Source organism: Vigna umbellata, chromosome 1 (assembly GCF_029865625.1).
Source record: "Vigna umbellata cultivar VRB3 chromosome 1, Vumbellata_1.0, whole genome shotgun sequence".
NCBI classification, from domain to species: Eukaryota; Viridiplantae; Streptophyta; class Magnoliopsida; order Fabales; family Fabaceae; genus Vigna; species Vigna umbellata.
The window spans coordinates 85,159,020-85,303,198 of NC_142165.1; the positions used below are offsets into that span (position 1 = coordinate 85,159,020).

At 31.9% G+C, this 144,179-nt stretch overlaps 11 protein-coding genes and 2 pseudogenes across 15 annotated transcripts; 8 read left to right on the plus strand and 5 right to left on the minus strand.

Moving 5' to 3' along the window:
• Positions 1–3,038: 3,038 nt before the first annotated feature.
• Positions 3,039–7,442, minus strand: LOC124839394 (phosphatidylinositol/phosphatidylcholine transfer protein SFH13-like). 2 transcript variants are annotated; one of them, XM_088104538.1, is made up of 14 exons: positions 7,192–7,442; positions 6,820–7,090; positions 6,637–6,736; positions 5,544–5,810; positions 5,290–5,367; positions 5,103–5,207; positions 4,968–5,017; positions 4,789–4,888; positions 4,611–4,706; positions 4,388–4,501; positions 4,147–4,303; positions 3,609–3,994; positions 3,455–3,529; positions 3,039–3,348 (listed from the first exon to the last, which is right to left on the minus strand). In XM_088104538.1, exons 1-14 carry the CDS (start codon positions 7,196–7,198, stop codon positions 3,325–3,327), a joined length of 1,830 nt encoding a protein of 609 aa, XP_087960664.1. In that variant the 5' UTR covers positions 7,199–7,442; the 3' UTR covers positions 3,039–3,324. The 2 variants fall into 2 exon arrangements, with proteins under 2 accessions (XP_087960664.1, XP_047171165.2); XM_047315209.2 differs by having other exon boundaries at positions 3,440–3,529; positions 7,192–7,439.
• An 18,813-nt stretch (positions 7,443–26,255) lies between these two features.
• Positions 26,256–28,718, minus strand: LOC124844379 (ubiquitin-conjugating enzyme E2 28-like). Its single transcript, XM_047321305.2, has 5 exons — positions 28,560–28,718; positions 28,246–28,325; positions 27,203–27,330; positions 26,655–26,759; positions 26,256–26,577 (listed from the first exon to the last, which is right to left on the minus strand). Exons 2-5 carry the CDS (start codon positions 28,313–28,315, stop codon positions 26,434–26,436), a joined length of 447 nt encoding a protein of 148 aa, XP_047177261.1. The 5' UTR covers positions 28,316–28,325; positions 28,560–28,718; the 3' UTR covers positions 26,256–26,433.
• A 9,681-nt stretch (positions 28,719–38,399) lies between these two features.
• LOC124844381 (uncharacterized) lies at positions 38,400–42,192 on the plus strand. The gene is made up of 2 exons (XM_088114190.1): positions 38,400–38,876; positions 40,819–42,192. The coding sequence occupies exons 1-2, from the start codon at positions 38,563–38,565 to the stop codon at positions 42,050–42,052; spliced, it is 1,548 nt and encodes a 515-aa protein (XP_087970316.1). The 5' UTR covers positions 38,400–38,562; the 3' UTR covers positions 42,053–42,192.
• Positions 42,193–47,846: 5,654 nt separating this feature from the next.
• On the plus strand, positions 47,847–62,327 carry LOC124844377 (DNA (cytosine-5)-methyltransferase CMT2). 2 transcript variants are annotated; one of them, XR_015783681.1, is made up of 24 exons: positions 47,847–48,215; positions 49,789–49,823; positions 49,922–50,474; positions 50,704–50,738; positions 50,847–50,949; positions 52,004–52,108; positions 52,180–52,299; positions 52,411–52,504; positions 53,319–53,461; positions 53,569–53,634; positions 53,711–53,944; positions 55,035–55,093; positions 55,177–55,243; positions 55,330–55,659; positions 59,437–59,505; positions 59,582–59,668; positions 59,876–59,963; positions 60,249–60,367; positions 60,445–60,546; positions 61,075–61,118; positions 61,197–61,266; positions 61,338–61,441; positions 61,778–62,057; positions 62,160–62,327. XR_015783681.1 is itself a non-coding variant. In XM_047321301.2 (23 exons), exons 1-23 carry the CDS (start codon positions 47,886–47,888, stop codon positions 61,968–61,970), a joined length of 3,150 nt encoding a protein of 1,049 aa, XP_047177257.2. In that variant the 5' UTR covers positions 47,847–47,885; the 3' UTR covers positions 61,971–62,327. The 2 variants fall into 2 exon arrangements, 1 of the variants encoding a protein (XP_047177257.2); XM_047321301.2 differs by having other exon boundaries at positions 61,778–62,327.
• A 6,591-nt stretch (positions 62,328–68,918) lies between these two features.
• On the plus strand, positions 68,919–73,842 carry LOC148206661 (uncharacterized). The gene is made up of 10 exons (XM_088104539.1): positions 68,919–69,295; positions 69,501–69,566; positions 69,950–70,130; positions 70,638–70,834; positions 70,970–71,020; positions 71,707–71,798; positions 72,017–72,081; positions 73,230–73,327; positions 73,404–73,508; positions 73,595–73,842. The coding sequence occupies exons 1-10, from the start codon at positions 69,017–69,019 to the stop codon at positions 73,730–73,732; spliced, it is 1,272 nt and encodes a 423-aa protein (XP_087960665.1). The 5' UTR covers positions 68,919–69,016; the 3' UTR covers positions 73,733–73,842.
• Positions 73,843–75,176: 1,334 nt separating this feature from the next.
• On the minus strand, positions 75,177–77,303 carry LOC148206662 (isoflavone reductase homolog). Its single transcript, XM_088104540.1, has 4 exons — positions 76,788–77,303; positions 75,916–76,156; positions 75,589–75,792; positions 75,177–75,511 (listed from the first exon to the last, which is right to left on the minus strand). The coding sequence occupies exons 1-4, from the start codon at positions 77,115–77,117 to the stop codon at positions 75,348–75,350; spliced, it is 939 nt and encodes a 312-aa protein (XP_087960666.1). The 5' UTR covers positions 77,118–77,303; the 3' UTR covers positions 75,177–75,347.
• Positions 77,304–81,757: 4,454 nt separating this feature from the next.
• LOC124846333 (uncharacterized) lies at positions 81,758–85,977 on the plus strand (annotated as a pseudogene). Its single transcript, XR_015783682.1, has 2 exons — positions 81,758–83,128; positions 85,289–85,977. The product of XR_015783682.1 is annotated as an uncharacterized LOC124846333 (transcript).
• An 834-nt stretch (positions 85,978–86,811) lies between these two features.
• Positions 86,812–87,539, plus strand: LOC124846332 (egg cell-secreted protein 1.1-like). Its single transcript, XM_047323568.2, has one exon. It carries the CDS (start codon positions 86,963–86,965, stop codon positions 87,371–87,373), a length of 411 nt encoding a protein of 136 aa, XP_047179524.1. The 5' UTR covers positions 86,812–86,962; the 3' UTR covers positions 87,374–87,539.
• Positions 87,540–92,719: 5,180 nt separating this feature from the next.
• LOC124846334 (diacylglycerol O-acyltransferase 2D-like) lies at positions 92,720–100,422 on the plus strand. The gene is made up of 9 exons (XM_088114199.1): positions 92,720–92,976; positions 93,053–93,127; positions 93,211–93,296; positions 94,908–95,014; positions 95,094–95,249; positions 99,526–99,612; positions 99,688–99,782; positions 99,863–99,950; positions 100,141–100,422. The coding sequence occupies exons 1-9, from the start codon at positions 92,822–92,824 to the stop codon at positions 100,240–100,242; spliced, it is 951 nt and encodes a 316-aa protein (XP_087970325.1). The 5' UTR covers positions 92,720–92,821; the 3' UTR covers positions 100,243–100,422.
• Positions 100,423–105,757: 5,335 nt separating this feature from the next.
• Positions 105,758–110,954, plus strand: LOC124829676 (diacylglycerol O-acyltransferase 2D-like). The gene is made up of 9 exons (XM_088104541.1): positions 105,758–106,121; positions 106,198–106,272; positions 106,434–106,519; positions 107,899–108,005; positions 108,088–108,243; positions 109,331–109,417; positions 109,620–109,717; positions 110,255–110,342; positions 110,622–110,954. The coding sequence occupies exons 1-9, from the start codon at positions 105,901–105,903 to the stop codon at positions 110,721–110,723; spliced, it is 1,020 nt and encodes a 339-aa protein (XP_087960667.1). The 5' UTR covers positions 105,758–105,900; the 3' UTR covers positions 110,724–110,954.
• Positions 110,955–116,202: 5,248 nt separating this feature from the next.
• Positions 116,203–118,806, plus strand: LOC124844665 (pentatricopeptide repeat-containing protein At2g20540 pseudogene; annotated as a pseudogene).
• Positions 118,807–120,529: 1,723 nt separating this feature from the next.
• LOC124844666 (protein PIN-LIKES 3-like) lies at positions 120,530–124,270 on the minus strand. Its single transcript, XM_047321644.2, has 10 exons — positions 124,088–124,270; positions 123,901–123,980; positions 123,699–123,823; positions 123,360–123,481; positions 122,974–123,192; positions 122,417–122,509; positions 122,138–122,238; positions 121,076–121,128; positions 120,784–120,969; positions 120,530–120,696 (listed from the first exon to the last, which is right to left on the minus strand). The coding sequence occupies exons 1-10, from the start codon at positions 124,220–124,222 to the stop codon at positions 120,572–120,574; spliced, it is 1,239 nt and encodes a 412-aa protein (XP_047177600.1). The 5' UTR covers positions 124,223–124,270; the 3' UTR covers positions 120,530–120,571.
• Positions 124,271–138,505: 14,235 nt separating this feature from the next.
• Positions 138,506–142,538, minus strand: LOC124844668 (protein PIN-LIKES 3-like). 2 transcript variants are annotated; one of them, XM_047321646.2, is made up of 11 exons: positions 142,421–142,536; positions 142,080–142,290; positions 141,911–141,990; positions 141,701–141,825; positions 140,969–141,090; positions 140,647–140,871; positions 140,071–140,163; positions 139,732–139,832; positions 139,323–139,375; positions 139,030–139,215; positions 138,506–138,755 (listed from the first exon to the last, which is right to left on the minus strand). In XM_047321646.2, the coding sequence occupies exons 2-11, from the start codon at positions 142,212–142,214 to the stop codon at positions 138,631–138,633; spliced, it is 1,245 nt and encodes a 414-aa protein (XP_047177602.2). In that variant the 5' UTR covers positions 142,215–142,290; positions 142,421–142,536; the 3' UTR covers positions 138,506–138,630. The 2 variants fall into 2 exon arrangements, with proteins under 2 accessions (XP_047177602.2, XP_087960668.1); XM_088104542.1 differs by lacking the exon at positions 140,071–140,163 and having other exon boundaries at positions 142,421–142,538.
• Positions 142,539–144,179: the final 1,641 nt, after the last annotated feature.

A 144,179-nucleotide genomic window follows, 5' to 3' on the forward strand; every position in this document is an offset into this window, starting at 1 on the left:
CTAATGTAAGTTTATGTATTGATTGAATATAAACTTCACTTGGATTCAAAAAACATAATCTTTCTTAATTCTATTTGAAGTTGGTTGAATGTGTGTTGATCTAAAAAAGATAAATATGAACATTTTTCAACTTGAATGAATGATGTTCTTCTGCCTCGACTTATGCTTGAACTAGTACAACTCGACTTGAGTTTGAATCCATTCGTTTCAATTTGGACCAAGGTCAACTCGCCTTGATCCTAGATTTTGGCTAACTGAGTTTAATTTGAGCTTGGAAAACCTATTCAAGCTAACTTGCATAAACTAGGTTCAAGTTGACTTGTTCCGGTCTGCCTTAACTCGACTTAGATATAATCTTATTATATTTCACTAGGGTACGGGTTGACTCATATATACCTAGGTCTGGGTTGCCTCATATAGATTTGGGTTTAGGCTAACTTGGCTCATCTTGGTGTTAAGCTTACTCGATTTTACTAGGCCTTAAGCAAACATAGCTAGACCAAGCTCAAGTCAACTCTCGAGTTGACCAAGGACAGAGTCAACTTGGCTCGACCAAGGGTCAAGGTAACAAGGCTTGATATAGGACCAAATCGACTCGGGTCGATATAAAGCCAAACCATCTTAGCTTGGTCGAGGTAGAGACTAATTTGCCTTAACTTAGATCTTGGACTCTAGGCTTATATTGGCTAGGTTAAAGTTGGATCTAGTTTAACCCAGTCTTGATTTGATGAGGCCTGGTCTGATGTTGAAGGGGCGAAACATAAGCTGGCTATAGCCTAACTCGATTAAACATAGGTTGACCTCAAATTGGATGAACTAGTACCTATCCTAACTCTACTTAATGTGGACTTGCCCCAACTTGATTCGACCTGAGTATAAACTAACTTGGCTTGATCTAAACCCAAGTTAACTCAACACAAGCTAGACTTGATTTAATTTAACTTGACCTAGGTCAGGACAAACTTGATTCAACTTGAATTTATGTCAAGTTAGGTGGACTTTGATTTAAAATCTAAAAATACATATTTAAATTTGAGATAATTTTTTTTAAATAAAATTAAAGTAATATGAATTACATTTGACAATTTGAATTTTTTTTCCTACATTTAATTCAAATTATTTTGATTAAAGCATTTAGTAGAAATAAGATTACACTAGTAAACAAAATAAGTCGTATCATTTTATTTATATACAAATTATTAATTAGTTATTATACCAAAACATTCACATTATCATATTATATAAACTATAACACTTCCACCATAATAAGTATAATCATATTCAAGGTTTCTAATGGTTAGAATGACAAAAATGTAATTTACATCTTATCGAAATTATTCCAAAAGGTGACATAAGAAAACACAAATTACGAAGAATAGAAAGAAGTCACAAAAGATAATATTTACGTCCCATTCTAGTTTATAATTGCAAATTTATTTGTATTGCATGTGGTAGAAGATCTTTCAACTTTATCAAATACAATTAAAATGATTAGCTAACTAAACATCAATAAGATATCGCTTACCGAGTACCGATTACCGGATACCTGGTACCATGCCCCTCATAATCATTAAAACTCACACCATAATCATCCAGTACTTCGTAACGGATGAGCTATCTACCAGATACCGATGATTATACCTTTGAAGAAGTGAGTTCAATGTTACGTAGCGGGTATTGATGGTCGATTACCGAGTACTATGTTGCCCAAACCGAAGGATATATGTCATCCTTTGATAAGTGGGTTTCTCACTAGAGTAGGGTTCCATCTGCCAATATTTATTTCTGCCTACCGAAGACATTCATATACATGTAACTTAGCCAAAATGATCGTAGGTTGTCACAAGTAACCTGACCATTAGACCTATGGGTCAATGACTCCATAATTGAGACTCATTCAAGTGAGGGTTCAAGATCAGCAAAACACCTTTATAAATACTATTTTAATCACATTTGACTTCACACTTTTGCATTAATCCAACTTTGATTAAAATATCTAATCTAAAGTAGTAACTTGAGTGTCGGATAATCTTCTGTCCACATCCCACAATTCGGTAGAAGACAAAATAAGTTTGAAAGACAAATACTAGATAGTAAAAGCTCCTGAAGTAAAAAAAAAAAAAAAACTTTGTAGAATAAATTCAACTATGAAAATACATTATTCACAAATAACTTAACCTAAAAAGTTAATGATAATGATGTTGTTATTTTAGCCTTATGATTAAAAAAAATTGTATAAAAATAATGAGATTGTTAAACTGTATTCATATGAATGAGTGGAGTGAAAATTTATGACTTAAACTATTCTTGGTAATACGATGAATGATATCTTTTGTATGAAAAGTCATTCAAGATTTTTTATTTCATGGTTATCATTTCACTTTCTTTGTGTGTTTCAATTTGTGTTTATATTTTATTATTGTTTTTTAACTTTATTTACCTTACATATATATTTTAATTATTAATGAAAAGCTCTTTTAGTTTTCATAAGAATTTATACAAAAAAATTTATAAAAAAAGATAAAGTTACTAAAATATTTTAAGTCAACAATTCATTATAGTTATTATCACTTATCTGTTTTATAAAAATCATTGTTAATAAAAACAACTTTTAATCAAATCAAATTTTAAGAACAACATTTAATATTTATTTATATTAAAATATTATTAATATTTTATATTTTCTAAGTTTAAACTTAATAATTTATATTCACATAAACTTCAAGTTATTAACATTAACAATGATTAATTATTATAATATCACATTTTCATTAACAATAATAGTTATTATTACTATTAATAGTAATTAATAATCAGTAATTGAAATTTTTTATTTCATTAATATTATCTATAAATGAATAATGAAAATATTTACTATTTTGTTGTTTCTCCCACATGAAGATGTTATGTCCAATATATCTTTAACATCCAATCAACCGAGGATTTAACACCCAATTAAATATTCAAAATTTACTAATAGTTTGGGGAATGGGGTTAGTTGGGTACAAAAATTGCAAATATAAAATTAGTAAATGATAAATGGTATCAAATAAATTTTAATGATTCTTTTATATATAAATAGAACAGATTTGAAAGGAAAATTTTGGCAGGAAATACCAAATCACCAACAAAATTATGTTCATGCTTACTCTCTATTAATGATGTAGATGTCTTGATAAAGACTAGAACAGAAAAGTCTTGAAACCACTACCCATTAATCTTAAATCTAATTACAAAGTTTATTGATGCTGATGCCTCAAAATTGCTTGATGATTTGAGATGAACAATTTTTTCCAGAAGCTTCGTAATATTCAGTTAACAGCATCATTGTGTTTTTCTTATATGGACCTATCATTAAAAACAACATAATCAAATCATTTGTCTGAAAAGTTGCTATAAAATATCGGAACATATAAAACGTTGGAATGTAAAATATTACCGAAAAGCAATTTACTTGACTGTTTGATGCTCTCAAATTCTCCACCAGCTCTGCAATCTCAAACTGCTTCATCACTGTAGCATGAAGCACCTGCATTAATGGCACAAATTATAAATACTATATAAATCAGAACAGTTAACAGAAAACTGATGAAAGCATGAAGAAATACCCTCTTAGTCTTTTCAAGGTCAAACTCAACACATTTAATTCTATCCAAGGAACTCATAAGCATTTGCTCCTTCTCCAAAGGTATGCCAGCAGGCTTGTGGCTAAGTTCCCCAAATGTTTTTTCCAATATCTCAAGACGTTGAGTACATTGAAGAATAAGATTCTGTTCAGAAAGTGTTTCACCAGCTGCTGTAAGGTTTTTGTTTTCATGCTCCGTGGCAACAGATGGGTAAATATTGTTCTGTGTTCTCCAAAATTCTAATCTTAAACTGCGGAAGAACATCACCAATCTTTCCAAAAAATACATAAGCACCCTCGACATATTTAAGATATTTGTTTGCTCCACTTTTTCCTTAACAAAGCTCAACCAACTTCTGACTGAAGTACCTGTAAAAAGTATGAACTTTGGGTAAACCAGTTAAGGAAAACACTGATATATACTTACTAGTGAAATAGACATGCACAAATGTTTCCAACTTGGTTTCCACATAATATATATAAAAACAAACAAATGCTCCAATAATATCACACTAAAATACCTGCATTTTCTGCATTTTCTATACAAGCAATATTCGCTGTATCATCATTCTGCAGTGATGGGTCCCGAGTAATGTGAAATTCATCACTTTCGAGCACTTTCTCGGAAGCAGAAGCTCTATCATCACAACAACTGTGGAAGTTATCTGCTACTCTAACCTACAGACGAGATAGTGTTCTGAATGAATAAAGGCTCAAGAACAAGAGTTAGAAAAATGAATTAGACTAGGTTAGGGAACTAACTTCTTCATGAACTGGGGCTAAACGAGGAAAAGTGAATCTGCTTTGACTGATGGAGGAAAAAGAATCATCAAGATCTGACCCGGAATCTGCTGTTGATGTATCGCTGCACTGTCCCTGGAAGTGAGAAAAGGAAGTCAAAAACATATAATTTTAGCTGTAAATAATACATACAGGAACTGTATGTGGAATCCTAACCATCCAAGTCAGGAAGATTGAGACTTGCCTTCTGGGAGCGTATCCAGAAAGAGTCTGAATTCTGATGTTCATTGGACATTTGGGTGTTTTCTCTCACAAACGTTCCCTCCACATTATGAACCACCTAAAATCAGAACACCTAAATTAGCGTCCCAATGCTAGTCCCATAAAATACAGAAAAACAAGAGATAGCAAAGCAGCATTACCTTCATGATATCAGGATCATTCCATGGCCCTTTACTAGATCTAAGACATCCACCTTCTCCAGGACATGTACACGACCCACCTAAAAATTCTGGCAACTGGCTGTGTACATATTTACAAACCATAGATTATTAGACAACAATTTGATTAAATATTATAAGGCAGTATGAGAAGTGCATACCTAGAGTCAATGATATCCAGTAATTTACATGTAGACTTAGGTTCAAGAACCTGCAAATTTAGGTTGGAACATATAATATCAGTATGATTTCATGAAGAATATGAAATTTCACCAGCTAAAAGCTATACCCTTCACCTGTATCTTTGCAATGGTTTTCGCATCAAGAAACTTCTGTGCAGCAGGCCAAAGCATCCTCTTAAAGCCCAGACCAGCGTTGATGATATACATTCGGTGTAATGTCTGCAATGAATGTTGATGATTTTAATGCACACACGAAGATGAGTGGAAAACAAATTGCTTTGGGAAAGGGAAGGATGAAAACCTCAGGATAGTAACTGTTATCTATTTTTGTTATGGCAGCTAATAGACTTGCAGCAGTAGGAGAGAAATTTTTTATTCCCTGTATTACAAACATCAAGTTAAAAATTGAAAAACGTACTGAAAACGAGGAAGATACTGAAATTGAGAAATTCCTGATTAAGTACAACAAACTATAAGGCATACAAACACCTTAACCATGTTTCATTGATGAGGCACATAATTTGAGAAAAACTTGAGTGACACAATACAACTTACCAAGCCCTGTACATCCAATATTGTTGTGGTTGATGAAATCCTTCTTTTGGCTGCAATGGAACATGCTGGAAATTTTTCTTGCAGAGCCTTCTCGAACTCTTGGACATGATATTTCAAATATCTATCTATTGTGGTGATACGCATCAACCTACTTGGATGAGCTTTCCCAAGCCTTTCAATGTAAACTGGTCTACCTTCCTTATCAACTCCATGATACCCCTGAGGGTAATGCTGCAACACTTCTTCCAACTCTTCAAATTCAAAATCCTTCAAATATCAGAACACCATTAGACTCAACCAACTAAGTCATGTTTCAATACTATATTATCCTGATACAGAACACATGCTTGTTCTGAAATATACAAACACCACACAATTGTACGAATCTGCTTTAAGAAAAATTAAAACAACTAATTTTATTTAAAGATACAACTTAGATCTCCTTGCATTATCCAAACCTGAGAAGTCAAACTCATTGGATAATGTGCCAGTCTGTAATGTGAACAGGCTATAATTTGAGTAATCAAAATTAATATCATAAATATCTACCAATATTTTTACCTGTGTCAAAATTTTTATTAAAGCTATTTCAGAAAATGCAGAGAAACCTAATTATTTCTTCAATTTTAGAGTGAAATAACTATTAATGGTTGATTCTGACAATAGAAGTGTGGACCTATACATAACTGGTAGCCAATAAATAGTTAACCGACACCTACAAGCGAAAAAAACAAAACCACCGAACAATCCGCCGCACAATTAATCTCCACATTAATCTTCTCAAAGTCGCTGATTCATGAATCCCACTTCGCTAATCATAGTCCTTACTAAGAAATCATAAGATAAAAAATAGAAAGAACGAACTGAGGTTGGTCCACCCAAATAGGTTTGTTTTAAATATTTTTTGTAAAACACAACTTTTTCTTCTAAATATAATATTTACACTAGCACAAAAGTCTAAACCATGAACTATGTTGAAGGTTGAAACAACTTCCTACCAACCCTGAACGTTGAACTATAAATCATTTATTGATTTTAAGTACTGTATTAAAATTCCTTATCTAGAATAATAGTCAAACCCTTAATAAATTACCTGGAGGATGGCGTCAGTTCCGAATTCTTTTCTCCAAATTAGCATTTCTTCCCACATCTGCATTGTCTTCTCAATGTTAAAGTCTCTTGCTTTAAGAAACCTACCACCGACCAAAATGCCCATTCAGAAGAAGTGAGAGAAAGTAATAAAAAAGAATCAAAAAGAAAAGAAAAGAAAAAAGACCTTAACAATGCATGATAATCATCATGGGTGGGAGGCATGAATCCCTTCTGCAGCAGTCTCTGACGCAATTCCTGCACCGCAGATTCCTCTTTAGCGTCTCTCACGTCCTCAATGGGAACCCTGAAGTCTATCTTCCTCTTCCCTCGTTTCTTAAGCGAGTGCGTGAATCTTGAAGACGCGTTTATGGCTTTCTTCTTCAAGCTTCCAATTCTGGACCTTCTTCTCTCCTCTTCCCAATTCTCAGCTTCAACACCACCCCCTTCTTCCACCCCTTTCAACAACAACAACCCACATAAAAAAATCGTAACTTACGAAATAAAAAATATAAAAAAAGATATAAAATTGAAGTTGGGTTGAGTTGCATTTGCATACCTGACATCTGGTAGTGTTGAAGATGGAAAAGGAAGGAAATAGAGTTATGAGAAAAGAGAAGAGAAAGTTAATAATGAGAGTGGTGTTTGTATAAATGTTGGCAGGTTCATGCATACATAGGAGCAATTAAAAGGACAACATTTAATGGCAAACGACAATGTGTGTGTTGAGGTTGTGGATCTCACCGGAAGAATATATGAGTTTATTTTTGTTGTTGGGAGAAAGAAAGAGAAAGAGAAAGAGAAAAAAAAATAATGTGATGGATGGATGTGTAGACCAGCACGCTGCTGTGCATAGCACAGTATAGGCACTGCACATCTATAAGTTGACACGTGTGGAAAACAAGCATGCAATAGTAAAAATCCAATCTTTCAAGTTTCACACTTTAAACTTCTTAAAACAATTCACAGTACCTCCTAAGAAAAATAAAAGAAATCAATTTTTACGAAATAAATTCCCATCTACATAAATAAAAAAATTAACATTTTTATGGGTATTACAAATAACAGTAAATGTCTTTAAATTATGATTTTTCCATCTAATTCAGAATTAAATTATGGATTTTTTATAACAAAAACAGTTTTAAATATTAATAACTTTTAATCATAAATTAATATTTAAATTAGTCACAATACTAATTAATTATTTTATATTTTAAAACTTAATTATTATTTAATAATTTTCTTATAATAACATATCAAAATTAAATTTATTTTCATAACGAACACCATTTTCATCTGTCATAAATAAATATCCAATATATATTTATACATATATTAAATTTACAATATATTTTCTATGTTGGAAGTTTTACATTAAATCCAGTATTATTTATTTGGTTTTACGAGTCACAATTAATAATGTCTTTTGGAATTAATTATTTTTGGATTAAAACGTTTAGGAAAGAGATCAATCATTTAACGTAAAAAACTATCACTAATAATCTGTGTTAAAAAAATAGAATTGAAGAAAAAAAAGAAAGAAAGAAACGAAAGAGGTAAAATTTGTTGGAAATAAATATTATTTACTCTATTTATTAATATTTTCAGACATAAATATTATTCTTAATTATTATTATAATAACTAATAAGAATACATGCACTACACGTGTTCCCATTTTTTAATGATTATAACAAATATTTTTATAATTTTATTATAAAATAATTTTTATTTATTTTGTAGGGATATTTCTAATTAAACATTGATTTTAAAAAACTATCAAATAAAAGAAAATTAAAATTTAAAAAAGGAATCACATAAAAGGTAAAATTGATAAAATAACTATTTTAATTTAAAACACTTTTATTTAATGGAAAAAATTATTGAAAAGAAAATAATGTGGTTAAAAAAAGGAGTCCTTTTTATATATACATATAAATATAAATATAGATAACAATAACACTAATAATAATACAAGAAAAATTAAAGTAACAAATATTCAAAATCTATTATATAAGTTCGTTTCTTCTTTCTTTCTTTAGTAACATAAGATTTCTTTTCACTATATTTATTTAAATCAAATAGTAAATCAAACAATATATGATAAATCATATAACTAGCGATGATAAATATTTTTATTTAAAGACGTGAAATAGTTAGTTATCATTAAAAAATATAATTTATTATTCGAAATATTGATCTAATTCATTATGACAATATCCATAATTAATTGTATGAGTTTCCTATTATAATTGAATATGTTTCTTTTAAATTTCTATTCACTTCTACTGATGTATTATAACGTGTAAGGACGAGTGAATGTGAATCATATTTCTTTTTGTTGATGATAGTTCGTTAACACGACGAATTTGTGGGAGAGATCAAATTTTTTATCATTGTTGGATTAAGAGGATTATAAAGAAAATATGTTACATTTATCCAATTAACATTTTCTTTTCCTTGATATTCCAAGTATATCTACTTCATTGTGCATTGCTAGCCTACAAAGAGTGGGGTATTTGAAGAGTGCTCTAGTGTGTTGTGAAGTTGTGTGAAGTTTGTCGTGTTCTTCATCTTGTAATATAACTGCATAGTATCTTCATGAGGTAAGTAGTCATTCTCAGGATGAAAAGAATCCATGGGATGGAGACATGTAGTTTCTATGAGAGGCTACCGGATGAAGAGAATTGATTCCGACATATGGGAACTAATTCTTTGTGAGGTTAACTAGCAAAAGAATCAATTATCGTAGGAGAAAACTGTGTGAGGAATCGATTTTGACCTTGATGGGAACTTATTATCATCCATCTGCCTCGTCACACTAGTTTTTTATGTGTGTGCTCATCGGTGATTTCACTTTTAAAACCTTCTGATTTATTTTGCAATCCATCAATGTTTTGGGCTCCACTATCATCTTAAAGGATTGTAACACCCTCTACAATATTGTTTAGGTTCACGACTAGAGTTTCACGAATGGAATAATTACTCACATGAGAGATTGTGTGATTGGTGGGTTGAAGAAGATGAAGCAACAACCGATGAAAGAAGAAGCAACAACAGATGAAAGAAGTAGAAACAACCCATAGTAATAGTAGCAATAGTAATAGTAATAGTAGTAGTAGTAGTAATAATAATAATAATAACAATAATAATAATAATAATAATAATAATAATAATAATAATAATAATAATAACAATAATAATAATATATTAATTTTAACTATAAGAGCAAAATTGTAATTTTTCATTTTAATCTTTTAAAACATTTTTTTCATCCATCAAATTATTCACAAAATTTACCTTCAAATCTCTTCACTTTCACCTTCAAATCCCTTAAAATAACCAACACAAACTTTGCCTTCAAATTCTCCCAAATTCATTCCCTCATTCTCCCTCAAATCCATCATTTAAAGTAAACAAATCCTAAATAATCAATTATGGGTTCATTTATAATGTCACAACCATATACTTTCAAAACGAATACAAGTTATACTTTAAAAATGAATACAAGTTTTGGTGGAAGAAAATACAACTATGTATAATGCTAGCAATATTTTTTTTTAACTATACAACAACAAATACAAAAGAACTATCACCATTTAAGTAAGCAAAAACCTTACTTTTTGTCACTAATTACTCTTTACTTTTAAGGGAATCTTCTTCTATTAAGACCCTCTAATTGAAGATATTTTCGTTAGTAACATATTTGAAGATCACTTTTATCGATAAATTATGTCAATTAATTATAATTTCAATTACCAACAAATATTTTCGCTGGTAAATCCATTGGTACATTGAGCACCAAATTCCCCCTATGTCTAATTAGATTTTTTATATATTAAAGGGAAGAAGAAGAGAAGAAGGATAAAAGAGGAAGAGGTTAAAGCCAATGGTGATAACAGAGGCACATTCAACATGGATTTAGCATCAGCCAAAAGCTAATACTAACAAGAAGAAACCTAGCTAAATAGTTACTAGTGTCAGACTTACATCACACACGCATGCAAATTTAAAATTATGGATGTTAATTCGTCAGTGTCAACTCTTAAAGGTCAATTATAAGTAGGATCGACTTAGTCGACGCTAATTTATCACTAATTTTTAAATTGCTTTTTTAATTAAAGTAGTTTAGCATCGGTCTGACTGACACTAATGTGTTTTTTATTTTAAAATTTATTTAATTTAGAGTCACCTTAGCCAACATTATATTAAATCTATTTTTAATATTAGTTTAATTTTGATCGGTTTGGCCAATGCTTATAATAGTAACCTAAAAAAACTCTCATGCAATACCTCCATATTCAATAAATATAAATGAAAAGGGAAATGTTATAATAGATGAAGTAGATGACTGTAAATGAATGTGTATGAATGATATGAATGTGAATGAATGATATGAATGTGAATGGAATGATATGAATGAATGGATGAGAGAGAACAATGTGGATGAAGAAGATTAATTGGCAGAAGGATTAAATCACAAAAGTATTTTTTGATTTATTCATTAGTGATCAAACTCCACCTTCACATTAAGTTTTAAAAAAGTAACAGTCATGTGACCAATTGGCAAGTGAACCAAGTTAATTGTGGTATAGTCAAAAGGGTTATCGTATCCATAGGAAAGCAGTAAATATATATTGATAGTTGATTTTGGGATTTTTTCAGGAAATTTGGATAATAATAGATAATATATAGATTCGGTGGATTGGAGACTAGATCTAGGTGAAAATTTGATAAAAATGAATACAACAACATTCAAATACTTCAAATTTAGGTATGAAAAATTAATTATTCCAAGATAAAGTTCTAAATAATTGTACACAAATTCCTCTTGCAACAAAATTACTTAGCAACCTTATGGAGGTTCAATCCTAGAGACTTGCTCCATGGTTATAGATCTTTGTTTAATTTAACTAGATATATCCCAACGTTTGAAGATAATGTTGGGGTTAGATATTACTTTCCTTGTTCTCTAATTCCTCTTGTTGTGTCTATTTAAGTCTTGAACAACTTACGTAATTCCTTGGCATAAGTTTTGTTCAATATCTGCATTAAGATTTAGAATTATGGGGCCAAATGCCTAGTTTTATCCTTGGCAACTAGTTTTCTTTGGTTTGATTTAGTTAGTTTGGTTATTGAAACCGCATTCCTGACAACTTTCAACAACTAGATTATACTCTAAGGTATACCCTAAGACAAGCATTACGAAATCAATGGAAAGTATAAACATTTAAGGGATTAATTGCACAAACGAAAAGAAAAAGGAAGTTATTGTCCCATTGTCACCATAGAGAAATCAACAACTCATAAAGCAGAATACAAATTTATACCATTATTCAGTTGCTTCATCACTCAATGCCTAAAATGAAAACATGGGATTTGTATTTATAGATTTTTTTCAATTGTGCTCAACTCCAGCTTTGGTATTCAACTACAAAGGTTTCCTTTTAACGACCTTTTGAGCACTCAACATCAGTTATGAAGCTTGAGCCGTTGTAGCTTTAATTGCCTTTCCTCAAGTGGGTGCTTTAGGTTTCCTCTTCACGAGGGTTCTTTTACCGCCTTTTTAGCACTTAGCACCGTTCTTGGGACTTAAGTTGCACATCCTTAAATTCTTGTAAAAATTGTTGTAAATCACCAAGAAATCATTAGTTTCAAGTTTTTCTAAATTTCATTGTCCCATTATGTAGTTCTAATCTAAAGAGAGTTAATTCACTTAATTTTCTATCAAATTCATGCAAAATAAGTGTAAAAATGACATGCAAAGAATACATAAATTGAACACTTATCAAAGATAAGGAGAAAAATATGGATGAAGAAGATGAGAAAAAATGTAAAATATGTGTATGGATGAAAAGGATGATTGTGAATAAAGGAGATTAAAATAGGTGAACATTATAAGAAAAACTGATATTACCGACGATCCACTGACAACAAATATTCGTTAGAAAAATCCTCGTCAATAAATTTTACTGACAAAACATAAAGTTATGTGTGTTGGGTAAAAGCAGAAAAGGGAAAAGTAAAGATAAAGAAAGTATTGATGTCAGGGATAATTTCTAATCAGATTTGGATGATAAATTTGTCTATTTTGTTACCAACGAATAAATCTATTGTTAATAACAATTTTAAATTACGAGAGGATTTTATCAATGGATTTGAAGACATGTAATTATCGTCATATTTTATCATGAAAAAATTTGTTGACATTAAAATCCTTCATAATTGAAATTTTAAAATTTGTCGATAAAATTCGTTAATAAATTTGAATTACACTCTAGTTTTACTAGTAAAATTTAATTAGTAATTCTAATAAACTTTATTGGTAATTCTAATAAGTTTTGGAATGAAAAGAGATAAATGTGAATGAAACATTGAGTGCAAGGAAATTTATAAATGTGGATAAAAATATGAGTTTAATGGAATTTACATAGTAAAACTATAAAATTGTGAATGTGAAGAGAATGTCGTCTTTAAATCCAAATCATTAAATTAAATATAATATATAATTTATATTCATTTTCATCAACACTTGATTATATATTATTAAAAGTCGGTTTAATATATATTAAGTAAAATAAATATAAATAAAAATGTTAATTTTATTTATTTTTAATATTTATGTTAGTTAGTATTCAATCATTTGAGGTCAGCTTTATTTATTTTTTGATATAAAGTTAACATATACTACATCAATACTAACTCATTTATTTTTAATGTTTATTTAAATTATGATAATTTATGAGTTTCCTAATTTATGTAATCTCTTAAAGTGTACCAAATTTTAGTTGACAAAAAATTCTTATTCATAGAAAAAGATATATTTTAAACATGGGATATTTTAAAAAATATAAAAATAAAAAATTATTCAAATACCCTTAACATTAAAACTTAGAATTCATAATATATAATGATATTTTGATCAACTAAAATTTGGTACACTTTAAGAGGTTACATAAGTTAGCAAACCACTTTATTTATTTATAACATTTATTTTAATTAACATTAAATAAATCAAGACTAACTTGTTTTTAATATTTATTTTAATTTATATTTATTAAGTCAATATTAACTTATTTATTTTAATTAATACTTACTTAATCAATAGTAATTTATTCATAAATTCATTTTTAATAATTATTTAAATTAACTTATAGTTATTTATTAGAAAACCTTAAAAAAAGCCATTAATCCACACTTTTCTCCTCAATTTTGCAATTCTAGAAGAACAAACGCGTCTTTATAATTCCATTTTCAAGCTCTATTTTCTAGAAGAATAAAAGAGCAGTTAAAAGAAAATACAGTGTAAAGTTGAGTTTACTTTAAATAGAATTTACGGAAATGCAAGGTTTACAAAATTGAAAAGCCGCAACTTTCTTAACAAAATAGAAAAGAAAATATGTGTAAATTAACATAATCAATTTTGTTTTCAATACAAGTGATAAAATTATATTATGAATTAATTATAAAAATATTGATATTATAAATAGTAATATCATATTAAAATAATAAATAAAATACATGTATTAATAATAAATAAATTTATCTCACTTTTTAGTCATTTATATCTTCATCTAATTCAAAACTATCTTATTTGTATTTGTTTTACTCTATTTTACTCTCTTCCTTTTCATTATTAAATTCAAATAGAACCTTGGTTGTTTCTTTCAGTGACATGACAAGAAAACATGAATTAAGAGAAGGTCACCCCACAAACAAAGTGAAATTAATCACCTATGATATGACCAAACCTCAACACATATGACTTCTTCCCAAAAAAACCTACAAGTTTGACCTTGGATTCAATTGTTTTATAAACAATCTATTTAATTAAGAAATAGTTATGTAGTAGATTTTACTAAGTTGTTGTTCATTAAATTAGTCAAAAAGCCATCTAGTCGGGAGGTTGGGGAAGAAGACTACTAAGTTACAGCAGAAGAAAAGTTAGATGGAAAATTCAATGGGTAATAGTTACTGAAATAATGGTTATGTGATGTTACAACTTTCAAGCCTCGTGTCATGTCTTCTCTTCCTTTGCCCTTATATGTCACCACTTTCCCACACCTCCAATGTCTTTTCCTATCTTTTCATTTTTCTTTTCTTTCACCTTTTTTTTTTTCTATTTAGAGTTCCTAAATTCTCATATTTTTCAAAATTTTCTCCTTCATTTTTTAATATCTACTTTTGGAAATATGATGGTTTTCCAATTTTTCACTTTTTAACACATTTTTATAAACACTAAAAACATTAATTGTGGAGCAAAATATTCTGGCTTCTATGTTCAACGGAAACAAGTATTAAACTAAATGTTGGTAGTAATAATATCTGATTTCCATACTCGAAAAATATTTATTGCAAGATGTGAATTTTTTAAATAAATTTCAATATTTTCAAAATTTAGTTCTTGAGTGTCAAAAATATTAATTGCTTGTAGGGAAAAGGATCTTCTGATAACATTCTCGTGAAGCAAAACAAGTTGAACACACAATGCCCTATGAAAGTTATGAAGCAAACAAGACCTGTAAGAAAATAAAGGTTTCTGCCATTTTGACTTTTCTTCGTCTGAGAAGGGATAAAAAATTGACAATCCTACGTCTTAGTTGGTTAAAAAAATTATAATTACCATTACTTTAACATTTTTCTACTACATTATCATTACATATCAATTAACTTTTATTGCTATTTTTATTTCTCTTTCCACCTAAATTCATTCGAGTAACGAAATAAGAATATGGTAATATACTTTTACATTTCTTTAACATTTTTTCAAATAAAAATAAAAATAAAAAATTGTATTTTTTTTAAAAAAATATTAAATAAATATAAAAAAATTGTGTCAAAATATCATTTATTTTTCAAATTCATCGTCATAAAATGAAGGTTTATCACTGATTCTCTTAGGAAAAACGCAATCTTTATTAAAAATATTTTGTAACACGATTTGAAAGGTTTGACTGTTCCCAAGCGAAGAGAAGACATAAGTAGATCACATGTTCTTGAAATTGAAGTGTTCTTCCATTATAGTAAACACTTGAATACTGCATGGTTTCTGAGGCATTGATGAGACATTTATGAAAACGGAATTTGACCTCTTCACTTGCATGCTGCGAAAAGCACCATTAATGCTAGTCAGGTAATACAAGGTATCGCTATCACTTTTCGCCACTCAACGTGACACCCTCTCTCCAAAGGGAACGACAATTTCTTCCACACAACCTTTTTTTTCAATTTAAGACGAGAATCCGAGTTAAAAACAATACCCAAAAGTTTTATATAAAGTATATTTTCTGGCTGTTTGGTTCTCGAAAAACCAGAACATATTCCATTGGACTAAACAACAAAGACAGGTGTGTTTTTTTGAGGTGGTTGAATTTTTTGTAGGAAGAGAAAAAAAAACGATGATTTGTCTTGGTGTGGCATTCCTGATATGAGACAGTATAAAAGGTGAATTGCAGAAAGTGAAAGTTGGGAGTCCCCACGCATGATAGCGCAGTGTCAATTACCATCTTTAATGCCGCAAGAATAATGTAGACATCAAACTGGCGCAAATTTACTGCATACATTCTAGATGCATAAAATGCCAACCAGAACATTGCAATTTTAAATCAAACCATTCTTTCCAACACAACTCTGTCTTTTCCTTTTCCATGGCTTTTGGTAATGTGAGATAAGATAGCTGCATGTGCATGCTGCATCAGGTTTCATCCGATAAATATGAGACTGACATGCATGATGTTTGGTTTTGAAGATGGAATCTGTCTGTTGGAACATTATTAAACTGAAAACTGTTTTATGGTTAATGATAGAGATTTAGTGATAAGCATGATGATGATAATGATGATGATGATGGATATGATAAGATGTTTGGTGGAAGTGAAATGGTGAAAGAGAGGGACAAGTCGAGTGGGTTGCATTGTGGATGGCAATGTCTGCCCCCGAAACCCGAGAAAGTGGCAGTTAGTAGTCACTCTCAATTTGGCTTAACTGACATCATTTATTGCACACAACAAATCACACTTACACTTTTTCTTTGGATTTACCTTTCCAACTTTTTTGTTCTTGTATCAAACAGCTGAATTTGATTTCAAAATTACGTAGCTGGTTTCTTTTTAAATAAATTATCGAAATAAGCGATTTTATCATAAGTGATTTTTAATTATCCAAATAAAATCGTAGAAACATGTCAAAATTTCTGTTCAAGGTAAAATTCTACTTAATTTTATTAGCATCAATCATACTGAAAATAACGATTTTGGTATTAACATTGAAATCAAATCAGTATCTCTTATGATAACTTTCATTAAAATTGATTTTGAATTAAAATCGTACTTGCAATCACTTCTTCCAAATTCATACTTTTATATTAATATATTTTTTATTTATTTCAAATTATAGAAGTCGATATCATATGACTTCATTCTTTCGTATTTTATAATTATGTTATCATGTTTATAACTTTTATGTTTTTCTAATTTTTATACAAACTTATTTTTAATACAATTTTCAAATTTCTTATGCTTTCTGAAATTTTTACATAATCACATATATTTTATAAATTCTTTATTTTGAAATATTTTTTAATAATTTAATTAAATAATAAAAATAACATTTTTTATTTCTTTTAGTTTTTAAAATTTGTTATGTTTTTCTTTTAATTTTATAAAAAAAACTCCTTTTTATTTTGAAATTTTAGACAATTTTATTTTAAAAAGTTATATTTAAAAAAATATATTTTTTAACAAATAAGTATAAGAATTTTTAATTTTAATTTATTAATCAAATCATTAAAAAATAATATTATATAACTATGATAGTATAAATTTTAATTTCAGAATTTTAATAGTTCGATGAATAATTTTATATAGTAGTAAAATTATATAATAATATTTTCTCAAAAATTTTGTTAATGAATTTGTAAGAACCTAGAAAATAGAGTATTACAGTTGATAGATGTTTTAAAATAATCAGACCAAGTGTTTTAAAGCTAAAATAATTCAATAATATAAATAGAATTTCTTAAACTTATCTCATTACTAAAAACACAAGTGGTTTTTCTCTAGTTGACAAAGAGTGTTTAAACGGATTAACCGTGTGTTGTAACTTTGAATGAGTTAGTTGTTCCACCACACAAGTGCATAACTAGTCATGACTCGACATTTATACTATATCCTAATGGCCAAGTCTAAGTCTATGATATGATTAGGATGTTTGTTATGCTATGTGTGCAGTGTGATATATGATGGAATTTTATTGTTCTATATTGAGTTGTTATATCATTAGCTTACTCTTCTTATGTGTTGTGTTGTTTGTTCGTTTATATAGTTTTTCTTTTTAGCAATGATCATTTGGTGATGTGAACAAAAGGTGATGATGTTTCTATAACGCAAGTTTTGGATGGAGGATCAACATATATTGAGTACTCCTTAGATTAGTTTATTAGTGAATAGTTTTGATTTTCAATTGGTTTGTATAGAAAGTAAAATTTGTAGTTATGTTTTTGTATAACTATAATGAAACTTTATCTTCTTGTGATCTTGTTAACTATTATATTTTATTAAAATTTGATAGTTCTTCTATATAGTATTTATACTGTGTAAATTTTGGGATGTTACAAAATTAAAATTAAAAATATTCATATTTGTTTATTCAGGAAATAAATTTTGTAAATATAATTTTAATAATAAAACTATCTAAATATTTCAAAATAAAAACTATTTTCATACAAATGTTTTAAAAAAGAGAACATAATTTTTTTAAAGACTAAAAGAAATAAAAACAAAATTTTAGTTCATTAATGAAATTATTAACAAATATCAAAAAAATAAAAAAGTATATAATAAGTATATGATGGTATAAAAGTTTATGAAAAGATAAACAAATTTAGAAAAACAATCGGCTATATTATTGAGAAACACTATAAAATTAAAATATATGTTTATATAAAAATTTAAAAACACATAAAAACACTTTAAAGTGTATAAGTAATAAAGAATAAAAAATATGATGTATTATAAATACGACTTTTATAGGTTAAAGTAAAAATAATATAAAACTATAAGAGGTGCGGGATCGAGGTCAACAGTTGAATGTCTTATAAGGTATAAAAGATTTGAATATTCGTCTTCAGGCTACCGTCTTTGCAGTTCGTCCGTTATTCTTGGATGTTATAAAAGTATCAATGTAGTAAAATAGCATAGAAAATGCAAAATTATCTATCTATTACCTATATTTATAGATTTCAGTACGGGTCCTTGATTACTAACAAATTAATTACGTCCAATTGGAAATAATCACATTTTACCTTAAGTTGTTTAACATTAGGGATAATTCCTCTAACACTAGACCGTTTGGTCTAACTTCATGACTACTCGGTAACATGTAGCTAAAATGTTTTTGTCTAATTAATGGTTGATCGTCTCGTCAATCTATGTCTGAACGGTTATATGTACATTAGTACCTCAAGCCTGAGTTTGGACCAACTGGCAAAGGGGTTTGAATAAGATTTGTGATCAACTGTCTGATCTTGTCAACGTGGTTTCGATCTCAAATGGCTCGTTTCTAGAATTCTGAATTGTTAGAAATTATTTAAAGTATATGATTGTATAAAAGTTTGAGAAAGATAAACAAATTTAGAAAAACCATTAGCTATATTAGTGAGAAACAATACAAAATTAAAATATATGTTTATATAAAATTTTTAAAACACATAAAAACTAAAAACTTTAAGTATATAAGTAATAAAGTATAAAAAAAGGGTATATTAGAAATACGACTTTTATAGGTTAAAATAAAAACAATATAAAACTGTAAATAGAAGACGTTAACATAAAATGCGACTTCGGTATATTTTTTTATGATAACGTATAGAAGTCGTATTTCTAATATACGGTTTCTCTCTTTTATTCTTTATTACTTATATATTGGAAAGTTTATTGTTTTTATTTTATTTTTTAAATTTTTATGTAAGCATATCTTTTAATATTATACAATTTTTCAATAAAATAGTTAATGTTTTTTTTAAATGTTTATCTTTTCTTAAATTCTTATACAATCATATAATTTTTATTTATTTTTTATTTTGGGATATTTGTTAATAATTTCATTACTGAATTAAATTTTTTATTTTTTTTTTCAATCTTAAAATTTGTCATTCTTTTTTTTAAAATATATATGAAAATAGTTTTTATTTTGAAATATTTAGATAATTTGATTATTAAAATTATATTTCATTTTAATTTATTGACCAAATTATCAATAAAATATTATTACATAATTTTAATAATAGGTAAAATTATTCATCGGACTATTAAAAGTCTGAAATTAAAATTTATATTATCATAGTTATATAATAATATTTTTAATTATTTGATTAATAAATTAAAATTAAAAATACATATACTTATTTTAAACTTAAAACTAAACGTTTTTATAAAATTAAAAAAAAATCATAAAAAATTTAAAACTAAAAGAAATAAAAAATTATATTTTTTAATTTATTAATTAAATTATTAATAAATATTTCAAAATAAAAAGTATTTTAAAATAAAAAATAAAATATATGATTTTATAAAATTTAAGAAAACATAAAAAATATGAAAAATATATTAAAAAATAAGTTTATATATAATAAAATATATATAAAAGTTAATAACCATAAAAAAGAAAAGAATGATAAAATATAAAAGAATAAAGTCGAATGATATCATTGCCACTTCTATAATTTAAAATAAAATATAAATATAAAATAATTAATATAAAAATAGAGAAAAGTCGTGAGAAAAAAAAACATTTCAGTGCATAACTAAATTTCATACTATTTGAGTTCAAAATCAATTTTAATTTAAGTTATCACAAAAGATGACAATTGTAACGATAATACTATAGTTGTCATAGAAGAGTCACAGAAAGAGAAAGATTTAATATCATTAAATGTAATTCATATTAATCAAATTAAATAGAATTTTACTTTAAAAGTAATTTACTTTTATAACTTCAATGGTCAAAAGTCATTCATAAACCTAACTATTTTTTTACAACAAAATTGTGTGAACGATTTGACTTTTTAGGTAAAAAAAAAACTCAAATTTGTAAGTTTCAAATCTAATTGACTCAGTTTAATAAAAAAAATAATAATATAATATCCTAAAAATATAGTATAAAACTTATTACACATTAACAAAATAAGAACGGTTAACAAGACAAAAATTATAAAATTATTTACAGTCATCTAACATAATCATAAAGTCAACTTTATATACATTACAACATAACAAAATTATATACATATCTAAAGTTTAAGAAGACTACAATTATGTTGATCCTCCTTCCAAGGCATACTCCACAGTCAACTCATCACTCTCTACTCACATCCATAAAATGATCATAGCCAAGAATAATGCACGAGAACATACAAGTAAATCACAAACAGAAAGGGTAAGCTAGAAAAACAATCATTTCATAATATATTTAAACATTCTAAACATTTCACTCATGATACACATATCACACCAAACCAACCAAACACTTTATGCATGACAATACTTTGACTTGACTATCCGGATTAGTATGAATATCAAGCTATGACACTTCGTGTACCTGTTGTGGTCAAATAGTTGGTCCACCCCAAGCTACCACACAAGGTTAGTCCACTATCACTCACCTTAGGCCAAGGTAAAACCCTAAACTAGGACCCTCCTACTGTTCTCACGACATGCCTCACCCATCTCTACTTAAGAATGGATAACCATTAGAATGTGAGGATAAACTCCAAGACTGAACTTTTTATATTCATATTTACAACACATGACAACCATCCATAAGAAGTTTATCCTTGGAACTCTTTTCCACCACTTTCATTCACACTTTGATAATCTCATAATACTTTACATCCAATATATGAAATTGATAATAAAATTGTTTAGGATCATAAAAGAACAATGAAAAACATAGATTATATATGTAGAAGTGAATTTGGTTTAGATTGGTCAAAATTTCACATATTGGTAGTAATAATAGATTATATTATAATCTAATCTATTAAGGCAAGCCAAAATTCACATAAAACAAAACAGGACAAAACTGCTTGTTTTAATCGATTATAATAGTGACATAATCGATTAGACTAAAGTGTTTGTTTTAATCAATTAAATTTCATAATCGATTAAGCTACAGTGTTAGTTTTAATCGATTAAATTATAGCCATAATCGATTAAAACAAAAACTATTGTTTAATTAATTAGTACGACTTTGGACACTTTCCCCACAACTTTTATTGATCTCTAGAGTCTCAAGAACCTGAGAAAATGCACCTTTAACTCAAATTGACCACTTCAAACCAACTTAATAGCTTAAACTATACCAAAATCAATCCTATCTCTTGTAACACTCAAATTCTACAACCAATAGCATTTTATACATTTCAACAAATTAAATTATGATTATACGAAAAGAAAAATTCTTATACCGCTAAGGCTTTTTAATAAAATTAATAAAATGATAGCATAAATATTTGGATTTAATTTCAATGATTATTGATACAAAACATTTGTATTGTAAGCTTAAAAGATAATATTTAAAATATATTTTTAACATTAATTATCATAAAATGAAAGAATAATAAAATGTTTCCTCCTTGTAAATACTTCTATTTAGAACATTTTTAAGTATTTAATATAAACATTTTGGTACAAAATATAAAATATAATTGATCAGATTGTGAATCAAAACTCAACAAAAGTCCACACAATTTATTAAACTAAAATATATTTTTAACTTATATGAAATAACAATAAATGCTTATATTTTTTGTTTTTAATTTGAAAATAATTAATTTTTATATACTACTTATGTGATAGCTGCTAATCATTCATTGATTATTTATGTATTAAACAAACAAATGTGATAATTACAGATGACAAAATGTTAACAAGTGATGTCTCCAGAGTTTGTTTAATTTTCAAATTTTTTATCTTATAATAAATATTAGAGAGTTATAATAATTATTCCAAATTAAAAAAAATGATAATTTTTTAAAGATAAAAACTCGTTTATTTCATGAAAACTAAAAATACATTCAACTTATTTTAATAATTCACTGTACTACATTAAATTAAGTGTAGGTATAAAAAGTAAATATATAGCTCTGAACAGACAGCCGCGTGTTACAGATATAATGCTAAGGTAAGTCTGACACTCAAGAAGAGAGATACAGGATCACGAGATTTATGAGGTTGTGTTTTTTATCTTTTAAACATTTTTATAATTATATTATGTATAAAAAAATTCAAAATTTTTTTTTGCGTTAAATATGTTTTTAATTTTTAAATTATTAAGTGAATTTGTTTTTAGTCTCTTTTTTAAAGTAAGGTACATTTTAGTCCTCTTCCTTAACGAAAGCTTAATTTTGGTCCTCCAAAACTAACGACGCTAAAAAAAAAAGTTGACGTGCTTAAAGTCTGGCCACGTGTTGACATATTTTCTTTCTATCGTTTACACGTTGGATTTTTCAATGTAAACGTCAGCTTCTCCTTGACGCTAGTTGCCTTTCTTTTTCCCTAGGCAAAACACCCTCTTCTTTCTCTGTGAGACCAGCAGCACTCACCGAACCAGCACCCATCGAACCAGCACCTCCCTCTGGTCAGCCAAAGGCGTCTTTGGCAATGCCGCTCGTCGACAGACTCATCGCCAGCGACCGCGAAAGCCCTTCTTTTATGTCTTCTTCTTGTGCGAGAAACACCCTCACTCAACGGGATGCATTCTCCAGGCCACCGACGAGGCCAGCCGCCGCTGGTGCCTCCGCAACGATCTTGGCCATAATCGACACCGCATAACACTTGGAAGTGAACATTGTGGTCGTCTTCTGCTTGGTCTCGAACAGGCCGGAGAGATCAAAGCCCGATGACATGGAGGAGATGAACCGAACAAGCCGGAGAGATCACAAGTTTTTCTTCGATTTACGTGTTTTATTGATTGGCGGTTTTCTTTGTGATTTCGAGTTTTCATGGCGTTTGGCAAACCTCTGTTCCTGGCGGCGATGTTGTGCGACCACTGAATTCAATAGCGCAGAGTGTGGCGGAAGAGTTTATCGTTTTGCCGATGTCTATGGCGATTCTTGGCGCGATGCCGATTTTCTGTCATGCGCTTGTCTCTAATGCTGGCTTGGTTGGAATGAGGTATGGGAATGTGACTTCGGGAGGTGGCGGTGCTGTTGCGACGTTGTGTGTGTGGCCTGCTATGCCAATTCATAATCACAATCCCTCTGTGAATCCTGTTGTTGGGTTTGTTCATGCTCCTAATTTTACCAATAGGGTTGGTGTTGTCGGTGGCAATGCTGTTAATGTTTCGAGTAGTTTTGTGGCTGCTACTCATGGGTTTCCTATGAATTTGGGGGGTAACTGGGTTGCATCGGTAATGGCCCGGATAATATTAATTGTGAGTTTTAATGATTTGGCCCGGATAACATCATGTGGTTATCAAATATCAACTCCCGGATGAGGATCTGGATGCATTGATTTCAGTTTCCTGCCCTATGTTGATGAAGCTTGGGAACCTTGGAATTTTCTAGACCTTCTAGCCCCCTTGATGAAGCTCCTTGTCTTAGCCCCTCTGTTGATGACAGCTACCAAAATACATCTAATAACCTGTTTGATGTTCGACCATTTAGGACCATTAGAAGGGGCGACTTGCGATCAAGTGGAGGTGTTCGAGGTGGCGTCGGAGGTGACTGTGGTAGAGTCGGAGAGAGAAGAAGGGAGAGGATTGGGGAAAGATTAACAGTTTCAGAAAAAAAATTACGTGTCACACCACCATTAGACACGTCAGCTTTTTTTTAACGCCGTTGATTTTGGAAGACCAAAATTAAGCTTTCCTTAAGGAGGAGAACTAAAATGTACCTTACTTTAAAAAAGAGACTAAAAACAAATTCGCTTGATAGTTTAGGAACTAAAAACATAGTTAACCATTTTTTTTATCTAAAAATATTTTTATTACCTTTGATAATGACTTTCTTTTATTACTATCATAATTTTTATTATTATCAGTGTAAAAAGTACGTTGAAATAGATATATTTTTTAAAAGTTACTGACAGAAGTAAACGATGCAAGCTATATATAGTAAAAATTTAGAAAATGACTTTAAGAATTAAAAACTATCATAAACTAATGGGTAATTTTTGAAAACTAAAATATTCTATAATTTAATTTCTTTTTAAAATAAGGTATAGAAAAAAAATCTTAGATAGTCATGTGAACAGATTGGTATTTGTTTTGTTTTGATCTATGAATTGATTTTGTATTTTGTTTTGGTAGGTTGTTCTGAAGTTTGTGTCTCAACCATGTCAACGTCGGTTAGGGGGTTTTGGAGACATGCCCGTGTAAATAAATTCAAATCACTCAGGGCCCATCTTTTTGGACCCTTTCTGAAAAACTTGTCTCCTTACCCTCCAAAAATTTACTGGTTTTTGCTATATACACTCCTCAACTTACATATATACCCTTTTCTTTCTCTACTTCAAATACTTTTCTCCCTATTCTCCTTCTTCCCTCTCTATCCTATTTTGTACCTCTTCTACTTGCACTACCTCGCAACTCTATCTTATTAAATAACAGATAACAATTATATTATAATAAATATTTTATTTATAGGTGGCATAGTAATAAATTGACCTGATTGTTATAATGTTAAAAATAATAATTAACATATTATTTATTGCTTTATTTTCATGGTCATGTATTGATAACAAAAATAATTTGTTAGCAACAATTTTATTTCTTGTCTTTTTTGTCGAAACATTTATCATTTCGGACGCCTTATTTTAATGTTGTATTCTGTATCTATCCAAACAATAAATGCAGGTATCTGTTGTTAGGTTGAATTAAAAAGCACATGAAAATTTTGAAATAGCATTTTATTCCACGATTCTGAAAGGTACTTTTCAAAATTGCTTCAAAATGACTAATGAATTATATCAATCTTAGTTATTCGTGTATGAAATGAATAATGTCATAAAAAGCATTTATAAATTAAAAATATAATTTAAACAAGTTCATAAAAAAAACCTCCATTTTCCCTACGAGGAAAAAAAATACACAAAACGCAAATTATTCTCCAGTATAACAAATTGTCATTATAAAGACAGGTAAAGGAAGAACTTAAATTCAATCCTATACATAAAATCTATAGTAAAATGGGAGAGACAAATACAAGGAACCTAACAGATGTTAGAAGGACAAGGACTTCATTTTAAATTTAATTATAACAAGTATGAATATTGTCATTTCTTATAATGTTGATTGCATTACCTTTTTCATTGTGTAGCTCGCATTCTTTTTCTTCTATATCGATTATTTCTAAGAAAATTAATTATGAATTTCTGTCTAAACCAAATAATACATACCTCATTTGGTCCTATTATTTCCCCCTTTCGTCTAACGTAAAATCAGTCCTATGTACTTCTTGATAATAATCCATACATTTCTACATTAATTCAAATCACATGATGAAAGAAAAAGAGAGACATGGGTTGGATTATCATATTACATTTTCTCCAACAATTGAAGAAAACTAACATGATTCACAAGGATATTGATTTGTTTTTTAAAATATTAAATTTAAATGAAAACTGTGCTGCATCTGGAACTTAATTTTTCAATTTTAAAGTTCAAAGGACTCGCATAGAACAGAGTACATACATATCATACTTGATTAAAATCAATTCAACACTATTTATTTACTAGTGTAGAAAGTGAGGTAAATAACTACCGAAGAGAACAAAGAAAATATGAAGTAGCAGATGAACCAATGACTTAGCCCATGGCATATTTTTGAGTCCATGACCGGGCAGTGGCCTCATACTTGGATCTATCAGTTTTGTACATATGAGCAATCTCGGGCACCAGAGGATCATCTGGGTTGGGATCTGTCAGCAGAGAGCATATGGACAAAAGGACCTACAAAATTTTAACATTTTTTAGTATATCACTGGCAACAAAATTAATAAATAAAAAGAAATTATCAGATAGATTACCTTGGATATTGTGAGGGCAGGGCTCCATTGCTCTTTGAGAATGTCTAGGCAGATACTACCATTACTGTTGATATTAGGATGGAAAACCTTCGTTCGGAATGAAACCTTAACCAACAGATAATGAATACGTATTAAAAAACTTGCATTTGCAAGTGATTATGTCTAAAATCCTTGAATTTCTCTACTCACCACTAGCCATTTCTTTAACTGATAATGATTTAAAAATATAAAAAAATTAAACAAGAGTCCACAACCAATGATCTGATGAATAAATCAGATACATTTTCTTTATCGGCAAATCAGATACATTATCACACTGAAAGTCCACAACAAATAGTTTCAATCCACTACAATTGAAAATGCATTACCCTAAACTTAAATTGAAATTCAGTAATTTACAACACTTCAATGAAAAAATCTAATGAGATTAAAACTCTTGATACAAAAAAAATTCATAGTTAGCACAAGAAAAAGCAGTCTCAGTGCATCCATAGATATAAACATATACATAACAGAATTGTGAATAGAGTAGTAGAAATTTGATTTACCTTGGGTGGTTTGAAAGGATAATCAGGAGGGAAGTGAATTGTCACAATAAATACACCTCCAGCAAATGGGCTATCTGCAGGGCCCATAATTGTAGCTTGCCAATGGAACATGTCATCAGCTACTGGACCTGAATATAAAAGTTCAATTATTCAGACATTGACGGACAAAGAACAGTCCAAAAGTTCTGACAGGTTTTAAGCAAACGAGAATAATTGGGGTCCTATCTTAGTTCCTTACTGCCATACCATGGCATTATTTTATTTCTTTACCCACAAAAACAATTGATGCATAACCAGGGATGAAGTCTTCAAAATTTTCTATTTTACTAGCAGAATTAGCAGAAGAGTCACACTGTCGGCTATATTCTATAGACTTTGATGAATGATTGTGTTAACTAGCAACACAAAAAAACAAAACCCCTAAAAGTGCATAGTCTCAGGCATGTACAAAATAGAGTAATCATAAAAAAAGCCGTCAAGCAATACTATAAAAATAAATAAAGAACGTAACAAAGTTCATCAAAGAGCAATATCGACCAACAATTGTTCAAGGTTTTAAATTGATGTCACAAGGATACTTTTTTCATGCTCTTGGATATTCACGGAAGTAGCAGACATATATGGCCAATTTGGTCACAATTGTGGGCTGACACCCAAAATATCTAACACGAATAATCAACCATCACATTGAAAATTAGTATAGACAAATTGTGGATTGTTATAGACATCACTGTCGGAAATGCAGCCACAATTACTGTGGCAGACACCAAAAACCTTAACTTTGCGACTGAAATTGCAGCCACGGACCTTTTTTAAAATGGTGCACCCATTCCATAGTAACAGTCTATACCATACTACCAAAAAGCAGTCCGCAAAAAATGTAATTTCTATCCCAATTTAAAAATTTTTGAAACCACCGAAAATTGCTAATCAAAACTGAAACAACAACTACAACCATAACTTCGAAACCTTAGTCTATACACTTGGCCAAAATCATATTTTTTCAACGAAACTAAGTAGCGGAAAAGAGCAGAGAAACATACCAGCACTGCAGGATGCAGGGGGATCTTTCTGCAGGTCCTTCAATTCCTTGTTGATTCGTTTGGTGGCCATCTGATCAACGCTGTCACATTAAAAATTGCATTTATTTATACATAAGCACACACATATACATTCACTTGGAATATCTTCACTATTATTTATCACAGTTAGACAATACATTAGGAGGAAAAAATCCGATGAGAATGAAATATTAAAATAGAAACTGATGATGGGATGAGAGTAATTTTGAATAAAAAGCAAAATATGGAAGGAAAGAAGTGAGAGATGGAAATGGAAAAGAGAAAATTTGACAGACCTTGAGTTGTGCTAGGGTTTGGGGTTTGAGTGTTGTGGAATTGGAAATAAAAGAAGAAAATAAAACAAGAGAGAATTTGAAAGGTAGAAATTTAGAGCTGAAAAACCGAGCTCTGTGGCCTTCTTTTCTTGCCACGCACTGGGTTACCTGGCACTCCCCCCATACCAATGCACAACTTCATTCCTTTTTTTTTCACTATAAAACAAAATATTATTTAATCTTTTTACCTTTAGTACTTAATATAACTTTAAAATAAACATCAAACTAAAATTATTTTATTCACTGATTTATGCGTAACTGATTATAATTAAAATGATTTTTATTTTGATAATTTTGTGAAATTAGTTTTAAGATAATTTATTTTATTGAATGCATAACCAAATATTTTAAGTTAGAGAAGAATAAAAAATGTGTTTTTAAAATTTTAAAAGTATTCTGTTTTAATTCAGAGAATTACAACAGACTTTTAGTTCAGAGAATTGAAACAGCCTTTTAATTCAGAGAATTAAAACAGACTTTTAATTCAGAGAATTAAAACAGACAATTTTCAAATGATGAAACGGTAAGGTTTTTCATGCTTTGATTTAGCATCACTCGATAGTGCACATTTAATCCATAACATTAATTGAAGCATGCTGAGGAAGTAGTAAAATGTGTTGGACCAGTGAAATCTATTTTGATTATTTCTCTTGAGTATGTCAATCTAGGGTGTTGCTCCTCCACCATCATACCTTTCTCTCTCCATTTTTTCAATATTTTTAATTCCAATTATATTTTCAGATTAAAATTTTTTATTTTTACTATTTTAATTTATTTTAAACCTAATTCTCCTACTTTACTCCCTACCCTAAAATAATTCGTTGAAGGATGTTGACATCCGTTCGTTGAAGGATGTTGACATCCGTTCGTTGAAGGATGTTGACATCCGTTCGTTGAAGGATGTTGACATCCGTTCGTTGAAGGATGTTGACATCCGTTCGTTGAAGGATGTTGACATCCGTTCGTTGAAGGATGTTGACATCCGTTCGTTGAAGGATGTTGACATCCGTTCGTTGAAGGATGTTGACATCCGTTCGTTGAAGGATGTTGACATCCGTTCGTTGAAGGATGTTGACATCCGTTCGTTGAAGGATGTTGACATCCGTTCGTTGAAGGATGTTGACATCCGTTCGTTGAAGGATGTTGACATCCGTTCGTTGAAGGATGTTGACATCCGTTCGTTGAAGGATGTTGACATCCGTTCGTTGAAGGATGTTGACATCCGTTCGTTGAAGGATGTTGACATCCGTTCGTTGAAGGATGTTGACATCCGTTCGTTGAAGGATGTTGACATCCGTTCGTTGAAGGATGTTGACATCCGTTCGTTGAAGGATGTTGACATCCGTTCGTTGAAGGATGTTGACATCCGTTCGTTGAAGGATGTGTGGAAGGATGTGTGGAAGGATGTGTGTTGACATCCGTTGAAGGATGTGTGTTGACATTTACATTTTTTATTTTAGGGTTTTATTTGAAGGTTTATTCGAATACGCACCTGGAGGAAACAACACACGCACTGCACCACGAGAGCGACACTGCTTGATAATTCTTTCCACCACCACCAACCTTTGCAACTTGTAGTATCTCACAGCGATAAAAGAAAGAGAGGAAGAAATATAATGTTAAAATGAAAGAAAAATATTTTACTTATGTACGGGGACTAGGTTACTAGTGAAATAGGTTGTGAATGGGTAAAATTAAAAAATAATAACCCTAAAAATAAAATTTTACTTAGGGGCAAAATAGTAAATGGGAGGTGGAGGGAGAAAGGTGTGGTGGTGAAGGGAGCAACAACCGTCAATTTAAATGTTAACTGATCCAGCCCATTTGGTCACTGCACCATGTTGAAGACTCCAAGCCCCCTTTTATTCATACTTCAGCTTCCAAAAGCAACCTTCCAAAACAGCTTCTGACGCACCACAATGCCTTAAAAAAAGAAACAGCACCCAAAACAGATTCTGGACTAGCTTCCAGCAGCATTTTTAATGAACCAAACACTTCAGAAAGGATGTTCCAGCTGCATCCCAGCAGACCTTGCACCAAATTCACGCTTAAACCCAAACTGATTCTCGCATCACATTACAGCCCCTTATCCCTTTTCATGCTATATAGCAATGCTCTTGTTAATAACCGGAACAAGCCAAATTCCATACTCAAAACAGCACTTTAAAACTCTGCACACACAAGCCTTAAACCACAAAATATTCTAACCAAACTTATCGCTGCACCATGTCTATTTCCAGACTTCATTCAAGCAAATATTCTAAAACTAATTCCATGTGTCAACTTCCACAATCTTCCCATAGACTACGAACCCAACGATGTCACTGCAGTATTAATTGATTTTATATTTTGGACCTATAATATAAAATCTCAAAATTAAAAAAAAAAGTTCCAAATTGAATTTTAGAAAATCATATTTAAAAGATTATAGAATGAACTATAAAAATATTTAGAGATTTTTATTTATAACATGTTTCTAGATAAGTTTAAAATTATAGAAATATTTTAGAAATCTCTAGAAAATGAATTATAGTTCTTAGATTAATGTTATGGTACCAAGATCTTAACCATTGATTGAAATGTGCCACTAATATAAACAGGGGATGATTGTATACTTTGTAAAAAGGAAAAAGAAATTAGAAACATTCAATATAACAAGCTTTTCCTTTTCTCAAAATCTTTCAACCTCTCCCAAATTTTAAACACTTCCTTCAAGCCTCTAAAATTTCCTTTCAACAAAGTGATATCAAGAGCCATAAGATCATCATAGAAATGGAAAATACCGGAGTTCCCTTTCAAGTCCTGATGCTCACCAAGAACAACTACAAAAATTGGAGCTTAAGGATGATAACTCTCTTTGGTGCACATGATGTATGGGAGGTAGTCGAGAAGAGCCACACCGAGCCAAAGAATGTAGACAATTTTTCTCAAGCTCAAAAAAAGAGTTTGAGAGACTCAAGGAAGAGAGATAAGAAAGCTCTTTGTCTAATCTATCAAGGATTAGACGAAGATACTTTTGAGAAGATTTTCAAAGTCAAATAAGCCAAAGAAGCATGTGAGAAGCTTAAGATCTCTTACAAGGGAGCAGATAAAGTAAAAAAGGTATGTCTTCAAACTTTGAGAGGAGAGTTTCAAGCTTTGCATATGAAGGGAGGTGAACTAGTCGTTGATTACTTTTTAAGAGTTTTAAGGCTTATTAATCAACTGAAAAGAAATTGTGAGAAGTTACATGATGTAAGAATTATGGAGAAAATTCTTAGATCATTAGATTCAAAGTTTGAACATATTGTCACCATTACTGAAGAAACCAAAGACTTGAAGGTCATGTCAATAGAGCAACTTCTTGGTTCATTGCAAGCTTATGAAGAAAAGAAAAAGAAGAAGGAAGAGATCTTGGAGCAAGTCCTTAAGGCTCATCTTGCTTCAAGAAAAGGAGAAAACATACACAACCAATCAAGACGAAGTTATAGTCAAGAACAAGGACGAGGGCGTGCATATGGACATGGACAAGGACGAAAGCCTAACAACAATAACCAAAGAGGAGAAAGCTTTAACAGAGGTCGTGGAGAAGAAATCTAAATTCAAGGTATGACAAATTTGGACATTATGCTTCTGAATGTAGAACCCTTAACAAAAATAAAGTCGAAGAGAAATTCAACTATGTTGAAGAAAGGTGTCAAGAATACCTTGCTACTAGCTTACAAAGGCCAAGATAAAGGCAAGGATAATCAGTGGTATCTTGATAGTGGAGCAAGTAACCATATGGGTGGAAAAAGAAGCATGTTTGTGGAGCTTGATGAATCAGTAAAGGGAAACATGACTTTTGGAGATGAATCAAAGGTGGCAGTGAAAGGGAAATGTAATGTCCTTATCCGACTAAAGAATGGAGAACATAAATTTGTTTCCCATGTGTATTATGTGCCAAGCATGAAAAGCAACATCTTGAGCTTATGACAACTCTTAGAGAAAGGTTATGATATTCAACTTAAGAATAATAACCTTTCTATAAGAGATAATAAAAGTAAATTCATTGCAAAGGTGCCAACGACAAGAAATAGGATGTTTGTTCTCAACATTCAAAGTGATGACCCATAATGTCTAAAGATGTGCTACAAAGACCAATCATGGCTTTGGCGTCTTCGATTTGCCCATCTTAATTTTAAAGGATTAGAATTGCTCCCCAAGAAGACAATGGTGAAAGGGTTGTCTTGTATTACTCACCCCAATTAAGTTTGTGAAGAATGTCTACTTGGAAAACAATTTCGATTGAGTTTTCCAAATGAGTCGGACTCAAGAGCTCAAAAGCCTTTAGAACTTATACATGCATATGTGTGCGGCCCAATCAAGCCAAGATCACTCAACAAAATAGTTATTTCCTTCTATTCATTGATGATTTTTCAAGAAAAACATGGGTATATTTCTTAAAAGAAAATTCATAAGTATTCGAGAACTTCAAGAAGTTTAAAGCCCATGTTGAGAAGGAAAGTGACCTTGTGATCAAAGCTTTGAGATTTGATTGTGGAGGATTTCACACCAAAAGAGCTTCAAAAGTATTGTGAAGATAATGAAATTAGACGACAATTGGTAGTGCCAAGTGTAAGATCCTTGAAAATATTTGTATGTTAAAATGTAAGATCCATGAAAAAAAAAAAAATATTTATAATAGTAAATTTTAACATTTTATTAGTAATAATAATTTTAATGGATAGAAAAATGTAAATTTTTGGATATAAAGTTATAGTAATTTTAGAGGGAGAGCTTCAAATTTTTGATAACTTATTTAGGATTTTTTTTTTTTTTTTTTAGAAATGTGAATAGTGAATAGTAAATAGTAAATAGTAAATAGTAAATAGTGAATAGTGAATAGTGAATAGTAAAAAAAAAAAAAATATTAAAATAAATTATGGAAGAGAACACTCCACGTAGAAGTAATCATTTAGAGATAAGAATGGTGAATAAAAAATAATTTTTGAATAGTAAAAATGAATAGTAAAAGTGAATAGTAAAAATGAATAGTAAAAATGAATAGTAAAATTTTTGGCTATAAATAGCCAAGGGGGGGAGGCTGAAGATTTACACCAAAATTCTAGAGAAATTGTGAGAGAAGAGAGTTAGAGGAAATTCTAGTTAAAGAGGGGAAATTCTGGAAGTTTCCGGAGAACGGTTTGAGAAGAGGAAACTAAGTCTGGAATAGAGGTAAGGGAAGCTAACTTTGAGTATTTCTTTTTGTATTATCTTGAGTCTTGAATATGCTATATTTTTCTTTTGTCTGATTTTAAATCTTAAATATGGAGTATTTTGTTTCTGTATGATTTTGAATTTTAAATGAGAATATGTTTTTTTGTGTGTTAATATCCAAGTGTGAAAATTTTAAAATGTGATATTGATTATGTTATGTCAATTGTATGTTATTAGTGGTTTATTTTTTTTATTTTGGAAGGATTAGAAATTGTCTAACCGGCTCTGCCAGATTCAATTTCTTGTTTCCCCAAACATTTTATTGTTTTCCTTATTTATTTTTATTGTATTTTGGAAGGATTAGAAATTGTCTAACCGGCTCTGCCAGATTCAATTTCTTGATTCCCCAAATTTTTTTTTATTTCCTTCCGTATTTATTTTATTACATTTTTGGAAGGATTAGAAGTTGTCTAACCGGCTCTGCCAGATTCAACTTCTTGTTTCCCCAAACTATTTATTTCTTTACTTATTTATTTTATTGCATTTTTGGAAGGATTAGAAGTTGTCTAACCGGCTCTGCCAGATTCAACTTCTTATTTCCCCAGACATGTATTGTTCTTGTTATTTAATTATATTGTATTGATGGATGGATTAGAAGTTGTCTAACCGGCTCTGCCAGATTCAACTTCTTGTTTCCCCATGAATTTTTATATTAAGATTATTGTTATGATTGTCAAATATTGTATTCTTCTATGACCATTTATAGTAATGTTTTATTATTGTTAATTGTTTATAATTATCTTGTATGAATTCTATTATGGATGTTTATTGTAATGATTTTATTGAATGAGTTTGTTGGTTGAAATTAATCTTGTTGGAAGGTTTGGAATAAGGGTTCTGTAATAGCTTGTATATTGGTATTAAATATATATACAGTGTTTGAGGTTGTTGTGAGAGGAAGTAAAATTAGGCATTTTAAGATTTAGAGCATAAGAAAACAAGGTAGATAAATTAAATAAATAAATTGTTAATTATTGAAGGCCTCCCTTTGTTGGTAGGATAGAGGAACCTTAAAAACCTGAGTTGGCACATCCCTGATCATAGAGCAGCCCTGGCCTGGTCCAGTCAGTTGTGACTAGTCATATGTGCTGGCGTCGAAGGTGAGTTTGATGCGTTCAGACATCTGGGTCCTCTCCGGTGACCAATTGGGGTAAAGAAAAATCTCTACTAGGATGAAAATAAAATAAAACAAGTTGATTGTAGATGCATAATATTATCATGGTAAAAATTTCATATATATTTTATTTATCATTACATTGAGCCCAGACTTTAATATGTAGTTCCTAAGATATGTTGATGTATTTTGGTTGATCCATGATCTTTGTTCGGTGAAAATATGTTGAGTTATACTCGATATGGGCAAAATGAGTTTATAATATGAAGCATGATATCTGGCAATGTGTTTAATTTATCGATACCAAAACGGGTTATTATGAATTCATGATTAAAGAATGAACATGATTGAGTTAGGTGGATAAGAGGGTATGAATTGTTGGTTTTTATGAAATGTTGGAGTGGATATGAGAAATCATTACTTATGAAATGATGTTTACTACCGGGAGTAGTATGTTCGAGTTATACCATGAGAGTTTGGTATGAGCAAAGTAACACCTGAGATTTTTGGAAGCAGGCAGAGAGGGGTCTGACCATAAGGCTTCAGAAAGTAAGACATAGTATGTAAGTGAGGCTTAAGGAAGCAGGCAGAGAGCGGTCTGACCATAAGGCTTCATGAGTAAGCATGGTACACTTGTAAGATTTATGGAAATGAGAAAGATGATTTTGATAATGATGAATTAATGACATCGGAATAATGATATTTTATCAATTGCAGAAATACCTGATTTTAATATTTTTGTTACAAGTTTAATGATTTTATGATATGGTTGGCTTACCCTTATTTGTTTGTACTATGATCATATAACTCATGTTATATGTGATTAGATAATGTTGCAGATGCGGTTGAAAAAGCTTAGAGATGAGAGAGATGCGGGGAAAAACTTTCAGGGATTTTTGTAAAAAGAATAAATTTGTATTGGGAAGATTATGTTGTGTAAAATTTATAAGTTGAAATTTCAATGGTGAAGACTATATTGTTTAAAGTTTGTAAGTTTGGTATTGTACTTTGAAGTAATTGAAATAAAGTTTGATTGTTTATATGAGATATCAAATTAATTTAGTCTCTACTATCAGTAATACCCTTTAAAATATTCGGGTGTTACATTATGGTATCAGAGCAATGGTTTTCGAAAGTATTTTGGGACTATGGGGAGTGAAATTATTATTCTTAGTAAAACTATTAATGGTTATGATGAAAATGACTATTTGGAGGAAATTGATATCATATGCTAAATTGTATTGTTATCTTTTTGAAGAAATCATTTAAACTCGACAAAGATGCAGCAACAACAAGTTGATCAAGTACCTCAAAATCATTCTAGCTTGAATGACTTCTTAAGGCATGATCCAACTAAATTTAATGGGGAGGCTACTCCTGATGAGGCTGACTCTTGGCTAAGGCAGAACGAGAAGATTTTTCGGGTAATAACTTGCTCAGAAGAACAAAAATTAACTTATGCATCATTTCTTTTGGTGGGTGAGGCTGAATATTGGTGGGAAAGTATGCAACAGTTGATGACGGTTCGTGGTGAGACTGTGAATTGGGAGAACTTTAAGATAAGGTTCTTGGAAAAATATTTTCCAAACAGTGCAAAATTTGCAAGGGAGGCGGAGTTTCTGACCTTACAACAAAGAAGGTTATCAGTACAAGAGTACGTAGTAAAATTTAATTATCTCTCGAGGTTTTATACTCAGAATATCACAGAAGAATGGAGATGTCGAAAATTCGAGGGAGGACTAAGGCATGAACTGAAGAAGGTACTTATGCCATTGGAAATACAAGAGTTTCCAGCATTGGTAGAGAAAGCCAGAATGATAGAATTGTTGGAGTTTGATCCAAGTAGAGTTTCCAGACTTGCAAAGGGAGAATCTTCAGTTGAATTATGCCAAACTTCAGCCAATGTCAGCTCGACTGAATTCAGTGGAATTTCAGTCGTGACTGACGTGGCCAAATATTTCAAAATTTTGAATAGGGTCGACTTGACCAAATTCAACCACATTTCGGTCTAGACCAAATTTTTTGAATTTGGCCAAATTTTGGTCATGGTCTACTTTATTGAATTTTATTTGAGGCCAACTTGGCGAATTTCAATCGTGCCCAACTCAGTCGAATGGGTCAAATTTTTGTCGGTATTGACTCAATCAAATTTGACCAAATTTTGGTTGGAGCCTTCTTGTATGAATTTGGTCCAGTTTTGGCTGGAACGATTCAATCAAATTTGTCCAAATTTTAGCCGAAGCTGACTCAATCAAATTCTGCCAAACTCTGACCATAATCGACTTGGCCAAATTTCGTTGAATTTTAGTTATGGCTAACTCGACGAAAAGGTCAAATTTCGGTCAAAATTGACTTGGTCGAATTTGACCAAATTTCATCAGGAGGCTACTCGACCGAATTCGACCAAATTTAAGCAAAACTCTACTCGGCCAAATTTAAATCAATATTGACTCAATCGAATTTGATCACATTTCGGTCGATCGAATCAGATCAAATTTTTTTAATGTTTGAATGAGTAGAGAGTACGCCAGTGTGTTGTGCCTATGTAACTATTATACGTTTTACAACGAAGTAGTTTTACTGATCGATTAATTGAACTGCAACATTAAATTTTCAGTTTTTTAAAGTTAAAAGTGGTTGAATTCGGTTTTTTATAAATAGTTTAGTTTTTTTATAATATGATACACTTATTTGATATTTTAGTTTATTTTGATTTATTTTTTCCAACCTACAAAAAGAATGATATAAGTGTCGTTAATACCAAGTTGATTCCTATTACCAGTAATAATATGTATGTCAATTAATTTAAAAAATTTCAAAAATAAATTTTTTTATCTACTAATTCACTCCACTATAACTAATATGATAGGACATGTCATCAATATTTCTGATTTAAATTCTAGTGGTTGAAGTAAATTTTATCGTTATATATTAGAATAAAGTATCCCCACTATTTACTATAATTACATTTTATTTATTTACCATTCTCAATCACGTTTACTTTTTTCGCACACAAGATATCATGATTTGATTAAGTTCCGGACATAATTTCACTCGTAGAAAGATTTTGTGAAGTTTAATTTTATGCATGCTGAATAAATTATTACAAGTTATAATTGGTAAAGGTTAAAAGGAAAAATAATAAATGTGCCTGAGTGAAATGAATGAAGTATATATAATAATAAGTTGAAAAAACCAATCATTCACTTGTAGAAGAATGTTTAAAGCCTAATAAGGAACAGTTGTTAGCAACTAAGCATATTTCATATTCCTCTTGTTATGTGGTTATATTTTTATATTTTGTTTCTTGTGAAGTGATGCAGCATGACCTAAATCTATGTGAGGAACAAGAAAATTTGAGAATGCAACTATTTGTTTAAACATTAATGTAACGGAAATTCCACGCAACTCATCTTCCAAATGATTGAACACCTACAGCAGTTCCCACAACAAACAAAATTTGATGAGAAAAACAGCTGCACTTTACAAGGTCCTTTTCTGCACCCTCGAAAGCTTCGTTAACCAGCTGTGTTTGCATCCAACACTTACAGTTCCTATGTTACTGTGAGCATTCTTAAAACAGCCTCTTCCATTCCCTCTTTCTACTCAACAATGAGGGAATCGGACACTGAAGGTGGAGGTGCCCTAGGGCAAGCATCGGTTCTTGCACCTCCAAATGGGAACAGCACAGAAACTAGGTCCAATTATAGTTATGCCAATGAAGAAGTTATAGGAGATGAGGCATCAAAGTTTGAGGTTTGGGGATGGTATCTGTATGAGTTCTGCTCTTACTTTGTTCAAACTGTTCTCATCCCTGTGGTTTTTCCTCTCCTTATTAGTCAGTTACAGCACCTTCCAATGGACCCTGTTCAGGCCTGGTTCAAGAACCACCAAGGTGTGGTCTGTTCACAAAAGGAAATTAACCTGTAAGTACACTCATTCTTTAATTTTGAAGTTTTCTTCCAAAATCATATTACGTCGCTGAAGCAATGCACGATGATGAATCTGACTTGTTTTTGATGAAGTTTTTGTTAAGAGTCCTCTTTATAAATCACTTTTTACATTTTGGCATGATAGGAAAGTAGAAAAATGATTGATGATGAGTTTGAAATTTTGTAAAAAGGGTTTTGTTTCTTTGAAAATGGACATGGTGATGAAGAAAGCACAGGTTCTCATCACAGTCCTCTTTGGTTGTTGGTGCATGTTGATGAATAATAATGGTGTCTGCTTTCACACTTCAACGTTTTTTCTACTCAATAACAGTTACGAGGATTCCACTCCACTTAGGTTACACTCTTCCTATATTATTATACGTGGATGCTCCTTAAATTTTCTACCAACGAAGAGGAAAAAAAAAAGTTAGCAAATGATATTTGAGACACATACAAATTTTATATTTATATGATACTATTTTTTTTAAATATAAAAATTTATTTCTTTATCATTATTTTATTCTCATACTATATATTATATATTAAATAAATATAAATGTGTCAGTATACTACTAATATAATATTATTAGTAAGGACAGTCTCACGAGAAATATTAGTAAACAAAATCCATTGTTAGTATTTATTTGAAATCGACGAATAATAATAATTTTAAAAATAAAAATCGAATGTAAAATATTTTTTTTAAATCAGTTAAAGTAGTGAGGTTAAGTTAATAAAATATTAAGTATACTAAAGAAAGTTCAGCATATTTAAAAAAAAGTTTAAGTAAATATATTTTCGATAATGTCATAATTTGAATATTTTAATGTATTTATTTAGTGTTTTACTCCTTAGATTGTTATATTTCGTTTATTTTATTTTAAAATAGGATAATTCAATTATAAAAATTATTACCCAATTAAGTCCGTGTGGTGCATTTTGTGTATAGTTTTTCAATTGAAGCATTTAAATGTGTTCTAAGTTCTTACATAGAAGAACTTTGAACTTATAATAACATAATTATTTTTCTTTATTTTAAATGGAATAAATTATAATTAAATGTATAACATGTATATTTATTATTATTATTAATATTATTGTTATTAAAAATTTGAGTTTTATATTTGAAATATTGAAATGGTAATATTTATGATGTTCTTTTTATCATAATTAATTATGTTGAAAGTTTTCAACAAATTAATACTTTGACGTGTTTAGTGTATCCATTCGCATTATTATTGGTGACTACATTATTTTGTTTAGTCCAAGACGCTCATGTCCAAAACTGAAAAACAAAAAAATGTTAAATAATACTAAAGTCATCATATATATATATATATATATATATATATATATATATATATATATATATATGTAAATAAAGAAAATATAACATTTCAAAATTTACGGAAATAAAACAACAAAAATAATGTGAGTATAATTTAGTTATTTTATAGAACTATTGTTAAAACTTAACAAAAAAATTCTCACAAAACATGAAGATGCTGAAAATAACTTGAGATTAAATTTTTTTCTATTTCCTTATTCATGTCAATTTTTAGGAGATTAACATATATAATAAAAAGGCAATGGTGATAACACACCTACATTCATGGTTTTATGATGAAAGAATAAAAAATACTATTTTAAAGGAGTGTAATTGTGTCAAAGTATATTTTTTTATAATAAAATACCGTAAAGACCATGTCTACATTTCCATTCCAATTTTACTTTACTTATACTGAACTTTAGGTATAAAAATTTAGCAACTTCCATATTTTGATCAAATCATATTACACTAATTAATACTTTATCTTGTTTTTTTTTTCTGAAAATGTCAAATATATAATTCGAGATGCATGCATCATGCATGTACATGTTTAACCTAGTCAGAAAGAATTTCATTAGAACTAAATGTTTGCATGAATGGCTGCAGATACAGCACACTAACAAAACGCACTATAACAGTGAATGGTTCAACCTTCTCCTCTTTGGAGTGGACAGCAATTGCATGGGGTGGAGGTCTTGCTCTAGCCGCTCCAATTCTGGCCTTAATTTTCCTCTACATCAATGGTTCCTTCCAAACATTCATCACAGCTGCAGCCACAGGCATTGGAGTCCTCTTTTGCCTCCCTGTGGGTCTTTTCAAAACCACTAAGATCTTCGTTCTCTACATTGCAATGATTGTTGTTGCAATCACAGTCTCAACTGCAACACACACTCACCACTTAGCCCTCATGGCTCCTAAGGTTTCAAGACCATCACCATTAAAGAGACTAACCATATTTTTCACAAAACAAGGACTCTCTAGTTGGATCTCTCTCTTTGCCACTGTTGTTGGCTGTTTAGGTGCATGCATTGTCTCATCCTTCACTTACCACATGCTTAGGGAGCCCATTGAACGTGAGTTTATCAGTCTGTGGATTGTGACAATATTTTGTGGCTTGTTATGGCTAGTGGGGATGTTGCATGTCTTCACAGCAGAAAACAGAACCAGTTATGTGCCAAATATTTTTCCCTCAAAGCTTCAACTTTTTACAATATTCAAACACCCACATGCAATTGGATGCTTGGTTTCTGTTTTACTCTCCTCGTTTACCACAATGGGCGTTTTCACTGGTGGGGTGCTGTTCATAGTGGGCCAACTCTGCATTGTGCCAGTGCACTTGCTTTATTTTTTGTTAACCTATTTCCTCTTCCCTCTGTTTTCCCTGCCACTACTATTCAAACCACTGCAGCACCTACTCAAGGCCAATTCTGCGAAAATGAAGATCACGGGGTTACTCTTGTCGCTTATAAGTTCTGGGTTTGGGTTCTACTTCTGGGAGAGTCACTGGAAATGGGGGCACTTGCTGGTGTTTGGGGCCATTCAGGGCACATCAAGTGGGCTGTTGCACACTTTTGGAAGGGTATTGATGTTGGAAACTGCTCCATGTGGTGAAGAGGGTGGCTTTTCTTTTTGGTATGGTTGGGTGAGAGGTGTTGGCTTGTTTGGGGGTTTCGTAGTGGGTTCAGTGGTGCCGGGGAGTGTAAGAACTTCCTTTGGGGTTGCGTTTTGCAGTGCCCTTGTCGGCACTGTGGTTCTGCTTTTTGGAAATGTGAATGACTTTGGTGCTGCTAAAGAGGTTGGTGAGAGGGCATTGGATTCCAAGGAATCTATCAGCGTTTGAGAGTGTGTTGTGTAATAAACCAGTGTTTTTGTCGCATTGTACATTTTGTCTGCCTTCACTTTTTGTTTGCTCTCTTGCAATTGCATGCAAAAAGGTCGGGTAATAGGATTGATTTGGTGATTGGTTTTGGGTTCTCTAAATGTGTTAAAGATATTGGACAACTCGGTAAAGTCTTCAAAACGTTCTTGGACCATTCAAATTGTCCATCCTCTGTTTTGTTCTTAGTTATTTGCTTAACCATATTTTATCATAAATTTTACAACTTAACTAAAGATAAAAAGAGAGAAATGTATTGCATAAACATATCATCATCACAACTTCTTGATATAAGGAAAACATAGACATAAAATTAAGAATGATTTTATTATTTTCATTCATGACAGTTACATTTCCCTTACCTCTATTTTTGTAACAATCTAATTTTCTAACAAAGGAAAAAAATAATGCACTAAAAAGTAATCTAGAACATTATACACTTATTTTTTTCTAAATAGGAAGATTTTATAGATATTTTCTCTAATTAAGAAGATTCTATAGATATTTCCTCTAATTACAATACTCTCACTCAAGTTACTAAATGAATATCAATTACTCTCCATTTATTTACTATTTGAAGTTTTGTAGGAACATGAGTTGTAATCACAAAATCTCTGTCTAGATTATCTTTGATCAAATGTTTGTTAATTTCAATGTGTTTAGTCCTGTCATGTTGTACTAAATTATGGGTTATTCTTAGGGTAGACTTATTGTCACAGTGTAGCTACACAGGGTTATCCACCTTGACTTTAAGGTCATCCAAAATGATTTTCATCCTGAGCCCTTCACATATTTCTTGAACAAGAGTTCAAAAATTAAGCTTTTGCACTAGAATGAGATACTCTATCTTGCTTTTTATTTCTCTACGTTATCGAACTATCTCCAAGAAACACACAATACCCAGAAGTAGATTTTCTATCAGTAGTAGAACCCACATAGTTAGCATCAGTACATATTTTCATAGTCAATGTGTCATCCCTTTGAATAATAACCATTTTCCTGAACTTGACTTCAAGTCTCTCTTGGATCATGTATAAATTGACTCACTACACTAACTGCATAAGTAATGTATGTTCTTGTGTGTGATAGATAAATTAATTTTCCTACCAATATCTGATATTGGGCCTTCTCTATAGGAGCACTTTCCTTACTTTCAATTCTATGATTCTGTTCTATAGGGACTGTTGAGGTTTTACATCCCAGTTTTCTTGTTTCTTTGAGGAGATCAAGTACATATTTTCTTTGGGAGATGAAAATTTCGTTCTTGGAATAAGCAACCTCTATTCCAAGAAAATATTTGAATTTTTCTAGGTCTTGCATTACAAATTGGGCCACCAATTTTTCTTTTAACGTCGATTTTTTTTGTTTCATCATCTTCTGTAATAATCATATCATCCACATAGACAAACAATAGAGTGAGTTTACCGGTAGAAGAGTGCTTCATGAATAGAGTATGATCTCCTTGGCTTTGTCTGTATCCCAAGGAAACCATTACTTTTGTAAATATTTCAAACCATGCTCTAGGGGATTCCTTAAGACCATATAATGCTCTCTTTAGGAGACATACCTTGTTTCTTTTCATTTTTCACTTCGAAACCTAGGGGAATCTCCATGTACACTTCCTCTTCTAGATTTCCATGAAGAAATGCATTTTTCACATTCAGCTGGTGTAAGTCTCATCCAAAATGTGCAGCCAAAGTGAGAACAGCTCGAACTGTATTCATCTTTGCCATTGGGGGTAAATGTCTCCTCATACTCAATCCCATAGGTTTGGGTATATCATTTTGCCACCAATCTAGCTTTATATCTTTCTATTATCTCATTTGCCTTATGTTTCACTATGAATATCCATCTACACCTTACTGCCTTCTTGTCTCTTGGGTTTATCAACAATCTCCAAAGTTTAATTTATTTCTAATGTATTTATCTCTTCTTTCATGGTTGTATTCCAATGTTCAAGTTTCATGGCCTCCTAGATTGTGGTAGGAATTTATGTGGCATAAATGGCAGCAATAAAGCTTTTATGCTTACTAGAGAGATTGTTAGTGCAAACATACTGAAAAATAGAATATTTAGCACATGATCTTCTTTCCTTTCTCAATGGGCAAATAATCCCATATTTATTTGGCAGAAGAAAGAAACATATAATTTTTACTTATCTTAGGAATCATGGACTACCACGTTTAAGTCATAATTAGTGAATCTTCATTGTCCCAAATTGGAAAATGAGTGTTGTCTGGTTCTGGTCCTCCTCCATTTATGTGATCTAGTCTTGAACGTCCCTTGAGAATCCTTCGAATGTATTGCCTCCATTGTAAGAAATTCTGACCATCCAACCGATAGACACCCACCATGTTTGATAGATCCTTAGGACCCAAAAGAATAATTTTACTTCAGACATAACGTAGAACGCGATCAAGTGTCTTTGGTGACCTTATTCGAAAAGGAGCTGAACTTAAAATTCATATCTACTCAAATATGGGCCAAATGGAATGTCACCGACCCGTGGAACGAACTCAAGAGGCTCCGAAAACCCTTTTTGTGATGGTGGCGACGATTGGGTCTCGCTGGAACTAGACGTGTGTGCTACAAGAGCCAATGACGGTGGCGGTGCGTGACGACTTATTTCCTGGAGTGATTTCCGGTGTTGTGATCATTGGAGATGGGAGCACCTTTCTGCCCTATCCACAACCCCAATTAGCTACCGTGACAACCGCGGTGGTTGGACAACGACGACGATGACTATTGTTGCAATGGAAAAATATCTCCCAAGATCAAGAGTTCAGATACCAACTTGAAAAAGAGAATGATTTTATTATTTTCATTCATGATAATTACATTCTCCTTACCTCTATTTGTAGCAATATAATCTTCTAAAAAAGGAAAATAAGAAAATAATATTCTAAAAAATAATCTAGAAGATCATACTCCTATTTTCTCTAATTAGAAAGATTTTATAGATATTTTCTCTAATTAAAAAGATTCTATATTTTTTCTAATTACAACACATAGTCCATGAGTATAAGTCGTGATATGAGAAAATATATGATTTAATTGAGTCAAACATATTCAATCAATTTTTTTTGCAAACAAAACATTCTAAATTTCAATTGGACGATGTTAGAAGAAAGGAAGTGTCCGAACATAAAGATTTGTTGCTTAATGACACCATTAGATGGCAGAAAAGATAAATCAAGTGAGACAAGATTGTGAATTTAGGAAAAAAAAAGAATCACAAAATATACACAAAACCTTGAAGAAAGTAGTGCCTGAGAGAAAATGTCCCACCATTGCTACAATAGAAACAACACATTCCACATCAATTCCCATTTTTTGATGTGGTGGCAAATTTGTTATCAGATTGCCTCCGACTATAGAAAATTTACTATTTAAGGACAATGAAAAATTGAAATTAAAGATTTTGGGAAAGACAACATGAAGTAAAGAACAAGAGAAAAACATAACAAGTGTATCTGATTGGAAGTAAGAAGAGGTGAAACTCATCCATATAGAAAGAACTAAAACTCAACTAGAGAGAAGGAAATCAAGATGATAGAGTATGCTCTTACGAAATCCCTAAATAAAAATAATGCAACCTGCTTTTGGGATTATGGAAATTAAACAATTTTCTAACTCTTACCAACACTTTACTCAAAAACCGTCAAAAATTTGTTTTAAAAAATAAATAATATATTTTTAACTGCGATTTTTAGAAAACTGCACAAAATTTAATGAGGTTAAAAAACCATCGATAATAAACTCATACTTTTGTAGTTATTATTGAGATATATGTGATTAAGAAATATTTCAGTTGAGAGATTCTTTTCATTTTTTTTCTTGAAATTTTCAAAAAAGTAGAACGAAAATTTAATTAAACACGTATTCACAATGGTGAAGTTGAATTTTCCTATTGAATTGAATAAGCAACATGAATACCTATGGTATTGTGAATTTAGATAGTTTCGAAGTTATTCTACCTTGTAATTCATGATTGAACCAATAATAAATGATAAATACTCCTTTTAACCTCCATATTATTTGGACTACGTTCACTAACAACACCATCCATGAGCTGAAATTTATTAGGACTAGATTGCACACAACGTATTTGAATGTTGGGATTCAGAATAAAAAATCATGTCTTTAAACACAAATCTTCCATTCTCACACTTAATTCTTTCCTTTTATATCAGCAACCAAGTCCTTATTTCTTACATATGCTACCCTTGTTTTTGCCTAATAATCTTATGAGAAAACATTGGCTTGCATGAGAGGAACATTGCAGTTTACAACTTCAACTCTTCCATCTTTTCACTATAAGAAAGCCCAGCAAACTTGTCCAAACTTCATAACTTTTTAAAACTAAATAACATAAAATAATTAAACTAAAATTTACTCTTTTTTTAGAATTAGAAAATTGAATGCTAACAAACACTAGATAGTTAGCCAAGTTTTGGTTGGAAATTAGTCAACAACAGAATGTTCAAATATATTGACAAATAACAAAATAATTTTAAAGAAATGTAAATTAGAGCGAATCTTATGGATTTAATTTCAATTACTACCTACTCTAGAAAACAGGATCACATGGCTGAAAACAGTATCACGTTGTTAAATATTTTAAGAATTAAATATATTTTTAATTTGTGAATTTTTATTTAATATTATAATTTGACTTTATTTAAAACTTTAATATATTTTAGTTCTCACATTTTAAAAATAAATAGATTTAATTATTTTAATTTTATGTTAAATTTTTTTAACATGTAAATGTTTTTCATATTAATATTTAGGGGTTTGACATATTTTCATTTTAACATCAATTAAAAAATATGTTTAACATTTAAAAAAAATAGTTAGATTAAAATATTTATTTACTTTTAAAATTCAATTACCAAAATGTATCATTGTTTTGCATAAAAATTCATATAATAAAAATACATTTAACTCATATTTTAATTTTAAATGTGTTAGGTGATTAAATCATTATTATTTTGTATGACATTATCAAATTTATTAAATATATTAACGTATGTATTTATCTTGGGAAAGTAACACATTTTAGTGCTTAATAAGAAAGATACTAAAGGTAGAATACATGTATGATATTTTTTTCATCTTGCTTTTTAATGTATATTTACTTAGAGAATCCAATTCCAGATGAGAGAAACTCTACTCTCTCATTTTGTTATCTCTAAATAAAATTGAATGACTAAAATTACTCAAATGACAAAATTAAGTAACCGAAAGCATAATTAAAATGACGTTTACAAGAGTTTATGGAAAATTAGAATATATTTAAGGACAATGATATTTTTTGACAACATTTTTTTTGATAACATTTTAACATTGTCTACGTGACATTCTGTGATTGGTCTAAAATTATTTCACAATCAATAATAATAATCATAGACACCAATATAGACCAATCACAAAATGACACGTATACAGTGTTAAAATGTTGTCAAAAAATGTTGTCAAAGTATTATTATCTATATTTAAAGAGTTTATCGAATTAATTTCTTTTAATAAAATTTTATGATAAGGAGAAAAAAATAACAAGTTAAATAAATACTTGATTAAATTCAGAATTAAGATATTAAAATTATAAAAACTTCAAATTTAATGATGTAAAGAATTAATCATTCCAGCTAAATGTAATAAAAAAAAAATCAATACTAACAACTCTTTGTATTATTTAAATTTAGTAAAAATTGTAAAATCTCAGTATATATAGTGTCCGCTCCCACTCCTTTATTTCAGAGAGTCAAATCTTCATCTTCAAATCACCACAGTCATGACATCAGCCGTCGACTCTCAATCGGATCCCCAATCCAATTCCCTAAGCCCCACACTGTCACCAAACGCACCCGATTGCGAACCATTTCTTCCCCCAACTCAGTGCCTCCCTTCTCCGCCCACGAGCGACGCCGTTGAAACGCCTCTGCCGCCGCATGCAGAGAGTCTCCGCTACTCTACCAGCCAACAACCCGAGCCCACAATCGTAGATGACGCAAATGCAGGATTCAGAAAGCGAAAGCTGTCGGCGGAGAAGGAGGGGAATTCTCTGAGACGCTCGCCGAGATTCTCAGCGGGATCTGGATCAGGGTCGCGTCATCTTGTTAAGGTGTGTCACTGTACTTTTTGCTTTGCATGCTGTCCTTTTCTTTACGGCTTTTACTTTTTTGGGTAAAATCCGATATTTTAGGTCAGGAGTCGGTAAAAATTACATTTAATCTCTTTCACTATAATTTTCGTCATCGAATTAAATATTTTTAGAGAATAAGCTCAATTTCATGATATTTTTGGTTGTGCTCAAATCTACATTTGCACATTATGATTTTATTTGGAAGGTCAGTTGTGTGTAGAAAAGATTACTTTTCTGTATTTCAATTATATAAAACTTACCAAAAATGAGTTAGGACAGAATATACTTAAATGAGTTTGCTAACTATGTCCAAATTTTAGATAATTTTAGTTGACAAAAATATTGGTATATTAAGTTTTTAATTGACAAAAATATTTATATACTATGAATTTTAAGTTTTAAGTAACATGATATTTAAATAATTTTTTATTTTTTGATTTTAAATTAAAAATAAAAATTATATATATTTTTATTTTAAATTAAAATATTAAAATATTTTATGTTTAAAATATATTTTTTATGAATAAAATATTTTTGTTAACTAAAATTTAATATATTTAAAAGGTTATATGATTGAATAAACCTCATACTTAAAACTATAGGTAATATAAATATGTATATATATATGTAATATAAATATATATATATATATATATATATATATATATAATATAAATATATATATATATATATATATATATATATATAATATAAATATGTATATATATATATATACTTAAATAAATTATAATATAGACTTTGAACAAATAATTTTTTTTCGTATAAATATACTCTTTTTACTCAAAAAGAAAATATTATCATATCAAAACCATAGAAACTATTTAATATATGCGTTTGTAAGTAACTGAAAATTAAAAGCTAGTAGATGAAAGTTAAATAATTAAACTGTAGGAGATTGAAAATATAATTTTTTAACAATAGTTATTTAATTCACGTGATTAATAACTGTTTGAAGAGATCAATATGTAACAAAAAAGAAAACAGGGAATAATTGATTTTTTTTTTTGTGGCCTGGTAATCATAAATACTGCTTGCGAAATTTATATATATTGGACGTTCATGCATGTATAATCTAATAGTTGGCATTTATTTATATTTCAATAAACATTTACATCAGAATACAACATGGTGATCAAATTCCAACCATGATTTTTACTTTGTGTGAAAAGTTGTGCTATCATTTTGCAACCCGACTGTTATGTTGAATAAGTATGGCAAGGTTTATCCATGGGATGTAGAGCAATGCACCACTTACCTCAGGATTTTTTATATCTATTTTTGGACTACGACATAATATTAATTATTTTCAAACTGTACTTGATTCTCTAAGCTTTGTTTCTTTCATTTCCATGCCCTCAACCATAATTGTTTCTTCTGTTATTCAGTCTCATTTTTTGTCCATGTATCTTTTTCTGTTCTAGTGTAATATTGGCAACACTTGAAACAATCTGCAGTAATGGTGATGTGTATCTTTGACTTTATTTGAATTTCATGGCTTAAAATCCTGTCTGTTGATTCTTGAGTTGTGCAGTGGCATGGGTCTAGGGGTCCGGAATTACCGCTGAAGTGAGTGAACATGGAAGTTGACATATCTTCGCTTTCCTGTATTGCTTCAATTTTCATTATTTCAATTCAAGGCCACATAACGCTTTTTCGTTTTACAGTGTCCAAAATTTTCATGGAAAGTTCAATGGTGGGGAGCACTTGAGGCGATGCCCAGGATTAAATCCATCAGAAAAGCTTGATGTGAAACTGTACGGTACATTGGAGCTTAGGAGATCCCCACGATTTTCCTCTTCAAATGGGAATGAAAACATGGAAATTAATGTTTTACAAAGAAAGAGAAAATCAAAAGCAGTTCACCAAACGAAAAAAAATATAAAAGCGGTTTCTACTTCCATTGAATTGTCTAGTTCAACAGTTGAGCAACATTCTGAAGTTAAAATTATGTCTAGAAGTTCTACCTGTGGAATTGACGATACCAAATCCTTAACTTGGTCTTCAGAGGCAATCACATCCCCATATCAAAATGGCAGAACAATTTCTAATTCCTTTCCTTTGTCTGAGTTAGATGATGATCCACCAAGAAAGAAATATAGAACATCAACTTCTTCAACTAAGGAAGGTATGGATTCAGAAAGCATTGCTGCCTTCATTGGTGATCCAATACCTGAGGATGAAGCTCAGAAAAGATGGGGATGGCGATATGAATTAAAGGTTGTTGGCCTGATTTTTTTGGCATAAATGCTATAAAGAACTTCTGTATGTATGTTGTGCTCTGATAAGAGAGAAAATATTAACCTTTTTTGTGTCACTTATAATGATAGTCTCGTTTGCATCATATTTACTTTTGAAGAAACGGAACAAGTTTTGTTTGTTTCCATCAAATCCAAACAGATTGTATTCCTCTATATTGTTTATCTGATTTTTCTGCTGAAGCTTGCAGGACAAAAAATGTAAAGACCAACAGCTAAAGATAAAGTAAGTATTAATCAATTCATAATCTTATATAGTCTATTGCATGCTTGTTCTCAGTTGATGCGATTTCCAATTTCTTATCCTTATATTTTGATTCTGTTGGTTTCATAGTGAGGGTGAAGAAGACGAGATTATTGCAAATGTTAAATGCCATTATGCACAAGCTGAAGTTGGGAATTGCATTTTTAGTCTTGGTGATTGTGCATTTATAGAAGTAAGTTTAGTTTAAAAAAAACATATTTTTCTTACGTTCACCTTTCCCCTATCCAGAAGTTTGGAAACCTTGTTATCAATACTCCTATTGCCTTTTCATATTTTCCACTACATTCCATGTTCACCGTTTCACTGACAATTTAATCAAGGTTATATATGTGGCCTAATTCTTGTCCTTTATTTCTTCCGCAATTTTTCTTTATGTATCTTATCCACATTAGTATTCCTATGTATTTACTACTTTTCTTTTTTTTAGTCTTTTGTTGGAGATAATATTTCTCAATCCTGAAATTTAATTTCTTAGATTTAATCACAAGTATTTAAGTTAGTAATTCAAGCGGAAACTAAAGGGCTACCTAAGCACTTAGGTTTGGCTGGGAGATAATTCTGGTTGAAAGCTTTGGTATCAATACATCTATATCTATAAGTTTCCATATTTTGTTTTTGTTCTTGTCTAGGTTCTCAGTTCTCTCTATTTATGAATTTCATAGAGGAAAATGTATAAATGCCTGTTTATGTTTTTGTATACATACAGCTATATATTCTAGGAATAGGAGGGTAGAATGTAAGCGTACACACATATATTCTTGTACACTCCTTCATGGAATAATAGTGGGTAACGCTTTTTAGCATATCGTTTGTCAGGAACCCTAATAGAGTAATAGATTAGAAAAACCAATAGAAAGACTTGTACTATTGATGATTAAAGGAAAATTTGGTAGAGAAAGTTCTCACTGTCACAGGAATGTTCCTTCTGAGAGCGAATGCTCACTGTCCATAATAAACTAAGATTATTCTCTACCTTTATAGACTACTCATTCCCTTTGTACCCAATTTTTCCCCTTATACTATTGGCATTTTTGTTTAAAATTTGCTATTGAGGTCATCACCATCAGTGACTACTGCTATATGTTCAAATTCATCAACCTTTCTAATGTCCATTGTAGAGTATGTGAGTAACATAATAGGTGCATGTTAGTGACGTCAATGAACTTTATGATTTCATGTCAACATAATGAGAGCAATTTATGCTCACACCTTGTGTAATCTTTCAGGGTGAAGGAGAGGAGAAACACGTTGGCAGGATTATTGAATTTTTCCAAACAACTGAGGGACAAAACTATTTCCGAGTCCAATGGTTCTACCGAATTCAAGATACAGTGAGTACTGACTATGTCATGTTTATCTAATAATGTCAGGATATGTCATTGTAACTTCCAATGATTTTCAGGTTGTTCAAGATGAAGGTGGTTTCCATGACAAGAGGCGTGTATTTTATTCATCAATAATGAATGATAACTTGATAGATTGCATAATAGGAAAAGCTAATGTAACACAAATAACACCCAGGGTATGCCCAAATCTTGGTCAGACTCCTTCTTAATCGGTTTCTACATATGTGTGTGTATGTGTGTGTATATATGTATATATCCTAACCAATACTTATGTGTTTGATTTGCAGGTTGGTCTGAAATTGGCTTCAATTTCACCATCTGACTTGTATTATGACATGGAGTATTGCGTGGATTACTCTACATTCCGTAACATACCAACAGGTGTGTCATTAAGGAGCACCAGATGCAATCGGTTATCAGAGTTTTTTCTGGGGAAGGGGAACCCTATTTATCTTTTGGCTGTAGGGTGACAACTTCTGTATGCAGACATCTATTTTCACACTTTCATCCATAAACTATCATTTACTAGAATTACAAACAGAAGATAAGAAAAATAAGATCTTAATGGATAAAATCATAAGTTTTACTTTCATATTAATAGGCACAAAATTAGTTTTACTAGTCAATGGGCATAAGATTAATATTACTAGATAAAAAATTATACCATTCTCTCTTTAAATCCCAAGAGATAATTTCTTCTATACTATAAATTATTTTGGGATATAATATTGATATTATGAGATCTTTCAATTCAAACACTTGCCTTCAAAGTAACTAAAGCTTCCTATATATATAAAAGCCCTTTTAAAATATAATATCGGTTCAGCCAAATGTGTATAAGGTGATTGATAGTTCTGCATTGGTGTGTATTACTTTAGTGAATTGGGTTTTACACATTTTATGAATGTGTCCACAACAGAGGCTGGACAGTGGATGGAGGCCTGCAATGAAGTCTAGAGATATCAATTAATGTTGACAGTGTTAACATGTAGAGATATTTCTACACCTATGTCATATTAATACTTTGCTTCTAAGTTTCATTTGTTCTTATGTGATCAACATTAAAATTAACTGCTATCTTAAGTCTTCAAATATGTTCTGTTGTTTTCCGATATTAAGAGTTTATATATTTGCCTTTGATCATCCGTTAAGACTAATGAGTTATCATCACCTCTTTGTGAGAGTCTCTCAACAGACGCCTCTGCAGTGACAGAGAATCTACCCTCTTCTGAGCTGTGCAAGAACGAATTATCATTACTAGATCTCTATTCTGGGTGTGGTGGCATGTCAACTGGATTGTGCTTAGGTGCCAAAACTGCATCAGTTAACCTTGTCACGGTATTATAAATGAAATGTTTCTCTGTGATGAGATTCTTCCTATTTATGGATTTTATCAAATATCATCCATGATAAACTTATCTTGTTTTGGTTGCTGTTTTGCTCAGAGATGGGCTGTTGATAGTGATATGTCAGCCAGTGAAAGCTTGAAACTAAACCATCCGGACACACATGTGAGTCCTGACAATCTTCAGCTACCACAAAGATATTTGATAGTAACGTTCATAGTTATATTCCTTCATTGTATAGGTGCGAAATGAATCTGCTGAGGACTTTCTGGAGTTATTAAAGGAGTGGGAAAAACTATGCAAACGGTATAATGCCACTGTTGCAGAAAGAAAACTTTCATGTCGATCCAAATATCCAGAAACAACGAAACAAGAAGTTCATGATGTTTCTGATCATGAATTTGAAGTTTCTAAGTTAGTTGATATTTGCTTTGGTGATCCCAAAGAAACTGGTAACCGTGGTCTATATTTCAAGGTAATAAATCCAATGTCAACTTTCCGATTTTCAGTTTTTGTCTCATTAAACCTTATTTTTCATGAAATCATGTTTATATATATTTGTTTACTTGCTGTTAGATAGTGATAGTCATGTGACCCTCAAACTAGTACTTGCAATTTTGTCAAATTCAAATGTTATGAGCTAATTACATAATTCTCTAATTGAAAGAGATGATTATTGTGGATTCTAGAAGGGCACGCAAGCTTGTGGAGACTATTTACTGTACATTGAAAAAATTTCTTCATTGTCCGTGGATTGTGTGTTTAAATGAGCTTAGCCAAACTGTTTCTAAATTATATAGTAAGCACTCAGATCGCACATAGCCTCTACATGGAGTTTTACACGAATGAACCATACCACTAAAACCATATTTCAAGCTTTATAAAATCCCCACTAGATCCCACTAGAATTCCATATTTATGATGTGGGACTCAAGTATCCTAACTTGTAAATGGATCCTAACATAGTTCAAGCTTGAAACTTCTAAGTGTTAAGCCGTATATGATTACAAGATCTTTTGCATAAGTGTTAAGCCAATTTCTAAGTGTTGACTTGAATGCATATGTATGTATACATTTTATAAACCTAATGTATTTGGAATGCATTCTTAATATTAGTGAAAGTTGTATAAATGTTAGCGAAAATTATAGCATGGGTTTTCATTACATTACGAGAGTTTTTCTGTTAACAGAAGTGAAATAGAATGTATAAAACCAGTTTTTTTACAAATCTTAGATCTTTTTGCTTTTGTGGATTTGGAGACCTCTAGCTGTCATGAGAGACCAGGAAGGCTTCATTTGTGGATTTTTCTCTTTAAAGATTTTTTAATTTTAGTACTACCAACTTTATGAGATGACAGGGAAAAATTGTTCCTTTACTATGTTATCTTTTACCTTATTTTACCCTATGAATCTCTAATAGCATATTTGGGTAAAACTGTTCTGGAGAGGTAAACCGTTTTGAGTTAAAAGTAATTTGGGAGGATTCCTACGATCATTCAAACATAGGCTAAAAATGTTTTGGCTCATAAATTGATGATCTTTGCTTTCTCTTGGTTGTTTCATAGGTACATTGGAAGGGTTGCAGTACAAGTGAAGACACTTGGGAACCAATTAAAAGCTTAAGGTATGTATTTCTTTATTCTTTTCAATGTGGTTGATGATATTAAACAATCTGGGAGCATTGGTACTTACTTATTATAATTGTAGTAAGTGTAAGGAAAGCATACAGGATTTTGTGAGAAAAGGGATGAAATCAAAAATCTTGCCTCTTCCTGTAAGTTGTACTATTTATACAATAGATAGGGTAAAATCTCGATGGATTATGCATTTTAAATCGATTGTTGCTTAAAATTATTTCAGGCAGAAGTTGATGTTATTTGTGGGGGTCCTCCTTGTCAAGGAATTAGTGGATATAATCGCTTTAGAAACTCTGAGTCACCATTGGATGATGAAAGGAATCGTCAGATTGTGATTTTCATGGACATGGTGAAATTTTTGAAGCCTAGGTATGTTTTAATGGAGAATGTGGTTGACATATTGAGATTTGACAAGGGCTCACTTGGAAGATATGCATTAAGTCGTTTGGTGCATATGAAATACCAAGCAAGACTTGGAATCATTGCGGCTGGGTGTTATGGTCTTCCACAATTTCGGTTGCGTGTTTTCTTGTGGGGTTCTCATCCTAGTGAGGTTAGTTTTAAAGTTTGGTGATAGAAAAAGTTGACAAATGTACAACTGAATACAACATCTCTCCCTCTATCTTAATGTCTATTTCAAAGAACATGTTTATGTTAATCCACCCAAATTTACCTAAAAGTGTGTCTCTCTCCATCGATGTCTTCAACAACTTGCAATAATTATTGTCACACACACACACACACTGTTGGAGTCCCACATCGACTAGAGATAAGGCCAATTTATAATATATAAGTAGGTGCAAACCTCACCTTACAAGCCGATTTTATAGGGTTGAGTTAGGATTAAAGTAGTCCACTTCTTAACATGGCATTGGTATCAGAGTCTAGTTATCAAACCATTCATTAATGTTTAGTCTCACGCTCGAGATGTATATACTTCGGCGTGAGGGGATGTGTTGGAAGTCCCACATTGACGTTGTTTTGGTCTTCATCTCTCTATTATCGGGCTTAGTAACCTGAATGTTAGCATTGGAAATTCCTTTCTCTAGCACATTCCACATTACTTGTTGGAAATTGTGGTTATCATTAGCTTGCCTACGCTGTAGTCTCCTTGACTGTTTTCTTAATTACAGCCTCGAAGGTTGTGGTTTGGTGCTTTATCAACTAGAGATATGACTTAATTAAAACTTAGAAAGTTTATGCAGATCTCACCTTATAAGTTATATTTATTAGGATGAGTTAAACTTAAACCCACAATCCAAAAGGGCATCTAAGTCTATCCTTAGATCCTTTGTTGGGCCAACATGCCACACTCAAAGCGATTAGCTCTAGTGATGCAGTTGAATGTTATAAAGTCATTTTATTGTTGTTATCCCTAGCATGCTTTAGTTGCGACTTCTTTGGGACTTTCCATAACTATAACTTTTAGGGTGTTGATTTAGTCACACATTGACTATAGAGATGTTGACCTAAATAGAGTTTATAAAGTTTGGACAATCTTCATCTTACATACTGATTTTGTTCGATTGAGTTATTTAAAATGATATCAAAACTTGCCCTACATCCATTATTGAACCACCTATTATCCATGCATACAACCCCATAATGTTCAGCGTGACGTGATGGAGTGAATTGGGAAAACCCAAGTCTCATCAACTAGATATATAGCTAAAATAAAGTTGTATGTAAGTGGGATAACCCTAATCTCATTAGTTGGTATTGTGGGGGTTGAGTTAAGCCCTAGGAGCAAATTTAAATCTTCTCAATCCATCACATGTATTGTCGAGGTCAATGAAAAACATACTACGATCTTTGTTTGTTTCCTCCAATACCTTTGCATAAACCTCAAAATTTAGATTTCCCTCCTTGGTTGACCTGCCTAATGTAAAATCATATTTGTTAGATGTTAAGATGTGTGTTTCTGTTATTTGGACTTAGTCTATTCTGTATTAAGGGCATTGGCCCATATCTTACAATATAAATAAATTACCCTATGTGTATGCAAAACACACAAGGGATATTTTCTCCCAATCTTCTCTATTTCTCATAATATTGGTTATCTAAAAGTTAGGTGAGTCTTTTCTTAATCCTTAATGGAGATGGACTGACGCTAGCTCAAGAAATGAGGATTACCCATGTTATACAATGGCTAAAGTATTCTAATCATACCTTTTTCCCTTGGACAAGATATGGAGTGAGTTTGTCAAACTAGATATTGTTGCCCAACAACAAGCTGTATAGACTTTGATATGATAATCGAAACACATTGGGGTTAATTAGCTTCTAAAAGCTTGTCCAAAGGAGGAGGACTGCTCATGTGGTGGGAGTATTCTGGCCTTATTCTTTAGCTAATGAATTACTTGATTATTTTAACTTTTAGATCCTAGAATAAACCTACGAGAAAATGCCCAAGATAAAATATTCCTAAATATCTAACAACATTCAAGACATGCATTAGTGCACACTTATGGGTAGCAACCTCTCAGTTTTATTTTATTTTTTTATCAGCAGCAACCTCTCCATTAAACATCCATACTATTTACCTTTTACAGATTCAACAATGTTATATGTTGGTTGTCGATTACCTAGCACAAACTATACACTTTAATATAGGCTCAGGACTGGCTATGCAACAATGTACATTAGTCAGAGCTCTAACATAGGAAAAAAGATCATGAAGATGAACTCAACTATGGTGCAACATAATTATTCATTAGGGAGTAGGAGTGCAGAAAATATAATACTACCCAAAGAGTATGCTATCTCAGAGTGACTGGATTGCAAATAAAGACATGTAGCAATAAACCAACCACGTGATTAAACTGAAGCCCAAACATGAAATTTAGATGGGTTTTCCTTTGAATTTGGACATACAACACAACTACATAAAACTACATTGTAAGGAGAGGATTGCCTAAGCTTTATAAGTTCATCATATTTCTAGTTGAATTGAGACTAAACCACTTCCATTGAAGCTACAATTAAGGTAATTCCCAATGAGTGTGTGACTGACAGGTTAGGGATGTCTACAACAAAAGAAACTTTCCAACATTTCCACTCGTACTTCATCCTGAAAAATTGACTTGTTATATGAGGACTACATTAACTTTAAATCTTTTCTTAAAGCCATATCTCTGATTGATGTGAGACAAAATCACTCTCTTCAAGCTACATTTAAGGCAGTTCACAAAGAGGCCACCACTAAAGCCAGTTAGGAATGAATTCAATTAAGGAAACTTTTCAATAACAAAATTACTATTTTCCGTAAGATATAATATGATCCCTTAAATTCATCATCAAATCCTGAATGACGACTAATGTGGTCTAGTAAGTCATGTGGTTTATGATGGAGAAATAACTTTGTGCTGTAGAATTATTAATAAAGTATCGAATGTATATGAATTACTTGCAACCTTTCTTTATTAATTTTCAACAATTAAGATTGGTTTACCTGTTGCTTGTTTTTCCCCTTATAACATTGTTCTGTCTCTTATCCTCCCTCTGCCTCTTTGTTTAGTCTCTTGTCTGAGCTCCTACTTGAGCATGACCATCCTTCTTTTTCTGTTCATGTTTATGCTTCTCTCACTAGCCTTCTCCAGTTGTGGCTGTCATGGCGCATCCGCAACGTCTGCTTCGCATTCGCTCTTTGTCTCTTCCTTTCCACCCCTTCTTTACACCTTATCAAACTGCTGCATCATCTGTAGCTTCGTCTTTATCTTAATGACATTTGAACATTCAATCCATGCTGAAAAATAAAAAATGCACACATTTATAAATAGAACCACCTTTTCTTTCTCCTTGGAAACGAAGAAAGGGGTACCACTAGCATTGGTTTGTATGGGGATTCATTGAAGTTGTTGTGGAGTAGGTCAAGTTTGGTGGAGAGTTGAGTGTGGCGTTGTTTCTAACGGTGGGATTGGTGAATCATTCTTAGAGGATGGAAATGGTAGTGTAACTGGTAGATCATTGGTTATGGAGAAAAGTGGAAAAAACAAAAATAAAGAAGGATGGTAATGCCGTAGGAAATTGACAACTGAAACGATGTAGAGCGGTGACAGAGAAGAAAGAAAGCTGCAGAAAGATCGGAGGAGGAATGGAAGGATGAGACTGTAATTTCCCAATAAAAGGAATCGGTAGTCATCGTGTGTAACTAACCAGTTAAATAATCGGTCCACTATAGACCGCACCACTAGGTGCTCAAAAAACTATTCAAATTTTGTACGAAAAGTATAGTTCTCATGTTTAAGAGGTTTGAAGGAATTTTATAGCTTACAACAAAATGGAGAAAATGTCATTATTTTATGATTTGTTAATTGTTAATCTTTTGCAGGTTTTACCCCAATTTCCACTTCCAACGCATGATGTCATCGTTAGATACTGGCCTCCGCCAGAGTTTGAGGTATTGATCCTCATGCGTAATTGTATAATTCTATATTGTCTTGTATATTTTTCACTAGTTTTGGATTTACATGCAGCGCAATGTTGTTGCTTATGATGAAAACCAACCTCGTGAATTAGAGAAAGCCACCGTTATCCAAGATGCCATCTCTGATCTTCCAGCTGTACTGTTCTTCATTTATTTGCTTCTCTTTTTGTTTTTGTTTCTTAACTGTAAAAATAAGAGTACCCTTCATTTATTTTAAGTGTTTGGTGATGTTAACTCACTTAGATTGCAAGGAGGATACACCCTTTCTCACTTTAACACTTTAGATTAGCATTTCTTTATGTTTACTAGTGTTTCGCGTGACTAAAATAGTTCAATGTGATAGGTCATGAACACGGAAACTCGTGAACAAATGCCATATCAGAGTCCTCCAGAAACGGAATTTCAAAGATATATACGGTCAACTAAATATGGTAATAGCGCTTTCCTTTAACCGCTACGTTTTTTTTTTTTTACTCTTTATTCATCTATAATATTAAAAATAAAAAATAGTTTGAATTTTATTTCTTCGAGATTCAAGTTATTAAGTTAGTTGATTTGAGTTCATCACAAGCACTAGATTACTATCATTTATTTGTTGTCATTGTATATTTTTTTCCTTTTGAATTCTTCTCTTATGTATTTTGGCATTAGATCTTTGGACCAAACATCAGCTTTTCTTCTGTTTCCTTCTTGTTTCCTTCTTGTTCATTGAGTAGAGATGACTGGGTCAAATTCAAATGAAACAACAAAGGAAAGGCCCTTGCTGTATGATCACCGTCCCCACACTTTGTCTGAAGATAGCTACGAACGTGTTTGCCAAATTCCAAAACGCAAGGTTGTTGTCTAGATTAAGTTCATGTGTTACACCTTTGATCCATTCCTTGTTCACCCTTACATTTAATACTACTGTAGGGTGCAAATTTCCGTGATCTGCCTGGTGTTGTTGTAGGAGCTGACAATGTGGTAAGACGACATCCGACAGATAATCCGATGCTGGCATCTGGAAAACCATTGGTGAGTCTTTATGTTTGTCACTGGAAAGAGGTTTATATCCATTTTCATTTATTTTTATGCATGTATCTGTTGCTCTGTGATCATTGATTGAACTTCGAGAGCAACTCATGATTAAGGGAATTTTGTAAAAAGTAACAATAATAATAAGAACGTGAGATATTCAAGATTGATTCTTATGTAAACGATCAGGCAAATCTCTATTGTGGTTCTTGTGAGAAGGACCAGAGAGAGTGCATAACTGTATTTGAACTTCAATATTCGCTATACCCGTTTTAAATTTAAGGCTTTTGTAAGGAAGTTTGAGAGAATGTATGAAGAGATTTATAGCATCCAAGATTTCGTGATATCATGCCAATCTGTATGAACATTTGTTAAGAAAAAGAATATTGTTGGATGGTTCTGGTTTCTTCAAGCAGTTCAAGTTAAACGGGGTTTTGAATGGCACGTTATCTGTTTAGCTTTCTTAATTCATACCTAGAATAGCGTGATGTCAAATTAATCTTACCTGGCTATTCTGTGTGGTCTCAGATCCCAGATTTTTGCTTCACTTTTGAGGGAGGGAAGTCTAAGAGGTGATTTTTTCAATAAAGTACTAATCTTGCTTTGCTACATTTGAATGACTTCTAATCTGTATTTTCACATATATGCAGGCCATATGCACGGTTATGGTGGGATGAGAATCTTCCAACTGCACTAACCTTCCCAAGCTGTCATAACCAGGTCTTACACCGGTCTTTGATTTGCTAAAGAAATCACGCAAATCGATTTCTTATATATCTGAAATCCTGTAGGTTGTACTACACCCGGAGCAGGATCGAGTGCTCACTATACGAGAATATGCCAGACTGCAAGGATTTCCTGATTATTATAGATTCCATGGGACTGTGAAAGGGAGGTACAAAACCATTGTTCAGTGAAAAATTAAAATAAATTTAAATGTTATAATGCCTAAAAATATACAAAAGGGTTTCATTTTAATCCCTCCAAAAATTGGATTTTGGTTTGTATCCCTGATTTTTTTTTTAAAAGCGAGGATTATCATAGGTTTTCACATGAAAAGTAGTTTATGATAGTAGTGGTGTTTTTAAAAAGCATTTAGCATATTTAGAAACGTACCGAAGGATGCATTTTAGAATCGGTTACTTTGTTTGCATGAAGCAATGGTATTATTTTCTTATGATACTCTAATTTAATTGTGTGTATTATTTTCTTATGATACTCTAATTTGTAGGTACCGTCAAATTGGAAATGCAGTTGCCATCCCTGTTTCACGGGCTTTAGGTTACACCTTAGGACTAGCTTGCAGAAAGCTCAGTGGAAATGAGCCACTTGTGGCTCTCCCTCCTAAGTTTTCTCACTCTCATTATCTTCAGTTATCTAACAATCAGCAAGGCAACACTGACGACACTGACAACACTGACTAGCATTCATCCTATTATTTCCCTTTCATTTCATCATAGCCAGCGTTTTTAGTTGAAGTTGTTGCTGAGGAACTCTCCTTGGAATACCCTGTAAACACTCCTCAACTACTCCACTTGAATTCACAATTTCTTCTATTTGTATTTCTCTTTAGCTTTAGCTAACAATAAATTATGTTCAACATTTAATTTCAGAGATCATCTTGAAAACTTCTCTCATTCGTTGGAGCATGTTTGGTTTAAAGTTTCACAAGTATTTTAACACAAACTATTCAAGTACTTGATATCTTTCGTGTAGACAAGGTGGTGTGAGATTTAACATCATTTTCATTTTTCTGTATATTCAAGTACGTGAACTCTTAATTGTCTTTTTTCGCATGGAAGAGTTGGTAAGGGAAGGTACACTACAGAGCGTGTTTATATAGGTATATCTACGTAACGCCTTGTTCCTTAAAAGGAAAACATGAAAAAAGAGTAATAACAAATTTAATGAAACACAAATTATGGAAAATAATAGTGTTTATGCTTAAATATAATAAAATTTACAACTCACTGCATTTCAAGATATTGATTGTCATTAATATTTACGACACAATTAATTATATCATAAATATTTTATTATATATGTATATCTATGTTAAAGATATAATGGACTACATCATCGATATTTATATTTCTTATTATTATAAAATAATAAAATTAAAATAATGATAAATAAAAATATTTTACTTTTCACTCATTCCTATTCTTTTATTTTTAGTGTAAATCATTTTTTTTCTTTTTCATTTTCTCACTTTCCATCATTCGGTCAAAGGATAAGTGTATTTTTCTTGTTAAAAAGTAAGTGTTTGAAACTAGTTTTTAAAGATGAACTTCTTAATCAACATTATAATGTGAAAAGAATCACTATTAAAGGCTTAAGAGAGGACATAAGTTTTGGTGGTGACAAGTTATAATGTTTTGCAAGGGATTAAAGAGTTATAATAAGCACTTCATAAAATCATGTATGTGTTGTGTTTACTAACATTGTCACTTCGCAAGTGGAAAACCAATCTAGATTGAGAGAGTGTAGAATATGTTAGATAAACAAAACAGATTTCAGTTAATTTCACTTGTATAAATGCTGTAAACCTACTCTATTTGTGGTTAATGAAAATTAGAAGTATATTCAGTACCTGTTTTGTGATTCTCTCTAGTCTCGTTTTCTCTGGTGTGTGTGTGCTCCGGTGAGTGCTCCGGCGTGTGGTGGTGGTGCCTGGTGGAGGAAGGTGAAAACCCTAGCAAAGCAACCTCTCTACGTTTCCCTCTCATTCTCTCTGTTTCTGTTTTCTCTCTCTTGGCACGTGGGTATTACTCTTAAAAGAGTAAAGTGCATCTTTCTGGTGTTTTACGTTTCTGCCCTCATAATCTAATATGGTATCAAGAGCTACGGCTATTTATTGGTGAAAGTGTGAAGTGGGTGTGTAATCTTTGTCTGGAAGTGTGTGTATCCAGAAAAGAAAATCTTTGGCTGTGTGAAAAATCAAAGAAACCACAAGATTTCAGCAAGAAAGGATGGCAGGATTTGGAGGTATACAGGGACCATTACCAGTATTTGATGGAAAGCAGTTTGATGACTGGCGCATCAAGATGCAAGCCATTTTTGGGTTCCAGGACGTTTCAGAGGTGATACAAGAAGGGTTACCTGAGTTGAGTGACAGGGCCACTGAAGAAGAGAAAAGAATTTACAAACAGCAAGTAAAACTGGACAGCAAGGCACGGTTCTTGCTATACCAGTGTGTCAGCCCAAAGATCTTCAACAAGATGTCCAAGGCTGCCACTGCTAAGGAGGTATGGGATATCTTAGTGAAGTCCTATGGTGATGGAGACAGAAACACAAAGGTGAAATTGCAGGCATTGAGAAGACAGTTTGAGATCTTAGTCATGGATGAGAGTGAAACTGTGGCTAACTATTTTGATAAGGTACAAGAATTGGTGAACAAGATGAGCGCCTGTAAAGATGGGATTTCAGATGAATACATAGTTGATAAAATCTTGAGGACTCTATCATCCAGATTTGACAATGTAGTAGTTGCAATTGAAGAGACTCGAAGGAAAGAAACTATGGAAATTGAAGAGCTGTTGAACTCATTAGAGGCACATGAATTTCGCATCAATGAGCGAAAACAGTGTCATGAACAAGCCTTACAAGCCAGATCACAGTTGAAAGGCTGGAAAGGGCTCAAGAAAGGAGGAAAAGGGTTCAAGAAAGGGAAAGACTCACAGGACCAGCAAGGAGTAGAGTCCAGTGGGTCAGGAAAAATGAAAAACTCAAAGAATTCTGAAGCTGAATGGAAATTTGACAAGAAGAAGGTAAAATGTTACAATTGTCAGAAGCTGGGTCACTATGCTAAAGAATGCTGGAAAGGAGAAGGGGCGAAAAATAAACCCAAGAAACTGGCAAACTTGGCACAAGAGGAAGATTCAGATTCTGAACCAGTGATATTAATGGCTCAAGAAGATGAAAAACAACCAGAAAGCACTGTATGGTACTTAGACTCTGGATGCTCCACTCATATGACCGGAAGAAGGGATTGGTTTGTGAAAATGAAGGGGGTAGAACATGGGAAAATCAGATTTGCTGATAACAGCAGTTTGGAGGCTGAGGGGTCTGGCAGAGTTGTGCTCAGAGGTGAAGATGGCAGAGAAGTTATCATAGAAGAGGTACTGTTTGTACCAGGTTTGAAGACCAATTTGTTAAGTCTGGGACAACTTTTACAGAAAGGCTACATGATGAAAATGGAGGATAATTGCCTTAGTATTTTCAATCAGAATGGGAGAGTGGTTGTGCAGGCTAAACTGTCACAGAATAGGACGTTTAAGGTTGTAATGGAAGCAGTAGATCACAACTGTTTTACTGCTACAGAGAATAAGGATGAATGGATGTGGCACCTCAGATTTGGACATTTGAATTTCCAAGATCTGTTTCAGCTAAGCCAAAAGAAGATGGTGATGGGTTTACCTAAGGTTGATATACCAGAAACAGTTTGCAAAGAATGTGTACAATGTAAACAGACAAGGGGAAGTTTTAAAAGCATCTTACCCCAAAAATCAGCAGAAAAACTTGGGGTAGTGTACTCAGATGTATGTGGGCCTATGCAAATAGAAACACCTGGGGGCAGCAGGTATTTTCTATTATTCATAGATGACTGGACCAGGAAGTGTTGGGTTTACCTATTAAAAGGAAAAGGTGAAGTGCTGCAACAGTTTCAAAAATTTAAGAGTATGGTTGAAAGGCAAAGTGAAAAGAAGTTAAAAATTCTGAGAACAGATGGAGGAGGAGAGTATACCTCCACTGAATTCAGAAACTACTGTGAAAGAGAGGGAATAGTTCATGAAGTGACTCCTCCCTACACACCTCAACACAATGGGCCTGCAGAGAGGAAGAACAGAATTATTTTAAACATGGTGAGATGCATGTTGAAGAGCAAGGAGTTGCCTAATTTTCTATGGGGTGAGGCTGTGATGACAGCCACCTATATCCTGAATTTATCTCCAACAAAGAGATTAAATGAGGTTACACCAGAGGAGGCCTGGACAGGAGTTAAACCAGATGTAAAGCATCTGAAAATTTTTGGTTCACTATGTTATAAACATGTGCCAGAACAACTGAGAAAGAAACTGGATGATAGAGGAGTTCCCTTGATACTGGTGGGATATCATGCTACAGGAGGATATAAGCTGTATAATCCTACTACAGGGACAACTTCTATCAGCAGAGATGTGGTAATTGATGAGACTGGTACATGGCAGTGGGAGTCAAAAGAAGATGGAGGACCAACTATTGAGTTGGAAGATGAATTTCCAGCAGAACCCGAGGTAGTCAGGAGGGAGGAGAGTGTGAGAAGGTCATCTAGAATGACTCAACTACCAGCATATCTGAGAGATTATGATCTAGCCTATGATGCAACTGTTTCAGCAGAAGGAAATTTTGTTCATTATGCCTTGATAGCAGAAGCCGAACCAGTGGAGTTTGAACAAGCTGTGAAAGATAAAAGGTGGTACAAGGCTATGTTAGAAGAGTTGGGTTCAATTGAGAAGAACCAGACCTGGGAATTAACTGAGTTGCCTCCCAACAAGAAACCAATTGCACTTAAGTGGATTTATAAGTCCAAAATAAATCCACAAGGTGTGGTGACAAGGTACAAGGCTAGACTAGTGGCAAAAGGATTCTTGCAGCAGGCAGGAATAGACTATGGAGAAGTATTTGCACCAGTGGCTAGAATGGAAACTATTAGACTGGTTCTCTCTGTGGCTACAAAGCTGAACTGGACATTACATCAATTAGATGTAAAATCTGCATTTCTAAATGGTATTTTAGAAGAAGAAGTGTATGTGGTTCAGCCGCATGGATTTGAAGTAAAGAAGCATCCTGACAAAGTATACAGATTGAAGAAGGCTCTGTATAGGCTTAAGCAGGCTCCAAGGGCGTGGAACCAGAGAATAGATGGGGTAATGAGTAACATCGGCTTTGAGAAGTGTGCTTCTGAACATGGAGTGTATGTTCAGTGTTATCAGCACAGTGGAAGAAGAGAGATGTTAATAGTATGCTTGTATGTGGATGATATGCTAATCACAGGGAGCAGTGTTGAGAGAATTGCTAATTTCAAATTCCAAATGTTACAGGAATTTGAAATGAGTGATTTGGGGCAACTAAACTACTTTCTTGGGATTGAATTCACTAAAACTGATGAGGGATTGGTAATGCATCAGTCCAGGTATACATTGGATATGTTAAACAAGTTTAACATGATTCATTGTAATTCTGCAAACACTCCAGCAGAAGTGGGATTGAAACTTGAGAAGGATCCTGAAGAGGAAGGGGTTGATCCTACTGAATATAGGAAAATGGTTGGAAGCCTAAGATACTTGTGCAACACTAGACCAGACATCAGTTACAGTGTTGGTCTGGTTAGTAGATATATGCAGAATCCTAGAATCTCTCATCTGATGGCCATTAAACGGATTCTGAGATATCTAAAAGGTACACATAATTTTGGGATTCTACTGCCAGGAGGAGAATCAAAAGGAGAAGTAAGAATTAGTGCTTACTCTGACTCAGATTGGTGTGGAGACAAAAGTGATAGGAAGAGCACTGCAGGATATGTATTTTTCTTGAATGGAGCACCAATCTCCTGGAGCTCTATAAAAGAACCAGTAGTGGCTCTTTCCTCATGTGAGGCTGAATATATTGCAGCCTGTGAAGCTACTTGTCAGGCGGCTTGGCTAAGTTCCTTAATGAGTGAACTGAAGATTGAAGTGGAAGGGAAGGTGAGACTGTTTGTGGACAACAAGTCAGCCATAGACCTGACCAAACATCCTGCATCGCATGGCAGGAGTAAGCATATTGAAACTCGTTTCCACTACATCAGGGAACAAGTTAGTAAAGGGAAGCTTGAAGTTGTATATTGCAGATCCGAGGATCAGATTGCAGACCTACTCACTAAGGCACTGAAAGGAGAACGCTTTCTAATACTTAGAAAGCAGATTGGAGTAAAAAAGGTGGAGATCAAGGCAGATCTGTAGAACAGAGCTACGAAAACCTAGGGTTTTCATCTCTGGAAGAAGATTCGTCTGGAGGAAAGTGTTTTCACGAGTTTAATCGGTGAAAATCGTTTCCGAGTCCAAAGGAAGCATTTGTACCGATTATTAATCGGTGAAAAACGCTTAGATTCATCAGATGCAAAGTTTTACCGATTTGATCGGTGAAAAGTTTTTGTTTCTCCAAAATCGTTTTTTGTTTAGGAGGAGTGTTAGATAAACAAAACAGATTTCAGTTAATTTCACTTGTATAAATGCTGTAAACCTACTCTATTTGTGGTTAATGAAAATTAGAAGTATATTCAGTACCTGTTTTGTGATTCTCTCTAGTCTCGTTTTCTCTGGTGTGTGTGTGCTCCGGTGAGTGCTCCGGCGTGTGGTGGTGGTGCCTGGTGGAGGAAGGTGAAAACCCTAGCAGAGCAACCTCTCTACATTTCCCTCTCATTCTCTCTGTTTCTGTTTTCTCTCTCTTGGCACGTGGGTATTACTCTTAAAAGAATAAAGTGCATCTTTCTCGTGTTTTACGTTTCTGCCCTCATAATCTAATAGAATAATATTCCTGATAGTATAAAATATTCACCAAATTTATCACGTTTATCTTTGGTCATAGAATTCTTTAGGTTGAACTTCTAACTTCCTTCTCTGTTACACCTTTCTTTCACACACTCACGACGAGGAATCACAAAGATGTAAATAAACCTAAATAATCACGAGTGTCAATAGCTTAACAATTTCCCTTGGTTAGAGTAATATATGAAAGATATTTTTTCGTTACTTGTTATTTATTTTCTAAATGTCAATCTCGTTTTACTTTAAAATGGATTTAGAAACCAAAAGGAAAAGTAAATAATGAAAAAATTATGCATTTTTATCTTGTGGAAAAATGTCCTACATTTTAGACATTTTTAACTGCGTGTTTAAAAAAATATGAATGTTTGAAATCTAAAAATTGAAGAAATTTTCTTGAACAATAAAGTTTTTGGCGTCTTATGATGAAGAGGTATAATTTTGTAGGGGAAATGCTTCTCAAAACGTAAAATACTCTTCACCATCTATTCAAAATAAAATTTGAGGAATTTTCTTCTAAGATGTAAAATGAAAACATATAAAAGATTGGTAATTAAATTGTTGATGAAACATCAAATGGATTTAAAAGAGAACAAATAAGTCTTCATATTACATTTGTTGATAAGAATTAATATGGTAACAAGCTTGTTTGACTTCGTCCACATGCAAGATACTATATCGTTTATTCTAAGCCTTTGTCTCAATTAAGTGATGAAAAATGGAAGAGTGAAAAAAAAAAGAGAATTATGATAAAAAGTAATTTTATTTGAATTTAGTGAAAGAATTTATGTATCATATAGCATAGATTAATAAGTGGCATAGACACATTTGCTTTCACTTTTATTTGAGAAGCAGAATTACGAAGACCCAAACCCTGGTTAGGGTTTAAGCACATCACGGCAAAAATGGCGGCAAGGTACGCCATTCTCAGAACCTCCGGAAGAACCCTTTTCCAACACCATCAGTCTCCTCTTCAACATTCTCTCTCTGCATTTCCGTTAATCAGAACCCTCCATTCCCTCGTTGCCCGGCACTTTAACACTACTAAATTTTCTAACCCTTATTCTGGAACCTTCCGAGGCATGGTCTCCGCTCCAAACCCTAATCTTCCCGAAGCTCCTTCGCTCGCCCTCGATAATCGCGTACCCGCTACCGTCATAACTGGTTTTCTTGGCTCTGGAAAGGTGTCGCTTTCCCCTCATATTATATTCCTCTGTAGAACAAAGATAACGGTTTGCAAAGAGAAAACCATAAAATTAACTAAAATAGCTTCAGAGGACTTCATTTAATCACCACATATAATGCACTGCTATGTGTTCTGTTTTTTTTTTTTTTCATTTTGGGTTTTAACCAAATGAACAGTTAATAACTGAGTTTTGGGTAATGCAGACTACTCTCCTTAATCATATTCTCACATCTCAACATGGTAAACGGATAGCGGTAATTGAAAATGAGGTATTGAATTCTACCTTACCTATCTTTGTACCAACTTCTGTGTAATTTGATGATGGCCTCGTCAAGTTTAATTGAAAATACTTGATTTCTGTAATTCCGCTTATTTTAAATTAGTAGTCTTTTTGCTAACTATGATAGATGTTTTGGACCATTTATAAGTCATGGCATCGCCTAGGTAGCTTTTTTGTAATGATAATGACTAGAGCTAAATTAGTCACTAGCAGTTGGCTTGTTGAAAAGATTATTTGGCGTCTTATTTATTTGGAGTTGGAGCAATTGTGAAGTAAGCGAAGAATCTGACTTGGAGTGTTTTAGAGGATTTGCCCTTGTAATGTTTTGAGCTTACTGTTATTTATGAATTTGACTCGTTGGCGTAAATGCAGTTTGGGGAGGTTGATATTGATGGATCACTGGTTGCTAGTCATTCTTCTGCGAGTGAAGAGATTATCATGGTTAACAATGGTTGCCTCTGCTGCACTGTACGAGGAGATCTTGTCAAAATGCTGTTGGAATTGGTTAGGAAAAAACGAGACAAGTTTGATCATATTGTTATTGAAACAACAGGTTTGTAAATTGCTCTGCTCATGTAATTAAATTAAAGGAATTTATGCAGTGGAATTGAGGTGTTGGAGGTTGGCTTTGCTTGCAAGTTGAAACTAAAATGTCCTAATTGTCAAGTAGCATTCTCCTTGTGGCAGTATGAAGTTCACGTTGTTTTGGGATTTTTGGATCTTATGTGAAGAGAAACTGAAAATATATTTGTATTTTAATGAAAGGGATATTATAAAGAACAGTTTGTAGAACCCCAATGAGTTCTTCTCTTATCTTAATGCTTCAATTTTGGGGAACCATAATGAGTTCTCATTATTTCCTTATCCTATTGCAGCAATTTTACTTGTGGTCACTGGAACTTAGAATTCTTTTATGGAATTTCCTTCATATTTCTCAAAATTTGTTTGGAAGCTCAAGGGTGTGGTGATAAAATGTATGTTCTGTTGTTAGCTTATCTGTTTGGTCTATGAAAAATTTCAATAGAAAGTTTTTAGTGCTTAAAGTTTAACTTTTTTTCAGGTCTTGCAAAGCCTGCTCCTGTTATTGAAACATTTTGCAGTGATGAACTGGTCTCACAGCATGTGAAACTGGATGGAGTTGTGACTTTGGTTGATTGCAAGCATGCCATGAAACATTTAAATGAAGTGAAACCAAGATTTGTGGTTAACGAGGCAGTAGAACAAGTTGCATATGCTGATCGTATTATTTTGAATAAGGTAAGCTTCTGCCTTTAAGATTCTATGGTAGTATTTTTTTTTGTTCTTTTTCTACTTCCTTTTGTTCCAATATTGACTTCTAAGATATTTGTTGCCATGTTTCTAGATTCTGATTATCTTTAATTGCTTTTGCAGATAGATTTGGTTACTGAGTCCGAGTTAAATTTATTGACTAAGAAAATTAAGGTGCGTTGTGTTACTTGTGGATCCTCTACACATTTTATTCCTTAATGGAACTAGGATGGTAACTGAGTTCTTTTTAGCAAGTAAGAAAGGTGATGTGTATTTGCGTTAAACTAGGATCATGAAATGAATTTATGCACAACTTGCCCTTGGTGACGACATATTTTATGATTATATTTCTATTTTTAAGTGGCGTATGATGAGGATTGGTAGTTAGATTGGATTAAATATAGAATGTGCTATAGGGGTTGTACCTAAACCATTTTTTTGTGTTGATTGATATTTGATACTAGTTCTTCCGTTGTGTTGATTTTCCAATATGGATGGAATGGATCTGTCATTTTGTGTTAAACTGAATCCTTGTTCTAGGGAAACTGTCATATGTGATACCTTTTACTATATATATATATATATGCTATTATTATGTTATAACTATGACTGTGTATTTGTTTGAGAAAGACATTAGGAGAGAAATTCAATTATTTTTCATAAAAAGGATCAGATTGATGCCTGTTGATTTTCTTTTATATTTTTTTGATAGATCAAATTGTTTTGGATAAATGAATCAGATTGTTGTTCTTTGATTTTTGTTCATATGTTTTTGCATCAGCTTCTATTGCATTGTGTATACATGGCTCCCCAAGCAAAAGTGCTTATGGAAGTAGTTCATTTTTGTGAATTGTTGCTAGCACATCAATGGGATGGCACAAATTACGCAAGCTAAATTTGGATCTGTTGACATGGACTTTGTTCTTGGTGTGGGAGGATATGATCTTGAGAGGTAATAGGTGTTCAACTTGTTGTATCTTCTAACATATTGCTACCTTTGTTTTATATTTTAGGTCCCACTATAGTACTTGATGCATCCCTTCTTGCCATGCTCTCCTTTTCATTCCTAATTAATATGGCTGAGTATGATAAATCACGATGCATGTTTATATTTGTGGTGTATTTTCTATGAAATTATCTATTTTTCAATCGAATGTGTTGTCACTGCAGAATTGAATCTGAGGTACATGGAGAATGTCCATCTGCTTCAAGCCATCGGGATGATTATGGACATGGTAATTTTTCTAAACTCTTTTGCCACTTTTTTCGTTATGTTTTCAACTATGTTGTTAGCGCAAGATGTAAAAAAGGTCAGTAATATCTAACTGGAAAACAGAGGGTGTTGCTGGACCATGTTGAATTTATTGAATACCATTTACCAAGGTACTAACACTACAATTGCACTTCTGCTGGATCCTTCTCTTTCCGAAATACTAATATAGAATTACTGAATAGTGAAGTGGATGTTTTCCAATTAGAAAGTCAAGCATTTATCTTCGGCGCATTTTATTTAGGAAAACAGCAACCCAGAGAACTTCTCTATGATAGAGTGTCCCTTCATATCAATCATGTAATCATCTGAACGAAGGAAATATCGATCATATAATTATCAAAGCATCTCTAACAAAGGACCATAAAGCCAACATAGCCAAATACCGTAGGAAGTTATTCCTAATTGCCTGTTCCAACATGAAATAAGTTAGTCCAAAATAAATTAAAACCCTTAAAAAACATAGCAATAAATAAACCAAAATTGTAAACCCTATTTATGAAAATAAAATCCCTAAATAACAGAAGTGGTAACACAATCAACATTGTTCCCTCTGGAGGGCTTTCTGGAGATTCAAAATGACTGAAATATATACTGGGGAAAATGTCCAGCAAATGAAAATAATCTTCTAGGTCTTGTATAGTCATTCAGAAGACGTGAAGCCTGTAGAAAGCAAGAAATATAGGGTGGGTAATAATGAAGACTTAACTATTCTTTTTAAAAGGTCCTAGTTTCCATTGAAAACAAGACTGATAGTCATCATATCACCAGGCAAATCAAATTAATATGCACTGGACCTTGAATTAGTATGCTACTGTTTGAATAGGAGGAGGTTGAAAGTAAAGACACCTGTTTAGCATAATATAGACACTGAGCTAAAAATGCACCGCATCCCTAAATTTATTAATTACTGCTCAAACCAAGGATATGTTATGCTTATGTTGACACTAGACTCCCCTACGCCCTGTCCAATCCTAGGTGTAATTCATACAATATGACAAGAACAACAACAAAGGCTGCACAACTTGATTGATAAAATAGGTTTCCAGAGTATTTTTAAGCATTTGTTCTGTTGTGATGCTGCATGACTTGATCTTTCCAATATATCCACAGAACACGAAGGGCATCACCATCACCATCATGACCATGTGCATGATTCTGCTGTCTCCAGTGTCAGCATAGTTGCAGAGGGAACTCTGGATCTTGATGAGGTAATTGTTGCTCCTTTTGTTTTTAACCCTTCACAAAATAGTCTAAAATCACTTTCCTTTTTATATGACGGTCTAGGTTGACGATTGGCTTGAGAGAGTGATTGAAGAAAAAGGAGAGGACCTCTACAGAATGAAAGGTGTCTTGTCAGTGGATGGTTCTGATCAGAGATATGTGTTTCAGGTTCTCTCACATGCTATCAATACTCAATTACCAAAACATTCCCATGTGCATAGGTCCCCTTACACCATTTTCCCTAATACTATCAGGGGGTGCATTCCATGTTGGATGGCTGTCCAGGAAAAACATGGGAACCTAACGAGAAGAGGACAAACAAGCTCGTTTTCATTGGAAGGAATTTGGATGAAACCGCCCTTAGAAAAGGCTTTAGAGGTTGTATAGTATAGCATTACAAAATTATTTCAGGTTCTGAAGCAGCAGCAGCCTTGATTTTGGAATCTGGATGGATTTACAGACTCATTTTGTAGTATGAATAATTATATCATAGCATTGCTCACTCGGGGTCAAAGTTAATTTTAATGTATTATCAAAACCAACAAATTTTTACGAGTATAAAAAGTAAGAAGAGTAACATGACTTGCTGAAAAAACATAGGTTTTAATAATCTCGTTTAAGAGTTAATTTAGTTTTTTATTATCATAATTATTCATCTATTATCGTTTAAAACAAAACAATTTTTACTGAAGATAAAAAGATCAATTAAATAGTTGAACAAGCGATCATAACTATTAGCTATTGTTCAATGAGAGATGGATTGAGTAGTGTTGCATGTTGTACAATTATATATATGGATATTTAAGATTATTCTTTTAAAGTACATGATAATTTAATAAATTATGGAACATTTTAAATATTTACGTGATTTACATATATTTATCTGAAAACTTACGTTAACATTCAATTTGTAGTTATTTTTGTATGTATAAAATAGAAATTACTAGGATTTATTTGAGTTTAGAATAAAGATTTGAACTGATTAAATTAATTGGGTTTATTTGATTTGGGTTTTAATGTATTTTTACCTGATGTGAACTAAATTGATCAATTGAGTTGTTTTTTTTTTTCAATTTACGCGGTTATGATAAAAAAATATTATTTCTAACAATTATCTATTCTTATCTTATAATAGTATAATATACAAGTGTTTCTTATTTTTTTAATAATTAAATATTTCTTTGGTCAATATTTGATTTTTCTATAATGATCAATTTGTATGTTTTTCTTATTTTTTATTCATAGCATGATAAGAAAATACATACATAATAAATATTAATCAATTAGTTGTTGATGAGAGTGGGATTAGAAAGGGTTATGTCCTATTAGACAAGGAAAAAAGATTCAGTTAAAAATATGTCAGAAGTATCTTTTTTTTTTTAGAGAAATGGATAGATATCATGACACAAACAAAACAGTATACTTTGTAACATTAATATAACTTTGTAATGAAAGCAAAAGGATCTAAATATTGAAATGTTCTTCTCAATTAACATATCCCAAGAATTACAAAAAATCTAATCGTACTTGTAACAAAAATTGGTTACTGAATTCTTGTACTAAACTGTACAAGAAATCTTACATCATGTTCTTTTGGGTTTGTTTTAATGTTTTCGACCTTATCAGTTAGCAAAGAGTACCAAAACTTGAATGTTGTTCCAATTCAATAGTTTTGATATGTGTTTTGTTTCGCTTCCTAGGTATAAAAGTTTGACCTCTAGAGATTTGTCTGAATGCATAAACCAGAATGAAATATTTGGAGAAATTTTCTTTTTTCTCAAGTGAAGGTTACATACTTTGTAGAACTTGATTCAAATTCTAAGTAACTTTGTGACCTTTCAAAAATAATAGAGCTTATTTAATGATAGAGTAATTAAACTGGTTGACATTTCAAGATCAGAAAAAGCCACTTTCCCCATCACAAAAACATCTCCTTAAATTAAGGTTATTTTAGCTAAACACTTTGTTCATGTTTGAATCACAGAACTCAGACAGAACGAGTTCATTTTACACATAAACTTTTAGGTACTCATCCATGCGTGTGTAGTTCACTTCAGGGTAAAGCTTGGAAGCTTCTGCACCCTCTTCTCCAATTTCAAAATTTGTTAAGCACCCCTCATAGAATATATGATAAAAGTGTCCAATCCCTACTTGAAGTTTATAATCCAACCCTGCAAATCAAATTCACATAAATTAGAAATCAAAAGGAATGGTCGAAGAAAATAAAGTTACTTTCCAAATGTGTTACCTTTCAGTGTCGTAAGAAAGCCTTCTGGAGGTATGTATGTCTTCTCCAGTTCCTTTCCGATGAGTTTCTCCCAAATTCCAATAAGCTCTGCTTGGGAGAGAATATTTTCTGGTGGCCTTAGGTACAATGTTTTGTTAAGTGTTCGTGGATCATCTATTGCCTTGACTGTGTATGTTGCAACATCATCTTCATCCAAAAAAACAGCTGCAATCATCATATAAATGTCACAGTTAATGACAAACCATTTTAATGTGATGTTAGAGATACTAAAAAACCTTAATGTGGTGTGACTCAAACAAAATCATTTGTTGAAACTTTGGTATTGACCTTTGAGAGTGCCATCCCCAAAGAGATGCACCTTGTCCCTTGGAGGAACAAAAGAACCCATCTGAGAGAGGCTGCCGGCAAAGTATCCAGCAAAAAGGTTTGCAGAGATGTAAGTGAAAGGGATGTTGGCTTCCTCTATTGCTTTCCTCACAGACATTTTATCTACAAATGTTACTCTTCCTGGTTCTAATGCATCTCCCATCCTTGCTGGGTCCAGTCCAAATTCTGAAGGCAAGAAACGCTGCAAGGAACACACAAACAATGTATTATGATATTGTTTAGTATCAGTGTAGTGTCCATGTACATGTATCATTACCAGAGAGTGGAAACAGAAATTACTAATGGAGCTACAAAGAATGTGATTCCAGTAATGCAAATGGTGTAATAAACCAGAAATAATAAAGAAACAGTACATGTTTAAAAGTGTAAAGCTATGTACTTAATCCAGCATAGTTGAACTAATTGTTCTGATTTTCATCACAAGAAAGTAAAATAAATAACCCTTTTACGAAGGGTAAATACAGCTAGTACAAGTGGGACACAACATTATATCATATGAATGATGATGATGCTAAAAAACCGTGCTTTAAAAAAAGTATCTAATTTCTCAATTATTTTATGCATGATGAAGAGTGAAAAATGTTACTGTAGCAAGTGTATTTGTCTTGTGCAGTAGGTAAGGGAATCATTCCACATGCAAATGCTCAATTAAACCAAAATCTGAGGTAATAAACAAATATAACATTGCTGTCAAACTCTTAAAATGATATGAAAGGCAGTACAAGATGAGATAAGAAAACATTTGAAACTGATAAATTGAAGGTTTTAATAAAAAAAGGTTTTAAAAGAAAAAAAGAAAAAGAAGGGTTGACCTTAACATTCCCAGCTTCTTTGATGGCATCGACGAGTTTGGACTGCAAAGTGATGCAGTGGGTCCTGAAGTGAACACCAGAGATGGCACTGATGACAACATCGACCTTCTTGACCGCATCCACAAGGCTTTTGTGATCAGAAAAAGAGGCTTGAACAAGATGAGCACCCTGTTTCTTGAAGGAGAGCAGCATCTGCAGCTTTTCAATTTGAAGACCCAACTCAGGGCGTTGAACAACATAGGTTTCATGCCCTTCAGCCAAACATGCCCTCACTATCCTTCTCCCTATGTAGCCTGTTCCTCCCACCACAAGAACCTTGCTTTTCCCCATTCCTTCACTTCAAAAAGTGCTTTTCAATAATTGATTATTCCCTTTGCTCTGCTCCTGCTACTGCTAACAATATATATAAGAAATCAGGGAGGTGGGTAGCTGGGTAGGTGGACATCCATCTCAGGTTGACTCTGTTTACTGAATGAGGTAGCCAATTTTGAACAAAAAAAGGGGACCTTTTTCACATAGTTTAGTGAGTTTCTTGTTGGAATGTACAGATAATCATGATACTTATTTAATTAATATTAAGAAATGTTTCGTTTAGGATTCATATGCTTTATTTCACACAAAATTCATTTTTATCTCAAATTTTTATATAATTTAAAAGTAATTAATATAATCTTGTAAACTAATTATATTAAATTATTTTAACATCTCATAGTATTTTAGAATTGTTTTGAGTTGTTTGCACTATTTTAACAAATTTTAATTTAAATGTTAAGTTAAAAGACTATTTAATAAATAAACAAAATTTAATAATTTTTAGTTAAAAATAATTATATTCTTTTATTTTTAAAATTTAAAATTAAAATATATCTGTAAGGACCTAAAAATTTGAACCCAGAGTTATTGGGCCTTAATTGTGGCAGCCAGACCTTTAGCAATTTGGGCTCATGACCTTGGTAAGGGGGCTCTCGTAAAAAGAAAAGGCTGAAGTTCATTTGCCAATTCTCCTTTCTCTCTCTAAAACCCTTTTTCCCAAATTCTTTTATGTCTTCTCTCTAGCCTCCACACTGATTTAGCCATTGCATGTTCTGTTAGGTGGTACCCTAACGACCGTCTCGTAGAGAGCTTCAAAACCATCCGATTGATTTTACGTTCTTCAACCGGTAAGTGGCTTCCTCTTTTCTCTGCTATTTTCGAAATTTAGGGCTTATGGTTCTACTGCTTTTGTGCAATTAGAACTGTCCTCTTTTCAATTCCTGTCAAGTTTGAGCTCTAAGGGTTGTTCTCATCACCAATGTGATGGTTGTAGGGCACTGCTTAAGTTCTTCCCAGGGTAGGATACTGTTGAAAGTTGTGGTGTGCTAGACAGCTCAACTTTAAGGTAAGGGGAGCTAGTTCTATTCTTGATTTTACTGTGTGGAGTGAATGCATGATAAAATTTTGTAGTGGTATGTTGTGGAAGCATGAACTTGGTTCTAGTAAACTTGAAATGCATGTATGGAAGTGTGTGTTATGTGAATTGGTGATTGATGGCTATAAACTGTTTTGGAATGACTTAGAATGAGGGAATTGTGTATGTTGAAACTGTTTTGGCATGAAAATTCGGTGGTAGTGTTGTTAGAAAGGAAATCAAGTGTCTTTATGGTCAATTTGGGCTATTTTAGAGGAAGGGAGTAGGGATTTTGAGTAAATGACGGCTGCAGTGTTCCTGGACTGTTTGGGCAGCCTAGACAAGTCCATTGTGACTTGTTAGAAACATAACAGTAGTCGAAAACATGTTCCAAGTAGTAGAATCAAATTTGGGTCCCTAAGTTGTTGAATTTAGTGCTTTGGAGCTGAAAGTGAACTTTAATCACTTAAAAATGGTAGTAGAAATGCTTAGAATCATTTGGATAAGTTTAATTAAGTCTAAAACGAGAATTAAGAGTCTAAGAAGTTGAGAAAAGTGGTTAGAAATGGTCAAGGGAGGTTCTGTTATCATTCTGCAGAATTCTGCAGAATGCGAAAAACTGACCGTTCGTCCATGTCGGATTTGGACGATCGGTCATGCCATGTGCTGAGTGACGTTCGGTCAAATGTTGGTTTGGTTAACGTTCGTTCGTGGTAATAGCGTTCGGTCATAATCATGCTTTGGTTTAGGCATTTAGCGTTCGTCCTTGTCTGGAGAGCGTTCGGTTTTAGGGGATGATATTAATAGCGTTCGCTCATTGGTTTAAATAACGATCGCTCAGGTGTTGGTTAGTAGCGTTCGTTCATTCGCTGGTTTAGTAGTGTTCGGTCAGTTAAAGGTTTAATTAGCGTTCGGTCAGAGGTTGAATTAGTAGCGAGCGTCCATAGGTAGTAGCGAGCGTTCATATTGGTGGCGTTCGGCCTTGGTTTAGTTGCGATTGTGAGCGTTCGGCCTTAAGTTTGTATTCTTAGGTTTGAATCTTAAGCGTCCGGTCTTGATATTTGTTAGTGATCGTTAGCGTTCGGTCTTCAGGAGGTTTGATCGTAGAGCGCCCGTCCAAACAGTGTCTGTCCAATGGTTTTTGACGTTCGTCCAAACAGTGTCCGTCCAATGGTTTATGACGTTCGTCCAAACAGTGTCCGCCTAAGGGCTTTTGGCGTTCGTCCAAATAGGGTTCGTCCATTTAAGTGGTGATGTTTTCTCTCATTCCAGTAAGCTATGTTATTTAAATATTTCGGTTACAATTTATGAATGCATTTTCATGTGATCCAAATTGGTTGAAAGTGTATGGTTATAAGTGGTTTATGATGTACATTGTTGATCCAAAAGGAATATCATGAGATTTAAAATGGTCGGATTCAATCGGAAATTTTGATCTCTCGGTGGGATCAGTTAGTGTATCGAATGAATGTAAGAGGCTTCCATATGGGGGGTTATCCCTAACACTCCAACGGTCTTTCATTCTCACTTAGAGAGGATTGACGCGTGTGGTGGGAGTAGTGGGAGGTCCTAGGGTAGACGCTATCACTGGAGGTCTATTCCGCGGTAACGGACTAGCCTTGTGTATGGTCGGGTGGAACCCCTCGGCAATGGCTTTGCAAAGCAGTAGAGGCCATCACAAGTGCACAACCCGCCACAGCTCTACATACATTCTATGTCCGGACGTGTCTAGAGTCTTAACATGATAGGATGTTTGTCTTGATGAGTTTTATGAAATAAATGCTTATGTTGACTAAGGTGTTTATATGTGTATGGATATTCTGGTAAATGCTAGATTGATTGAAAATGAATTGTATGATTGTTTGAGACCTAGCTCACCCTTGCATTTGTATGTGTTGCATGTGTTTGCTTTCCCCCTTGCGATGATCATCCAATCCTTTGGATGTGAGCTGATGATGTACCTTTGGAGCAAGCTTTGGAAGTTGAGGAAGACCCAGCACCTAGTGCTTAGGATTTCTACTAGCTCTTATGTTAAATAGCTCTTCATTTTGAAAGATTTCTAGACTTCATTTTATCATGATCCGTCTTTTGGAAAACTTTTTAGGTCTCTTTAAAATTTCAATAGTCTTGTATTTTGGAGAGTTGTGAACTTGTACTTAAGTTTTAACACTTCCCAGCTAGACTTGGATAATTGTACTCCTTAATTCTATCTATTGTGTACTCTTAACTGCTTTCTATTATTCTAATCGATGCATTCTACATATATACATTGCTATATATTTTGGGATGTCACAATATCAAAGTTTAAAATAGAAATAAATTCTAATTTCACTTTAAATTCTTATATTAAAATCATATTTAACTCAAAATATATTTTTTTTTGGTTTTATTTCTTTTACAGAGTTTATTGATTCAGCTTATGAAAATATTTTCTTGTGTTTACACTGTAATACTACTGTAATAATAGTTTTTACTCTGAGTTACATATTTAATTAATAGTTAAAAAACCATTCCTAGAAAACTTTGTTCTCGTTGGTGACAGTAAAAACATGAAAGGCAAATAAATAGATATAGGTAAGATCTGTGAATATTCTAAAAGCTTTGAAAGTGGTTGATAAAAAAAACGAATACCTTTTCTCTCAAAAGAATTTCCTATAATAAGAAGAAAGATAATAACAATGTACAATCTCGAAAACCCAACATTTAAACGTGGGAAAAAATGAAAGTGAGAACTTGATTTTAAAGGAAGGTATATTCATGACAATGAGATAGTTACAAATTTAATTTTAATCAATTCAATCCATTTAAAACTGAATTTTAGTCACTTAAAATTATTTAAAGCTGAATTTTAGTCACTTAAAATTATATTAAAATTATATTGAGTATCTTATGTCATTGATATCCAAATTCCAAAACGCTAAAGATATTTTGATGTTCAAGTTAACTTTAATACTCAAGTTAATATTAGTCAATTGATCTTAAATTCACTTACCATATATTATAAGTTTTGAAATGTACTTATGACTAGTGATATTAATCACAATCCAATGTTTAATGTTTAATAAGTACTACTTACCTATAAGTTTAATCTTCATTAATAATTATACTTTAGATTCGTAACGGTTGTCATACTCTTTTGGACAGTCGATCTCACTCCGGATCCATGAAGGTATACGATATATATATATATATATATACACTAAATTAAAATAACAATTGAAAAATAATCCTTCATTTTGTTAAATATAAGATATAAAACATTTTAGAGGATGAAAAGATCACATCATCATCAAAATAAGAAGTTCTAAAGTGATTTCACTGTGTTTGACTAATCTAAATTTGAATAAGTTTAAATATTTAACTCTGATTGGTCGAACTTAAAACAAGCTTGTTTATAATTAGATTGTTTGTAAAAAATCATAATTGAATGGGTTTGATTTGAGTTAAACAAAATTAACATAAACTGATTGTATAATTATGATTACATTCAGTCATAGATTTATCGAAAGAACACATGGTAGTTTGATTCAAATAATGTGTATCTCTCCACGTTTTCTTCCTTTTATAGTATTTCGCTAAAAGAAACCTCTGCTATTGGCCTCGTTGGTGTTCTCTCTCAGACCCTGACACCAAGACACAGACTTTTATTATCACTGATGTCACATCTCCACCTTACTCATCATAACACCCTTTCTACCTTCTAATTTTCACACCTATCACCACCCTCTTTTCACTCTCTGCTGCTGCTCATTGAAATCAATGAAATCATTCATATTAGTGTTGTATATTGGAGAGCCATAATAATTTATAATCGCTTAATCATTGGGCTCTCTCTTCTCTTTTTTTTTTTCATCCAAGCCAATCAATCTTTGCTTATGATATGCCATATCATTACACTAAGTATAGCAAACCCTTTTTTCTTCATCATTATTCTCTTCCTTTAGGACTTCTTAAGCTCCATGTAGAGTACCTAATTGTTTATACAATTGGGTTTAGTTTATAATTAAAATTTCACTTGCTTGCACAAATACACAATTTGTCTCTGTTATGCAAGAGAAGCGAAAGAAATCTACTTTAGATTTACTCAGGAGCACAAGATAATTGGTTAGATTTATTTGGGTTTCTGAATATGACAAATTTTCTGGCTTATAGATGGATCTTCTTATCTTCTTTCTCCCAGTATACAGTTTTTGGCTTTTGGGTTTGGTGGCAGGTTTTCTTTTGTTTAGTGTATTTTCTGACCATTAATTGTTATAGATTACTTTTAGCTTAGCTAGTTTACTCCGTGGAACTTGAATTGTGTTTTCCCTGAAAATGAACAATTGAAGTTGACACTTGATATCAGTCTTTCTACAAGGGAATCTTAGCAGAAGAATTGGGCTAGGGTTGCTTGATTAGCAAACTTCTAGCTATTATGACTGATAAACATTATACTGAATCTTTGATCCAATGAGTTGCAATTGGAAATTTGGAATTATGACTGTGTTTTTTTATCCATAACAGGATTGGTTGGTGGGTGTGGAAGGAGGAGATTTTATAGTGGTCAACGATTTGCTTTGAACTGCTAAAGAATCATTCAAAGATCCAGTTGAGTGAGAACTAGGAAGATGGGATCTTTCATAGGTCATATATTACCAGGGACCTTGTTTCTTCTAGTCGGGGTATGGCATATATGGGGATCTGTGGTGAGGTATGTATCAAATCCTAAGACATTCAGAGTCCATGTTTGGAATCCAGTACCAGGGTTTAATGGGAGACTCAAGCACTTGGAGCTCTATGTCATTTCAATTGGTGCTTTCATTGACTTGTGTGTGGAGCTTTTGTTAGCAACCCACCTTAGGTTTTTTGTAGATGGATCCTTGAACACCACTTACTTCAACAACTTTGAGCACTCTGGAATGCTTCTAATGTTTCTTATCTATGGTGTTGTTGCCCTCTTCTCGGAAAAGACACGGTTAGTTTTTGCTCTTGTTCTTATTGTTATTGTGTGGGTCATTTCTTGTTAAAATTCATTACCAATATCCATTCTTCAATACATGTAATATTGAACACCTATGTTGTATAATTCAATTTTAAAGTATTGGTATCCATCGGTTAAGAATAGATATTTCCCATATCTTTTAGTCAAGGCAGATCAATGCCTTATTCGACACAAATCTTTCTTTTTCTGTTTTTCTTCCTTTTTTTCTGGTCTGAAAAATTGAATGCCGGTTGATTCTAATGTTTTTAATCTATAATACTGTTACTCTGCTATCGGAAGGGATAAGTTAGCTAAGTTGTTTCTCTTCTTCTTATTATGTTTCTGGCATTTTCTTTTGCAAAATGGGTTAACAATCTCTAGAGCCTGTTAAGAAAACGAATATGTTGCTAATGGAATGTTAAATTGTTGGTAGCCATCAGTTAAGAATAATTTATTCTAATGTAAAAAACAATGAATGCTGCAGCTCTGCTTGAATGTGTCTCTAGTCACGGTTAAAAAGGTCCTAATAATTTATTCCATCTGATTTACTTTGGAAACTAAACAGAAGATAAAGCAGGGTGTTGATATCATTCTCTGTGTTGCTTTGAAGAGAGAGCAGTCCACTTCCAACTTCTACCTTGGAAACTCAAGTTTCTTGGATGGTTTTTGGATTGTTTGATTGGTTTGGATCAAGTTCTTTTCAGTTTCTTGAGGATAAGGTGCCGGTCTTTGGGATCAAAGCTTGCTTGTCAAGTTCGATCCAAGAACTTTTGGTTAAATGATGTTTTGATAGAATCTTTGCTGGTGTTTTGTCACAAGGGTGTGGTGAGTTTGGAGAAGGAGGTTTTTGATGGTGTTTGTTTGGATGACAAAGGTTAGGCAAAGAAAGTGAACCAAAGAAAGCAAGAGATGAAAACTCAAAGAAAGGAAAGAGTTGAAGGAGAAGAGTAACTTGAGGAAAAGAAGTAAGCAGAGAACTTGCACCTCTTACAAACAAGATAAGGAGGGTTTTCGTTCCTATCCATGTCCTCATCAATTATTATAGGACCTGAAGATGTTGATGGTGAATGAGTGATAGGATTGCATGACACACTAGGATGTTTTTTCTTCTGTGTAGTGTAATTCTTTCTGTATTATCCAATTCTTAACTTCTCAAACACATTTTAGTAGACATGAAGGTACCAATTCATCCAACATTTTTCTGAACCTCATGATGGTAACATTTTTTATTCACCATGCACTGACAAATGGAAATGATAGTATGCAATTTCATTTTAGAAAAATCATTCTGATTGAATAGGTAAATAAATTGAGAGTGAAAACCCAAATGTCCCATGGTAAAAGCTTCACTAAATCCACAGTATGAGCTATTTAACTCTGAAGGTGAAAATGTCCCTAAGAATTTTTAGGAACGTACCGGTTCTCTTTCTTCTGATTTTCTATTATATAATTAGTTCTTGGCCACCTAGAGTTATCTGCTGCGTTATAGCACGAAAGTTTATGCTTCTGTTAATCAGTCCCTAACGATGCACCCTTTCATTCTTGTGATAAAATATGTTGCCTTTAAACAAAACTGAAAAACAGTTTCCTGCCTGCTTGAGAGCTACTGGTTATTTTATTCATGTAGTGTTTTGAACTGACTTCAGATAACTTTGTTGTATGCTTCTGAAGATTCTAACGGACAATTAGTTCACTTTCTTAGTAACGAGTCTGGATATCATCGGACTTTTATTGCATGACTGTTTTCTCTCCTATAGTTTAGTGCTAACTGCCATATCTTCTTCACTCAATTGTTCTTAATTAAACCTATAACTAGTACAATTGTACATATGCTGTTGGAAGGAGATCACAAAGATATTTGTGATGCTATTTGGCAGAATTTGTGTTACTTAAATTCATCTAGGAAATGTTAATTCTTTCAATATATTAATCCCTGAATTGAAATATGTATAAGAAGTATTATCTACATGTTGCCCGTGTGTGCATGTATGTGCTTGAGTGCATTTTGGAAATTGGTTCTGGAAAGTCTGATACTTGCCAGTTTGTTCAATTTCCAAATGTCTATGTTTGCCTAAATCTTAATTTATTTGTTAACTGCTGCTTTATAACCTATTGGCTCTTTTCCATTCTCATTTTCTTGATTCTCTTGTGTAGATATCTTCCCTTGCCGGTGAGTGCTCTTTGTTTGATTGCTGCCACAGCATTCTGTGCAGAGTATCTTCTATTCTACTTTCACTCAACAACACACAAAGGCCTTGAGGGATATTACCATGTCCTCCTTGCTTTCCTCATTGGCCTTTGCATTATATCTTCAATTGCAGGGGCCCTTCTGTCTACCAGCTTCCCAGTAGATTTATGTAATGGCATTGCCATAACGCTGCAAGGAATCTGGTTCTATCAGACTGCATTTGTTCTTTATGGTCCCATGCTACCCTCTGGTTGTAGGCTCAAGGATAGTCATATCACATGCCATGCAAAAGAGAGTGAGGTTCGGGCTGAACTGCTTGCTAATGTTCAACTCTTTGTTGCAGTCCTCACTGTTCTTGTAGGAACTGTAGCATCCTATGGCTTTGCAGCTTCAAGATATATGCCAACTGTGAAAAACTTGCAACCAATTCAAGTTGAGTTAGACAAGGAATGAAGTACCAACGCAATGCAGCATGGTTGACACATGATTTTTTTCTTTAAATTTGTTGTCAGAGATTTGTTCCTCAAGTTAATATAAGTTGAAAAGTATCAATCTCTTAAACAAATCTCATTACTTTCATAGTGATTGACTCTGTGCTGGGAATATCTTAGTAAAAGAAAAGAAGAAGATGAGGAATGCAGTTGGTTTTGCAGTATATTGACAGCGTTGTTTCTTGTAAAAAGTGTGCATATTGAAGTAAAAGAGTGAAGGAAATGAAATTTTTGGAATCAAATGTAAAATAAACAGAAAAAAAACTTTTACTGTGTAAATTTATGGAGTGAGTTTCCGTGTTTGTACTCCCATCCATGCTTATGTATATTATTTATGACAACTAATACAAATACTTTGATAACATTTTTTTACGATATTTTAACACCATTTACGTGTCATTTTATGATTTGTCCATGTTGATATTTATGATTATTATTATTGATTGTGCAATAATTTTGAACTAATAACAGAATGACACGTAGATGATATTAAAATATTGTCAAAAAAATGTTGTCAAAGTATCATTATCCAATACAATATTCACATTTTGAAAAGGGAATAAAAGATTATTTTTTTAGTTTATTTAAAATTATACAAACATTTTCTTACATTTTCCTTTTTGTGGTGAACAGCAAGTAAAGCTTAATCTTCTTTTTTTATATTACTGAGACTTAAGGAAAAATATGCATAGTAATTTTGCAATAAAAAAAATAGTAAAGAGTTAACTAAGATATAAGTAAGGACAAGGAAATTTTAATAAAATTATAATAATAGATTAAACGAAAATCAAATTTAAAAAATAACATTCAAATTATAGTGGATTTTATTGTCTAACAAATGTGTAAATTTGCAGACTCTTGGTTTTCAAGTGTATTTATAATTCCCTTGCTTATGCCATCTTAATGACCAAAGAACTCAAAGGACTAATTACGAATTGGTTAATCATAAAGAAATGTCCATAAAAAATCATAAAGAAAGTTATTGAACAAATTATCCCTTATGTAGCCACTATGAAATAAGTTAATTATTTTGACACTCTTCATATCCTCACAGCAGCCGTTACTAAATCCATGTTGTATATAAATCCCAACCAAGGTTTGTTAAGAATCATCCTCTCCAACACATTTTGATCATCTGCTTAGACTAAAATGGCTTCCACTCACACCCTCTTTGTCCTTTTCTCTTCTGTGACAGTAGCTGCATTGGTCTTCTCAGCATCAATGGTTGAGTCAAGATCAATGTCCAACCCCTCTTCAAGCCTTTTGGTTCGGTTGAAGCTTGAGGGTGAACCTTCCAACTGCTGGGACTCACTGTGGCAACTCCAAGCATGCAGTGGCGAAATTGTCACATTTTTTCTGAATGGTGAGACCTACCTCGGACATGGTTGCTGCGAAGCAATAAAGGTGATTGGACATGATTGCTGGCCAAACATTGTTGCCTCTCTGGGGTTCACCGATGAAGAGACTGATGTATTGGAGGGTTACTGTGAGGAGGCTGTTCTTCGTTCAGCTCCACCACCACCACCACCAAAATCTATGCTTCTTCCACAAAGGAATTAACTTTGGAGTTTGTGGCTTCCCATGAATAACAAATAAGAGCTTTGTTTTGTTTCATTTTCAGCTTTATGTTGCCACGCATCCTTGTACTAGGTGGAAATCACGATTACATGTTATGTTTTCTGAATTCAGTCAATGATATATATAATATTACATACAGGTTGTGTTTTTCATACTGAAAAGGTTAACTGCAATAAGATAAGTAGCAGGTTAATTATATTATCAATCTTCATTTATAAGTTCAATTCGATCTTAGCCGATCTCAGGTTACCGACTCTCTGGCCCCCTTTCGGTGCAGCACGATTGGAGAGTTCTATGTTTGTTTTATAATACAGTAAATTAAAATTTAATATTTTGAATTTTTTTTATTATTTAAAAAGATTATCTTATACTAACTTTTAAGTGAATTGCTGTTAACAACAGTTTTTATTCAAATTAAATTTTAAAAATAATTATTAAGTTAAATTAATATATGGGAATTAATTACAACTATATATAGTACTCACTATGTTATATAAATAAATTAAAACACTTTTCAATATATTAAACTTTATTTCTCCAATATTAGTTTTTTAAATTACTTAATTATTTAAATGCAAAATTAAAATTTCCTTTATTTTAAATTTTATTATTTTTTGTATAAATTATTATTAGTGATATTTTCTATTAAACACAATTAAAAATAAAATTTAATTTTAATTTATATATTGTGTTCTTAAACTTAATATTTTTAATGTTAATTATTATTAGTGATATTTTTTGTTAATTTTTTTTTAATTCAGTCCAATTTTGTTTTTTCTAAATTGAGACTAAATTTAATTTTTATAAAAATTCATATTTTTATTAAATTTTTCTTTAATTATTTTTAAATCAACTCTATCTATAATATTAGAATATAATTATTATATTTATATTTGATTTTTCTACATATAAAAGATAATAGAATTGCTATAAAACTAATGATGAATTTTCTTTTCTAATTTTAAAAATAATATAGACATTTCCTTCTAATTTTAAAAATAAATTATAATTTTTCTTCACATTTCATAAATAAATTAGAATTTTCCTTCTAATTTTAGAAATAATGAAGAGTTTTTCTTAAAATTTTAAAAATATTAAAGAAGTTTCCTTCTAATTTAAAAGAAATGAAGAATTTTTCTTTTAATTTTAAAAATAATAAAGAATTTTTCTTATATTTTTTTTTAAAAAAATTTCCTTCTAATTTTAAAAATAATTTTTTAATGAAGAATTTTTCTTCTAAGAAAAAATGAAGAATTTTTTTTCTAATTTTAAAAATAGTGAAGAAATTTTCTTCTAATTTTAAAAATATTTTAAAAAATTTAATAAAAAATATAAAAATTAAAATTCACAAATTGACACATGACACGAATTTTACATCTTCCATTAACACTTTAAATGACATTATAAAAAAATCAAATTGAACATCATTTATTAAAATAAAAACCACATTAAACATTTGAAGAGTATTTGAGCCTATATATAAATAATACATCAAGGTAAACTGAATACAAAATATACTCACAAAACTAAGTAAGAATTTAAATATAAAGATAAATTACAAACTAAATAAATATACAAAAGTGTAAAGCATACAAGACGTGTAATTGGTATTGAAATTTAATTTCAAAATTTTAATTTTGACTCCAAAAATTAAAAATACATAATTCCTAATTGAAAAAAAACTATTCTAAATTGAATGTTACTTATAAAGAAAATCTTAATTTATGTTAAGAAAATATTAATATTATTTTAAATTTTAATGTAGAGGATAAAAATGTCATTATGGTTTAAATAATATTTTTTTGAATTGTTTAAAAAGAATTGAAGAATGCTACATGTGTTTCAAATATTTTGTATAATAGACAGGATGAGGGAATTCGTCACCAAACTCCTTTTGTTTGTTGTTTCATTAAATACAAATTACCTTTACTTTGTACTTTATGGGCAATTACACTGTTTTAGAATCAAATTAAAAACTATTCTCTATGCGGATCACCATCGTCACTTTGACTTCTTTTATAAAAATATTTAAATATTTTTAATGACCAAAGGCATTCTATATAAATTCTATGTGTGTATTTTCTTTTCATAATTTTTATTTTAATACAAAAGTTTTACGAGTTCTCAATTTTTGTTAATATTTTATTTAACGGTGGGAAAAATATTTGTTTCGAAGAATATTTTATCATTATTATGACATTGTTACCTTAGGATTTCCATAAATCTTATAAGATTCTCACTTTTATTAATATTTTATTAAAGTTTAAATACTCTTTTGTTTTCTATAGCTTGATTCAAAATAGTTTTTATTTTGAAAAACGTTGATTTTAGTTTCATAATATTTAATTTGATTTTTTTTCATTATATCATCTGTGAGACCTGAAAAATAGAGTTAAAAATGAAGCAAAAATGTGCCTTAAGTTAATAGGACCAGACTTTAAAATGTCATTTCAAACATCCTGGCCCATTAGCTTAAGCATTTTGTCTCTCTCTCTAAAAATTTAGCTCTTCTTTTTTTTTTCTCTGCCTTCTCTCTACCACATCTCTGCCTTTTCTCTTCAATCTCTTTTTACTGAGCCAGTGGATTCCTGATTAGGTGACACTCAAACATCCGCGACGTAAAGGGCTTCACAACTAACCGATTCATTTCGGGTTCTAAGCTGGTAAGTCCCTCCATGCAACCTCTTCTTTGTCCTTGAACTAGCACATGAAATCTCTGTTAGTTGCATGTGTCTTGTGCTTTCATCTTCTTCAATTTTTCCACTCCATTCTAGCTCTAAGTTCTGTCACCAATGTGGTGTTCTGTAGGGTTTTGTTGAGTTCTCACAACTCAAGGTTCGGTTGAAGGGTCCTTGTGAGTTGTTCAGTCAAGTTACTCTAAGGTAAGGGGAGCTAGGTTTTCTTAAAAATTATTGTTATGAATTGTGTAAATGTGATGATCTTTGTGTGACCATGCTATTTGGGTTGAAATTATATTTTTGAGATTTTCTGTATGAACTGAACTATATGCTGGAAATTTGTGACTGTAGATTTGGTTGGGCTGAGGTGATGTTTGAAATTTGATATGTTTAAGGTATGGGTTCTGCTAAATGAGGATTCAGAGGGAATGTAAGGGAGTATACACTGTGTTGAGTGAACTATTAGGATTTTAGGTCATTTGAGAGGAAGTGAGGTAGTGATTTTGGGCACTGGAGGTCTTGTGTGTTCTTGTGTTGTTTGGGTAGCTCAGATAGGTCAATTCTGACTTGTTAGGAACCACAAAATGGTCTAAAACGAGTTACAATTGATAAAATTGGATTTGGGTCTCTAAGTTGTTGATTTTGGTGTTCTAGAGTAGGAATTGAGACTTAATCACTTTAGAATGGTAGTAGGAATGTTTATAATCATCTATACAAGTTTAATTAGGTGTAATACAGGAATTAGGGGTGTTAGAAATTGGATAAGAGACCTAGAAATGGTAAGGGCTGGTGTGAGTGTATGATTCTGCAGAATTTGCGTTCTGCATATGATGAAGTGTCGTTATGCGAGCTGTCTCGCATAGCGAGTCCTTGTAGAGAGTGCTCACTGTCTGGGTCATTCGCTGTGCGAGTTGCGCTGTGCGAATTACCAGAGGGTGTTTCTCTCTGTTTGTGGATTCACCTAGCGAATCATGTCGCTATGCGACTGGTGGTGGTCTGGAACCACTGCCCTTTTAATTCGAAGAGCGAGATGGGCGCAAAGCGAGAGGGTTTGGGGGTGTGCTCTCTGTCTGAGCTTTCGCATAGCGACCTTGGTGCACTATGCGAGAGACCTGAGGCCTGTAGCCTCAGCAAGTTAATTCGCATAGCAAATTAAGTGGGTGCGTTGTGCGTGAGACATGAGGTACAGCACCTCAGCGAGTTAATTCGCCTTGCGAGTGAGGGTGCGCTGTGCGAATCCTTTGAGTCCAGTTTTCTCTTTTGTTCTCTTTTTGGTTGAATTAAGTGTGTGGAATGCTTGGAATGCATAGTATGATGGTGGTAATGTGATTATATTAAAAGTATGCGAGTATGAAACATGTTTGGTGATTGAAAGTATGTGGTTTTAAAAGTATGGTTGATGGACGTAATTCCATGGACCTCAAAGGAGGTTACATGGTGGTGCCTTATGTTATTGGACGTAATTCCGATCTCAAAGGGAGGTTACATGGTGGTGTCCTATATTATTAGACGTAATTCCATGATCTTCAAGGAGAAAATTCGTGGTGGTGCCCTTAGTGTTTAAAATGATTTGCATGGTAGCTCAGTCTTGGGGGTTGTCCTGAAACTACAATGGTAAATCATTCTCAAGTAGAGAAGATTGAATCATGTCGTGAGTAGTAGCAGGAGGTCCTAGTCTTGGGTGCTTCTAATATGGCCCAAGGTGAGTGATAACGGACTAACCTCATGAGTGTGGTAGGGTGAAACCCATTGGCAATGGCTTTGCAAAACAGTAGAGGCCACCACGAGTGCATGACCCGCCATAGCTCGGCAAACATTCTAAGTCCGGACAAGTCAAGTTTAAAGTGCAACAAGTCATGTTTGTGTAGTGTAGTATATTTGTCCTTACTTGCATGTTGTCTGTGACTGTTATAGCATGATTTTTGTATATCTAGCTCACCCTTGCTTCTGTGTTTGTGTTTTGCTTGGGTATGTTTTTCTTTTGCAATGATCATCCACTTGGATGTGAGCAGAGGTGGATAAGGTGCCTCTGAAGCAGGCTTTGGAGGAGACGATGTTGCAACTTAGTCTAGTTAGGACTCTTAGTGGTTCCTTATCATTTTGAAATACTCTATTATGTTTAAGTTTTAAATGAGGATTTATGGATTTATTTTGTGATGACTGTAACTTTAATACTTTACTTACAATCTACTTCTCACTGTTCTCTTATATTAAAATGTGGACTTACTACATTATATGCTTCTATATAATTTGGGATGTTACATCGTCTAAATAATTAATGGCATACTATATACTAAATGATTAACGACATACTATATGATTAACGACATATTGTATACGATGGTTAAATATTTCATTTTTTTTATTTGGCTCGTTCTAAAACCAAAATTCAAATCCAATACTGTCATGTCATCTCATCTTATAATTCAAATCCAAAATCTTATAATTGATTATAAAACTGTCGAAGGTAGATATATATAAATTGTCTTGATAAACAGTTTGATTTAGTTTAAAACGGAGAAAGAAGACGACATCATTACCTAAGTTTCAGACTTTACTCAATTTGTACTTTGAGGTCAGATGAGAAAACGATACACGAAAGATTGTGGGTGAAAGAGAGAGAGGAAAAGGGGCACGAAAGTCATTTCCCATTATCCTTTTGAGTGTGGTTGTTTATATTCATATTATAGTGTTGTGTAACGCTCATCATTTATTTCATATCAACCCACTACAACAGTGGAAAGAACAAAGCATGGAGAAAGTGTGGAATGGAATCGAAAAGTCCTCTGAATCATGCGACATGTTGAAGACTGTTCCAGCACTGGCGCTGTACCTTGGATTCATTCACTTCAACTTCATCTTCATCCTCTTCGCCACCTTCTTCCTTTCTCTTTCAAAAGCACTCTTGTTAGTCTTCTATTTTCTTATTTGCCTTCAATTTCTTCATCATCTTACATAATGCCTTTCACAATTTTCATAATAGGGTGTTCGGTTTCCTCTTCCTGTTCGTCGTGATTCCTGTCGACAAAAACAGCATGTTTGGTCGAAAATTGTCAAAGTATAATCTTTGTCTTTCTCTCTTTCTTTTTTCAGTTTTACTTTAAAACTAATCTGGGAACTTTTCTTTTGGCTAAATTTCAGATACATTTGCAAGCACATTTGCTCCTATTTTCCCGTAAAGCTTCACCTAGAAGATCCAAAGGCCTTTCGTCATAATCGTGCTCATGGTTTGTATCTATCCATCCACTAAATTTTTCACATTTTTTTATGTTTTACCTACTCTGTTATCATTCTAACTTACAATACTTAATCCTTCTCAACTTCATAAAAGTACCTTCATCATTACGGTTTGAGTTAAATAAGAATCCACGTTTTAAACTAATTTTTTTATAAACATTTAAAAAAGATTACGATTTTTTTTATAAATGAAATTAATTTATATATTAAAAAGTGAGTTTTTAAGCCTAACTCAACTCCAGAGACTTAGAAGGTAGGTTTAAGTCTAACTCAATCCCACAAAATCAGTTTGTAAGATAAGGTTTGCACCTCACTTATATATTATAATTTGATTTTATATCTAGTTGATGTCAGACTTCTAACACTTACACCAAAAACACTACTAAATATTTGATTCAATGTACTCTATTTTAGATCATAAACAAATTATATTCTTTCTTCTTTCTTTTAGGTAGGTGCTATGATGCTTTTTTATTTGTTAGGTAATAAATAATTTTTTTCCCATAAAGATGTTTGGTTGGGGATGCGTCACTCTCTATGAAGGAAACTTAAGAGAGAAATCTAACTATTTTAAAATTAATTTGGAGCAACTTGTCGCCTTATATAATATAAAATTTAAAGATGAATGTACAGGAAATACTTGTAATATTATCCAATCATAATTGTAATATCATCCTGTCAAATAATTATATTTTATATATTGTGCTTTTGTTTTTTTTTTCTTTTGATAATAATTTAGTTTCTTAGATGAGATGTTAATACCGGTTTAAATTCCTTATGTGATTAAAGAAAAAAAAAACTAACCTATCTATAATATCTTGATAATTTATTATATCATAACTAATATTAAAACAGCTTCTTTGACATTATATTGAAAATTAACAATAATGATTTATCTCATTTGCTAAGATAACCTTTTAAATTTATGTAGTACATATTATTTTAGTATTAAATTAAGAAGAATATTTCAAATAATGGATTATAAGTGTAATATATTATACAATTTTCTTAGTTACTTGCAAATAAATACTATTACATTATTAATAAAGTATTTTTTAATTACTGAAATATCAAAATAAAAACAATAAATAAAGCAGTGCAACTTGCACGAGAAAAAAGTCATTACATAGGACGTGACAAAGTTTATATTACAAGAAAACTAATGTTAAAAGTATATGTTAATGTTCTTTATTTAGCATATTAGAATATTTTACAATATTTATTTTCAGCGTATGAGACATAGTTTCAATTCTGATTGAACATTTTTCTTTCCAAATTTTTAACCTGACGTTGAAACGTCACGTCAGAAAGTTAATGCACTCCATACGCTATTCTTCATGGACATTTAATTTGCTTTCTATAAATCCATAAAAGCATACAATGATAATGTGTGCACTTCAACTTACAACAACAATTCATTTCCTACATTAGTTACCTAAATTCCTAAGATTGATGACAAAACATTGATTTGGCTTAGTTCTGTTTTTGGAATAAATTGTGATTGACGTAATTTAATTAAGTATAGTGACTTAGAAAAACTTGTTTTTGTGATGAAACGATTGATAGTAATTGCTAACAACAGCATGGCCTGATGTGTGCAGTGTTTGGTTATGAACCACACTCAGCTTTTCCACTTGGCATGGTTGCACTTGCTGAAAACGCAGGTCTCATGCCCCTTGCAAAAACAACATTTCTAGCTAGCAGCGCCGTAAGGGTTTCTTTCTACTTTTAAGACTCTCGAGTGAAAAAAGTTAACAAGAATCGATGCTAACTTCTTCTATGAACAGGTTTTCTATATACCATTTTTGAGACACGTATGGACATGGATGGGATTTACTGCAGTCACAAAGAAAAATTTCATTTCCTCCTTGGAAGCTGGCTACAGTTGCATTTTAGTGCCTGGTGGAATTCGAGAAGCACTTTTTTTGGAGCCCCATTCTGAGGTACACTTGTCTTTCTTTTCTCCACCCTATACTACTGTTTTCATTATTTGGGTCTTTGTACCAAATTAGGCATATTTGTCTATAATATTACCAAAATGGACAAATTCAACCAAAATTACGAAAATGGAGAAGTCGTGGGGCCCAAACGACTTCAATTGAAGAAGTCGTGCCCCTCCTGCACGACTTCACACTGTTCATATGTACAGTGTTGAAGTCGTGCACCCCAAAAACAACTTCTGATGACCGTAATCGATTACAATGTAATGGTAATCAATTACAGAGTGTTGAAATCGTGACCACCCTGCACGACTTCAAATAAGTATGCCAAAAACGCACTGGTAATCGATTACAACACTTCTGTAATCGATTACCAGGTTGTATTTGGTGCAAGATTCATTCTGGTAAGCGATTACAAGGTTGTTGTAATCGATTACCAGTGTGTTTTTGGTTGGTTTTTGAAATTTTGTATTGTAATTGTGGTGCATATTTTGAAGTTTATTAAGTGTATTGATATGAATTTGTGTAAGCACGCATTGTTGTTGATTACATTGTGATGTATTGTTTTGTATGGGAAGAGTATATGATTTTATGTAATAGAAATAAGAGAAAATCATAAGATGAAATGAGAAATGAAATTTGTAGTATTTTATTGAATTAAAAGTGCATTACATAAGGAACAAGCTAAAATTAAAAGAAAAGGACAGTACAAATTGAAAGGCATCTAGGAAGATGATCCACCATGTGGACCAAAATGACGACGCAGATACTCAATGTCGTGCTCCACATGCTCAACTCGAGCATCAATAGTATCGAAGCGGTCACCCATGTTCAGTTCCAATTGTTCAAATCTTGCATTCATGCTTTCATTGAGTGTATTGAAGCTGTCCCCAACAAATGTTCGGAGATCGTTTATCCCCCTCATGACATCATCAAATCTACTAGTTTGTAGTTGAGGAGGTGGTTGATTTTGAGGTTGAGGTGGAGGAGGAGAATTTTTGTGCACCCATCTGTTGTCAGCATTTTGGGTCAATCCAAATGATTGTATGACTCCTCCTGATATTGTCCAATGCCTAGTAGGTGGGACAGATATTTCATCCTCTAGTGGAACTTCAAAATGTTCCAGGATGCGGGTGACCAAAGTTGGATATGGTAAAGGAGCACTTGGCCTCAAAGCCTTCTTCATCCTATGTCGGATGAGATGGGTCCAGTTTATCTGTTTTGCCATCATTATAATCCACATTATCAGAAGATCTTCCTCGGTTGCCTGTGCAAAGTTAGAAACACGTGGAAACAAAACACGACATATAGTATAATGTAATACTCTAGCCTCAGCTGTCATATTCCCTGCTAGAATTCTACTAGTAGGGGATTGTGTGGCAAACAAATTAATTGTCTGGCTACGTCTATATTGTATTCATTGGCCCAATCCTCAAATAATTTCCCCTCAAAGGGCAACCCAACAGAGGGAAGATCGGCTATAGAAGCAAAAATGTTGGGTTTGATAATAATTTGGACATTGTTCACCTCAGTTTTCATTGTTCCATTTTCAGAAAATTTGAGGTTACTATAAAACACACGTACCAAATCAGGATAATATGGAGCAAAATCACAGCAAAATTCATCCAATCCCAAATTTTTGAGCATGCCAAAAAATTCAAAACTATGGCTCTCAAAATAATCGTCATCTAGATATTTTGGCTCAATGATTTGGCGGTCTTTATATAGGGAGAAATACCTTTGGGCTAGTGCAGGAGTTGAAAATTGAAGATTTTGGTGTTCAGCAGTGAGTGACGGTGGTGGTGTGGGTGACGGTGAGTTTTCTGCCGGTGAAGGTTGACGGCGGCGACGTCCCCCACTTGTAGAAGATGACCCCCTTACTCTTTGCCTTTTTGAAGATTCTGCCATTTCAAAATCCAATCGGTGCAAATTGAACAAAATTGAAAGGGGAGTGAAAATATGGTGTTTTGAAGTGAAAATGGTGGAAGAGAAGATGATTTTGGACCTTGGAGAGGATGGAAGACGCTGGGAGCCGCCGCTGCTGGAGTGGGAGTGGTGTGGGTTCGTGAGGAGAGAGAAAAAGTTGAATTTATAGACTAGCGTTGGGCTGGTAATCGATTACAAAAACCCTGTAATCGATTACCAGCCTATTTGGTTATGTATTACAACAACTCCTGTACAGCCCTTACAGTAAGTTTCTGGTAATCGATTACCAAAACGTTGTAATCGATTACCAGTCAGTCTGGTAATGCACAGTACAAATTTTCCTGTAAGTCCTTACAGTAGTTATCTGGTAATCGATTACAAAAATCCTGTAATCGATTACCAGTGGTTATGTATTACAACAACTCCTGTACAACCCTTACAGTAAGTTTCTGGTAATCGATTACCAAAACGCTGTAATCGATTACCAGTCAATCTGGTCATGCAGAGTACAAATTATCCTGTAAGTCCTTACAGTGGTTATCTAGTAATCGATTACAGAAAGCCTGTAATCGATTACTAGCCTCCAGGGTAATGAATTAAATTACACCAATTTTTGACCCCTTACATTAAATTACTGGTAATCGATTACAAGGTTTTCGTAATCGATTACTAGTGTTTGGAGGAACAAATTTTGATTTATTGTTTGCTTTAGAATTGATTGAATGCATTATCTATTAAAATTGATTTCTATATAAAGTTGAATGCAATAATAACATCAGAGGATAACAGTTTATGATGATATAAATGTTATTCATTAATTAAAAATTATAAACAAATTACATATTTATAAATAATATTTAGGTACTACTACAAACATTCTTCAAACACTTATACTTTTATAATTTTGTTAACATTATTCTTTAATTTATTTATTTATTACATCATTACAGCTTACGAGGTCAAGCAACCAACTGTCACGGCAAAACTTGCTGCATTGAGAAACCAATACCCACAACAAGTTGAATGCATAGATAAAATCCCATTACAAAAATGGTCTCAGGCTTTTGATGGAGGGAGAAGATATGGACATATGACAACTAATCTTGCTGAGTGCACCAACTCCATTTTAAAGGGAGCACGTTCATTACCAATATGTGCTCTCATCATAACAACATTTGAGAGGACACAATCATGGTTTGTTGAACGCGGATTAAAGGCGAACCGTGTGCTACAAGCAGGACACCAATATCCTGAACAAATCGCCGACATCATTAGGAAAAATCAACAACAATCCGCATTTTGTCATGTTCATCGCTACAACCGTGAAAATTCTGAATTTGATGTTCAGAAAATTTCAACACCTCACCACTACCGTCCTGTTCCACTTTCCTACAAGGTCAGCCTAAATGAATGGTGGTGTGATTATGGACACTTCCAGGCTACTCGTCTCCCATGTCATCATGTCATTGCTGTTTGTGCATTTTCGCATATCCCACTAACCCAAGTAATTAATCCAGTATACAGTCTTAACAACATTTTCAAGGCATACGAAGTACAATTTCACCCAATCCAAAATCAAGATTATTGGTCTGTGTATACAGGTCCAAACTTCATACCAGATCCTAAAATGCGATGCAAGGCATCCGGAAGACCATCTACAAATAGGCTTCATAATGAAATGGATCAATCCAATCCAGATAAGCCAAAAAAATGCTCTTACTGTCGCAACGAAGGTCATCATAGGGGAAATTGTCCTTTTCGTCATTAGTTATTTCTTAATCTTACCCAATTGTAATCAAATCGATGACTGATATATTACTATTAATATTTCTTATTAATATTTATTTTCTCTTTTCCTATAACACAACCAATACATAACATATGTAAAATGCAAAATCATTTTCATAAACCAATCAAAAACACACTAGTAATCGATTACACAAACCCTGTAATCGATTACCAGAGTGCTTCTTGCTACACAACCAACCTGGTAATCGATTACCGAAATGTCGTAATCGATTACCGAAATGTCGTAATCGATTACCAGTACGTTTTCTGCCTACACATTTCCAGTCCTGCAGGGGGTCACGATTTCAACACTCTGTAATCGATTACCAAATCAATGTAATCGATTACAGGACCCAGAAGTCGTTTTTGGGGTGCACGACTTCAACACTGTAGTTATGCACAGTGTGAAGTCGTGCAGGGCCTTTGAAGTCGTTTTGGTCCCCCACGACTTTACTTTGGGTCAAATTTTTCCTATTTTGGTAATAAAGAGAGCATATTTGCCTACTTTGGTGAAAAACCCATTATTTGTCTCTTGAATGTAAAGGTTGGTTAATTATATTTGTAGATCGTGTTTCTAAAGGAGAGAAGAGGATTTGTTCGGGTAGCAATGGAAATGGGAGTACCCCTTGTTCCAGTTTTCTGCTTTGGTCAGGTATTTCATAACTACATCAATTTTCAATCCAAGCTATTTATTCAGATGCTGAAATCTCTGGTGCAATCTATGCAGACAAACTCCTACAAGTGGTGGAAAGTTCCAGGGTTAATTCAAAAACTTGCTAGGTTTATCAAGATTATGCCATTATTTTATTGGGGAATTTATGGGTGCGTCTCTCTCTCTCTCTTTTCATATTGAATACTGATTTTTAAACTAGTTATTACATTCATCACTCTTGTCTTCTCAGATCTCCCATACCATTCAAAAATCCATTGTACATCGTGGTGGGTAGACCGATTGAGACAGAGAAAAATCCAGAACCGACAATGGAGCAGGTAAAACATTAATTAACACACTTCATTCATTCATTAACATTGTCTGACCTTGTTTTCCAAAGTTAACACTACCAATTATGAGCAATTTTTTTGTTGCTATGTTTCAGTAGAGATTTTCAAAATTATGTTTGCAACACTTTTGAATGACAACTCAAAGATGAACTTTGACATCATTTATGTTTGGTTTTAGGTTGACAGAGTACACAGTCAATTCGTGGAAGCACTTAAAGATCTCTTTGCACGACATAAAGCTAAAGCTGGATATACAGATCTTCAATTGAAAATTCTATGACTAGACCAACCTCTTTTGGCCTAAGTGACTATGTTTCTCATTTGAATCTTCTAATCATTCGGATTGATTTATATATGTAAACTACAACCTTAGAAGTAAAACATTAAATTTATTTAGCATAGAGACATTAATTTCTAATGAAAAAACTAGTATAGTAAATTTTGTTGATATTTGTTCTAATGCATGGCATGGACACCGAGTATATCAATGTTTAGAGGCCACCAAAATGTATGAATTAAATTAAATTATTATAAATTGAAATATTATAAAGTTGAATTAAATTTTAGAAGTGATGTAAAAATACTGAATCATATGATAATTTAAATAAATTGAAAATTGCATTTTAGTTGGAGTAAACTAGATTAATTCTAAATTATTTGAATTATATAAATCATTTTAACTATTACCAGTGGACATATATTTTCCAAAGTCATAAATTATAATATAGTTTAGCTAAAAAACTATTTAGAAGCAATTCAGTTTTAAAAATTAAATTAATATAACAATTTAGTGTAATGTTTTCAAAATATAATAATTACAATTTTTACATCGTTGAAAGAATCGCCTAGTTGAATTGAAATGCTTTTCAATAGTCCTAATCCTATTATGTATTGTACAAACCAAAGGCAAATTCCCAACACTATTGATGGAAGTAGGAATTTCAAATTAGGAAAGAAGGGTAACAGAATGAAGTCAACCTATATTATTAGGAAAATGTTATTTGGACAACAAAAGTTTGACACAATTTTGACAACGGCGACGTGGCAGCTGTGCATTGGCTCAGTGAACCGGGGTGAGGGGTATTTTGGGTTTTTTCTGGTTTGTTTTCAATTCACTGAGCCAATGCACAGCTGCCACGTCGCCGTTGTCAAAATTGTGTCAAACTTTTGTTGTCCAAATAACATTTTCCATATTATTAACTCAAAGGGTATAATGGAAATTTAAGAAGTTAAGGATGCAAGAAAAAAAGGGTACAAGAAGTAGTCGTCTCCATTTTGTTTTACCTCATGTGTCATTGGGCTGGTTTATCAAGAAAACGCAAAATTAGCCCAATTATTAATTTTGGTACTTAATAATGAGTTTAGATAAGTTAAATCATTAAATTAAACAGTCTAATTTAAATAAGTTAAATTGTTGCTCACAACAATCTACAATTAATGGGATTTTTTAACACCCTTAATATTATAATCATCATAAAGGTAATGTTTAATTACGTAAAACATACAAATCACAAGTTTGTCAGCATTTTATTTCAAATACTTAACTTGGATTGATTTAATATAAAATTATTATATTCATTTAATACAATTCATAATTATTCAAATCACACGTTTGTGAATATAATTAATCATAAAAATAAGAAATTTAATACATACATCTTAATTAAATATAATATTATGAAACAGAGGCAATTCGTTGAGTGGATTTAATTAGGAAAGTATTCTAAGTACTATCATAGTTTAGATTTGGTAGGTAAATTCTAATATCTTTTTTCGAGTTTAGAAAATACATTGAACACATTATAATTATTAGTTCAAAACAAGGATATTACAATAAGATTATTTATATAAAAAACGATGTTACTAAAAACGTAAATATTGAAAAAAATATTATATTAGTTATAGAAGAATCAGATTTAATATCTGCATATAGATCGATTATATCGATCATAGAATTAGTGAATCTAATATCTTAATTTAAAAAACAAAATTAAGAATCCTTATTAGATTCAATATAAAAAACTAATATAATAGTTATGTTTTGGTTCAATGTCTCCGTATGTTATTATTTTCGTCCAAAATCTTAAATAGGTTCCCGACTTGTTCGGCGTGTCAATTAGGTCTTTATTTTTGTCAAAATTGAACTAAATAAAGGCTTATCGTCAAATTGATCAAACGTCATGTTACGTGACATGCTCATAGTGTAGTTTTAATTTAAGTGGCATTGAAAACGTGTGTCAATTGTATTTTTTTAATTTTTGAATTAAAAAATTAAGTGTACAGAGTAGAAATATAATTTAAGTAGGGGTAAAGTTGGAAAATCAAATTAAATTAAGTGCTGAAAGCCCTATTCTCTTCTGCAATTGCGAAATTGAAATCAAATTTAGGGGAAGGTGAGTTTTAGGGTTTCTAGGAGAAAACAAAAGTGTCTTCTTCGATTGGAAGCATGATGGATAATGGAATGCGGAATTCACATTCTTGTTTTTCTTTGACATTCTTATCATATCAGACTTCTCGAAGTCTAAGTAAATTATTTTCTTTTATTCTGATTTTAAATTATAAATGAGGGGCTTTTTTTCCCGAGAATCCTAAACAAGGGTTTGAAATGTTTGTTTCTTTTGCTTGAATCAAGAATTTCAGTGTTGGAAGCACTTTCTTTTTCTATTCCTTTGCTTTAGCCGCAACATGGAGAGATTTTTTCCTTTCTCTTTCTTCGGGGTATGGTCAGGTATCGCAGGAACGAGAGACGACTACGGCAGTGATGGCGCGGCGACGGTGTGGAGATGGCGCGACCAAGTGGCGTTCGTGGTGATTTGTGGCGGCGCGTTGGACGTTCTTCTTCTTTCTCCTTCCCCTCTTTTCTCGTTCAGGAGCGTTTTCTTTTCCTCTTCTCCTTCACGATTCTGATGGGGGATTTGTGCAGATGGGGCGCGAATGCCCTTCTCGCAGTGCGGTGCGGGTGACAGCAGCGGAGGTTCCTTCTCTCCGTTTTGATTTGCGGCGTAAGGAGGAAGCTTTCTTCTCCTCCTTTTCTTTCGACTTTCGATTTGGGTTCTATTTCGATAGAGTTTTCGTTTCAAACTAATGTGGGAAATCCTTGGTTCTTCTAAATTCAAAACTTGAGTTGAGATTCTTCTACTTTGGAGCTCCAATCTTTCTTTCCCACGAACCCTAATTCGGAGCTCCAATTTTTTTCCTCAATCTGATTTGGATTTCTCAATCGCTGCACTTAAATTTTTTATTTTGCCCAGCCTTGAGTACATCTGATTTAACTTTTGTACAATCCAATTTTTAATAAAAATATCAATTCAAACTCATTTTTAATGCCATGTCTGATTAATCAATGCCACGTAGCCCAAACTTAAACGGTTTGTTTTTTACGGCAAACTTCTAATTACTTCAATCTTACAAAAACAAAAGGACCTAATTGAGACGTCGAAAAAGAAAGAAACCTATTTGAGATTCTGACTAAAAATAAGGATCTACCTAACTTCTAATTACTTTAATTTTACAAAAACAAATGACCCAATTGAGACGTCCAAAAAGAAAGAAACCTATTTGAGATTTGAATGAAAATAGGAATTACCTAAACATTAAACGTGAGCATTAAACCTTATGTTTTTTTATTCCCAAATTGAGTTTCATTTTCTCTCTACGAGATCACTCAACCATCACCCCTTCTTTCTTTCTTCTTTTTACATTGTGCTTCATTTTTTCTCTTTAGTGGCAATATCCACATCGCACTCCATAACCCGCTCATACTGATTTCAAACATTGTCGTACTCCAACATCAATGGGATTCAATTATTTGCTCTGGTCTCATTCGTATCGACGTTCATGTCCCAACTGACATGTTTATTTGTGTTATCTTTGGTGCCTCTTGATAAAAAAAAGTGGTTCTTTAGTTCGGGTAGTTGTTGTCAATGGTAAAAAGATGGACCTTTGATTTTTTTTCTTTCCTGACTTTAGGATTTGGATTCCGTAAAAAATGTGTTATAAAAATGTTTGAAAATTCATAATATTATTACTCTTTCGAAAACAGTTAGATGTAAAAGTAATTATTATTTAGACCTAAAAGTAGTTACTTATTATATTAAAGTGATATCTATACTTAAAGTAAAAATTAAATACAACTTTATATTACTTTTTTTATTATAAGGAATTACTTAAGAACCATAAAATAATACTTAATTCACAAAACAAACACATTACTTATACCTAATTAAATAAAGATTAATTATTTTTGCTTTGATCTTACATGGAGGAAGAAAAACTTCCGTCAACAACCAAAATAAGAAAATGAGAATAAAAATTGAAAGAAGATGAAATTTTTCTTGACCAATGAAAAAGAATTATTAATTCTATTTTATCAAGAAAATTATGATAATTAACTTTAAAAGGTTAAAAAAATAAAAATAAAAAATATTGAAATTATACAATCAATGTAACCCTAAATCGGTACGAGTGATATAGTTGATGTGAAGCAGCAATTGAAACAAAGAAAGTAGGTATAAATAAATTACTTTAGAAGGAAAAGTGGATTTAATTGATATGGATGCATGTCAGATGCTGAATCGAGCACGTTACAACCATGGCCCCCATGAATATCATACTTCCGTGACAGTTATAGACTCTTAATAATTAATTAATAAAGTGCAATTATTTTTTTAGAACTTTGAAAAAATTACAGAAGCTGTTAACCCACATATATCCTTTGACACCATGAAATAATATATTAATATTAAACTTGTATGCATTTTGATTTCTAATTTCTAATTGCTTTACTTCTTGTTTTATTGGAATGAAAGATGATAAAAAGGGGAAAGAAAAAAATAAAATAAAGAAAAGTTATCACTTTTTCTAACTACCTTTTAAGCCTTACGTTTTTTTCTTACTTTTGTTTGGTTGAGACAATAAGATTTGTATTTAATGATAGAAAAGTACAGCAAATATATAATTTTTTAATGCATTTACTATTTTTATTATTTTCTAATTTTACGTAATATCATGTAATTAAATATTATTTAATGTTAACCATTTTCTTTTAATTTGAATTACACAAAAATAAATACAAAATTAACAAGCAAATAATTAAAACAGTGGAATAATTAAGAGAAATATTAAATATTTTCTAATTACCTTTTCATATTAATTGAAACTAGTAAAGAAAATATTCCTAGTATCTACGGAATAGAAAACCTATGTATATTTTTTAATTAAATTCTGTAGATATTTTTTAAATCTTTAATTGGTGCATTAATATCCATAAATTATATAAATTAAAAAAAATTATTACATTTGATATCGAATTACTTTTATTATAATTAATAATTAAACTTTCAGGTACATGTCTTGCTAAGATAAATAGGCTTAACTTGATTGTTCTGCAGTTGTTGTTTTGTTCTATCTACCACTGTTGCAGAAATAATCTTTTCAAGTAGATTCAGTTTTTAAAATCCTATCCAAATCTTATAGGTAGATTGAATTTCAAATTTAGATCCATTTATATTTTAATTATATTCTGTCGTAGTGTTTTTGTTCTCTTCTATCTTGAATAATTTCTTTTAAAAAAAAAAAAAAAACAACTGAAGTGTATTTTCAGTATTAATCTTCGTGCCATAAGAAAAGTCAGTTTCACACAAAAATGGCTTTGTCCAATCACAGATAATCATAATAATAATAAAATAAAAAAAAAAAGAAGAACAAGAAACCCCTTTCCATGTACCATCAATGAGCATATGTTTTCTACAGCTTTATATCACGAAACTGAAAAACTAAAATAACAACAAATTATGCACGAACGAGACAAGAAGTCGATGGAAACTCCGAGACCAACCCACATGACATTTTTACCCCTTACACTTTCCCCAATTTACACCAAGTCCCTCCCTTCCTTCATAAGAATGCGCTTCCTCCTTCCCTCATTGCCTATCAGACCATGCAGCGTGCGACGGCGGTCAATGACCAACCACGGCGGAGCTCCGGCCCGGCGGCGGCGGATGGAGAGAAGGTCTTCAGGGGGGACGAGGAGTTCAGTTACGCCTCATCGAACTATTTGAAGACGATTTTTGCCCTGGCGCTGTGGCTCGGAACCTTTCATCTCAACGCAGGGTTGATTCTCCTCACGCTTCTCGTCCTCTCTCTCAGCCAAGCACTCTTGTTCGTTTCTCTCTCCTATTACTCTTCCCTTGAATGAGGTTAAGAAAGAGGTCCCTCTCATGTTATGCTATCTCAGGCTTATAGGTTTGCTTCTCGTGTTGATGCTGATTCCTATTGATGAAAATAGCAAATTCGGTCGAAAATTATCCAGGTGCTTGTTTCTGTTTATAGCATGAAAATTTGATATCAAAAGCGGTGATTAAGTTAGTATAAACTTTTGTATTTTCTTTTCTTCTTGTGACACTGGGTTTGATCCCTTTTCTGGTCGAATAAAATGTATCTTTTTTTAGAAAAAAATTGGGTGCGTTTCAGGTACATATGCAAGCACGTTTGCAGTTACTTTCCCGTCATTCTTCATGTGGAAGATATGAAGGCCTTTCATCCCAATCGTGCTTATGGTTTGCCCCTTACTCTTCACTCAAGTTTGACTTCTGAATATTTTTCTTAGATGAAAGTGCATCTTTGTTCTCACTTGCAATTTTGTTGCCTTCTAATGGAGATTGTTTACCAGTGATAGTGATACTGACACTACCAAAATAATATATGTAGTGGACAAACTTCACCTTACGAGCCAACTTTTGAGATTGAGTTACGTCCTAGTTCTGTAATCATATCACTCATAGTGTTCTATTATAAGTGGGGAACAACCTTTTTACTTATATATGCAGACACACACATATTTATGTATAGTTTTTTTTTTGTCTAAAATTGGTTAGATATTTGACACAGATTCTTTTTTTTGGGTAAGTTTGTTCTGTGGTTTTTATACAATGAAAAAGGGTGATTGGAAAAGTGAAGGATTGATTTAAGAACGTTGAGACTGGAGATTGGCTTACCCTTTGCTTGGTTGCTTCATTCATAATGGTAGGCGACCATTGCCGGAAAAGGGTAACTTATAACCTAAAATGGTTGTAGGAGATCGTTCTAGATAGGGTGGTAGTATTGGAAGTCTTAAGTGCTCGCTAACTGTTTTTGCGTTTTAATTTCTTGAGGGGTTCTGGCAACAGGCTGTTACGCAGTGTTAAATTAAATAAAAACTTATTATTGATACTCAATACATCTTACTAAACGTTTCTAATTGCTCAAAACAACATGTATTGAAGTGTTTTTTATTTTTTACTTTTGGGACTCTAATATTTGTTTTTTCAATTAAAACTTTGTAGTTGCATATACTCAATCAATGTTATCTTCACAACTAGTTATCGTGTTAGTGTTTGAGTATCCTAATTTGCAAACTCAATGTGTAGACAAATATGAATATGATTAATTAAGGTTTGACATAAATAATATGTTTTAATTTAGAAATTGCAATTAGAAGTATCTACTTTCAGTGTCGCCGATACCCTTGCTGGTATGAGAGCTCATCAGAAGATGGCTGAGTTTTTTATTCCACCACCTGAAGGCTTTTGATTCTTGCTTAGGGGATCAAGCTTCTTATAGCTAGCTTTGTTGCTTTCTATTCTTTCTCTTTTTCTTTCCCTTTGTACCAAGAAAATGAACTAGCTAGTTTGAGGTGTGTATAGGCCACGTGATATTGCTGTTATTGTTCTAAACAGATTTATGCAAGTATTCATTTCTAAATGAAATAATTATTCATTTAGAGGATGAACGTTGCATAAATAAGACGAAGTGTCCTGAATGAACCGATTTATCTAGATCTGAAACTTGATTGCAAGTTTTAACCTAGCATATCTCTCTATGGTGATGATTTCTAATTTATCTGTGTTTTATTATTAGTAGTTCATCAATATTTACAACAACATGCCTCTTCATGCAGTTTTTGGCTATGAACCACATTCAGTTTTTCCAATTGGAGTTGTTGCATTAGCTGACAACACAGGTTTTATGCCTCTTCCCAAAATAAAAGTTCTTGCTAGCAATGCGGTAAGATTTTTGTAGACCCTGTTTTGTAAGAAGGTTATTGAGGATATAATTTAAAATTTTTCTTATCACACTTGATAAATAGGTTTTTTACACACCTTTCTTGAGACACATATGGACTTGGTTGGGTCTGGCTCCAGCGACAAGGAAAAGGTTTACCGCTCTGTTGGATGCTGGCTACAGTTGTATCTTAATACCTGGTGGAGTTCAAGAAACATTTCTCATGGAGCATGGTTCTGAGGTACATTGTTTTTCTCTCTTCCTCTTTAGTGTATATATATATATATATATATATATATTTTCTATTTTTATCCTTTTTTGGTAAATGAAAATGTTTATTCTTTTAGATATAATATTATAACTGACGTCAAATTGGAGTAGTATGTTGGTACAGGCATTTTCTCTTGCTATGCAAGCACTTGGGCTGCATTGCGATTTGAATGGTGCATGTTTGATAGTCTTAACTAGCACTTTAGTTTCTTCCCCGTCTGATATTTCATATCTAATTTTGATGGAGAGGCGGGAAAATTATATTCTCTTGATTCATTTTATATATGTTATAGATCTAATTTTGAGATCACTAACCTGAAATGTTTCAGCTATGGCAATATGATTTGCCAATAACACTCTTAAGGTGTACCTGATTTTTGAGATTTGAGTAATGTAAAATATGAGATTGGGGATTATGCATATTCTCCCTACGCTAAGGAACAAGGTTGATAAAGCTTTTCATGTGAAGCACTAGACTTGGATAGAAATACAATGACCAACAAAAAAATCGTAGTTAGAATTATTGAGCACAATGCCATTAGGCTATGTTATAAATGTACAATAATGAGCCAAGATACTGTTATCAGTAGCAGCAAAGTCATACCCGTTTGCACACTGCGATGGTCGTAATAAAGAATGTAAAAATAAAGAAATCTTTTATTTAATATGCCTCATGAAACTGGTGCGATCAATAGTCCTGTTTGTTTGAATTCTGACATTGGCTGTGAAGTCATTTCAATTTGATTATAGCAATGGGCCCTCTGATACCAATCTACCAATTAAACACCTTGTCATTTTGTATGTTTGCTTTTGTAATTGAATCATTGTACAATCACAAAATACGTAAAAATACATGCAAAGAATATACTCAGCACATCATATTTGTTTGATAATTTGGTGCTATGTATTGCTGATTGTTTTTTAAATAAAGGATGTTTCTACTAGTTATAAAGATAGTCCGAGAAAGGTTTCAAATAAAATGGGTTTGCAATATGAAACTCCTTTATATAATTTGTATTCAAGCAAGTTAACAATACTAAGAATCATTTGCTTTCTAGATTGTCTTTCTTAAAGCAAGGAGAGGATTTGTGCGCATAGCAATGGAGAAGGGCAAACCCCTGGTTCCAGTTTTCTGCTTTGGGCAGGTATTTATTTCTTGCCCAAATCTATTCTCAAGGAAAAATCTTTCAGCTTTTGCCGACTCTCACATTAACTGCACAAAACTGTTAAAACTAAAATGTCGCTGTGTATTATTTCCTTGTCCGCTAATGTTGCTACTTTATGTTTCTGATTTTTCTGTTCATTCAAATAAACTATCCCTTCCCTTTTTGTGTAATTTTGCTATAGTCAAATGCCTATAAGTGGTGGAAACCAGGTGGGAAGCTATTTCTGAATTTTTCGAGGGCTGTCAAGTTCACCCCAATATATTTTTGGGGAATTTTCGGGTATGTTTTTCGTTTAAATGTCAACTTGCCACCTGCAAGTGATCTCCTTTACATCTATTTTTCAGTTTCACTAGTGAAAGGGATTTTGCATGATGAATAAAACTAATTTTCTTAATTCAAACTTGAAGTTGTTCAAACAGTTTCACTATTCAAGGGGGGGTTTTGCATGATGAATGAAGCTAATTTTCTTAATTCAAGCTTGAGGTTGTTCAATGAATTAAATCCGACAAGATGGAACAATAGAAAAGAACCGTTTCTAAAATGTCAAACCAATTTGAGAATCAGTTTGGTATGGAAGGTCATTTTTGTCTGGTTCAGCTTAAAATATTTTCTGAGAATGTGACTGGAAAAAGGTGGACTCGATCGCAGGATGCATGCATTTTACAGTTAGCTTTTAGCACTTTTTATGTAGAATGGCATCATTGTCTTTTGGACAGCAATCATTTGACTGGTCTACCAGTATGAAGCTTAAATTACATCGGAGAAGTTGATATTTGGCACTAATGTTTAACACGGGTTATATTTTCTCTTCTTCAGATCTCCGATACCCTTTAGACATCCACTGCATGTGGTGGTGGGTAGACCAATTGAACTCGAGAAAAATCCCGAGCCAACTCCTGAGGAGGTATATTCTGGCATCCAGTAGCTTCTATCGTCTTCTTGTTATACAAGTCTGCGTTTTGATCTTGCTAATAAGCGTCCAATACAGTAAAGTAATATTGGAATAATAAAAGTCCAACTGGTTTTAACTTTGAAAGGTTGCAATCCCCGAGATTTGCATGATATGGATAAACTATTTTTAAAAAAGGCTCTTGTAAACAACGGGTTATGCAAGATATTTAGAAATTTAAAGTTACCCATAACTAAACTTTTGGTCTCTTATATTGCTTTCACTTTGTTTTAGGTTGCCAAAATACATAGCCAGTTTGTTGAAGCACTTCAAGGTCTATTTGAACGACACAAAGCTCGAGCTGGATATCCAGACCTTGAGTTGAGAATTGTTTGATAAGGTTGTAATTTGGACCTCTATTTTCATGGGGTAATTACACTTATCTCTTAGGATAGCCTGTATTTGGGAGTTTTGAAGATGGAGTGGGGTGAGAGGTTCATAATTAATGGAATGCGGTAAAAATAATACACTTGTTTATTATCTCTGCTGTTTCAAAGTCAGTGGTTACAAGTCATATTGTAAATTATAAATTTAATTCCCAATTATAAGTCAGAACAATTTATATCAGATATATTTATAATAAAATTTATATCAGATATATTTATAATAAAAGATTAATTTAAAACCTTTGGAAATAAATTTGATTTAATTTTACAAAATCCTCTTGTAGAATGGAGATGCTTGCATCTCGCTTGAATATTATTCTAGTTAACTATATCAGTAGTTGCAATTACATGACATCATTTGAGGTTGCAATTTATGCAATACCTATGGCATATCCTAACCCCCAATTATGAAGGGAATTACTTCAAGAAGTCTTATTTTTAAGGAATCATTTCTAATTCTCTAATCACTACAAGTATCTCAAACAATCAACTCAGTAGCGAAGAATAATCAACCATTAAATAATATAATTATATTTTTTGTTATTGTATTTAAATATTTTTGAAAAATAGATTATACATCACCTTATACTACTTTATTACAAAACTCAATCATCATTATATCAATGATAAGATGATACTGTAGACAAATTATTTAACTAATTTCTTTTTGGTTTAATTGCTTCCTTTGTCCCCAGTTTGGTTGAATTGTGTCAAATTCATCCTCATTTTTAAAAAAGTTTCATTGTCGTCCTCACGTGGTATAAAAGTGTCAATTGAATCCAAACATAGAAAAAATTTGTGTCAAAGTAGTCATTTTTCCTATATATCTGTGTCTTCCTTTCATATGTCACTTCTCTGGAGCTATGAAAAGCCTTAAATTGGATAAGGTAAAATGAATATCTGTACTTGATTGTATGAAAGGAAGACACAGAGATATAGGAAAAATGACTACTTTGACACAAATTTTTTCTATGTTTGGATTCAATTGACACTTTTACACCACGTGAGGACGACAATGAAACTTTTACACCACGTGAGGACGACAATGAAACTTTTTTAAAAATGAGGATGAATTTGACACAATTCAACCAAACTGGGGACAAAGGAAGCAATTAAACCTTTCTTTTTCAGTCTAATGGTTTTTTATTTACAATTTGATGACATACCGCTGGTAATCTGTCACAGTAATATTTCATTTATTCTCTCAAATATTCTGTATCAAAATTCATATTTTAATTCTAATACTTTTTTTCACAATTTTTATTTTCTTTTTGTATTTTCCATTTTCATTTTATTAGTAAGTGTAACATCTCAATATCTCACACAGGATAATTCATAATTTATATATTGTAACATTACATTTACGGTAATATCCCGTAATCTCACACTTAAAAATTCATAGTTGATATATGTCTATACATATTTTAAACTTAGATTTCAACTATAAACTCCTAATTATAACTCTAATTCTTCTAACTTATTCTTCGATCTCTTTCTTCATTGGTACGGGATCAGACGACATTCCTTCATCTACTCCCGTATAACGAATTATACGATCATCGTACATACCCAAACACAAACAAGTAGGGTGAGCTAACATGCAACAAGTCATTTATAAAACATGCATAATTGCTTTGATGCTAACATCATATAATAATTATGTCAGACACCCTCAAACCATCATATCACAATTCCTATTAGACACTCGTTCCACAATACCCAATGAACACCACAATACCCAAAAGACACTCATCCAGATGATACGTTGATGAGCGGTCACGGGAGGTTATGCACTTGTGATGACTTCTACTTCTTCTTACAAATACACTTCCAAAATACTCCATACCATTCACAAGATTAGTCCTCAACACTATGTCCAAAACCGGCACATAGACCAGGACCTCCTGCTCCTCTCACCACATAATTCATCCCTCTCTACTTGAGACTAGATGATTATTAGAGTATCAGGATAACCTCCAACTACAGGACCCTCAACATCAACATATACACAATTACCACATCATTACAGAATCTCTCCACGAGATTCATACAATGCTCACATTCCTCAACTCATCTTATACCATTACGAAATCTCCCCATAATACTCATATCATGTTCAGACGCATAAATTCAAATCCAATATAAGAAATTACAATCATCACAATTAAAGTTTATAATTTCGTATTTACCACAATAACATGAATTCATTCCAACTAGATATATTGCACAATAATTTAACATTACATAATCTGTTCAACAAGAATTAAGTTAAAAGCTTGTCGAGTAGACTTCCAGGAAAGAGAAGTGCGTCACAATGGACAACTTAAGTACCAAGTCTTTCCTTAGCCAAAGTGTTCCTCAACTAGTTTTAACAAATTTCTTATCTACAGATTCGAAATAACAACATATGATATTAACACAGAAATTCAATATAAATAAATGTACAATAAGCATTAACAGTATTCACACAGAATTTCAAGACATGAATAGTAATAAAACAGTACTATATCATAACATAAAAGCTTAGAAAGGTTAGCTCCCCTACCTCTATTCCAGACTTCTCTTGCTCCGAATTTGTTTCCCCGAAAACTCTTCAGAACCTCTACTCTAAAATTTCTTCCTACTCCAAAAACTTCCTAATTTCTTCTTTTCTCATAATTCTCTCTACTTCTTGGTGCAAAAACTTCATTCCCCTGATTTCTATTTATAGGCCAAAATTTTGGCACTATTTGTTTTTTTTTTACTATTCCTTATTTTATTAAAAATATTATTTTAATTCAAATTCTATCTTATCCTCTTTGCACTAATGTGGCTTTCTTATCACTTTGGCACTATTCATTTTTTTAAAATTTTTTTTTACTATTCCTTATTTTATTAAAAATATTATTTTAATTCAAATTCTATCTAATCCTCTTTGCACCAACGTGGCTTCCTTATCACTTTGACACTATTCATTTTTTTAATTTTTTTTTACTATTCACTATTTACTATTCAATTTTCTAAAAAAAAATCCTAAATAAGTTATCAAAAATTTGAACCTCTCATTCTAGAATTACTATAATTTTATATCCAAAATTTACATTTTTCTATCCATTAAAATTATTATTACTAATAAAATGCTAAAATTTACTATTATAAATATTTTTCATGGATCTTACAGTAAGACTATATTAAACTTTTCAATATTTTTTATTTTCAATCCTCTTCTTCTTATGTTTGCACAAATTTACCACAAGTTTTAATGAATGTCGTTGTGAAAAGTCTTTACATATGTTGTTTATTTTTTAAAATATATTGCAAGTCATGTAAAGCATGTATAAAGCCTTTTTATAATATCTCGGTGTAAAAATTTTGTTCATGACAAATAAATCAGAGTTATTGTTATTATTTTTTAAAAATATTACGAAAAGTAATAAATTTATTGCACACTACCATTTCTATATACGTAATAGGAATTCTGGCGAATAAATTGACATAATAAAACCGTTATAAAAACAAAAATAAATTTTCATTGAATATTTAAAAGACAATGGATTTAATTTGAATAATTGTAGTTTCAACATCTTAAGATCCAACTCAAATATAATTTTTAAGAACTGTTATCACAAAAAGTAAATAATTTTCCTACCACAACTCATTTAAGTGCGATGTAATTGGAAGACAAAGTCATTGGAAAAATAGTTGAAAAAAAATCTTTCTTAACAAATATTAAGTATTAAAAAAGTATTATTTATTAATGATCAATAACAATTATAAACAATAGAAGATCTAATAAATAGAATTAATAAAAAGAAAATCAAACGTTAATATTTATAAGTTCATCAATTTCTTAGTTTTAAATTCTATTTTTTCTTTCAAATTTCTTTTGACCTTATTCCTTTAACGCATATACATGTTTTTCTCCTATCAAATTCATAACTATTCTTAAAAAGTTATACAGATTTATATATTCAAAACTCTATTTAAATAAACTTTATTCAAGTTCAAACATTCAAACATGTTTTCAACTTATCACAATCCCTCCATAGAAATAAAAAAAAAATTAACAACCATGTCACCTTCATTTGTTTTGAATTTTATTGAGTGGTTAATGATTTTAAAAGATATTGTAATTGTTGATTAAAAGAAGGAGGTAAGACAAATTTATATGTAACAAAACATATTCTTCTAAGGTTGTGATAAGGTCTTATGAACTTTGGAGTTAAGATTTCGGTCTGCTTTTATTTTTTATTTTTGGTTTGTATAAGATTTCGACCTATTTAAATGTTTTTAATTTTTTTTAATCATCGTAGTATTAACTCAAGTCTAATCAACATTTTCACTATCCTAAAACCAATTTGGCAACATTTTATTATAGATGAATTCTACCAAAGGTGGAGTTTCATCTTAACTATCTAAATGATTCAATATATAAGTTCTGGATAAATTCTTTAACATTTTGTTCACTTAAATGGATTTGAGAGAGGGTGATTGAATGAATTTGAGAGGATTTGAAGGTAAAATTTTTGTTGTTTATTTGAGTGATTTGGAGATAAGTGAAAGTGGATTTCTAATTAAATTTTTCTTAATCTGTCACATCAATCATCCTACACTAATTCTCACAAACTTTACTTTCAAATTCACTCTCAGTTACCTCCAAATCTACTTAAATAAACAATAAAAAATTTACCTTCAAATTCTCTTAAATCCATTTAATCACTTTTCCCAAATCCATTCAAATGAACAAAAGTTCGTAATTCTCTTTGATCTTCTTTTAACTAATAGATGTTATGCATAACTGATCCGAAGATGGGTCTGCAAGATTACTAGAAGTGTCTGTCAAAACTAAAAGTGAACAAAGATCCTTGTTTATGTTGGAGGGGATACACCATGAAATCTAGTCATTTCAGTTATGAATTTGGATTAACTTATGCCTAAAACTTTCCAATTCTATAGATAGAATATATAGAGTCTACCTACAATGTATATAGTCTATTCACTATACTCACACTAAATTAAAGTTATACTTTTTTTTATAATGATAAGTGGATGATAAAAGTCCATGAAAAAAAAGAGAACACTTTTTTTTAAAAATAAATAAAAACTTATTCTGATTAAAAAATTGATTAGTTAGAATTGATATTTAAGTCCTTAGCTATAACAATGAATGATGAGATTTTGAAATGGTAAAATATAGAAAAGAATAATTAAAAAAATAACAGATCAAATTTCTTAAAAAGAGAAATGTTTTGTGTGGGAGCGGGGGCTACATCACCTAAACTAATTAAATATATTTTATTATAGATGTTATAAGATTAATCTAGACTTATCCTTATAAATATTAACTATTAAATAGAGGATACCAATGCACTAGAGTTCTTTGAATATGACTGTCGAAAATCATCACATGTTTATAGTAAGTATTCTTTGTTAAGGAGTACTTGGACAGGTACATTCGTTACCGACAACAATAATGCAAGAGAAAAAGGGACAGACACAAATTTGATCACGCAACCATAGCTTTGATCTCTAATCCATTCATGTTGCAGAAAACAGTATTAGTTTGTCCCTCAAGATACAAACGTTCCGTGCTCCGTAAAATGGTACTCTTCTGACACGACATTCAGATATCAGACTTTCGGGTCGGGTGTTCTACCCATACCAACATCATACACAAGCCGTTGATATGTGTTTTCAATCCACGGCTATAAATGCAAAGAAAAATAGGGAAGTTAGTGGTGAACGATTCTCCGAAGAGACTACAAAGAGTCGTGGAGGAGAAGCTGATATCCCTGTTAAGGTCATGTGAAAGGTGCACGCAGCTGCACCAGATTCAAGCTCAAATAGTCACCCATGGACTCCAGGGCAATGATTACGTCACCCCTAGTTTCATCACGGCGTGCGCGCGTCTCGGTAGAATGGGTCACGCCGGAAGAGTGTTCAACACAACAGCACAACCAAACGGCGCCACGTGGAACGCCATGTTCCGAAGTTTTGCCCTATGGGAGTGTCCCTTTGAAGTCGTCGTTTTGTTCGCGCAAATGCATCGCACCGGAGCTTCGCCGAACTGCTTCACTTTCCCAATGGTGATGAAGTCGTGTGCTCAGGCGAACGCGGTTAGAGAAGGAGAGCAAGTTCACTGTGTGGTGGTGAAACGCGGTCTTAAGTCGAACGCTTTTGTGGGAACCGCGTTGATTCACATGTACTCCGCGAGAGGGGAGGTGTCCATCGGGGATGCTTACAAGGTGTTTGGCGAAATGCGCGAGAAGAATGTCTTCGCTTGGACTGCGATCATCGCTGCTCATGTGGCGTGCCGTGACATGGCTTCCGCAAGGCGTCTTTTTGACCTGGCCCCGGAGCGCGACGTGGTGCTGTGGAACGTCGTCGTTTCTGGGTACATCGAATTGGGGGACATGGTAGCTGCGAGAGCGCTGTTTGATAAAATGCCGAACCGCGATGTGATGTCGTGGAACACCATCTTGAACGGTTACGCCTGTAACGGTGAGGTGAAATCGTTTGAGAAGCTGTTTGATGAAATGCCTGAGAGGAATGTTTATTCTTGGAACGGGTTAATTGGAGGGTACGTTCGGAATGGGCTCTTTAACGAAGCTTTGGAGTCTTTTAAACGGATGTTGATGTTACCAAAACAAGAAGTGGAAGGTGGTGATGTTGTGGTCATTCCCAATGATTACACAGTTGTGGCAGTGCTGTCCGCGTGTTCCAGATTGGGAGGCCTTGAGATGGGTAAGTGGGTTCATGTTTATGCAGAAAGTATTGGGTATAAGGGCAACTTGTTTGTTGGAAATGCTTTGATTGACATGTATGCAAAATGTGGGGTTATAGAGAAAGCACTTGATGTGTTTAATTGGTTGGATGTGAAGGATATAATAACTTGGAACACCATAATTAATGGCCTTGCCATCCACGGTCATGCAGCTGATGCTTTAAGTTTGTTTGAGCAGATGAAGAGCGCGGGAGAGAAGCCAGATGGTGTTACGTTTGTTGGGATTTTGTCTGCATGTACGCATATGGGGTTAGTGAGAGATGGGTTTCTGCATTTCCAATCGATGGTTGATAATTACTCAATTGTGCCTCAGATTGAGCATTATGGTTGTATGGTGGATTTGTTAGGAAGAGCTGGTCTTATGGATCAGGCTATGGATTTCGTGAGGAAGATGCCAATGAAACCGGATGCGGTTATATGGGCAGCACTGCTTGGGGCTTGTCGGATGTACAAGAATGTGGAAATAGCAGAAGTGGCACTTGAGCAACTCATTGAACTTGAACCCAACAACCCTGCAAACTTTGTCATGCTTTCGAACATATACAAGGATCTTGGAAGATGGGAGGATGTTGCCCGGTTGAAGATTGCAATGAGAGATACCGGGTTCAAGAAATTACCGGGATGTAGTGTTATTGGGTGCAATGATAGTGTGGTGGAATTCTATTCCTTGGATGAGAGACATCCAGAGACAGAGAGTATATATCAGACATTGAAGGGATTGACGACTCTGTTAAGATTGAATGGATACGTCCCAAATCTTGTGGATGTTGCTCATGGAAACTGAACGAGTAGGGAGGTATCTTGATGATACCCAAATCTTCATGAACTGGCTCAACATCCGAAAGACCCAATCAGTTCTACAGACCAACATCAATTCTTCAAATTTTGGGTCTGTTTTGAAACAGTGGAAGAGTCACGTGGAAAAATGACATAATCTTTCATCCTGCTGCTGCTTGTTGTTAAACTCAGTTACTATCAAATTCTTGGTCTTTATGAGCAATTTGGCAATGGTCACTTCTGTATGTGGTGACAACCTCCATCTGGCTTCACCCGAACCTTGACAAGCGAAGACCTTGCTATTTTTGGAAGAGTCTACATTGTTTAGGTAGTAAAATATTATTGAAAGGAAAAAAGTTCACTGTGTTGTATGGGTGAGGATCATATTTCAATTATGTAGTATAAAATTCGGTGTAAGATATAAAAATTGAATTATAAAAGTTGAATTGAGATTATGACAATAACTTCTTTGAAAATCATGAACAAAATTTAACTTATTTTGCACTTTAAAAATCAAATATTATTTTTAAAAATAGTCTTAAATATGTTTTTAGCAAATTCAATTCATGTTATGGATTTGCATATTTTTTTTCAATTTAATGTTACGTTTAATATATTTAAATTGAAAATATTAGTAGATTGGTAATCTAATTAAAAAAAATACTTCATACAATTTGTTATTTGTTTTTGAGTTGAAATAATTTACTTCCAATTATCAAATTTTCATAGAAGACTACATATACGATTTGGTTCAGAAAAGGTTATGAGGGTGTGAATTGATAGATTATAGCCATGCTTAACTAAGTGCTCCGCGACTATACATTCAGTGGATTATCTTTTAAGAATAGGTTCTTTGTACTAAATCAATTTCTTCCGCAATAATTAATCAATCAACACCACAGTCTGTCCTTTATTTACACTAAGTTAGATGCATTTTCTTATTTTATGACGTTGTTATGCTTCAAAAATAAAGTTGGATTATCCTGAGTTTGGATTTGATTAACTAGAGAAAACAAAATCACAAGCTGAAAGCATTGTGAGTGGTAAGGGCTGCGACCCATTACATTCAACTCCAGGAAAATTTGACAGAAAGAATTATCATCTATATGGGTTTGAGGCTTTGGATTCGAGGGTTGAGAAACTGGAGAGGAGAAAAGCAAATAAAAATGGTGGAAAGTTGAATTATTTAGATGACGGAGAAGTGACTGAAAAATTACGAAAATCAAAGTGAGATTTTTGATTGATTTGATGATTTATTTTATATTAATATTACTGAAAATACATGTGTTTGTATTTTTTTATAATAATAAAATCAATATTATTATTATTATTCGTATTATTATTATAGTTGTAAAAATAAATATAAATAACTTTTACAATTTTATTGTAGATAATTTTGTTTATTTTCTAAGTAAATTTTATTATAAATAGTTATTTTAATTTAAAACAGATTAAATTTAAAAAATGACCAATTTTATAATTTTATTTTAATTATTTGTTTTACTGTAATATACAACTATATATTAATAAAATATTATTTTTTTATTATTTTTATGCTTTTTTATTTTATTTTATATGTAGCAATCATGTTTTTAGATGTGACTTCCTTTTCATCTACATACTAATGATGATCTATACCAAGACACCTAGTAAGTTTTCTCATACAAATCAATAATTTGAAATATTTATAATTAAGTTTTAAGTTTTGATAACTTTCAATTAAGTTTTCATTAAATTATTTTGGAGTACTTAAAATAACTTTTTTTTAATTGACTTTTTACAGTTAATGTAAACCAATTTTTATTATTTTTATTCAAAATATGTTGGATAACGATGTTATTATACTTTATGATGGTTTTCATATTATGTCTTATTGTTCTTATAATGAAAATTGTTTTTACTGGAATTCGAAGCATATATGAAGGAAGAAGCTTTGGTGTCAAACGATGAAAACTCATTCCATAAAAGTTAAAATTGTTTCCATGAAGATAATGCATCTAAATGCGAAAGCTTGAAATGATAAATTGAAAATATTTTTGAAGAGTGAGATGAATGTGTTTTTTAAGGAGATTGGACTAATATCTAGGAAAATCTTTAGAAAAAGTCAACTTGGAAAAAAAAGAGTTGTAAAATTCAGAGAATATCTCTATGATTTGCAAGTTGAGTTTACAATGATTTTTATTATAATAATGTTATTTTAATTAAATAACAAAAAATGAAGGCATGTTTTCCATTAATATGAATTGAGTAATACAAAATCAAGAGACTATGAACATAAAGTAAGTTGACCAAAGGGTAACTGCAATTGAAGCTAACCCATACGTCCATAACATGATTACAGAACATTCACTTTCACCAGATCCGAACAACTGAGCAATGGTGCCTGCCAAATTAAAGTGCTCACAGAATTAGGTTTACTAAGACCACAAATTTCTAATATAAAACCAGATGAAACAACAGTGGTAGGTACCTATATTCATGGCTGGTGGAAGTGCATATTGAAGCAGAAGGACGAACTGATACAAAGAATCTGAATGCACCAGACTCAAATGTATAGCTGCTTTCACAACTCCCATACCCAAAACAGGCAGCAAAATATATCTCACAACTACAATCCCCACAATGCTCCATACTGGAGGGCTTGATCCTTTCAAACCTGTCCCATTTGCCAAAACTCTTTTCTTTAACCATATCAACAAAGAAAGAACAAAAAGGAACTGGTTCATTTCAAAAACCAGAGTTAACAAAGTATAAAGTTTCACCTTTAAGTAGGTTTCCACCCATTATCAGAGTCATAGTAGGGATGGCTGCGTCACTGCATGCATGTAAGGAGACACAGAAGTGAAAGTTAGATATTTCTTTTATTTTAGAAGTATATGTATATTTTCCAAATAGTCCTTACTTTAAAATAGTATTTTATTTTTTATTAAATTTATTTATGACAATCACTTATATGATTCTTGTCACGTATCCTAAACTTGCCTCACGCTGAATAGACCTCTTTATTAAATGAAAATAAATGTATCAAAGGTAACAAACAATAACTGCTGAGACTCTAACCTTTCTTACAAAAATCAATAATTAAAAGCATATCTCTTTCCCCTAGGTTTTCCTGTCTTATTCGTACTTACTCCCTCCGAAAAGGTAAAGAATAAAAGTAATTACGCCTATTTATTATGATTATCCGGTAAGAATATCTTTATCTTTATTTATCCTATTTAACTTATATGTAATAATATCCTGAGATACGATCATAAATTCTAATAAATGTCCCGCCCATCTTAACTGCTGTGTTAGTTAGGATGCTCCCCACTGCAACCGTTCGGTCCTCTTTCTCTCTTCCTTTCTCCAACTTCTATCATCTGGTCTGCTCGTTCCCTGTTATTAACCGTTCGGCCATTGTACTCCACCATTTCCACCGTTCGGCACATGTTCTCTACCGTTCGGTTTCCTTCTTTTTCTCTCCTATATCTCTTTCTCTCGTCTCTTTCTCTCGTATACTTGCCGGCCCTAACAATTCTACTTATCTTTCTTTCATTTTCTCTTCTACCAAACAGCTTGAAAAATCAATTCACTTTCTGCCATATTTTTAGTAAACCTCCTTTTCCTTGAACCAAACATAATTAATCCTATCAAGGACATTAGTATTAATTAAAGAAACAAACCCCTGTCAAAAAACTGACCAACTTTGACAGTTTCATACACATGTATGATACAAAGTGGGTTGCGATCATCTCAAACAATAACAAGAATTTTGCAGTTAAAGTCAGTATTTTTAATTTCTCTATCTTCTGTAACTGAAAAGTAAGTTTTGAGATGCATACCCCAACATGGTAGCAGAGTCTTCGACCACACGAAGAGGAGCATTATTGCCTATGGTGAAATTACGAATTTGGGGGATTACACCGATGAAAAAGCCAACAATCTGTCAAAAAAACAGAAACAAAACAAGCTCATGTAGTTGGAGACTCACATAAACACACTTAATTAACCTACTTTGGATAGTTCTATTCTAACAGTATTAAGATGAAAAAAATAACAAGTGATTTATAAATAGGGAAAACAAGAAAACAAATTATTTCCAAGGAAATTAATAATCATACAGCTCCGATGGTTGATGGTGCAAAGATGGACTTCAAGTTTAAGTTGCTTGAGATCTCCCTCAAATGGTGCTTAATTTTACTTGGGAATGAAACCTGCTTAAAATAAACACATTATTGTTACTTCATTTATTGTCATAAGGCAAAGGAAGAATAACAGAAGATTATGTGACTTAAAACTGAACATTTTGTACTAAGTGATATATACATGATTTATTGACAGTAAATTTGGTAAATTCTCTTGCCCAAACAAGAGAATCAATCTTGAGATCTGTAAAAGTAAAGACATTTATACAGTAAATTCAATAGTTGGTGGAATTGTACACTGATATACCGTAAAACTTTTGGTGGGATATAGCATTCTGCAGAGGAATTCAAATTCTAAATAGTTTAATTGAACATTCCTAAATTAGAAGTTATTATGTTTCTAAATACACTGACAATTGCAAGGGGTATTTAAAATAGTATGTTGGTTATACAGAGGCCGTTCCTTTCTTCTTGACTTATTACAATCAGTAAATAATAGCTTTTAAAAAAGGAGAGTTAGTAAGAAGCCATACTTTTTTCTCTGGTTCTTCATCAGAAAGCAGTATGGTATATGTATCATCCATGGTGTCTTCTGTAGGAATAAGTGTTTCTGAAAGATTGTTGGGGTCTGACTCTGATATCTCCCTTGGAGCCTTCAATATGTCGTTGCTTCTGGTGTCTTCTTTTTGGATTCTACTTGAACAAATCCGCATTATGTTGTAAACATATCCCCATAGAAAAACTGCTCCAATCTGAAGTTACCCAAATGAACCCCAATCCAAAAGATTAACACCATCAATTACAACCAAAACTATTTTTAGAGAGCTGCTATGGTACTCACAGAAAACTAAGTGTATCATTACACCAAATCATTAATTTTATTCAGAACATGCAACTTCAAAATTAACATTTTGCATACCGCCATAGAAAGTACAGCATAAGACATTCCATATTGATAGCAGAGATCGGGTTCTCCAAAAGGACTGTCTTTCTCTTTACATATAGCCGGAATAATGATCATAGGAAGGTTCCCTAGATTTCCTGTTCATATGAATCTAAAAAATGAGCTCAACCATACAATGCATAAAACAGAGAATGACGCAAAAAGTTTGATGCTTTAACAAAAATAATACATTGCAAATGTAATGCAGGCAGCAAGAGACCAGAAGTGCTAAATCGAACTTTTGGGTACATCAAGCATATGATTATCATCACTCATAAGGATAAAAATCAAGTAGAAGTATGTAGGAGTTCATACCAGCTGAACAACAACCCAAGATTAGACCTTCCATGTATTTGGGAGGCCTTGTAATTTTTATCAAAATCCATCCCAAGGCCGAGCCTAATATGAATGTGGCAAGAATATTCACGGGCATGAACCACCTAAATGACAACAAAAAATGTCACAATATTGTTGTAAATTAACAAAGCAAAAACTGAGGTTAAAAATCAATACTCACAACTTAACAACACTCTCGAAGGTAATCGATTTGGCCAGATTGCTACCCACCAGCGACGGAAAAAACACATAAAACCCAAGCTGTCACAGAAAGAACATCGTTTTCAGCAAACTGCACGATGAAAAAGTCACAAACAAAGTAAAAGAATGTTTTTTTCTTCGGGCATTGAATAATCTGTATTTGTAACCTGATTCACTATCTTCCTTGCATCATTTCCCAATATCGATACGCCATCCAGTGCAAGAAACAGTCCAAGTGCAGTAATGAGTAACACTTTGATAACCGGGAAAGAAGCTACAAGAAATAGGTTGAGAAACCCCATTATGGCAAATCTTCAAACAATCTATGCTCATATAATAAGATTCCTACAAGCAATGAAAAACATGTATCTTTAAAAATGTTCAAAAGTGAAGTACAAAGTTGACCTGTAAAACCATGTGTTTAAAAACATAAGGTTGTTGTCCCATCCTTGTTCAACAAAAACACCTTAATAATACATTCATGAACGTCAGAGTGAGGGAAGTAGACATAGCAATTACGTAACTAGAACAACCGCGTTTGAACAATATAGAATAGAAAGAAACACTGGATTCATATTTTCAGAAAGTTAATTTTACTTTTTTTCACATTACAAATTAAATGTACAATTAATTAATATAAGATTGCAATTTTTTTCCAATTATAAAATTAAATGCATAATTAATCTTTTATTTTGCTTCTTTTAACATGCACTGCATGTGGTTCTGTATTTTATATAAATGTTTGTCCTCTATATAAGATATATTTATCATTTTCAAATGCATTATTAATTACTAATTGTGTTATAAACCTTTAATTCATTATGAAATCCATTACTAAGATATTTACGCGTTAGTATATTTATTGATTTACTAAGAATGTAATTACAAAAATTATTCTACCAGTAATTAATTTTATTAATTATCACCACTTAAACAATTAAATTTTACTAATCTTTTACTGTTTTCGCCAGAAAATCACTAAATAAAATATATATTATAACAGTGTAGTGAAATGTCATATAATATCTAAAATTAAAAAAAAATACCATTAAATGATGTGAAAATAGTTAAAATTTATTTATTTATTTATTAATAAAGATTATTATTTTTGTTAACAAATATGGTATTATATATCAATACTCCATCACATTGTAATTAATGAAAATATAAGTAGCATACATATTAACTACTTCTAGCTTTTTAAATGAAAATAACTTTAAATTTTCCTTTATTTGATTAAAATTTTAATGATCCTGATATTGAATACTGAGGAGAAGCAGCCTAAAAATATTTATTTTAATAAAAAATAACATTATATAAATAGCTTTATTAATTAATACGAATTAATTTATTTTTATTTGTGATCGAAAGTAAGGTGCAGATTCATGAACACGTGACAATTACATTTACTGACGTGTTGGGCCCATATGCACGTTAGGAGAAAGAAAATATTTATGAGAAAAGAAAATCCATGAGATAATAAAGAAAACGACAAATACAATTAACTTTATCATATTTAATATATAAAGTTTTAATTAAAACACGATTTTTCTAATTCTAATTTTATTTTTAATGGTTTTTATTTAAAAATAAGTTCTTAGAAAATAATTTTAAAGTATTTTAACTGAAATTAATAAAATAAAATTATATTAGTTAGTTTTTTAATTAGTGTAAAATTAATTATTTTATTAAATTTACACCTAAATGAATTTAATTAGTCCAAAACTGGAGGATTAACTAATGAGCATATGAAGTCTGCATTTATTATACACATAATTCCTTTCTCAAAATTATTTTGAAGTTGAACATTAAGATGTTGTCTACAATGTGAATAACATGAAGGTGGAAAATTGTTGGCCGCCCGTTGAATATACGGTACAATTTCAAAAACTTAAACTTTCAAGCCGCCAATGGCTTCCGTCTTTGAACCAAATACACATTTCACACTTGTATGGTAATATTTATTTCAAGATTAGTAGAAATAAGAAAATTGAGTGATATAAAAAATTTAACAAATATTGAAATTAAGATTTATACTACTTAAATAAAATTCTAAATATTAAAAATAAAAAATACGTTTATCTCTTATCCACATTAATAGAAAAACATCAATCACTAAATAAATTAAAAAATATGTAGCATGTTATGTTTTAAATTGTTCTCCCATTTATATCTAAAATATTATTTAATAGGAATGTATTTTAAGCCTACAAAAGGCATACAAAAAGTTCTAAACATGGAGTCACGAAGTAGGTTTAGTAAACAGTATATGTTCGGAGCAGTTTGGTCAGTCTTCACAGAATTTTTTCACAAGAATCTTATACATAATTTTGCATATTCAATTTAAAAATAAAGAGGGTTGAGACCAACTTCATAGATGCTAAAGTGTAATTCATTCTTGAGTTTTTTCTTACTAAAAAATTTAAAGGAAATGAAATAATATATATATATATATATATATATATATATATATATATATCTTAATATATTATAAAATATTTTCAATATATTTCCTGATAATATTCTATTCTATTTCTAAATTATATAATATTTTATGAGATAATAATTAATTATTTAATATATCTAATATATAATATTGATTATCTTTAACTAATAGATTTTGTTTATTCATGCTTTAGGCACATTCTAACTGCTTTTAGTTTTAGAAAACATGATCAAACAATGCCATAAGCATGTTTGTGATCAACTAATAGATTTTGTTTATTCATGCTTTAGGCACATTCTAACTGCTTTTAGTTTTAGAAAACATGATCAAACAATGTCATAAGCATGTTTGTGATCAACTTAATCTTATATTTTCATTCTAACTCCTTTCAGTTTCAAAGAACATGCATGTTTGTGATCAACTTAACTTTATATCTTCATTCTAACTACTTTTGACTTAACATGATCAAACAATGTCATAACAAAGTCAAAAATAGCCACTTTTCATTCCTAATAATGGAGAAGCAAGATGCACATGTTCACTAAATATTTTGGAGATCATGCTCCACGTTCTATAAATAAGTAAATGTGCAACGAATTTCTCATCTTGAGTTATTATACTATAATGAATGGCACACAATCCTTTCTTCAATCCTATCATACTAACAACCAATAGAACCATGTCCTAAGACATCTAGATATACCAAAATCATAACCCTCAAAGTTTATACACAACATTCTCATATATAAGAAATACCCATGAGCTCTGCACTTCTGCCTTAAACTTAGACAAAATAAATTCTTACATTATCTCAGTCTTAAAAAAGAAAAATGACCAAAACAATATTAGTATCAATTGTATGTTATAAAACTATCATTCAAAACTCCCCAGAATTTTACTTGTTTCTAAAGTAATTTTCATCAACTGGCGCTACTGAAATGTAAACCTTTAGGGGGAATTCATCCAATTGCTTCCAGCTCTCAAAAAAATATCTAGAATATTTTTCCCTACTGACCGCCGTATCTAAAAAATCTTGTTTTTTTGAACATGAAGAAATAAAGAAGCCATTGCAATTGCCGGAAATACTAGACCCACTAAAGGAACAAAAATGGAAGGAAAGTTTATCATAAATAAGGGTACCTCGATTGACTATTTGTACTATATCTATTTTTATTTTTGTCGATTTTTATTCTTATTTTTATTAAAAAAGACAGTATATAATCACTAGAATTCCTATATCTTTATACTTAGTATATAGGAATTCTAGTTTATGATAGCGGTTATTGCCTTAACTTGTTTTGAGAATATTTCTTCCCCTCTAGTCTTCTAACCAATAAGCAAAAAATCAAACAAGCAAATCAAGCTAATAAATTGAAGTAAACAATTTGCAACATTGCAATTCACTCACCCTTATTTAGAAATGCAAATAAAAGTGAAATCCAAACCAGGGAAACAAATTAGTGAAAAACGTAAATTATTAACCGGACTAAAGTATCAACTATTTTTTTTGTCACCAATGAGAAAAATACATTGTCCACGAAACAGAAAATAAGTTAAATTCTTCCCCTAAAACATTTATAATCCAAAAGGCTTGTGCTATAAAATGGTTTAAAGAATAATTGTGATATATTATTTATGATAATAGTGTACCATATATATATATATATATATATATATATATATATATATATATATATATATATATATAAAGATCCTATAATTCCTCATCTATTAAAGGAATGTTAATTGCATAAATTATAATAATGCCTAAATTATAGCTAACACAATATTTGATTGTCTAATATTTGGTAATAGAATATTTGACCTATCTTTGACAGCCTCACTTAACTTGGTACATGAATATCACACATTCTCAACTTGAATAGAAACTCGTTAAACACTCTACTTGACACTCCTTTGGTGAGAACATCAGTCAACTACAATTATGATCTTATAAAGAGAAAGGAAATTATTCTAACTTCAAGCTTCTTTGTGATGAAATGCCTATAAATCTCCACATGCTATATTCTATCATGTTGTACATGATTGTGAGCAATTGTTATAGCCGACATATTGTCATAGTACAAAATCATAGTTTCATTTGGTTTAAAGCCAAAATCTGATAGCACATTTTTAATCCAAAAAAGTTCACATACACTTAGTGTCATGCCTCTGAATTTTGCTTCAGTACTAGATCTTGCTACTATAGGCGGTTTTTTACTCCTCCAAGTTACAAGATTCCCTCATTTAAAGGTAAAGTATCTAGAGATAAATCTTTTATCATCTTTTGAACTTGTCCAATATGTATCAATATACCCTTCTACCTTTAAGTTTCCATGATTTGAGAACAAAATTCATTTTCTAAGAGTGGACTTCAAATATCTCAAAATCCTCTCAACAACATCCATATGAAGTTTTTATGGGTCATGCAAAAATTGACTAACAACATTCACTGCATAGGTAATTTGGACGTGTATGGGACAAATAAATTAATTTTCCTACCAGCCTTTGATATCTCCTCTGTCTATGCTTGCTGAATTTGATCATTGAAAGAGTTTATGATTTTGTTCAATTGGTGTATCAACTGGTTTACTCCCAATCAACCTAGTTTCCTTAGTAAGTGAATAGTATATTTTCTTTGGCATAGAAAATACCATGTTTTGATCTAGATACTTTAATACCCAAAAAATATTTCAGGATCAAAAGTCATATGATCAATAACACCTGAATCAATTATCCAATCACTATTTCTAGTAACAAAAAAAAAATTAAGAGCAGAGTTAGATATACCTGTCACATGTAATCTTTTTTTCACTTCATACAAATGCATGTTAATTAACTACTTTAGGTATGTTTTTTGTTTGTTTTGACATATTGTTTTCGTGTTCTCCTTCATAGGCATGTTCTGTTTTCTCTTTCGCGACAACACTTTATTTTGACGAACCTACCTTCAAGAAGATTATTTTACGTTTTCAAGAACCTGTTTGTTATATTGTTGAACTTGTTTGTTGTTCATACTACATAAATCCAAGCTTTAAGGTAAATCTGAAAGTATATTCAAAACAACTCCAAATAACTTGAAAATTTGTTCAAAGCACTAAAATATCATGAGAAGCCCCCACAAAAGTTTTAGATCAAAATTCAAAGTCTAAGTATATAAAATATTTTTGCAAATTTTGAAAAAAACAAAAAAAATGATGAAAAATAGAAAACAATATTTTTTTTAAAATATGGAAGGAACAACCGACTACACGGGCTGCCACGTGATTGAAAATTTTTTCTACCCCAAATCCATATATAATAGCAAATCGGTCAACCGAAACAAATTAATGTTATGATAGTTTAAAGATTTATCGCAGTTGACTTTCCAAATAATTTTTATACTTCATAAAGGCCAAAAGTAAGGGCTTATGGTGTTTCTCCTGAACTAGAGGTTCTAAGGAGTGGTTAAAAAAATCCAACCAAAACCAATAACCATAGCTATCAAAACAAAATATCACAAGTTAATACTACTATTGTCATAATTTTTTTGCTTTAGCTTATAGTTCATAGTTTATAGTTCATGTTGTATAAAATATAAAAAACTTGACTACATTTTTTTTTCTGCTTTTCAAGTCTTATAAAGTTGTAAAAATGAATCACAATTAATTAAAAAACAAAAAGTTGATTAACGTCAGACAATGGCAAAAAAAGACATTCATTAACGTAGGATATTATCCTACGTCCGACGTCAATTAACGTCAGATATTGCTCTATGTCTGACATCAAATAACATCAATTTTTTTAAATCTAACATTAATTTAATGTCTCCTTATATGACGTCAGTATTTTTTTAAGACGTTAAAGGCCAAAAAACACATATGTCAAAATCCTTTTTTGAACTAGTGTTGGAAACCTTAAATATTTTTTGGGTACTGAAGTAGCTAGATCAAAACATGGTATTATTCTATGCCAAAGAAAATATACTATTGACTTACTATCGGAAACTGAGCTGCTTAGGAGTAAATCAGTTGATACACCAATTGAACAAAATCATAAACTCTTTCAATGCTCAAATTCAGCAACACAGAGAAAGATACCAAAGGATGGTAGGAAAATTCATTTATTTTTCTCATACATATTGTTAGTCAATTTATGCATGACTCACGAAAGCTTCATATGGATGTTGTTGACAGGATTTTGAGATATTTTAAGTCCACTCCTGAAAAAAGAATTTTGTGGCAATACGTTGGCTATAACAATTGCTCACAATCATGTGCAACATGATAGAACAAAGCATGTGGATATTGATAGACATTTCATCAAAGAGAAGCTTGAAGCTGAAATAATTTCCTTTCCCGATCAGAATTGCAGCTGGATGATGTTCTCACCAAAGGAGTGTTAAGTAGAGTGTTTAATAAGTCTCTATTAAAGTTGGGAATGTGTGATATCCATGCACCAACTTGAGTGGGGGTATAAAGATATGTCATATATTCTATTAGCAAATATTAAACAATCAAATATTGTGTTAGCTATAATTTAGGTATTACAATTGTGGGGTAATTTGTGCATATTTGTGGAGTTGTCATTCCTTTAATAGATGAGAAATTATAAAACATTTGTACGTATATATATGGTACATTATTCTTTGAAATAATTCATCAATAATTATTCTTTATACATTTTTAATCATAAGTTTCTATTAAATCCAAAAATTGAATTGGTTCTAGAAATCCAACAATGAATCATTGACCATGATCACACCAACTACAAGAGGGACTAAGAAGGTACGTTATGCGCTATGCAACTGAGGATATCATCTTCAAAGATTGAACATAAAGAAGGGGAAGAAAAGAAAAGAAAGTGAAGTGCCAACCCAAAAGAGAAGAAGGAGCACAATGAAAAAAAGTTTATAATCAACTTAATCTTATATCTTCATTCTAGCTACTTTCAACTTCAGAGAACATGATTAAACAATTCCATAAGCATGTTTTACTGTTGCATTATAACAAAGTCAACAATAGTCACTACTCATTCCTAATAATGGAGAAGCAAAAATACTTACTAATAACTTAAGGCTCAACTATGAGCTTAACTCTTATATTTATATATCTCATTTATTATTACTTTAATTAGATTTTTACCCTCTTACTTACTAATTTAAGAACTATATAGTCTTCTGCAGATAGATTTTTTCCTCTCATCACATCTGGAGTTCAACTCGGACTACTCAACAATAGTAGTCCAAGATTCAATAGCAAAGAATGCCTCAAAGACTTCTTGGGTAAGAACATTTGATGCCTACCAAGAGGCCTGATGAAATATTCTCAAGACACACCATACACAATATTAACTAGAGTAAAACTCAAGCATTTGTGTCTTCAACATTCAAGATGGACCTCATGTTGGGAAAAACGTGACCCACATAAATAATAATACTCTTCAATTCACTGGGGTTATTTTTCATTGAACCTTGGCAACCTTTAAATAGGTGCAAATAAGGCCTTGGGCCAAGTACAAATAATAAAAACTAACAATAGAATATCAACTAACTTAAATAAAATTTACCTAATCTATCTCTATCTTATATTAATAAAATAAAATTATACTCTCCTAAATAAAAGGAAAATAAAAACTACCTGTATCTATTTTATCTCTATCAAAATCAAATCAAATATTACTAAACCCAAAACTAATAAAATAAGATTTTAATGAATCCCTAAAATTTAAGTTTATCCCAACAAACTCCTCCATAAACTTAAATTCTTCCTTCCTTCAGTAGGCTCCCCTTTAGGTGAAACTTTTCCTAAAGCACTTGAACTAGTGGCTAAAATCTTTGCTACCGGTACGCCTCCAAATCCTGATCAAAGTCTTCAACCATGAGCTTTGATAGGTCCTTCGACTCCTCGACGACGCACACAAAACACTCGAAATCATCTATCAATGATTTCAAACTCTTCTCCACAACTCGACTGGCAGGCAGCGACTCTCCATTTTTGTCGAGTTGATCTGCCACTTTCTCCTTCAAATTTTCAAATTTCCCTTCCAGCAGAAGCATTCCCAACCAACCCCAACTACGAGTAGCCCTTTCCAACCGCCATATCTTAACGGAACTTACCTAGATACCCTTTGCCAAGAAGACTTTCGGTATAGGGATCATTATACTCGTCTGAGCCAGTCACCAAGAGAAACCATTGGCTTTGATACCACTATTGGGAAAAACGTGACCCACATAAACAATAATACTCTTCAATTCAGTGGGGTTATTTTTCAATGAACCTTGGCAACCTTTAAATAGGTGCAAATAGGGCCTTGGGCCAAGTACAAATAATAAAAACTAACAATGGAATATCAACTAACTTAAAATAAAATCTACCTAATCTATCTCTATCTTATATTAATAAAATAAAATAATACTCTCCTAAATAAAAAGAAAATAAAAACTACCTGTATCTATTTTATTTCTATCAAAATCAAATATTAGTAAACCCAAAACTAATAAAATAAGATTTTAATGAATCCCTAAAATTTAAGTTTATCCTAGGGAGGTTCAACACACACACATACACATAGATATCTCAACAGTGATAAGATATTGTCCGCTTTGGGCCAAGCCCTCACAGATTTGCTTTTGGTACCACTCCAAAAGGTCTCTTAACAATGGAGATATGTTATGTGTATATAAACCCATGTTCATCTCTTATTTTATCCGATGTGGGACTTTGTTTGTACCCAACAAAGCCCTCATAGATTTGCTTTTGGTACCGCTCCAAAAGGCCTCTTAACAATGGAGATATGTTATGTGTATATAAACTCATGTTCATCTCTTATTTTATCCGATGTGGGACTTTGTTTGTACCAAACACCTCAATGTCATCAACGATCTCAACAACACACTAAAAAACCACATGGAGATGATTGTTCAACATAACGAACAACTCTACGCTCAACATCACAAGGATCGTGAAGTTGATGCAAGATCAACATCATGAAGAACTTCAAGCCCTACATCAGAAGCTCGAGAACCTGGAGAAAAAGTGTTCATCTAATGATTGTTGATAATGTTGTCGTTAACATAATCAAATTAATACTACTAAATTATAGCAAATTCAGTTTTGCTAAGATAGTAGCCAACAAAATAGAAAGAGTAAAGTCAATCCTAAGTCGTCTTTCAATGAACACAAAATTGATTCCTCATAAATTAGTTCTTATAAAATTTGTAAACTAAAAGGGTTAGTGAAATACACTTGAAATATTACAAGAAGATAAAGATAAAATACATAAGTAAAAGATTAATTATGAAAATAGTAGATGAAAGAAAGAAATAAAATTAGAAAAAGACAAAAAAAAGATAAAAGTAATAATAAAGAAAATAGATTGATTCTTTTCAAAATAAAATTTATCATTGGTTAAAGATTATTGCTTAATTAATTATTGTTTTAGATTTTAAAATTAATCAATGTAAATTATCAATTAATTTATTAACATTCTTACTGTTAACCAAAGTACATTCTCAATTTAAAAACAAAAACTTTTTAAATGAATCATAATAAATTTAACTAGAAGATTACTATGCCTAATCATGTATATTATTTTACCACTTTTATCAAGTAAAAAGCTAAATAACTAAAATACATTATTGATTAATTCTTGTTAAGTTTTTCATCTTTAACCAAAGTACATTATCAATTAAAACTAAAAAACCTTGGACTCATGATTGATATGTTATATAAATTTAGCACTATGCTAACTTGCTACTATATAAAAGTTATTACTTTAACTTGATTAAGAGACAAAAGACATATAAAAATATAAATCACAATAATAATCAAAATAACAAACCAATTATTCCATTCTAACCTCAAAATCCATTAAGAAGTTACACTAGAATCAATCCCAAGGGCTTAATATTAAATATAAAAATAACATAATAGAAAAGGAGAGGTGGAGAAGGTGAAAGACGAGAGAGAGGACCAATAGGTCCCCTTTAATTTTCTTAAGCCCCCTTAAATGTATTTTTCATATTATTCACCAGCTTTTTCCTCTCAATTTCAAACTCAAGATTATAGTGGAGTATCCATTTATATAGAGGATCTTACAGCCTATATTTACTGTCACGAGCAAAATGTCAGTAGTACGATTTCGGAAAGTTTTACCAAACTAGGCATAAACTATTATGTGATTAGAAGGATACTTAATTTCATTGCTTTCTTCTAGGTTTTGAGTGCAAATCCAAAGTTGTCCAACAAAGATAATGAAATAAATTCTGTTGTTGTTCAATATGATGACTTTGTCTAGGTAACTTTCTATTCTGTTGAAAAATCTGGTTATTTGTGGTTCAAACTCATAAAACTTGTAGAGTTACCAACTTATTCATGAATTATTATTTATTCATGTTCCATATCATACTAATTATATTATCTTAGTTATAACTCATTTTTTTCTTATTTCATAGTGGATGAAGCATTGTGTAAATATTGTAGCTTTTTATTATTTGTTTGCTGACTTTATTGAATACTTACATTAGTAAATGTTCTAAAAAAATTAGTGGAGTTCACAAATATGGTTAGAAGTACATATTAGAAAGTGGTTTTAAGTCTAACTCAACCTCACAAAATCGACTTGTAAGATGAGATTTGTCTCTCACTTATATATTATAAAGTAATCTTATCTCTAGTCGATGTAAGACTTCCAACAGTAACTACCAAATAATAAAAACATCGAAATACTCAACAAACCCAACAAGTCCAACATAAAGTTGAAATTGAAGCAAGATTATGTTTTTTAGTGGCTTTGTTTAGATTATTAACATTACTCAACATATTTTCAATTGATCTATTTGTTTCCGAATATGCTAGATTTTTTAGTCAATCTTATAATTTTTTTCAACATTATGTATTTTTTTTATATTTGTATTGTAATTGTTAATGAATGTACTTTATCTTAAATCATCAATAAAATTAATTTTGATTAATTTTTATGTACTTTACAATTTTATATATTTTATTTACTTTTTATTATAAAAAAAGATTATCCTATAAATTCACTATCTTTATCAGAAATTCAGGAAAGAGAACTTTGAGGTGTGATATGCTTTCTACCGTAATGGAAAGAAAGTTTTGTACTGATTTAGTTTTGTGAAGTTTATATGTTGGTGAAGTTATGACAAATATGTTACGAAATGTTGCATGTTAGGTAAGTGGGGTCCATCTTTTGTCTTCATTTATATATACATGAAAGGTGACAGCATTTGGAGAACTGTGTGATATCCAATTGGTCTGTTTCCGTTGAATGAATAAAGAAAAGGATGATTCCAACACATTAAGGTAAAGTTCCAAAGGTATATAAATCAGAATTGATATATGATTATATTTTTATCACGTTAAATAATCTTACATTACTTTAAAATCCAGACTTAAAGTAATTTTTTTTTTCTATTTTTATGATATATCTTTTAAGAATAAAACTGAAGTTTCATATTATAAAACAAACAAAAATATACGAAGATTAATTATAATAATATCACTTTCACGTTAGGAAAGCCAAAATGTTGTGTGAGAGTGAATAATATATTTTATAGACAGAAGAAAATGGTTTGAAAATACTGTATTTGTTTTTATTTATAAAAGTATATTTGAAAATGAGAGAATATATTTTATCATTGACATTTGGGAGATGACTAACAGCACATCACATATTCAAGTTTGATCTTAATTGGCTTTTATTTTCATTGTCGTGCAAGAATCGAGGAACATTAGAGTGATTCCATTCTAATAATTATATAAAAATAAAATAATTTCCCTCCTGTTTAAAAATAAATGAGCTGAAAGCCACATGTACAAGCATTCATGGTCTTATTTTATTGTTGCAAATAATTTTATGTAATATAGCATTATTTAATGATAATTATAAATCAACAAATGTTATTTTAACTTTTAATATATGTAATAAATTATTTGAACTAAGATATTATTTTAAATAATATATAATATTGCGTAATTACAACTCTTGAATTTTAAGTAATGATTAATAATATTTAATAATAATTTTTATATAAGACATTTTTTCAATTGAGTAAATTAACTAATAAATTTTCAAGGATTTATTTAGTGAAGGATATTGCAGATTTCAACAACTTTAAAAAAATGTACGATCCATGACTTAATATATATTCTTAAACAGAGGTGAAATGGATTAATTTTTTAACTTCGTAATAAGGACTTCTTTTATTCTATTCAATATAATTTACAAGCAAAAATTTGGGGATGACTTGCTTCTTATTATATCTTTTCAACTCCGGTTCAAAAGATTAAAAAATTGATTTTTATACTTTACTTTTCTAAAGTAAAAAAAAATAGATATGATTTGTAATTAATTATTTAAATAGTTTAAGTTTCAACTTTTTGATTAATTTTTTAATATTGTTTCAAATTCGAACTTTCTTATTTCGATATTTTGGAATCCTAACTCTGTCTAAGATTTTTAGACAAATTTCACTAAAATATTTATTATATTATAAAATATTAATTATAAATATCTTGAAAATATTTGAAATATATAGTATACGGACAGATAGTTTTAACAAAACTTTCACTTTAAAACTCATTTTAATAATAAATAATATATACTAGTCCTTAAAATTAAAATTTAAATATTAATATATTGATTGTTAGGTTAGATTGTGAAGTTAGAGTGAAATTATCACCACCATAGCTTTAATATTAAATGAAATTCTAAGCGTGAAAGTGAGAATATTTTATACGTAATTTGAAAAATTAGAATCGAAGAGATAAAAAAATTACAATAACCATATTCAAAAGAAGAAAAATGCAATACTTAGTGCGTGTTTAATTTTTTAAAGAGAGAAGACATAAGTGTTTTATTCGATTATACATTAGTATCTCCTAGACAGGTAGTTGCAGATTTGCAACACATAATCATGGAAGGTATGTAAGATTTTCTCCGCGTATCTTGTTTTGAACCGTTGCATATCTTTTCTTTCAAGTATAGTCAACGTTGAATGGATTCTTGTTGATTTTTTTTTGTGAGCTATGGGATATTCCGCTTATCCTTCACCTACTGTCACTGTCACAGTATCAAAATATTTTTTCAGCCTCTTATTCTCTTTTCTATCTTATATTTCCTTTATAATATCTTGGATTATTTATTTACTTTTTTAAGAGCTTCTTACGAGATCTTCAAAAAAAAAAATGAGAAGTTTAGAAAACAATTTTTTATTAGTTTTTCTGTCAGTTTTACAACAATGGGGCTCGTGGAAAAATAATAAATAAAAGATCTTATATGAAAATTTTAATTTTAACGTATACTTTTCCTTTAAATAGTAAATAACATGTAAATTTTATTTAAAACATATTATTTTTAGAATAAAAAAATAATATTCTTTTTGACCCTCCCTTCTTGGTCTTATATAAGAGGCCAAAAAAATCGTGCAGGTATTATACTACCCGACCTACAGATATCCGTTACCTACAAAAAATAAAAATAATAATTTAGCTTATATTTTATTTAAGTTCTAGTTTCGACCGACGATTATATGATTTTTATCGTCTCGACTAGACGATCACCATGTCATCAACGATGCCTTCATCGGAGCTCCTAGCGCTCTCAACACCTTTTGAAGTTGTGGATTTACTCCTTTTCTGTAATGTATGATTGCATGTGTGTACAATTCAGAGCGTCCAAGTTGCTTGTTTTCCTCTTTCAAGCTCATCATGTGTTGTCACATGTTCTGTCTCCTCCCAGCTATTCAGAACATTGAGGTTGTTCTTTTTCCTTTTTCAGGTGTCTTGTTGGAGAATCTTATATACTTTTTATGGTTTCTCTCTCTTGTTCATCCATAATTCTTCTACTATAGTCTATTCTGACCTCCCTTTTTGTCACCATTGCGTTTGACCTATCCATATATGTCTTTCCTCCCGTGGAAAGAGAATTTTTATTAGTTTATTTATAAGAGTATTGACATTTCAATAATGACATCTTTATCTACTGAATGTGAACAATACATTCCTCAAATAATTTGTAAGAGCAACTTCCAGGTTTGTTGTTCAAAAAATTATCACAAAATTTATCTTTTATCTTTAATTAGTTTGTTATTATTTTTTATTTGTATATTTAACACAAATGAGATTAATTTCGTATATTTTCACTGTATTCAATAGTGAGTTTATTAAAATAAAAAATAAATATTTCACTATATTCAATAGTGAGTTTATTGAAATAAAAAATAAATAAATATGATAACAGCAATAATATTAGTATACATAATCAAGACACTAGCCACATGAAGAAAGTTGACCAAAGAGTAACAGCAATTGACGCCAAAGCATATGTCCATAGCAGGATAACAGAACACTCACTTTCTCCAGCTCCAAACAACTGAACCATTGTCCCTGACAAATTGCAGTAGCCACACAAATTTATCACCAGTACTAAAACTAATTTATTCAAGACAAATATATTTTTAGTTTCTAAATTTTTAATACAAAATTGAAATTTATTTTTATAAAATTGAAAAACTCTATAAAGAAAATGACATGATCTTGAGATACTAGGCAAATCAATTAGAAATTCTGAAACTCTACCAACACATTTTTGTTTTCAGCATAACATTTATGATTGAATAAAAGGTCACTTTCTTTTGTAGGGAAGCTATGGGAAATATACCTAAGTTCATGGCTGGGGGAAGTGCATGTTGAAGCAGAAGCACAAATTGATATAAAGGATCTGATGGCACCAAACTCAAACGTATAGCTGCTTTCACCACTGCCACACCCAAAAGTGGCAGGAAAATATATTTTACTGCTACAATTCCCACAACTGTCCACAATGGAGCGCTTGATCCTTTCAAACCTGTCCCATTTGCAATAATTATTTTCTTTAAGCATTTCTTCAGAGAAAGAAAATGAAAAAACTTGTTCACATTAAAAACTTCAGTTAAACAAATCATAAAGTCTCACCTTTAAGTAGGTTTGCACCCATTATAAGAGTCAGGGTAGGGATGGCTGCCTCACTACAGAGAAATGAAAGTTAGTTGAGTGGGTTTAATTCAAGACCCAAAAAACAACACCAATACCCCATGACACTAATTATAACACCTTACACAGGCAAAACTTTACAAACTTCTTTATAATTATTAAAATAAAAAATATTATTAGATTTTAAAAGAATATTTATAATAAAATGAGGTATATTAAGAAAGCATAAAATTGATAAAGAATTATATACAACTTGAGATATGATAAAAAGTTGTTAGCTATTATTTATAACAATAACAAGTTTGTAGGTAAATGAAGATCACAAAGTTTTTTGTTAATTCTTATCTTTTCCAACTGAAAATGTGAAGAAGTAAAGTTGTGAGATGTGTACCCCAACATGGAAGTGGATTCTTCTACCACATTAAGCAGAGCATCCCTACCTATAAATAAATGACGTATTGGGGAGATTATACCAATCGCAAATCCAATAATCTGTAACAATACAAAAACAACACAAAAGATTTACCAAATAGTATAAAACTACCGTTGTCTAGATCCATTAGACCTCTTCAATTTTAGCAGAGTAAAATGTCCAAATGTATCAAACCAATTCATGCATCCATAGATTTCACATTATTAAAATATATCTTAATGCGTATATGCAGTAAATATTATAATGATAGCAGGTTGATAGCAGGTTGTTTCCAAGGAAATGAACCCTGAATCATACAGTTCCAATGGTTGATGGCGCAAACACAGCTTGCAAATTTAAGTTGCTTGAAATCACCCTCACGGAGTTCTTAACTTTACTTGAGATTGAAAACTGCAAAAAACACCTAAGAATCAGTGTTGTATATGTATATGCATCATGGATTGGCAGCAAACTTTTGTATCAGAAGAAGATCAATCATGAGATCTGTGAAAGTAAATAAATTGAATTCATATTATATATTATGCATTCAATTCGGCCTAAGTTACATACAGTTATGTTACTAGAGTAGAGATACTTGAAGGGTTAATTCTGTTGCCATGCTTCAATTTGAAGAATGCTAACTATCAAGACATTTTGTTTTGAACAATTTGCCTGGATTCTTTGCTAGGACTTGCATAAAATTATCCTAATGGAAATACTGCATTAGAGAGGATTTTAGTGCTAATATTCTCAAGAGTATTTAACATGTGAGTTACTCATGTGTTCTTAACTCTTTAAAATGCAGTTGAACCAATATTGTGAAGGGAAACTATCCAGAAATTTTAATCACTAAATAGCTATCTTTTGAAAAGGGGATTTTGTAGCAAGCCTCACTTTCTCCTGTGATTCTGTTTCAGGAAGCAGTAAGGCATATGCATCATCTATAGCATCTTTTGTAGGATTAAGTGTTTGTGAAAAATGATGTGAATGTGACTCTGATGCATCCCCCGAAGCCTTCAATATGCCGATGTCGTTACTTGAAGCGTCTTCTTTTTGGATTCTATTTACGGAAATCCTCATTATGTTGTAAACATATGACCATATATAAACTGCTCCAATCTGAGGTTTCCAAATGAACTCCAATAAGTTAATAACTTTCTTGGATAAGTGCTAACTATATCAACAATTGACAATTTAAAATTAACATATTGCATACCGCCATGGAAAGTGAAGCATAAGCCATCCCATACTGATAGCAAACATCAGAGTCTCCAAAAGGACTCCCACTCTCTTTACACATAGCAGGAATAATGATAATGGGCAAGTTCCCCAAATTTCCTGTTCATATTTACTCTAAAAAATGAGCTCAACCATAAGATGCATAAGGCAGATGATGCTGCGCAGGTTTAACACATATTATTAAAATTATAAACAATACATTGCAAACGTAATGCAGGCATCGGGACACCACTGGTGAAAGATATTTCTTAGTTTAAGTAGAACTTTATTGGGTACAATAAGCACATGACTCTCTTCAGTCAGAATTTAGGGTGGCATAAACCTCATATTAACATCGTTTCATAGGATGACAATTCCTTTTATTCTTTTTCATAATTTAAAATCTGCAGAAAAGTAAAGAGAAAGCCAAGAAGAGTTAAGACATAGGACAAAAATTCCGAATCAATGGAAATCTGCAGGTGACAAGCAGAGCTTTCATCTTCATGACTTGAGAACGAAGGTGGATCCTCTGCATTTGCAGGATGGTGTGAGAAGGAGAGAAAGACAAAAGGGTCCCACAGCACATGTTAACATTTTTTAATTTATTAAAAAAGATCTTGCAGCTCCCACTTAGATCTTGCAGAACTCAAAGTCTGTCTGAACAAAGTTATGCAGAAGTAAGATTACGTGTGTGGTTTGCTGCATTCATTTACTTGAGAAAAGTGTATACCAGCAGAACAGCAACCCAGGATGAGACCTTCCAGGTGTTGGGGAGGCCTTGTAATCTTAATCAAAATCCACCCTAAGGCCGAGCCTGCTACGAATGTGAAAAGAATATTGAACGGCATGAACCACCTAAACCACAGTAACAAAAAGTCACAAAAACATTAGTTACAGGATGCAAGCTTCTCCACACATAGCATTACAAATCAATACTCACAACTGAACAACACTCTCCAAGGTAATCGTTCTGGCCAGATTGATAGCCACCAGTGCAGGATTAAACACATAAAACACAAGCTGTCACAGAAGCAGAACCATTTTCAATAATCTACAAAAGCGAGAAAGTCAAAACAAAACAAAACAAAAACGATACTTATATCTGTAACCTGATTCACTTTCTTCCTTGCATCTTCTCCCAATAATGATACGTTATCCAGTGCAAGAAACAAGCCAACTGCAGTAACCAGTAACACTTTGATAACCGGGAAAGAAGCTACCGAAAGTAGCTGAAGAAACCCCATTATTCCGATTCCTCAGACAACCTTCGCCAATCCTTAAATAAAAGAAAATACGTTTCCGTGTAACAAAAATATGTATCTGGAAAAATACAAAACCCGAGCAATGGTCAGTCTCAAAATATCATAATAATAGCAATAACAAAAGTCACAAGAAAAAGGGCATTGAATAAAAAAAATAATTCTGTCCCATCCTCGTAGGACATGAAGACCTTGAAAATGACCGAACGCGTTCACGAACGTGGTGGAATTGGAGGAGCAACTCTACTACTCTTGTTAGTCACACCACACTGACATCATTAAGGAATTCGATTTGATCACTTAACGTGAACCAACAAAAAAATAAACGTGATATTATTATATTGTTATGGGTCAGCATTACATTAATTTCTAATTAAGATGTTTAGAAGTCGCCGAAAAAGGTGCTAGCTACTACTTTGAATCACCCTTTTCTTTGACATTGATCTGAATCAACTTGAAGTGGAATAAAATACAATTAGTAATTACAGTGAAACTTAGTTTATTATGTGTTCCTAATCATATTTAAATATACAGTGATAGATCCTACAACGAAATGATAATGATTGTATTAAATGGGTCAAACGATGGCGATTAAGAAACCACGTATTCAATTAACAACCGTATAACATACGTTCCATTATTTAATATTATAAACAGAAACAGAAGAAACAGGTACTTAAAGAACACGTGAGAAAATATTTTATTTTTCTTTGAGATATTTGGTGGTGCAATCAATCAAGCATGGTGTGGTAATGACTACATTAACATGTTTAAAAAGAAAAGCCAACACCATCAAAAGAGCCGTACCTTTTTTTCTCAAGTACAAAAGTAGTTCTTTGCACTTTATCAATTTGGTTTAACTTTTAAGGCTTCGTTTTTTACCATTAAGGAAAGCAGAATATTTATAAAAATTTGATATATAAATTATGGTCAGAACTTTTATATTATCAACTGGTTAGACCATGGGTTAAATGAAGTATTTTAATCAATGAGTTTTATATATAATTTTTGTGGTCTTACTAAAATTTGCTAATAATAAAATTAAATAATTTAGAAACATGATTATTTTTAGGCAATTATTTCAAAATAAATATTCAAATTATAAAAACGAACGCCCTTAGATTATGGTATATTACCCAAAGTCAGTGCCCCATGAATTGCGGGCTTGACTTTCCCAAATGCTTGATCGTGTTTCATCCGAGGATGTGAAAAATTGTTTTCTTTAGTTTTAAAATAAAATAATAATATAAGGAGAAAGTATTTAAATAAAATAGACGTAATGCCAAATTTGGTGATGAGTGTATGATATTGGATGAAGGTGAACCACAATCCATCTGACGCAATGAATAGATTTTCTTCTTCTTTATAAAACTCTTATTTCTTCGATGTTTATTTTCTATCTGTCACAAAATTATATGAATAAAATTTTCTTATTATATATACCTGCATTATACGCCAAAAAATATATAAATATTAAACTTGGATTTTATTTTTATTTTTATTTTTAAAGAAAATCTTCAGAAAAATGATAAATATTCAGGATAAAAAACGGTTGGGTGCAATTTTTTTGGAAGAACGTTGGGTACGGTGTCCTATTCGAAGACCACATTCATTGATGAATAGTAATTTGTTTGGACTATTTTTTGTTTTCATCACGTTATGGTGTTTCGAAAGGAGGGAAAAGTCCTTTATGAATATTTGGAAATTCAATATTATTTGTCAGATAATAACATGCATTTTTTTATAATGTAAAATTTTTTAGTTATTCATTTATTGAAACTAATCTTTTAACAATAAAACGAGCTATCTGTTGTTCTTCTCTTAACAACCAAAACCAGCTACTGGTCAATCAATTCATCAAACAAAACTCTAATTCTAACAACTTATGTTTATTACAGTTAGGTCTTTAATTTCCCTGAATCAAAGTATTGAAAACTATTCAAAAGCATT

Excerpts from the sequence above, each read along its gene's own strand:
- LOC124844379 (XM_047321305.2), bottom strand. The coding sequence starts at position 28,315 with ATGGCCACCAAACGAATCAACAAGGAATTGAAGGACCTGCAGAAAGAT. Across the intron at positions 26,760-27,202 it reads ATCCTTTCAAACCACCCAAG|GTTTCATTCCGAACGAAGGT; the intron begins GTAAATCAAATT and ends CTGTTGGTTAAG. Across the intron at positions 26,578-26,654 it reads CTGCCCTCACAATATCCAAG|GTCCTTTTGTCCATATGCTC; the intron begins GTAATCTATCTG and ends AAAATTTTGTAG.
- LOC124846332 (XM_047323568.2), top strand. The coding sequence starts at position 86,963 with ATGGCTTCCACTCACACCCTCTTTGTCCTTTTCTCTTCTGTGACAGTA.
- LOC124844381 (XM_088114190.1), top strand. The coding sequence starts at position 38,563 with ATGAGGGAATCGGACACTGAAGGTGGAGGTGCCCTAGGGCAAGCATCG. Across the intron at positions 38,877-40,818 it reads TCACAAAAGGAAATTAACCT|ATACAGCACACTAACAAAAC; the intron begins GTAAGTACACTC and ends GAATGGCTGCAG.
- LOC124829676 (XM_088104541.1), top strand. The coding sequence starts at position 105,901 with ATGCAGCGTGCGACGGCGGTCAATGACCAACCACGGCGGAGCTCCGGC. Across the intron at positions 106,122-106,197 it reads TCTCTCAGCCAAGCACTCTT|GCTTATAGGTTTGCTTCTCG; the intron begins GTTCGTTTCTCT and ends ATGCTATCTCAG. Across the intron at positions 106,520-107,898 it reads TCATCCCAATCGTGCTTATG|TTTTTGGCTATGAACCACAT; the intron begins GTTTGCCCCTTA and ends CTCTTCATGCAG.
- LOC124844377 (XM_047321301.2), top strand. The coding sequence starts at position 47,886 with ATGACATCAGCCGTCGACTCTCAATCGGATCCCCAATCCAATTCCCTA. Across the intron at positions 61,267-61,337 it reads TCCCAAGCTGTCATAACCAG|GTTGTACTACACCCGGAGCA; the intron begins GTCTTACACCGG and ends GAAATCCTGTAG. Across the intron at positions 61,442-61,777 it reads CATGGGACTGTGAAAGGGAG|GTACCGTCAAATTGGAAATG; the intron begins GTACAAAACCAT and ends TCTAATTTGTAG.
- LOC124846334 (XM_088114199.1), top strand. The coding sequence starts at position 92,822 with ATGGAGAAAGTGTGGAATGGAATCGAAAAGTCCTCTGAATCATGCGAC. Across the intron at positions 92,977-93,052 it reads TCTCTTTCAAAAGCACTCTT|GGTGTTCGGTTTCCTCTTCC; the intron begins GTTAGTCTTCTA and ends TTTTCATAATAG. Across the intron at positions 93,297-94,907 it reads TCGTCATAATCGTGCTCATG|TGTTTGGTTATGAACCACAC; the intron begins GTTTGTATCTAT and ends TGATGTGTGCAG.
- LOC148206661 (XM_088104539.1), top strand. The coding sequence starts at position 69,017 with ATGGCGGCAAGGTACGCCATTCTCAGAACCTCCGGAAGAACCCTTTTC. Across the intron at positions 69,296-69,500 it reads GTTTTCTTGGCTCTGGAAAG|ACTACTCTCCTTAATCATAT; the intron begins GTGTCGCTTTCC and ends TGGGTAATGCAG. Across the intron at positions 73,328-73,403 it reads GAACTCTGGATCTTGATGAG|GTTGACGATTGGCTTGAGAG; the intron begins GTAATTGTTGCT and ends ATGACGGTCTAG.
- LOC124844668 (XM_047321646.2), bottom strand. The coding sequence starts at position 142,214 with ATGGGGTTTCTTCAGCTACTTTCGGTAGCTTCTTTCCCGGTTATCAAA. Across the intron at positions 140,872-140,968 it reads ATGCTTCACTTTCCATGGCG|ATTGGAGCAGTTTATATATG; the intron begins GTATGCAATATG and ends TGGAAACCTCAG. Across the intron at positions 138,756-139,029 it reads TCCCCCAGCCATGAACTTAG|GGACAATGGTTCAGTTGTTT; the intron begins GTATATTTCCCA and ends GCAATTTGTCAG.
- LOC124839394 (XM_047315209.2), bottom strand. Across the intron at positions 4,889-4,967 it reads CTGGATATCATTGACTCTAG|CCAGTTGCCAGAATTTTTAG; the intron begins GTATGCACTTCT and ends ATATGTACACAG. Across the intron at positions 3,349-3,439 it reads GTCAAGTAAATTGCTTTTCG|GTCCATATAAGAAAAACACA; the intron begins GTAATATTTTAC and ends TTTTAATGATAG.
- LOC124844666 (XM_047321644.2), bottom strand. The coding sequence starts at position 124,222 with ATGGGGTTTCTCAACCTATTTCTTGTAGCTTCTTTCCCGGTTATCAAA. Across the intron at positions 123,981-124,087 it reads CAAGGAAGATAGTGAATCAG|CTTGGGTTTTATGTGTTTTT; the intron begins GTTACAAATACA and ends TTTCTGTGACAG. Across the intron at positions 121,129-122,137 it reads GACTCTGCTACCATGTTGGG|TGACGCAGCCATCCCTACTA; the intron begins GTATGCATCTCA and ends ACATGCATGCAG.
- LOC148206662 (XM_088104540.1), bottom strand. The coding sequence starts at position 77,117 with ATGGGGAAAAGCAAGGTTCTTGTGGTGGGAGGAACAGGCTACATAGGG. Across the intron at positions 76,157-76,787 it reads AAGAAGCTGGGAATGTTAAG|CGTTTCTTGCCTTCAGAATT; the intron begins GTCAACCCTTCT and ends TGTTCCTTGCAG. Across the intron at positions 75,793-75,915 it reads TGGGGATGGCACTCTCAAAG|CTGTTTTTTTGGATGAAGAT; the intron begins GTCAATACCAAA and ends TGATGATTGCAG.